General features: G+C 31.0%; 4 protein-coding genes and 1 long non-coding RNA gene across 7 annotated transcripts in view; 3 read left to right on the plus strand and 2 right to left on the minus strand.

The window, feature by feature from the left end:
• Positions 1 to 16912: 16912 nt before the first annotated feature.
• Positions 16913 to 81931, minus strand: LOC121127571 (BICD family-like cargo adapter 1). 3 transcript variants are annotated; one of them, XM_040722986.2, is made up of 7 exons: positions 81312 to 81931; positions 19367 to 19699; positions 18893 to 19039; positions 18647 to 18822; positions 18497 to 18587; positions 18034 to 18441; positions 16913 to 17962 (listed from the first exon to the last, which is right to left on the minus strand). In XM_040722986.2, exons 1-7 carry the CDS (start codon positions 81636 to 81638, stop codon positions 17543 to 17545), a joined length of 1902 nt encoding a protein of 633 aa, XP_040578920.1. In that variant the 5' UTR covers positions 81639 to 81931; the 3' UTR covers positions 16913 to 17542. The 3 variants fall into 3 exon arrangements, with proteins under 3 accessions (XP_040578920.1, XP_071748640.1, XP_071748641.1); XM_071892539.1 differs by lacking the exon at positions 81312 to 81931 and adding an exon at positions 21181 to 21225; XM_071892540.1 differs by lacking the exon at positions 81312 to 81931 and adding an exon at positions 19845 to 20469.
• Positions 31491 to 32078, plus strand: LOC139906911 (uncharacterized). Its single transcript, XR_011783090.1, has 2 exons — positions 31491 to 31700; positions 31763 to 32078. It is a non-coding gene; the product is annotated as an uncharacterized lncRNA (long non-coding RNA).
• A 37988-nt stretch (positions 81932 to 119919) lies between the features above and the next one.
• Positions 119920 to 121903, plus strand: LOC121127913 (uncharacterized). The gene is made up of 6 exons (XM_040723488.2): positions 119920 to 120184; positions 120252 to 120371; positions 120426 to 120574; positions 120651 to 120861; positions 120920 to 121029; positions 121591 to 121903. Exons 1-6 carry the CDS (start codon positions 120139 to 120141, stop codon positions 121729 to 121731), a joined length of 777 nt encoding a protein of 258 aa, XP_040579422.1. The 5' UTR covers positions 119920 to 120138; the 3' UTR covers positions 121732 to 121903.
• Positions 121904 to 140051: 18148 nt separating this feature from the next.
• LOC121128613 (uncharacterized) lies at positions 140052 to 142060 on the plus strand. The gene is made up of 2 exons (XM_040724206.2): positions 140052 to 140184; positions 140237 to 142060. Exons 1-2 carry the CDS (start codon positions 140155 to 140157, stop codon positions 141752 to 141754), a joined length of 1548 nt encoding a protein of 515 aa, XP_040580140.1. The 5' UTR covers positions 140052 to 140154; the 3' UTR covers positions 141755 to 142060.
• The window catches only part of LOC121128335 (uncharacterized), a 9600-nt gene continuing 7208 nt past the window's right edge, over positions 141788 to 144179 (minus strand). The window contains exons 5-6 of the mRNA XM_071892901.1: positions 142053 to 142382; positions 141788 to 141928 (exon numbers count right to left, since the gene is read on the minus strand). Coding sequence (XP_071749002.1) covers positions 141827 to 141928; positions 142053 to 142382 — 432 coding nt within the window. The 3' untranslated portion in view covers positions 141788 to 141826. The remainder of the gene's footprint in view (positions 141929 to 142052; positions 142383 to 144179) is intronic.

Raw genomic sequence — 144179 nt, forward strand, 5'->3', positions numbered from 1 at the left:
ATCTTTTTATTTATGATAGAATGTACCCCCATTTTTAGATCCAAAACCAAAATTAGACGGATGCTTGTCTCAAATTTTATGAGCATTGTACCAGAACTAGTTATTCAGTGACAAATTATTCTCAAACTTTAATTTTAAAAAACCTGATTTTCCAATTCATTTCTTAGTTTTATGAACTCATATGTACATATTCACAGTTTATGTATTAAGACCAACTTTTTCTGAGGAATTTTTACGGGGAATACTATAAGCTTTTCAAGATCTATAAATGTTTGAGTAATAAAAGTAAGTACGGATCCGGATCTTTTAAAATAATACAAGTTTACTTATGTATATCCTTACCGGATAATTCAGTTCTTTAATGGGTGAAAGACGAAGAGTAACTATGAAGATTTGTTGTGGAGTTAAAGATGTGTAAATCCATGTTAGACTCGGAGTAGAATTGAGGATCGATATAGGAATAATTCCTGCCAATATAATTGCAAGATACAAAGTGGGATTTGTGTGCATTTATCCCTTCTCATAGCGTCTTGTAGCTAATCTAATCAAAGGTCATCACAGCTAAGCTGCTCTTCTGCCAAATATTCTTCAAATTATCAGGATTACCATATTCATTTTCGGGTTTTTTTTTTAATTTATATGTATGGGTATTATAAAGACGATATATTTGATCATGTATATATGTTGTTTATTGAGACTCTCTTTCTAACTCATAATTTGCTTTGTACAATATGAAGAGTAACATCTGCTCTGCACTCACTTGTAAATTCATTTATTATTCTAGCAGGAGTTGTAGCATCTAGGCACATTCATCGATTCTCCCTCTTTCAAGATTATAATATTTATATAAGGTATGAGGTAGAGCTCGTTATTGAAAATGGATAAAACAATAAGGGTAATGTCTTAGATATTGTTTTGTATCTTTGTACAAAGGAGGATATAAGTATTTGATACCTTGTCCATTTTTTCAGTTTGCCCACTGATAAAGAAAAGAACTAATGATAGATTTATACTAATAGTGTGAGACGGAATATTAAAAAACAAATAGACAAAATTACAGCACGTGAAAGTTATAAATACAAATAAGCCCGTCTGAAGTTTCTTAATGAACACTTCAAAGATTAAAAGGAGTCCTGGGAAAAGGTGATGCATTCAGATGAGATCAAAATCGAGCTCTCAGGCATCAATTCTAGTTTCCTTATTTTAAGAAAGAAAAAGGTTGAGTATAACCACACCATCTCCACAGTCAAGAATAGTGGTGAAGATTTTATGTTTTGGGGATTTTTCTCTGGTAACAGTCAAAGGACGACTTTAACTCATCAAAAGAAGGATACTTCAACCTCGGAAAATATTAGGGGGAGGGGGATCGTTAAAATCAAATTAAATTTTTAGCCCCAATTTTTGGATGTAAGAACATTTTTTAAGAACTACATAAAAAAATAATTTTTAATTTCCGGGAATCTTTTTCCCTAAGAACAGTGCTCAGAACTCATAATGTTTATTATTTTTGTTTGTTCATATAATGTTAAAATAAACCTTTTATTAAAATTATGGACCGTTATTTTCTTTGCCAGAGTGCCAACTTTCCAAATATGTAAAGAGATAAAATACATATGTGGGGTATCCTTTATAAGTTGACCCGCACGTCATACTTTCTCTTTCTATCTCGAAATTGGAGATTGTGACAGAGGATAGTTGAAAATCAATTCTCGCAACCTTTCCTATAGTTAAGTTTGAATAAGGACCATGCTTATAGACCATGATAGGATAAAAATTGTGGTGTTCTTTAATAAATTCGTCACCAGGCCAGGGGCCAGGCGTTGGGAAAGAAGAATGAGGCTTGGTTGAGATTTAACATAAGAGTTAATATATCCTATATAAATACATAATAGACACGAGGACTGGCAACATCCTCGTGGAGATTCACATATTGAAAGTGCATATGTAAAATAAAATAAAAGTAAGACAGGGTACACAAAATCAAGTAAACAAAAGAGTAGATTTATATTAAGGGATCTAGCTACTTTAATTTACTCTTATCGGAGTTCATCGATGTCCAAGAAGAAAAGCGCCAGTAAGAAATCGCAACGGATGGACTCAGTGAGAACTCACCCCCCTTCCTCCGAATACTCCATAAGAGCCAAATTCACAATTTCTTTCACACAATGAGACCTTCCATCTGTTTCCGTGACCCTTCGCAGTTCTAATTAACCAAACAACTCGGAAAATCAGCCAATAATATTCTTCTCCTCACTTTGCGTTCCTACGCTTGACGTACCAAAGTTATTTCCTAATTATTCAAAGGTTGTGATAATTACTTTTCAACTATTATCTGTCGCTGTCTCCAATATCGAGATAGAAAGAGAAATTATGACGTGCGGGCCAACTTATTCAGGATACCCCATATTTCCTGTCAATGTAGGTCTTCACATACATTTATCGGTGTAAGCATAGAGACAATCATAATGTAATGTAACTATAGAGCAAATCTATAAAATTAGTGGCAAAACCCAGAGCACTTGATCAATATTTGTTCAACCATAGTTGTCTATGAGATAAGTTTTTTTAGCCTTTAGAGGCCTGGAGTGTACTTTATATTTTTTTATATTTATAGTTCTAAGAAATATAACCTGAGCACGATACTTTTTGTAGTTACAACCTGAACAAGGTTCATCATTTACCAAAATCTGTATTCATTATTATTTAATAATTGAAGAGTAAATATGTAAGAGGGGAAATGCGTGAACTCATGAATAGTGGCAATAGTATCTAAGCAAGCAAGAATAACAAACAACACGAAACCTCTTACATTCCAATTACATTATGATACAATTTAATTTTTTTTTTTGTAAAAATGGTTTGTGTTATAAACTTTGGTCATGAATGTGATGAATGCATCAAATCAATTACTTCTAATACAAAAAAGGGAGGATTTGGATGGATCTTTTTTGCGGAACATACGGATATTGAATCTACGTCACAATTAGGTCCATCCAATTTTCATATATTTTTATGAAATTTGGATATCCTTGATGCTCAGAGATCATCGTGCCTCACTTGGTGGACTTCAGCTCCTTTAATACAAGTATCATGCCTTGTGCAGATGTCCTTTAACATCAAAATCTGTTTCCTCATCATCCATTTGTTCAAATAAACATTAGGATGATACAAATAAGAAATCCTTGTCAGAATACGCGGAATCTAATTTTTGGTACTGCCACTAGGTAAGTAGAGTACAAATACAAAATTTTGGCAATTTTTTTTAAAGTTTACATATAGGACAATTGTTATTTCTAAACACTTATGAAGCAAAACTTTTTGTTTGTGCGTTAACTTAAAAACAGGCTTTCAATGAAATATTTCTATGAACAAAAAAAGATTATGATGTTGAGTAATAATTTTCTTTGTGACTTTAATTTCCTTGATTGTAGAGAGTAATAAGTGACCGTTTATTAAATATAATAGAGACTAGACATAGTAATAGACAAAGTAAAAAAGGAAACCATTTCATTTTTTTATCTCATTAATTATCCATTTAATATAATATAATATAAATTTAGAATGTACATATTGCATTTATTTTCTAACAAACAAAAAATAACCACATTTACAGTGTTGTAGTTATGTCCCTCCAAAAAATTATAAATCATCCTCAGAATCAGATGAACTTTCTATAGGACTACAATAACGTCAGTTAAACACATAAAAAGACACAGTTACTAGTACATGTGTCAAATTTTACTGCTCAGTGTGTAAGTTTTGATTTTTTTTTCTTTAAGTAAGTATTACTGATTGATGAATATGCATTCACTTTGTTCATCAGTAGGATGGTCAATATTCAACTGCTGTAAGGAACTGCTAATGCTGGTAATTGTCTACGTAAGTGAGGGAAAAGATAAAGTTTTCGAAAGTTCACCTTACATGATTCGTTACCTAAAGTAAAGTGGATATCTAAGCTTCTTTATGCTATAAAGATGGATCTGATCAGCAAAAAATATAGTTCACTGGACACCAACAGAAATTAAATCGATTTATATCCGTTTTTTGACTAACTGTCTTCCTGGTTTACAGCTCCACTTCCTTCAACAGCACCTTTGAAGGATCTCATACCAGTCAATAACTAGATCAGTTATATGATGATCTATTAAATGTGTGCAGCAATCAAGGCAATCTCGGCATATTTGTCGTGCCTAACTGAAGAGTTCGTACCACTCGCGTTATTTTTTGAACAAGTTAGAAATGGCATCAAAACATACTTGGTATCGAAATTACTGACTTTGAAACAAAGGCTATGTAGCAAAAGGCATGCCTCAAGATATTCCCTTCCAAATCAAAGAAACAGAAAGCAAAAAAAAAGTAGTTGGTATTAAATAAATACTCAAATGACCTATCTATTTATACGTGTATAGTAGTTACTAATTTATGTATCTTTATAAATTTATATTATTATATAAATATTATAATTAGAAAATAACAAAAAGGGAAAACTAATATTATTTGTCTTCTTCTTTTCTCAACTGAAGTTTAGTAATTACTTTTTTATTTAATAAACGGTCTAGGCATGATCAATTATTGCTTAATACCATCAAGGAAAGTGAAGTGACAAAAACAAATTTTAAACAAGATAATCTTTATTTGATTATAGACATATGTTACTATTCAACATGTTTTTATAACAGCCATAATAAATTTTTTTTGCAAGATACGCGTTAAGAAATTGCAATTATGCAAAAGGTAAACGTGAAAAAAAAAAAAATTATATTTGTGTTCTAATTTCCTAAATGCAGTATGAAAATTAGTTTCTACTGATTCTGATAATGCTTTCAAATATAAAATTGTGGGAAAAAAATTCAGAATCCGCAGTTGTTCCCAAAAAAAAATTTTCTAGGATAAAAATTTGAAAAAATATATATTTCAAGTATAAAATTTTTTGAAAAAAAAATTTCATTTATTTTTGGCGAAAAATTTCAATAATAATTTTTATTTTTTTATTGCTTAGCTTTCTAATATATTAGATAACATTGGTCACCTTGATATGATTACACTGATTTAAAATAATATATAAATATTCTAAATATATAGTCAAAATATTGCACAGCTTCTGTCAGTACTCTAAGATTGATGTATAAATTCCTTGCATTGAAATTCCTCAATATGGTGAAAAATTGTTCCGAGATGTTATAGAGGTTAAGAGACATCAAAGTCTAGGAGTAATATTATATTCGTAAAATTAAAAAAAAAACCTATTAAAATGAAAACTAAAGAGTAAAAAAGGATTGAGATATTGACTGATGGCGATTAAAATGAAGATTATTTTCATTAGGAATATATATAATGTTCTTCAACTTTTATAAAAACTCACTTATATAGTTGTATTCTAAAATTATGTTATTATTGTTATATAATAAATTAATCAATGAAGACGTCAATCATAAGATAATAATTGACGTAAATCTTGTGAATTTCTTAGAGGGCCCGTTTTTTTGGAATTAGTAATCTGAAAAATGAATTTTCTTTACCTAAGCTGTTGTCATTAAATTTCTGAAGAGTGAACATTTAGGACATTTGCTTGTACTCATGAAAGGCGGAGAACCTTTAGGATTTGTTGGGGATTTATAATTCTAAGCCGTTGTTGGACCCAGAGTAGAATTCGGGATAGACATTGGGGTAATTCTAGCATATGTCATTGTATATGTCCTTTTCTCGTTCCCACATTGTCACAGGTGATTGTAGCCTATTTTTTGAAACGTCATGAATATTATTCTTTCTCTCCTACAAAACATTCTTCAAATTGTCAAGGTTACCATGTTGATTTAGGTTTTTTTTAACAAGCCCATGCTTCACTGGATTTGCATCCCAATTGATACACCTTATCGTATCCTGTCTCGCATGCATTCTATTCATTTTACTTTTTGCATTCATTAGTGTTGGATCGGTCCTAGGACTGCATTCTGAATCAATCTTTTTTTCTCATTCCCCTTTCAGTCAATTTTCTAATCGGTGCAGTCTGTTTCACCATTCATCAGCCCGAAGGAAAAATACATGGTACTTCAATATTGCCAATTCCACCAATACATATGTATACTTATTTATATACCTACAGTATTAAGCAAAAAAGAGTAGTTTTTCTATTTTTTTATTTCATTATTTCAAATGGTCAACCAATAAAAGGGGGTGAGGTTCAAAGTATAGATTAAGCTAGATTTAATTTTAAGACCTTTTACATGTAGGGGCACCAGATAAAATGATTTTTTCTTTAATTTTTATTTTAACAAATAAGAAGTGGAATAATAATAGACCTTTATAACAAAATTCAGATAATGACATCTCATTGGTCAAAAATTGCATTTATTATTGTTATTACAAGTCCTCAAGCACGAAAATGACCTTTTTAAAACATTGAACAGATCCACTTTTGGCCTTAAACCTTTGTTAAAGCACCTCAAGTTTTTAGAATATCTTACAATTCAGAGACATATTCGTCCGTGAAAGAACTATATAGACAAAAATAAAAGTTAATAACAATACAGCATTTGCGGAAAAAAACTTTTAAAGCACAAATCGCCCTTTAAGACAAATTAAAACTTGAGACCCTTGTCAATACCTCTCTCAATGTATTTAATGTTGTGCTATAAGACTCACTCAATAGAGGCTAAAAATTATGTCGAAAAAGAATCACATAAATTATGAATGGTATCTTAAACCAGTAGTTCCAACATCAGGGCTGACATGTCTTACTCATCTAGCGTGATATTCACTTAATTTTCTTCTATGACAAACGATTTTTTATGTTTTTGCGTTCTAAGTAGCATAAATAAAATCTCCAATTCTCGCACGAATTCATAATTTAAGAATCCTGCATCATTATCTTGCTTTACTCAATCTGAGCAAGAACCAATGATAAATTGGTACATGGTAGAAGCTCTTTTTATATCCACACAAATAAAAAACATTGAATATTAAAAAAAAAAAGAAGGAATGGCATTTAAAATCACAAATTCTTGTATACAATTTAGTTTCTGTTAAATTGATACTGATTAGTGTTCATTATTCAATAGACCTCGAGTTGAGAATTTTGACTTATATAACACATATTTCATATAATTGACTCTTACATTAGTAAGGATCGGAAGTTTTTTGTTCTGGTGTCAACTGTCGTTTGGTTGCATCATGATACATCATAATTAAAAATAATGAGGATAAAATTTAGGGTTACCATTCCTTGAAGTACTCACTAGGCCGGGGCTAGAGTGTTAATCTAATAAAACGTCATGGGAGCTAAACTCCTCTTTTCCCAAACCAACTTCAGGGTTACCATGCCAATTTTTAGGTTATTTTATTGTTGTCTACCGGCAGGTTCTACAACTTTAATTGTTGTATTAATAAAAGTATATATATATATGTAAATGCAGTTGCATTGATGAATGTACATTATACCAATGCAGGATACTATTAATAACCTCCTCCCATTTTTTATTTATTTGTATATTTTTTTACATTGGATGAAGTAAAAGGTAAATTATAACGATAATAATAATTAATTAAGGAATTGAGATCCTTCAATGTCAGAGATAACTTCCAAATAAATGAGAACAAATTAGCCATAACCACATTAACAAAGAGAGTTAATTTGCATTGTCTACTCACATATAATAGATTGGTTGATATGTACATTCAATATATATTAAGAGTACAGAGCGGTGACCCAAGACTTGCAGAAGTATTCAAGTATGATTTTATTGCCTTTATTTTTAATTAACAGTCTTTATTATGCAACTGAAATAAAAATAACCAATTTTCTTTCCATCCCTTGTCTCTAAATGTAAAATTTTTGGAGCAAGAACTGAAAAAGCAAACACTTGTCTGATCTCATTCACGCCGGGGTCAGGGCCGAGAAGGCTGCAAAGACCGTTCGCGTCTTCATGATGAAGCCTCATACAGACAAGAAGAAACAAAGCTTCTGCAGCAACAATACGACTGTCTTCTGTCTTACCTCCACTTGGACCTCCTCCAGTCCTGATATAACCCTCCTAGATTTTGCAGTTTTGGGTGTCTCGGAGAAGAATGTCTACCACACCCTCATCAAAATTTGGATTTCCACCGAGCTATTATCATGACAGAGTGCTACGCTATGAACAAAGCCGTCATTGTCAAGAGCTGCCACTCTATTCGCCGACGTACCAAGGCTGTTATTACGTGTGAGGACATATTGAATATAAAATGTATGTAGCTGAATATAGTATTCAACCATATCTCAAATTAGGTTTGAGTTACTCTTTCTTCATTCAATGAAAATGGCATTTTTCTTAATGTAATCATGATGTTACACGTTTTTGGCCCCCACTCTGTATACTCGTATAAAATATGACCTTAATGCGTGCAAGATTTGTTTACAGTTGACAATTTGAAAAGTTCGTTTTTTTACAACTATTATCATTATTTTTTTATTCTTGAGGAGAAAATATCTAAATAATAAGTAATCACTAGGTAGTGCCTGTGAAAGACGGAGAGTGATGCTGAGGATAGATTTAGAAGTTACAAGTCCGAGCCATTGTTGAGTAGAGGTTATATATTATAGATAGGACGGATCCACATTTTCTCGGACCGTGTCGGTGTGTATTTTTAGACGTAAATATTCATCTAAATTTTGGGTACCCGAACTCTCGGATCCAAAATTAAAATACAAAGATAATAGTTTCAAATTTTACCTGAAGTCAGAACCTATAGAGATTAAAATTAAGGTTTCACTTATTATTAATGCAGAAATATCTTATGAATAAATATTATTATTATTTTTGTCATATAACTCATATTTTTTGAAAATAATTATTGTTATAGATAATATTTTATGTATTGATAAGTGAAGACGTGCCAGTCCTTCGTGGTGCATAAATAAATCTATAAAGTGAGGTTAGAGATTGTTTGTGAAGTTAAAAAGTGAATATTTGGAATTATGAAGTTTTAGTTAAATAATTGGAATTACAAAGTTTTAAGTGCTTCAATTCGTGTTTTCAAATAATTTTTATTGTTATGAGAGGCCTTTTAACAAGGTTTTTAACCTCTCATAGGTTTTTACTCTCTGGTATCCTTATTTTTTCACGGATTATCTGGAAGATCTTTTACGAAATAGTATTATTATTGTTTTATCTCAACTCATCGCACTCAGAATATAAAAACAGAAGAAAATCGGTAAGACATTGACATTTGATATTGTGGGGTATTGGTATAATCAACTCCTATGGATTATAATTATATCCTCCGAATCCTGCTTTTTTTTTTCTTTTTTTTTAGTAAAAATTTGGGTACTTTGACAAAATACGAATAAAAGGGGATGGAGTAGACATATCACAAAGATTACATTCAGTTAGTAAGATGACAGATAAATGGTGTTATAACTGATGTATGCATGAAAATTAAGGGATCTGATAAGCTTGGCGTATCATCTATTAGAAATGTGAAAATAACTGCCTTAAACACTATTGGAAGATTTAAGAATGAGAAAATGATGATATCTTTGTCATCAAAATTTGGTTCAGTTAGTGAACAAACCCATCTAAGTGCCCACCTTCGGCAAGAGCTGATCATCTTAAAAAGTATAGCGAAAAGAGCAGGCCAAACTATGAATTGTAATCAGTCAAATCCTAAGGCCATCCCACAAATTTTTCCAATTAGTGGCCAATTGGTTACACTAAAATTTGAGAGCGCAAGGCAACAGTGCTTTCAATGCTTAAGTGTTTGACATACTAAGTTGTCTTGTAATGCAAAAAGAGTTCCGGATTTTGCTTATGAGAGTATTTTTCATGAAAAAATTAAAGAACGTATGTCGTCAATTAATACGCAACCTCGGGCAGAAGATTGTGAAATTACCACCGATAAAAGCGCTGGTGAGTTAGAGATAATCATTGAGGAAAAAATTATCTTGGAAACGTTGTGAAGGAAAAGCTTTCCAATGGATATGAAGTGAGTACTAAAGGTTCTACTGCCTTAAATGTTCATCAAGAAGTATCACAAGAGACGGAAGAAGCATATAAAAACAGTCGCCTCTCAAATGGTGCAGGGATAATAACCTCAAACAAGAGTAGAAATGAAGATAGTGAATGTACCATTGCAAGGGAGGACACCGTTGAGGATCTAAATGTAGGGATTATACCCTCAAATGAGAGTAGAAATGATGATGATGAATGTGCCATTGTAAGTGAAGACACCGTTGAGGATGTAAATCGAGTTGACACGAAAAAAAATTACCATAAAATACAGCTGTAGGAATGCAGTGAAGAAAAAAGCGAAACTCATAAATCTTATGAAGCTAGGAAAAGATAATGGGAGTAGGCAATTGATTAGTGGTCTCTTGAATGACAATTATCGTGCTACAAAATCAGAAGTTAAGAAAAGATCGATAGAACAATTTAGAAAAGGATGATATCCGGGGATAAAGTTTCCTCATCATAAACACAGTTCAAGATATGAGACGAGTGAATTTGACACTGATGAAGTGGTTAAGTACTACCAAAAAGTGTACAAATGCTGGGACTGTGTGTTAGCTAAGAAGTGCAAAAAGGGTGTATTAAACAATGCCAGCTTTGTCGATTATATTCGTGTTGAACCTCCAGAATGCATACCATTGTCTGTTCGGTAAACTGAGAAACACTTGTCTGAGGAAGAAATTGTAGATGCAATAAGAAGGTGTGGCAAAAAAGGTAAATCTCCTGGCTTATCAGGCTTTAGTTTTGAAATATATCAACTTTATGCTGATGAGCTTGCACCGATTCTAAAGGAATTATGTGAGTGGATACTGATGATGGATTCCTTTCCGTCATATAAAAACAAAGGTCTAATTATTACAATACCCAAAAAAGGAAAAGATATTAGATTCATTAAGAATTTGAGGCCAATCACACTTCAAAACTACAAAGTATTTTCCCATGTAATTGTGAAAAGACTTAAGAAGACACTGCAAGATACAGTACATCATTCCCAGCGTGGATTTATAGCTGGTCAGAGAATGGAAGATATTGTTACAAACTTACAGCATTCGATAATTTTGCTAATTGTACTATATTGATAATTGACTTTGAAAAGGATTTTCACTGTGTCTCACATACTCACATTATAAGAACATTGAAAGGCAAAGGATTTGGAGGATTTATGATAAGAGCTGTTGCCATCCCATAGCAGCAATTCTTTTTATAGTTGATGTGGATGCCTTATTGTTACAAATGAGGGATAACGAAGTATTGAAAAAAAACAAAGATTAGTGGTCGTGAATCCATTTATGCTTTTGCAGATGATACATCAGCAATCATAGCGGCTGGAAGAGTTTTAACGATGGCATCCATCTTTGAAATATATAGGCTTCTGGCATGGTTCTAGATTTTGTCAGGTCTAAAAATTAATATAGAAAACTCGGAGCTGATATCAAATAATAATGAAATCAACTCAATATATTCCCTGCATGCGAAATCAAAGATCAAGGTACTTGGAGTTGTTATGAGGAAGAATTCAATAGACTACAATCAGCAGGAGGTTATTTCCCGAATAAAGAAAAATACAAATCTAATTAAATCTCTTAACTTTCATAGATAGGAGCGAGTTCAAATTTGGAAATCATATATAGTTCCAAAGGTAACTAACTCATCTTCTACGTATATGTATGTTTGACATCGAAATCTGGTCAGAGATAGATAGTACATTGATGAACTTTCTAGATCTTCAATGCAAACGGAATATCCCCATAAAAAGAACCACTACTCCCAAGAGCCTAGGTGGGCATGGAGCAATAGATTTCAGAAGCTTTTGGGAATCTCTTTTAGCTGAATGGATTCTGAAATGTTTAAGAAGAGAGGGCTTTTGGAACTCTACAGTATCCCCTGATTGTTTTGATCTCCAATATTCCAACTATGGGGTACGTTCAATAATAAGTAATTTATGTAAATTAAAATATTGGTATTTCCTCCTTAACATAATTAAGGGTACTTTTTATACTCTTGAACTTGCCATGAGGGGTACGCTCCATTAAAAGGTGCCTTGATAGAAATTCCCACTTCTCTCCAGAAAATGCCAGATTTTTTCTTGAATGATCTCCTGAATTACAAGAATAATCTTTTAGCTATGATGACACATAAAAAATATCTAAAATGCAGAAGATACGACTTGGGCATACTTCTGATTTTACTAACGAGCTTTGTTTAATACAGCAGTTCGCTAAGATAAAAGTTGTATCAATAAGAAAAATGTGGTGTGAATCATCTGATTAAAAATGTTTTAAAGAGAAGAAACATACAGCTAACTGAAAGACAAGCCCGTAATAGTTTTCAGAACCCATTGGTGACTCCTTCTGAAAATTGGTTTTCTTACCGTGTGATCACTGGAACCCTGGAAGTGTCCGCCTTTTTAAGCAACGACAAATTTTTCTAATTTTGTAGGGAAGAGCAAGAGACAACATCTCACATACTATGTGAATGTAAAACACTACGGGCAATATATATACGCATTGGTAGAAGAATTTGAAGTGGTTTTTGGGAGGTCAATCAAGGGACAGGATTTTTTTGTTTTAATATCAAAAAGTGACGTACACCTACACACAGTAATCGTAAAATTACAATACTGTGTGTATGCAATCAAGGCAAAGAAAATGTAAATTGGTGCATCTATATTGCAAGAAATTATTTTAATATTTTAATGAACTAGGGTTTTTACTTATTTTGTTTCTTTTTTTTTTTTTGTGTCGTTTTATTGTTCTGGGAAAATTTATATGGTCTTTGCATTTTTATATATCCTTAGATACTTTTACTGTTTTTGTATTGCTATTAATTGAGCACCAGAATAAATTGATACTGGTTAAAAAAAAATTGAGGTAACGAAGTGTTCAATGTTATTTTAACAATAGTAAAAAGTTATTTTTATAATAACATTGAGCACGTCATTACTTCGATTTTATCGTGCAACCTCTCTTCTTAAAAAAAAACAGAATAAGGCCTAAAATGAATTGGTATGTGGCCAATTCTTCCAACTATGGAATTATTATAAGTATTCTTATAGTTAAAAATTGTTCAGAAATTAATAAGAACTCATTCTTATACAACCAATCTATTTTAAGAACACAAAGTAGTTACTTTTTGGGATAAAATATTTCAAAAATCCACAGCTCTTTAGAAAAAGTTATTTAAAAAAAAAAAAAAAAAAAATTCACGAAAAATAAATTTTTGGGGGAAAAATTTTCAAATTTTAAATTTTTTGGAGAAAAATTTAAAAATCCATAGTTATTCACAGATACATTTTTTTTTTTGAAAAAGCATAAATTCCTCAATTGGGGGGGGTGGGGGCTGCAGTCCCTCCAGCCCACGCCCTGTGGACTATAAGCTTTTGACGATCTGAAAAATTCATCAAACTATTTTCATTCATGATCCTTAAATGTTTATGAACTTTGTATCCGCCTTGAAAACCTATCTGATTTCTAATCAAATCGGATTTACTTCTACATATGTATGTCCTTTCTAAATAATGAGTTACATTTTTGTGTATTTCCTTGCTCTGACAGCTTACATATTTAATAATAGATAAGTGGTCATCACGATAGTAGTGTAGCCCCATTTTTTTCCAAACAATTTAATTTGTTGTGAAAAATTGTGGTTTTTAAAAAAAAAAACCACAACAAAAAAATATATATTTGAAAATTTTATTCCCAAAAATATTAATTCCAAAAACAAAAAAAGTATATATAACTCTGCAGATGTCCGTGGATGGCTAATCTGCTCTTCACACAAACGTTATTCCTATGGTCATGATTATCATTTCATCTTTCGGTTTATTTTGTTTCCCATAACGGAAGGTCATATTTTATACCACTCCATTAATGAGAAACACACTAATGCATGTACTGCACATATATCAGTTATTTCTCCATTCAATATTGTTTGCCTTTTAAAACCTCTAAATATTATTGATGAAAAATGGTTGGCATAAAAGAAACAAAAATAAAATATGAGTTCCATATTCTTTATTGAAGTAACATTAACATTTATGTGCCTGTGTATTGCACCAAAATATGTACATTGACACAAAACAAGGAAGGATTCCAGGAAATGAGAAATACATTATAAATATGAGGCAGAGTCCATTAAAATGTCACGAGGAATTAGCATCATTTCTGGGAAAAGTACGTTCTCTCTCTCTCTTTCTAATCTTGCTTATTTCTCATTTTACCCCTAAAAAGGTGTGTATGAAGATTTCATTATAGTTTTGTAAGTCTATTCTACTCCTATTTACATAATCTATAATTTAATTGCAGTGGACAATACACTGTACAGGGTGAGGGATAAGTTTGGGAAGATATGTTTTACTAAAAGGTTAATTAATTTGCATAAACTTATGTGAAAATGATCAAATTGTAATTGTAAATCATTTCAAAATGCTTTTGTACAAAATAGCTACCCCTTGGCCGGATAACATAGCGGAGAGGAAGAGTCAACTATGTAGAGGTAGCACCGACAAAGTTGTTCATCTATAATACCCCAAATGACCGTGTTTTAGGCAACACAATTCCCAACATCTCTTAGGAGCACTGCATCAACGCCATGTGCCTAAAGCAGCCCACTGTCATGGTCTGGGCCGGTATTATGTAAGACTAGATATAGATACCGCTCATTTTCATGGAAGAGGCTGTGAAGATTAACCAACAAGTCTACAAGGGCATCTTTAGACAAGGTGGGGCTCCCTCTCACACTCCAAAAAGAGTGCAGGGCTGCTGAATTTTCAAGAGCTTTTGACAAAAGAATATTTGGCCTCCTAGCAGTCCTGACCTGAATCCCATGTACGTTTCTATGTGCTTTATCCTTCAAGCGAGAGCTTGTGCTAAGCACAAACTCACCAAAGACACTCTGAAGAGTGCTCTCCTCCAAGAATGAACCTATATCTCTGAAGAAACTCTCTGTACTGCTTTTTCATCTTCACCATGTTATCTGTGCAAGGCGTGATTATTTCAAACAAAAGATTTTTTAAATTTAATTATATTATAATTTGATCATTTCTACAAAAGTGTATGCTAATTCCTAAATATATATTTAATTGATAACGAAAACATATATTCCCATAATTATTCATCACACTGTATATGTTATCTATCTATGTATGTAAATATACCGATACGTAATTGAGTACGAAGATAGAAAGTACATTACACTTCCTATTGGTCTTTATCCCAAAACTTTATCCAATCAAAGAGGCTCTACTCAAAGTGTACATATATATTACGTGGATAACACTTTATTTTGTAGATAGTGATTACGGAAGACATACAAAGAGTGATGCATGTGTATTTCAAACGTACTTATCTACAGTGTGAAGTAAAATTGTGGTCTTTTCCATAACCAACAAATAGGGTACACTTTTCACATCCATATTTCTATATTATATTAAGACATGTTATACAATGAGTAATCAAAAACTTATGAGAATCACTTTACCCCTAACAGTAGAATACAAGTAAGTTTATATTTTAAAGTATCATAAAATATATTTGTGATATTAAGTTAAAGAAGTATGGGTAAAATAAAATAAATAAAAAAACAATAAACTATTACAAAAATATTAATTAAATTTTTTTATTTCTGTAATACACAGATAATCAAACAAATTAATAAAGACAAATGATATGAAATTAAAGTTATTCATATTATATATTACAAATGGATTCAACAAATTATTAGCGACAAATGTAAATTATATACAGCAAAACGTGGGATGTTAATAAATGTTTATTTTCCCATTACTTTCAAAAGGTATAGTAATTATTTTTGATTTTGGGTTTCGCCGTCCTTTTTACATAACAAACTAAATTAATCATTTAGTCATTTTGTTATGTATTTTCTGTAGGGATTTGTTTTAAATAGATTCATCATAAACGAGCAACAAGCAAAAAGTCAATATGCTGGAATTGATGGGATGAAGATTATGGACATTGTTAAGTTTTCTAGGAGCCTGGTTTTTAAGTTAGCCAAGATGAAAAAAGTGAAGAAACCCTCCCAAAGATGTTGGAAAGTGGAGGGCATAGTTTAAAGAGGGATACGAAGTTCTTGTTAAGTTTGGAGAGGAATATAAAAGAGGATCCCACTAAGTCGATAAATTGCCTCGCCAACGAATTCTTTGTAGCACCTAGGAACATAAGGAGTGATATAAAGCACAACTTCATATGATTTTCTTTCACAAGGATCCCAAACCACCTTCATACCGAGGGCATGAAAGCCAGGAGGCTCGAGAGGTGCAAGAAAATCGTCACATGGATCAAGGCAAATGTGTCAATTATAAAAATTTTCTCCGATTAGAAACTTTTCACAGTTGATCAATTCTACAAACAGCGGAACGACTGCTGGATTTCGGAAACAAAAGATGACGTCCAAAGAGTTTACCACACCAAATATCCATCCCAAAAAATGGTTGTCGGCGTTGTGGCCTCTGATGGAAAGAATATGTCTCCCTTTTTTTCAAGGTTGGACAGAAAATCGGTCAGGAGACCACTATAAGTTGCTTAAGTACACTATTTTGCCATGGCTGAAGACTAACTATCCGCAGGGTAAATACATGTGGACTAGTTTTAGTTTTAAGGAAAGTGTAAGGTTGAGCAGGATTCCCAAAACGCCCCTGATGCTTTGCTTTCAGCACATCTCTCATTTTACATTATCACGCAACCATTCATTCGAAAAGACACTATATTCACTGGGTTTTTAGATAATTTTTTCAAACTTACTGAATAACTGTTGGAAATTTTTCGCAGAAGAGCTAATTTTAATTTTAACAATCAACGTTTAGACCACTGATAACGAGAAAAACAAGTAGAAAAATATAGATATTTTTGTGCTATTGAAGTAACGCCTTGGTGAAGTAGGGAACTATAAGAATTATTATAATTTTCCGGACATTATTGTAAATATACTAAATTAAATTTCATTTATTTATGTAGCCATACAAATAAATTCATGATAATTACATTATATTTTTAGACAATTAAATAAAAATCAATTCCAGGTCATTCTTAAGGTTCAAACATTTTTAAAATTTAACAGTGGATAAAATACATTGTATGAATAAACACATTTACAGGAAAACAATTTAAAGCAAATAACACGCTATTTACTAAGTATCACAGCCATTTAAAAAACAAAAAAATAGGAGAAAATGTTGTCAATTTAAATAAAATATTGAGTTTATTCGAACTCCTTTAATTAATTTTAAATATTAAACCATATAATAAATCGGCAAATGTCATTCTCTAAGTAAAGTACAATTGTTAAACATTATTTGTATTAGTAATATTATTTTAAAGCCAGGGAGGAAGTCTTCTGTTGTCCTTTCTTTTAGTGTAAAATTAGGTTTTTAGGATGAAGACAAATCACATTTCTATATATATATAATATAAAAGATACATATTTATATCACAAAATAGAGTTACTCGCTATAAGTATACACCTCTTTCCTTGACTAAGATCCTTCATATGAATTAGAATTAAAGCCACAGTAAAGCTTAATTTCAGTCAATTTATTTTCATTGTCATCGATTGAAAAACTTAAGTAGTTTTGAGGATGTGGAAAGGCTATTATTGTTGTTATGTGTAAAATTTTGAGGATTTACTGATGAACGATGCCCCTGATTTTTGAGTTCATTCTGTAGTTTTTCTTTCAACTGTTCATCTAATAAGCACTCCATATCACTTTGCCATTCCTCTAGCCTCTGAGATATTTCTATTTTTTGCTGAATGGCTTCCATAAGTTGAGAATTGATTTGCATCAAGTTAATTCTTTCTTTAGCTAGTGATACTTCAGCCTCATTCTTCTTTTTAACAGCATCATCCCTCACTTCCCATGCTTGTTTGATTAATTGATCCTTACTTAGGTGAACTGAGCTCATATCATTCTTTAAATTTGTTGTCTCTTCTTCAGCAGAGAGTAATTTAAGTTCTGCCAACGTCAACTAAAGAAATTAAAATGTAAGTAGAATTTGAAAATGAATGAATTAGTAAATGTACGAGTTAAAATACAAACCTGATTCTGAAGGGAATTAATATCCTGTTTCTTCATTTTTAATTCCAGATCCAAAGACTCAATGTCACGCTTAGTCTTTTCTTCAAGCTCCTCGACCTTATGAATCTCAATCTCCATCTCTTTATTGGTTTTCTTAGAGCCTTCAACACTTTCGTCTTGAGAATGTGAGAGTAGATCTCGAATAACTAAAGAATTAAGCTCGGCAACAGCAGTTTCCAAAAAGCCTGTTTCATAGTTTGAATCTGTGCTCGAATCTTCACTGTAGGTAAGATTCTCCAATGAAGACTGTCTTTTAAAGTGAGTGTTGTTGTTTTTGTCGTTTTTATTACAATAGCAGTGCCCACTCTCACGGATTTGTCCACATAGGGTTTTGATTTGCTTGTAGGCTGAGATCAATTCTTCTCTTAACTATAAACATAAGGATACATAGAAACTTGTAAAAAGAGAGCCCTAACATACAAACCTGTCTATGGTAATCATCTTGGCTTACGTCGGAAGAATTCAATGTCATGTCATCGTCTTCAGAGGAATGTTCTTGTATTTGAGTAGAAGACCTAGAGAGGATTTCAATGTGTAATTCAGTAGAGTCAAACTACAAAAATTAGTTATATACTTTTTGTTCAGCGTTTCAGACTCTGTGGAAGAGATTTCCATGATCTCATTCATAATCGACATATTTGCTGAAGATCCTCCAGAAGATATATAAGAACGATTTAAACATTCCAAGCGCTCCATTAAATTTTGATTATTTGCAGTTAGTTCGTTAATATCTCTTTGACTATTCCGTATCTAAAGTAGAGTTATATGTCCGTGTATATAATAAATAACATGATTCATTTTTTAAAGTATTTATCCTTACCAGGTTATGTTGCTCTCTTGTTTGTCTTTCCATGTAGAGAACTTTAGAAGTGGATTCTTCAAGAGTTTGGGACATAGATTCTCTTTCTCTAAACAGATGTGCTATCTGTTTCTCTAATTCGTCTTTTCTTCGAGTAACCAACTCAATCTACAATTGTAACAAAGGTAAAAATATGTGTTTTGCTTTTTACTTATGAATGTCGATGTGAGTAGGTAGCTGCTACTAGCTAGTATGTTACAAATGAGCGCTGCGCCGGTAGGCCATGCATTAAATTGATGTAAATAAAAAAATCTTAATACATATATTTTAACCACTACCAAGAACCGGTTGACAAATAAAAACTTCGTGGAAGTTCACATAGATTAAAACAAAAATCCTTGAGAATAATCATTGGACAATGTAATCGATTGGTAATTATTAATTATCTGTGTGTATATATCTACTATGCAATGCAATGATCCAGCATGGATTTACCTCATTTTTAAGAGACTCTAAATACACGACATTATCTCTCATCGTCAGTCTTTTATCATGAAATTGAGACTTCAAGGAATTGAGTTGATTCTCCAAATCCTCTTGCCGCTGCGAAGAGAGCTGAAGCTCCATGTTCAAGCGTTGATTTTGCTCTTTTAACTGATTGATGAGCTCTGTTTTCTCACGCTCCTCTGATTTGTGATGTCCTTCGACTTCCTCAAGACTTCTTTTATAATTGACTAAATCAGATTGAAGTTCCAACATCCTTTGCTCATATTCATCCTCCATCATCTCAATTTGACGTTTGAGTCGATATTTCTCTTGCTCCAAATGCTGAAATGTAAATAGTATCCAATTTAAGTAAATGAATTATAGAGATAATTCATGTATAAAAATAAGCATATATTATATACATATTATGTAGTTAGGAGGGGTGGAGTTCATTCGATTTTAAGAGGAAATATTATGATGATAATACTCTATCTGAGATCCTGGCATATATTTATGTATCTACATATTATAGATATTGATTAAAGCCCATTTTATGTTCCCCTAATGTTAAGGGATTATCTGTTCTTTTATATAAAGTCCATTTATAGAAATGATTGAATCAATATAGATAATACCATGAATTGGTTTAATAATATATAACCATGTATTTTTAAGAAAGATAAAAGTTTCGTGATAGAATAGGTGAAGTAAAAACTAAAAATCCATTATTGTTCCACTTGATGTCTCTAGTAATGTGTATAAGTGCGATCGATTTACGCTAGATCGCTTTAGAAAGATAAGATTTTGTACCAAAAAACTTTTTAGACAGGTTAGTGATTGTTTGACTTAATATTATTTAAGGGGTTTTTCGAAAATGGATACCATCAAAGAGAAAATTTACAGTTTTTCTTGGAACAATGTGAAATGTGAGTTGTGTTTAAGGTTATGATACTATTAACCAATCATGGGTGATTATGGTTCCGTCGATTTCGTTCCCGTAATTTTGATGTCAAAGATACACTACACTTTGGAAGGCCACTAGTCAAAAAAGTTGAAAAAATAATGGAAATCGTCGAGTTCAACCATCATGTTCATGCATTGTTTTGATTGTCAAGGAGGTAATCATACAAGGAAAAATAATAACAAAATGGATGTCCATTTACTACATTTAAAAAATGCTAATAGCCATAATGATAATATTAACTACTTTTATCATCTTCAATTTTTCTAATTTTCTGTTTAAGTATCATCTGTTAGATTTGGAACAAATCCAAAAAAACGTATTATATATTATGTGATGGGATCAAAAAGGGATAAATTTATTAAAAGGCTAGCCTCGGATAATCCCAGTCTTTCTATCTTTCATTTCTGACACTACAGTATTACCTTGGATAGCAAATATTACAATCTGGCTTCAAAGGAGACCACATGAATATTTTACGTAGATGTTGGCGTTCTAAACAAACTTAAGTGAGTTTACTTGATCTCAATGCAATATATATTTTCACTAAATTGGAAAACCCCGTTGAAAATACACCCTAATCAAGTATCTTGTCATCTGGGGTCTTACTGTATATCATATAAAACATGGGAGAAAGGATCAGCTAACATGTTATTACAATAGTTATAATTAATACATCAAATGATATATATTTTTAGTATTATGATTAATGCCAGATGTCCCTTATTTTTTTATTATTATTATATATATATTTTTTTTTTTTTTTGCAATAGTTTCACCTGACCAAATAAATAAATAATTGTAAATGAAAGGACACAAATAGTAAAAATATATTAAATTATGGAGCTAAAGGATGAAATACCTTATTAGTTTAAGTTGTTTTCTTGTCAGTGTTACTCTCTTAGTCTGAATAAAGGATATTTTAGGTTCTATGCATATTATATACATACAATATTATATTCTTCTACGATATTCAATTACAAGCAATTGCAAATATTTGAATTAAGGATTTACTTAATATTATAAAAAAAAAAATCATAATAATAACGACGGATTGGCATCCTCCAAAATGATGCATACGAATCAAAATTGCACTGATTCAAGGTTATTTGAACAAATAGTGACTAGTGCAGCAAACTTCACGAAGAATAAAGTTAAAGCTGTATTTTAGTAGTAGATCAGGGGCCTCCGCAGGGAGCAGAGAGGGGCTGTAGTTCCCCCTCCAAAAAAATAATTTTGATTTTTACTAGAATATTTTTTTTGTCAGTATCAAATTTTTTTTACACATAAATAGGGGTAATTTTTTTTTTTTTTTTTTTGAAGATTTATTTTCTTTAAAACAGGTCATTTGGACAAGCTATGCAGCGCAGCAAAAAATTAAATATTCTAAATTTATTCCAAAAAATTGAATAAACTTTTTTGCAAAAAATTAATTATTTGAATTTTTTTTTCAAAAAAATTAAATATTTAAAATTAGAAAAAATTCATTTTTTTTAATAGCTTTGGATATTTGAATTTTTATTTTTTGTGAATATCGATAAATTTTTGTGATTTTTTTCAAAAAATTAAATCTTTGTAATTAAATTTTTTTCTGATAATTCTTGTGAATTGCTAAGGATTTATGATTTTTTTTTAACTTAATTTTTTGATTACTTTTTCAAAAAATTACAAAAATCAAGCTCCACCCAAAATATAATTCTGCTGACGTTCCTGCAGATGTTATTTTTTTGCAGTGTTCCCCCTTATAAGAGCTCTGAACGTTGATTGATTTCATTTGTTAATTAGCTGTGAACATTTACTAACAATCATTGATTAATATTCCAAAGTTGGCTTAGTATCATATAATTATCATTGTTCGAGAATTTTTTTTTGCATAAACAAGGTGTGGCCCCTTATTTTTCATGATGTTGGATTGCAATATGAAACAGGGTAAAAATGCCGAGAAAATACGGAGTTTAGTAAAGGTTATTTTAGTATAGAGGACTGCAGACCCAGATCCTGCTCTTAAATAGAAGAGTACAGACTCTGTGCTTTTAAGAATATGAAGTATGTGGCGTGTTAATACCCAAAAAAAAGCTTGAACTATTTTTGTTACAATAGCGTGTGGATTAAATTTGTCTAATTCGAACAATTATCTTCAATTTATAAAAGCAAGTTATTATTATTCCCCCTTTGGAAGCGCCACAAATTGCACTTAAAGTAACCAAAATTGATTATTATTAATAAAAGAATGAAAAGTTGATATATTTCATTTGAAAGGCCATATCGGAGCCAATATATGTTTCATTAATCAAATAAAGGCTATCAACTATAGATAAAGTTCTTGGACTTCCAAGGGCATCCAATAAACTCGAAAAAAAGCATACAATGAACTCAAATGTCTCAGTGAAAGATAGGGGTGTATGTATATATGAATTTTGTTCAAGATTCTTTTTTTCTTGACGCACCACATATTTAAAATTTTGCAATATATTTGAAATATTATGGATCATATGGAATATGTTTATAATATACATCATAAAGCACTAAATACAGTGTATCCGGTGTCTCCTTTTCATGCATTCCGACATCCATACAGACTAGTTCTTTCCTTTATTAATAGAGATTTAAAATATAGGTATATACAAACTTAATAGAAATACAAGGTTATACCATAACATTTTTCCGACTGATGCTTGACTTCCACCACGCTTTTTAATAGTGACGTCATAGAGAATAACTGTTACTAAGAGTTGCTATATATCGCCCTCCTTGTCTGTTACTATTGGAGTACTGCTGTTATTCTCCATGACGTCAAAATATGTCTGTCTTGCCTAGCACTCGGTACAACGCATCAAATTGAAAATTCTAGCTAGCCCGATTACATGATGGTTACCTTGTATTTCTATTAACAATGGGTATATGTTACTCGCATAAAGTGTGCTGTGAAAATTCTTCTCAGCTTGTATCATGCCTTACGGATAATATGTATATTCTTTAGTTTGCTCATAGCATAATCAAAGGATTTCAAAATGAAATCCATTCACATAAATCTAACAGTTTAAACAATTCCTACGCAATATGTTCGACACATACACCCTATAAGAAACCTATATTTATATATGAAATGGTCTGTTTATATGAGCCACAAACCCACACAACCATTTTAAATTTTTTTTCCATGCCATAGACCTATATTTTATTTTATAATACATATCCAACAATATTTCGAAATATGATGTTGCAGCAATGAAAAAATATATCTTGAGAATTCGTCTGTCGATGTGCATTATGAGAGAAATTTATCCTTTGTTAAGTTAATATTTAATGATGATAATTTTACCTGTCTTTCAAATATTATACATTACTGCATATATAGTCATAAAAAGAAAGAGTAATTTTATCTAATAACTAACTAAATAAAAGAAAACGATTTAAAAGTTTTATTTTAATCGATTATGAACTTATGTCTAACTCTTTAAAAAGTCAAAAGATTCCATAAAACTTAAATTATTATTTTTTCAAAATTGAGATGAATATCAGGATTAAAATAAAAAAGAATCTTAGTTGAATAATTAAAATATTTCCACGTATAACCCACATATACAAATATATATACAGGGTGGAGATTTTAAATTCGGAACAAGTTATGACCTCAATATCTTGGCAATCCTTTATCAGAAAATGCTCACCAAATTCAGCCTACAAGACTATGTAAGATAGAATACAAAATCCTTGAGATGTCCTCCAAATACAAACGCCCTGGGTCCATTGGTGTGTGCCACCAAAGCTCCCCTAATCAAATATTTACGGGTACATTGTTTAAGTTTGCAACACGTCATACTTTCTCTTGATATCTCAAAATTGGAGACAACAAATGCGGCTACTTAAAATGCTAATATCGCAATCTTTTAATATTAAGGAAATTACTTTGCAAGACGAAGAATATTTTATTGGAGGAGAGGGGTTTCAAATTTTTGAAGATATTCGAGATAGTACCTTGAAGGATCATGAAAGTAAATGGAAGGTCGCTGGATATGAGCCCTTTGGACTACTACATATATGTGGGTTGTCTTGGAGAGAGAGGCCAATTAATGTGTACATAACATTTTTGACTCTTTGTAGACCTCCATTCTCGAGGCACTGACCAACATGGACAAAGAGTTCCTCATATAAGCCTGTGACAAGCTTAAGGACAGGTCAGGTTAGGGCTGTGGTTGAAGCTGGAGGGTTTGGTTAGAGTGATCAATTTCACTATAATGGTATATTTATTTATAATAAGTATATTTTGGAGAATAAATTCTACAATTTTAAAATCCTCACCCAGTATAAATACACATTCTACGTCTAGGTTAAGAATTTTTTATGTTAACTTATTATAAACATAGGTGCATAAATAACTTCAATTCATTGTTGAAAATAAGAGAAAGTTTTTATCTATTATAATTTAACTAATTGTTAATAATATTCCACGAAATTCTAATTTTCCCCAACACACACGCCATAGCATAATTAATTCTACATGTTACTATGGAATCTATGATCTTCTGACATTTCCAACGAAAAGCAATTAATTCTAATAATTTTAGATATATACCTGTCATGTTGACATAATCAATATTTTCCCTCCTATTTAAGCAAGGAAGGTTATTTGTAAAAAAAAACACGCAACATTTCACTTTTTCAAAGTTCACGCAACCTTTATAAAAATATAATCATATTTTGCGCAGGGATCAACTCACGAAATATCGCATATTTATATGTATATAAAGCAGTGAAAAAGTCCTACTTCAAGGTAAACTAAATCAGTATTTTTAAGCATATTTAATACATACACCCATTGGCTATGGTATGATTGATTGTATTTATCACTATAAATGTTGTTCTAGCCCCCTCACAGAGTTGAATAATGTATTATTGAGATGAAATATCTTGAGGATGTAAAAAATGGATTGAATAAATGATGATCTCTCTGCTTGACTAATAATAACTATGTATATGCAGTAATTTTAAATATTATTCTATATATACATAGATATCCATTTCATTTTTTCTTCTGTTCAATAAAAGGAAAACTTTAATTCAATGCCTTTTCATTAAAAATAATATCGTTTTAACCAATGAAATTTGATTGTTTTTAAATCTAATGGATCTTTCTCATTGGTTTACATTTTAGAATTAAGATAATCACATGATTTCTTCAATGCATCGTTATTTTTATTGCATCACGAAACCTTCCTCTGAAAAGAAAGATAAAAACGGACCAAATTAAGTTAACAATTAGCCAATTCGTCCAAACTTTGAAACAATTAATTAACTATTATTTGGAATTTTTCACTACTTGAAAGAAGCCAATTCTAATTCAAGCAATCAATGTTTAGAACACTAATTAGTAGTAAAAAAAGCAGAAACATCGATAGTTGACAACAAATACTCTTTTTATTTTTGTCATTGTGTGGATGCTATCCCATATCACTCGCTGTTCCTCTTTAATATCTTACAATCTTTCCATCAAAAAGAAACAGAAATAATTGGCCCAAATTCGATTGTTCGTTTTCAATTTTTTTTATTCAGTAATTTTTGAAAATTATACAAAGCAATACAAGAACTTATTTAAGATCATCCTAACAACATTCAGAAGGCTGATAAAGGGAAAAGAGGCAAAATTAACCAAATATAGTGTTAATGCGATTAATCACAATATTATCTATAATATTTCTTTCAACCTTTCATCCAAAATATAAGCCAATTACGTCAATCTTCTCAATTTTTTTTAAATAATGAAATTGCTCATAAAACTATCGGGGTACTCGGCCGTGATGCACTCATACTGGATCTGAATAAGTTCAAAGTTTGTTCTAATTGTATCGGGGGAGGGGGGTACATTAAAATCTGAACAATTACTTGATTTAAATTCATATTAAAACATTGACAATTACTTACAAAAAAAACTAACTTGACCTCTCTAGCTTAGCTTATGTACACGTTGAGAAAATGACACTTGAACGTAATCGACAAATTTCCGTTCGCACACTCTAGGAAGTTGGGTGTCTCCAGCACCACTGTCTACGCCGTCAACAAGTCCAAAACATTGGAGAAGAAGAAGGACTGTTTTAAAAAGGGCAAACTGTACACGGAGGAGTTAAAAAATTAGCCCAGGCGAATCCCCTCAAGTCCATTGTGGCCCATGCAAGACCTTTCGCCACCGTATGGAAGCCATCATTGCCTCTAAGGGCAGGTACATTAATGTTTAAGAGAGCTTAGGCATACATCTATTTATATATATTATATTGTTAATTAATAAATTATATCTTGTTGAATTTTTAAATTCAATGTGTCAGATTTGAATGGACCACTCGGAAGTGCACGACTCTGTGCTACTGATCGAAAAAAATACCAAAATTGAATTATGCATCGTAAAATTTTATTTGTCCATATATGAAAGATATGTCTAATATTATTCTTAAAAGATGAGCTTTACTTAATTTATAAAATCGTTTTTAAACATATCAGTATGTACCTGCGTGTCTATAACGAAAACAATTAATACAAAAGGTTTAAATGCTGTCATTATCTACTTATATTACCTCCAAAAGGTTACCGGAGAAACAACACATAAAAAGCTTAAATTATTTTTTTATCTTTGCTTAATCTAACCACACAGCAATCATTTTAAAATGTGAGTTATTTTACATATCGTAAAAATACTGTATGTAGAAAAATACTGAGACCTACCTCTAAGTAGTCATTAAATACTTATAATTGATCAAGATGATTTCGTACATAGAAAATTTTATTTTATAATATTTTTGCTATAACAATGCACATTAATTATGAATTTGACCACCATCAGCCTCAATAACAGCCTACAACCGCCTCCGTAACCCTGTGCACACATTGGCAACTTATTGATATTTCATAATCTTCCACTGCTGGGTCACAGAGGTCTTCAGGGCATCAATATTCAAGTGACGGACATTGCAGGCCTTCTTCTCAATTTCCTGTCTGATTATACATATTTTTTTATATAAACAAATTTTTATTAAAAATAAAAGAATCCAAAAATTGAGGGGACAAATAATGTTTGGAAAGAGAGCAACTTAACTCTCATGACGTTTTTTCAGATCTGTTGCAAGGAACCAGGAAAGGAAGGAAACAAACACAAATTCTACTTTCTATATAGCAAGGACATAAAAGCTGTAATTACCCTAATATCAGTCCTCAATTCTACTCTGAGTCTAACAAAAACTTACTCTTATATTTCCCTTGCAAATACCCAATGTTAATCTCTGTCTTGCATGAGTGCACGTACTAATTATTACATTATACTTTATTACATGAGATGAAAATCGCGTGTATAATAGACATGTTAAAAAAGTCAACTTGGAAACCCTGACAATTTGAAGAATGTCTCGCAGGAAATCAGCTACTGTGATAAGGGAGGAGGGCAGAAGGAAATAAACTAGGACATTGACAAGAATGAATCCGATATCCACCCCAATTCTACTCTGAGTCTAATAAGGACTTAGAATTATAACTCTGCAAGAAATCCTTAACCTTACTTTCTGCCTTTTATAAGCATGCACAGATGTTTCATTAGGTTTGTAATATAATTGAATGTAGTAGGATGGGAAGTTTACTCAGTCAAGGAATTAAATAGTAATGACAACTGCTAAGGAAAGTTAAATTCAGATTACCATTTGCAAATACACATGATATACATCACTGTTAATTATTGATCGTAAATGAATTGAGTTTTAATTTTCAATAATTTTAAAAGACCATAAAAAATCCAAAAAAGTGTATCACCATGTTTAAATCGGAAACTTTTCAGGCCACACTCTAGCGAATACAATACGAAACACTTAGCCATAGAGAGTAAAAGGATTTAATCTGGAAACACCTTTTTATTATTTTACAATTATTAAAAAAAATAGTTCCCCTATAATAGCCAAAATTAACTATTGATTATAATCATAGTGTGAGATTTCATGGGCCTTAAATATGAATGGATGTTAAATACTGTTATTTAAAATGAAGTGTTGTTTGTTTTTTTTACTTCATTTCGTAGTATACATACTTAAGTATATACTTACATACAAATATTATGTTATATGTAGGAGTATGTATATACTATATACCTAAGTCCTAGAAGTTAATATCATATATGAAATTTGAGATGTAATGTTTATGATCCCCTTCTCTCTTCTCGTACGTACAAGTATACATTTTAAAGCAAAAATAAAAATTTGTGATGCAAAAGACTTGATGCTAAAACATCTTCTACGTATTAGATGTTAGGACAAGAGTCCCAAATCTTTTTGGTTTGGGTCCCAAATGCAAATAAATTGATCTCAAAAGGCCGTCCAGCAAAATCATTGCAAAATGACAAAAAACTAACAATAAATCTAAACTTTTCATTTGTATTAGTCGCTGATACTGTTTAATTATTAGACCAAAGAAGAAAATAAATCATCTATAAAAATCTTTGTTTTTAAAATTTTAATTTTTTTCAATACATTTTAAACAACCTATGTAAAGGAATTTTAAAAAAACCGTTTTACTCTGTTAAATATTCATTAGAACGTTAAGTAAAATTGATACCAGTGGTAGTAACAATGTAGAAAAACCTTTGATCACAGGTTTGTGGAACTTTAAAACACTGTCTTTTAAACATACGATAAACACTTTGAACAAATGATTGAGTTCCACAGCAATATATTTTATCAGTTCTCCCCGCAGCTGTTATATTTTCACTACGCAGAGTTACATAATATCGTCGAATATTGTATTCTTTAAACATCAGAGATTGCTACTGGCATAGCAAGCACGCGGGTTTTTTATTCACCTTTGTGAACATATAATTAGATATAAATTTGTCTCGAAAAAATTGATACTCTGTGTCCACTTTTATCCTTCTTGATACAGACATTTAACTGATGAAGTTAAGAGGGCCAATAAAAATTAATAATGCTAAAAAATACTGTAATACGAACACCCACTGGTGTTAGTTCCACCACAGTGTTACTTTTAATTTGTCTACGAGTACGAAAACACTGTGTCCCAAGAGGACCATATAGGAATAACAGATTTTAAAGAAAATTATAGTGAATTAATTCATTTTTTTTTAATAATGCAGATTTATCCCCAGGTCATACCATAGCCTCTAGGGATGCCAGATCCAGTCCTCGGGCTGTATGTTTGACACCCTTGTATTTGGGAGTATATCATGAATGAAGAACATTCAAGCCTTAATCTTACATATTACATGGGAATAAATTAGCAATGAAGAAAAACATTAGATGAGTAATTTGACATCTTATTCTAGGAATTATAATGATTTCGTATATTCATCACACTTATTTGCAATCTTTGGCACACCCAAAATAATTTTTATACATGATATATTCACATAGTGCATAATTACTTATTTGTATCTAACTTTTAATGCATAGCGTGAGTAACACAATATAAGTTTGGGGATGTCTCGGGTCGGACATCATTTGTAAATCTCCAAAAGGATAGCTTCGAACGATCTGCGTCCTCTTTCTTATAAAATGCATAGAGAACCGTATTTTCTGTAACGGTCCGGGTTTTCAAATATACATGAGGTGTGATAACGCTGACACTATTCCATTAAATGGTACACATCAAGTCAATCATTTCACTCTACTATCTCTAAGACAGCTGTTAAATAAATTCATAGTTGATTTTTTCCTCCTTAATATTCTTTTTTTCGCAAGTACATGGGTTTTAAAGGCATTGTCACGATTGTCAGATATCACAGTTCTGTAAGAACCAAATCCCAACTATCACCATTCAGTATATGGAAGTTCACCTATGACTATAGCTGTATAAAATTTGACCTGAAGGTAGAAAAAAAACATCTCGAAAATTAACGTGCTCCCCTGACAATTTAAAGAATCTTTGAGCTAAGAGCAGCTTACTTGTAACGTCGCTTCATTAGATTATCTGTAAGTACTTTTGCATGGAAGAAATAAACAAAAATCCTACTGTATATCTACATATACATATATAGACAGAAATTACAACTATGTGGATTCGCAATTCCTCTACGAGTTCAACATAGGCTTACAGATCAGTGGCAAGCAGCTATGAGAGGAAGAAATAAGGATAGATCCCACTCCTTATATAATAAGGACTTTAGGATGGAATTAATCTAATGTCGATCCTCCATTCCGGACTTAAAATTACTACTCCCCAACAAATCATATTTGTCTTTCATGCCCTAGTGATTACTTATTACTTATATGTTCTCTCTTAAAGAATAAAAGAATGTTGATAGAAGCTTTAGAAAACCAAAAAAGAACCTCTTTTCAGGTTGCAATTACAAAAAGTATAGCGCTTGTCTAATGTCATAGTTTTTAAAACTATAGCTGTGTCCCCTAGTAGAGTAAACATCTCTTCGTCTCTGTGAACTTAAAACTGGTGTGCCAGCAAAGTAATTCATGGAAAAGTGGGAGGTTTTTTTATGAAAATTATATTAACGCATTGATGAAGTCATAATTAAGGGTGATAATTTTGGTAAGAATAGAAAAGCGTGCGAGGAGAAGAGAAGAAATACTTATGGCATCATTGATTAAATAATATACATCTTCTTCTATCAATCATGAACGTTATCATTCCCGCCTTTATTATTCAATATTAATATAATAATATTAGATGGCGATAGTCTATAGAGAACTGAATAAAATGCCTACACTAACGCCACCTCCTGTCTGGATTTCTGAAAATGGAGGACTAGGAATTTGGAAAATACTTACAGGATGAGAAACAGATGGTTTGTCGGATTTGTCGATATAAATGTGCCTTTAGTCCCTTGTCAAGAATTACACGCCCCTCATTATCATCATATCAAGAGCATGAATATTCATCTAAAAAATCAAGTTAGTGATGAATACATCAAGTCAGACTTTAACTCTGATCTCACAAAGATGCTTATTGTATGTAATAGGCCCTTATCCATTGCTAATCATCTATGTTAAAAAAATTTATGGAGAATTACACGGGTAAACCTATCCCTTCCCGAAGAACCATCATTTAATTAATAGAGAATGTTGTTACTGATGTCATTTATAGAAATACATATAAAAATGTTTTGAGTCATCTACACCAAATGACGATCAAGTTATCAGTAAAAAGTATTTACTAATGTCGAAATGGAACTCTGAATTTTGTTCTACCTCACAGTAAGTATTCAATTTTTTTTTAAATCTAACCATAAAATATGATTCTATTTTAGCTAAACATATCAAGAATTATGATACACAACTAAGTAAAGGGCAAAAACAACTGCTTAAATGGTCACAACAACGGGGGTAGTAGCTTTGGATGGTTTGCAACTAGTTTGTCTGAGACTACTTACTTCGCTTTAAGACTTGGGTATGATAATTAGGTTTTCCAATATTACATAGTCAATAAATATTAATTTTTTATCACTCAAGGCTTAGCTATGGTTGATGGGCTCCAAGAAATGGTGTTCAGAAAACTCATAAAAGGGAAAAACAACTGTTTAAATGGTCACAATAACGAGGGTAGTTACATTGTGTGTTGCATTATAATTAACAATTGTGTATATCCTTCATGATAATAGTATGTTGTTATATAAGCATACCTAAATAACGGGGGGAAATCTTTTTTGATGCTCTTAATAGGGAGTAATATCGCCGGACATTACTACATAATTAGCTTTTGCTCTAAATCTTTACGATGAATTTATTTCTAACATTTTTTTATTAATATATTTATTGTCTAATTTTATGATTTTGACATTTACTTTATTATTAATAATTAGTTAGATCTCATCGGTAGAGATATATCTATCCTGTGCACAATTGTATATAGCAACTTCTACATAAAGAAGAGGGGTGATTATCTTTTTGATTAAACTCCACGTCTCGCTTGTGTATTGCAACCTAAAGTTATGACATATTTAACTGAATTCCGATGTTAGAACAAGAAAAAATTATCTGGATCAATCTATTATTTCAATATTCTGTATTTATAATTTATTATTATTAATAGTTATATGATTTTAATTGTTTAATTTTGTATATTTAACTTAAATGTGTAATGGTTTATTTTTTAGTATGTAGATTATATTTAATTAAAGCCTTCTTTTTTAAACTTTGAGCTTCAAATATATTTCAAATACTCTACTTTATCGTTTCATTAGCTACTATTCTGAGAATAAGGTTCATAATGAATTACAATTTCATGGAGTGTGACGTTTTCAAATCTACTGTAACGGATAAAAAACGTCGAAGTCAATTATACGTAGTATATCTTCATTAAACATTTTGCTAATAAATACATTCGTTATACCCTCAAAAATCATAATAAAGCAGGCAGATGATAATCACATCAGTATTTTAAACAATGATACCATATGTCTTTTTCCCCCCTTCTCCTTGCACGCGTTTTTCTCTACAATATTATCAACTATAGTCATAATCACGTAACCTTTCTTGGTTATCCTTCTCCTTTTTAAGTGAAGAGGGAGACAATAGCACTTCTCACATCAAAGTTAGAATCCCTGACATCCCAAACATGAATTATTAATGGAAGGACAATTTAGAGTCATTTCTAATGCATTAATTCAAATATCTATTTTCACATTATTCACAGCATACACAATGGATAATAATAAAAGTCCAATTAATTATAATGAGTCATTCACAAATGTGATGCATAAATAAACGACAAGAAACAATGATCATTGTGAAGATATCATCACATCGGACGCTCATTTAATTATTGCTTATTATGTAATTTAAGTATATATATATATATAAGGGGTTTGTTAACACAAAAACAATCTTAAACAAAAGTCAAGACAAGGAGACAATCCCAATTTATTATTTTACTTCATAGTCATAATACGTACAGCTCAAAATTTGAGTCAAATATAGGCTTATTAAGGAAATTTGTGGGATAACTTAATATATTCAATAAATTAAGATATAGCTTAAAACTTTTATTTGACTAAACATACTCATATTGGGCCCATTATGGCCCCCTTCAATCTTACAATATATCATCTTTTTGTTTTCCACGCTCCGTTTTGACTACTTTAAGTACAATTTGCGACACAGTTAAGGGATAATAAGCTTAATTTTTTGATAAAAAGTACTATAATTTGTACAAGAATACAACTTGAGGGATGAAAGCCAAATTTTCCTTCCTCAAATATTAATTTAGACATAATCAAGCTAAGAACCTCAATTTCTTAATAATGAATAACGTGGTTAAAAGGGATCTGTGGAAATCATTTCGCAAGTCTGATTTTTTTAAGTATTAACATTAGGATATATTTATATAGCTAGATAAAGTTCATAGCATAGCCCGGAGTAATTAGACGTCGACAAAAAGAAAATATTACATAAATTACATGGAAGATAACTCCCCAATAAATGATCAGTGTTACTTTCCATTTTTCTTATGAGCACTCTCGTAAGAAACTACTCAGTACTCTTGTCAATTCATATGTGTTCTGTCCTCTAGCGGACAAAAAAAGTAAATTTTGAGCAAGATATTTTTTCCCAATAATAATGGCATTAGCCTTCGATGCACTACTTGGTTTAATGCTTTAACTCTGGATATTATGGATATCATAGACATACAAACTTTGCTTTATTAATATAAATAACAGTAATATTTGTAACTTTTTGAGTTACGATAATTTGGGTCTCAACTTTGAGAATAATCCTCCTAGCTTGTTTTTCTGTTTATGTATGTAGTAAGATGCTCATATTATGTATCAGAGAAATGAGTAATTTTCTCTTCCAAGACATTCGTAATTAAGACAAGGAACATTAAATTTTATTACCGTTGTCTCTTCTCGTTCATGAATGTGTATTAGAACATAAGTAGTAATATGTACACATAACTCCATACATTTCCTGTCATGATCTTGAATGAGATGAAGGGTGTTTGGAATGCATTTAACAGTTGGTGATTTGAACTCAATAGTATATTGTGTACGTACATTGTACCTACATAATACATATGTATCAACCAGGAACAGAGAGATGATATGAGATGAGAGAGACTACGTGATCTCATTTATCAAAAAAATTGAACGATGTACCAGCAAATGTACAATGTTTGAAAAATAATTATGTGTCATGGAAGGGATCTTCTTGCAGGTACATTAATGAACCATTGGCTTTAATTTTAATTAGACACTAAAAAATATCAAGTTGATAAAAGTCAGTGACGCTGGAATAATTTCAATTTATACCCATTATAACACTTATGCCTGTAATTTGCGCTTGAATTCTGAGTTATATTAATATAATTTGCATACAAACTAGTTGGAGAAATCATCATTATCTGAACTAAGTACTCATGAGTGAGTTTAGTACATTCCTAATGTTTTACCACATCTATCTCTGCAAAAACAGTCTAGCATCCTTAATAAATATAAATATAGGATCGAACCAGGGAACACAGATATCTGTGGTTTGAACAATTTTATTAGTTAATAATTAAGTGCAGATGTTCTATTGGTCGATGTAAATGTGTATGGTAAAAAGGATTATACGACATAGCATACGACGATAGTCAGTCTTGCCATAAAAACACAATTTAGGCTAATTATACCAACATTCAAGGCATTTATTCTAATTGTATTATTGTTTTTAAATAATTTTCGTGGGCTTTGTGAAATGTACTCATGGGCTGGACTTGGCCGTCGGGCTGTCTAAGGAGAATCCCTGTACTAGAGCTTTTCTACCGGTATCCCGTTTTTCCAGATAACTTTTCGGAGTTATACACCTATAAGAAATTCCGAATTTAATCGTTTATAATTTAAGCTTAAATTGATTAATGATATATATAATTTGTTTAATTCAACGTTGACACGTCATTATTTCTATGTATTATAACACACAACCTTTCCTTCGAAAAGAAACAGCAAAAAGAGGCCAAAATTAGTTGGTAGTAGTTCGCCAGCTTGTTTCAAATATGGGTTTATGATTCAATAATTATTGAGAAGTGTTCCCAGTTGAACGAGTACTAACTCTAATTCTACCAATCGACGTTCAGAACACTGATTAGGGGAAAAGAAGCAGAAACATCGAAGGCCGACAACAAAATACACTGTATATTTTTGTATTAGAACACTCCTTATATAGCAAAGACATATAGGCTCGAATTACTCAGATGTCAATCTTCAATTGTACTCCAAGTCCAACAAGGACTTGCACTAATAACTCCGCAGCCATTGATCAGTGTTAATCCCCGTCCTTCATACACTAGTGATTATTTTCACATTTGGGGCAGATCTAACCCTTATTTTTCGTTTAGAACAGTCCAGATCGAACTTATTTAACAGGATCAATTTAGTTTGGTGTAATCAAAATCAATACGGACTAATGCCGGCCTAGGATTTTCAGACCATATTTACTGCTAATACATAGGTATTATAATTTGTATAACCTATAGATTTTGTGTTAAGATTTCTGGTTGGGACCAATGGATTATTAGTATGAGAGAGGCGTCTTTAAGCCCGGAGATCAGATTCTATATTTCACAATGATGCAAACCCAATCTCCATCAAAAATTAGATCTTTCATCACCTTGCATATATATATTTTTCGGAAATCCGCGCCTCCATAAAATGAGCCTCTGAATGATTAATAAGGAACATTAAATGAAGAAAATGATAATTGAGAGTATATAGGTAAGATTAGCTTAAAATATATAACTTTTTTATAAAGTAATGAAAGAAATATTATTTATTTACCAACAGGATCCCAAAATGTACAAAGATATTTTCCCGGAAATGAGACACCCGAGTAAATACTATATATCTATAATTACAGATTAAAGTTGGATCTTTTTCATTTTGTCCATTTTCATTCAAAGGATAATATCTCATTAATAAGATGGATTCATTTTCAACACTTGAGCGAGCCCCTCTCCAAATACTACACTCCTTGAGAAAAAAAATTTTTTACACTTTCACTCGAATGATCTTCTGAATAGTATTGTTTCTATTCATTCAGCGTTGCTAGTTGTATTTTAATGAAATGTGATTAATATATTTCTAACATACAAACTGTATTCAAACATAGGTATACTAAATTCAACACTTTTAATTTAAACATTTTTCCCCCTTCTTTATTATTTTTACGTAAGAGGTATTTGTGTGTAAATCCATTGCAAAATATGTAAATTTCATTTTTCTAACATATACAAAGGCCATTTTATTAAATAATATATGTACATATTAGTGTTGAGACTTAGTCCAAGACCAAGTTTGTTTTCTTGGTTTGATGATAAGTGATTTTTTCTTGACCAATTTGAACCGATAATTCAGTCTAAACCACGATCTCAGACCGTAGACCAAAATTTAATCGATTTTAAATCTTGGACCGATTTTGTCTAATTTTTGCAACACATTTAACTTCATATGAAATAAATGTGCCAACGTATTGATTGGGGACCCAAAACTTGATGTAACAGGATTAAATTATAAACAAGGTGATTTTTATTGAATCAGGAAAAGACAACTCATATCCAATTTGTGATTTGTTTAAATATTATGTTTCGCTATACTTTTTATTCACTATATCCCTCATTTATATGTAATAAGAGCCTTGACACGCCGGTGAACAGATTGGAAGCTCTTGACGATGAAGGTCGTGTCCATAGAGACTCACACTGTCATGACGGCAGCTCGGATCAAATCCAAATTTGGATGAGAGGTGCAACATACTTTCTTCTCCAAGACAACTAAAACGGCAAGGTCCAGGGAGTTGAGTTCAGGGATGGAAGAGGGTCACATGGAGGGAGGCCAGAAATGAGCCATTTTGTTGCTGCATAAGTTTTTATTATTCTTCCTTTTTGAAGCCCTTTGAACACAGTTTCCATCCTTAACAGACTTCTTAATGTTGTAAACATTCCAAATAGAAATGCCAACAGTATCTACAGTCTTCTTAGAGCTGATATTTCTGCAGAGGAGATCATAGTCTGGTTGCTTTTTTTTGTTGTTGCTTCGACATTTTTACACTAACAGACATGTGATTTAAAAAAAATGATTGATTTACTTTCAGCTACCATTTGGTTGTGTAATGAAACCTCGTAATTAAAAATAACGGAAATAAAATCGCAATAAAATGCTACTGCAATTTTTAGGCACTTACTTTGTATGCTATACTAATCCCAATTGTGGGAGGAAACACACATGACGTCATGAACAATTCATCGATTAGATCGGCTGTATACCAAATCTTAAATGATAGCATTTTTTTTCCAGACCGATCAAGACCGATTTTTTCTTTGAGGCCGGTTCAGACCGGACCTTTATAAAGGATTGAATTAGTTTGGTCCAATAAAAATTATTCTGGTTTCAGACCGGTCTAAATTTCGAGACCGAATCTCAACACTACTACATATGTATTATAATTCCACTTACTTACTTAATGTTCAATGCCAAGACAAGTCCTTTGTGTAAACATGTAGACAATAATATATCATACAAAAATAAAATGCCTAGCTTAAAGAACAAACAATGCAAAAGCTACATGGGCATTCCTTATCAAATCGACCAGGGCATGTCAACCGAACCTCACAAATTTGTATGATTTTTGACACAAAAGTATAAATTCATGAGTAGATTAATTCTGCCAAATTTCAGAACATAACTTTGAGTCGTTTATGAGATTTAGATACTACTCTCAGACCAAATTTTTCAAATGTCGATTTAATGTCTTATTACGGGACTTTACTTATTCTTGTATATTTTTTTATCCAAAAGAGCTAACCTCTTGAAATTTGCTACTTAACTATTTTAGAGTATACGAACTCCAAAAATGAAGTTAAATCGGGAATATTTAAATTTCTTACCTCCTCAATTTTCATTTTTTTTTTAAATCTGAAATAAATGTGCAAGAACTTTAAAAAATACCCAACTCTTATGAATATGAAACTTTGGCGACATATTTTAGATATCTCGAGTATCACTATACCAAAAATTGTGTTAACTTTTTAATCAAAGCTTCTAGGGCAGGATCTCAAGGTTACGTTACTTTTCTCCCAAAACTTGGTAAATTTTATGTAAGTGTTTATATTTAAACTTATTTTATCATTTAAATAGACTGAAAAAAGAAAACTAAACTACAATAATTCATAATATTAATTAGAAGTTGACAATTTTTTTTTAAATATGAGCGTTTTTTGTATATCACTTGCTAATAAAGTTAGACATAATTTTAAAATAGTTTGTTCATTCTTTTTCAAGACACTGAACTGTCTTCTTTTCGATCTTGTTGTTGCTTTTATCACAATGACGTCGATATCCCCTTTTCGCGATATCAAAAAGAGAAATGATTAAAGGCTCAAAATCAGTATATATTTTCTATAATCTCATGTTGTACTCCAATGACTTTTCATACCTACACGTTTGAGGCCTCTTTAGAAGTAGTTGTGCAGATTATATAAATAAATAAAACATAGCATATGTTCAAAGATTAATAGAGTTTGAAAGGCATTGACGTCATACAGTTTTTACATTATGTTTTTGTTATCAAAAGAACAACAATAAAAGCCCTAAGTTCTAATTAGAATTGATTCATATAAACATAGGTATAATTTCCTATATCTAAAAATACATGTCTGATGTCACAAACAAAGACACTATTTCCTGAGCAGATTGATCCATGAAAGTGTAGCTGTAGAAAACGTACATAGATTAACAGTTCACAAGTGAGATGTAATGAAAGACTTTACTTTTAATGCACAAATCAAATTTGTTACTATATGTAATAAAAAATCTCGTCTTTATAGTTGAATGACATCATCATGAATGGGACGAACACATTATATTCCGTCTCTAGGTATATTCATTGTACCTCTCAGTCTTTCAACTCAAAAGATAAATATATAAAGACTAAAATCATTATATATGCTGCCAATTCCAAGTGGCATCAGCAGGATTATATTTATTGGGGGAAAGGGCTTAGTATTTGGGGTTTTTTTTAAATGAAAAAAATAACATATTTTTAAAAAAAAATTGAAAAAGTCAATTTTTAAAAAAAATTTAAGATATTAAATTTTTTGGAATAAAAATTCAAATATCCAGATCTATTCACAAAAAATTTAATTTTTAGGATCGAATTTTTAAATATAAAATTATTTGAAAAAAAATAATATTAAATAATCATTTTTTTTAAATCAAATATTAAATTTTCTAGTAAAAAGAAAAAAATCCTTAATTAGGGGAGGGGGCAACAGCCCCTTCAAGCCAAACCCTTATGGACGCCCCTGATTCCTCCTAAATGTGAAACAAAAATCCAATATTACTCGAAGTACTGTATTAATGACAGTTTAATTGGAACTAATTCCCGTAATCAACGTTCAGAACAGTGATAAGGAATCTGATTACTAAAAAAAATGATAAGCTGATAAAATAATGTAATGCAAATATTCATTCGAAACGGTTTTTTATCACTAGCATAAAAATGTACATTGTATTTCGTTGTCAGCTGTCTAATTATCCCCCCCCCCCTTTTATTAACGTATTGAACGTTGATGATGTGTTGAAAGTATAATTAACTCTTGTTAAGCTGTGAGTACTTCCCGTCAATTGTTGAAAATAATAATTCAATTTGTCAAATGTTGAATATAATAATTCAATTTGTCAATTCTTGAGTATAATAATTCCATTGTTGAAAAGAATTAAATAACTACTAGCAACTGATTTAGAGCCTTTTATCTGTTTCTTTTTGTAGGGAAGGTTGTGAGATACAATAAAGGGTTGTAGTGGGTTAATGTTGGGATTAGAGTTGGATCAGTACAAATCAGTTTTTACTCTGTCTTTTTTTTCTCCTTTCAGTAAATTTTCTAATCAGACCTTCAGTACTACGGTCCTAACTATCATTTATTTTCTTCCCTCCTATCCAGAATTGAAGAAAATAAAAACAAAGAAAATAATAAATTATGCCTAGAACGTGTCATACATGATTATTTTACGTTCTAGCCACACCCCTTCTACTTTAAACTTAATGTATTTCGTCTCTTTGAATAATGTTATGATCAAACTTTAAGAGCTTAAATGATCCTTTCAGTAACTACGTTATTTTAGTTAACGTAAAAGACCGATAAGGACTTGTCCAAGGATATAAAGTTATCTTCTTAGTTTTTTTAGACCGATCCAACACTAGTTCCGATGTATGTAATGAACATATCTATCTGGACTGCTTAGAATATCAAGAAGTCCCGTAGAGCCAAGAAGAACTCAAAGCAGCAATATGACTGACTTAAGCCTACCTCCGTGTGGCCCTCTAATACCAATTTGTATTAGTTCCAAGTTGTTATTATCATTGTGCGGTACGCTATGAACACGACCTTATTCGCTACAAGCTACCAATCTGTTCGGCCAAGTGGTATAGCTTGTGAAGAAGGACATTGAATACAAAATGTAAACATATCACATATTAGTTTTGTAGTTATCTTTTCTTGATTCCATAAAAATAAAGATTTTCGTATTTTAGTCATGCTACTGCAAGTCGGAGGTCCCCACTCTGTACAAATTACATCTTTATAGCAGATTGGAAATTAGCATCTCCTACTTAATAATATCCATGATATTGGATTTGACACTTCTTTATATAAACCTATATAGATTTATTTGTAAGAAAATTTGTTTCCAAGTTATTTCATTGTCATCATGAAGGAACAAAGCAAATTAACATTCTGAATAAAATTCATTAGAATACTATATGCATACATTGTTGTCTCATCAACTCCATCATATGTACATACAATATACATGTGTAACTATTTATGTATGTATAATAGTCTCCAAGGCTGTGAGATTTTTTACTCTGTACCTTTTTCTTTCTTAACTGATTAAAAAGATAAATTATATCTAAAGGCATAGCTAACAAAGCTTTTTAAGACAAAAATTGTACATCGTCCATAGAAAGAGCCAAGAATAATTATCAGTAAATAAGTAAGCTTGAGAATGCAAGATTCACTCTACAAAAAACAATAATAATTATGAAGATGAAAGGTAAAAACATCTTTTAATTATTACTTATACGAGAAGGAGTATCCAGAATTATGAGGCGTCGACGAAAAGATTAACTTTGTTTTGATAATATAGACTGTTTTTTATTGAACACACTGACACGTAGTTACATAATTCTTAAATGTTCTCTCCCCTAGAATGAAATAATAATAAAAGCAGCTTGACAAACAAAAATATAACGTTATCGGTTGTGTTTTTTTTTGCTGACTTGTTTTTTTCAGTTGGTAATCTGAAGAATGATTTTTGTAATCTTCAGCTGTTGTTTTAAACTCCTGAGTAGGGAACTTCCTTGTATACTACATTCAATTATATTCAATACCTGATTGAACATTTGTGTGTCCTTTAAGATTTAATCAGAAGTTAGAATTGTAAGTCCCTGTTGGACTCAGTGCAGAAATGAAGATTCATTTTTGCCAATCTACTAGTTTGTTTATTTTTCCACCTACTCCCTCTTCAAAGCTGTTTTTTGCTGATCTAATGAAAGGTCGAGCAGGTCTCTCTTTCAACACATTCTTTCAAATTGTCAGGGTTACCATGTGGATTTTCATTTTCTTTTTTAACATATCCAAAATAAACCCGATTTTCATCACTACTGATGAGTCTGGGAGTACTTTAGTATTTAGAACACTACCAAGATAAGCCTTAGCTACACACACTCAATCATATATGCAAAACATTTGCAAAAATTTCATTAATATGACAACATTGTTACCTTTTAAATTAAAAGTGTGTATATGATATACATCAGGGAGCAATATATACAGTGCACCCTGTATATATTTTTGATACTATATGTAAAACGCCTTTCAAGACTTTATTAATATGACTATTATAGTATTTTTCGGATAAAAAATTTGAACATGATATATTTTCAATCAACAAACATTAACATTACTTTTTCTGGCTAGATGGCTCTTAAGTTGGATCAATGTTACTTTGTCAAGACTTATTTGACGACAAGAACTTTTGTTAAAGAACAGATATTCCACTCAATTCAGTCCATTTGTATCAATTCACTAATTACTCAAATTTTATCTCATGGTCACATTATGAAATGCCTGATTCCCTTAATGGAATATCCTTCTAAATAGAAGGAAGCAAGAGATTGTGCTGTTATAAATAACGTGTTGGGAAACTATGATTTATTAATTAAGAAGATACATTATTACAGACTTTGTATGATCATAAGGATCCAAAGTCCAAAATCAGAGGCTGTGAAATCAATATTTCATTTATTTATTATGAAATAAACTTTATATGGATATACAAATATGTGTGTACGAGTAATTACATCGAGTAACACGCTAATGGAAGTTGGATATGATTTTTTTCCGGGCCCCTCCTCCAACCAACTTTCACTGTCAAGACCTCTAAGCACATAATACGTATATATTTACATGTATGTAAATACCACTTCTCGATATGTGATACGTAATCATGTAATTTATGCTTGTTTTACCACAACTACAATCCTTACAGTATATATTAGCATTTTACGTGACGTCATCATTCTGTAAGTCGCCATCTTGGGATGGCATAAAGAACCAAACTTTATAGAAATAAAAAAACCTTACATTATCATACAGGGAAGGGATTTTAAATCCGGAACAAGCTCAGACCACAATATCATTGCAACGCACAGATCAATGTTTATGAAAGTGTGCTCATCAAATTTAGCTGACAAAAATGTTTAAGGAAAAATACAAAGTCTTGTAGATATTCTCGGAATACGAACGCCCTGTGGCTATTATAATGTGCCTCCATACGAGGTGCACGCCCAAGTAGTTTATTGAGTTTCCAAAGCTCCCAAAATCTACTATTTATGATATTGCATAGGCTTTTAAGGAGTCTGATGGATAGGGAACACCTGCAAGGAAGATTCATGATCGTTTTTTGATAATAATTTATGATAAATTTATGGAATACACGATAGAAGAGGATGGATATTTAGCCTCCTAGCTACACAAATATAAGTCCATTGAATTTAAATGTATGGGGTGTCTTGAAGAGAGAGTCCAATAAACATACATATAACATTGTTGACTCTTTGCAGCCTTCCATTCTTGAGGAAGTCAACAAGGAGTCATTCATCAAGGTCGTTGCCAGGTTCAGTGAATGGTTTGAGACTGTGTTTGGTTTGAGTTATTGACTTCACTAAAATGGACCACAGATGTGAGCACAAGATTTGTGAATTGCTGTTTATATTTTACAAAATAAATATTGCAATACATTATCCTTAAATTTTATAGAATTAAAATCCCTACCCTCTATACACAATGTATTTTTATTTTTAAACCCATCAGATAAAGTTTCTCGGATATTTTTTTTTTTATTTGTATATTTGGTTTAATAGATTTTAGATTGTTTAGTGTACGGCAGGACTGGTTTGCGAATGTTCGGCGCTAGTATCGGTAGTAACTTTATGAAATGTGAAAAGCAAGCTGAGAGCAAGCTGTATATCTTAAGAGAATGATAATTTTATTTTTTGACAAAATTTGACTTTCCTTTAATTTTAATAGAGGTCACCCTAGTGGATATTCTTGTATATGGAACAGTTCTTACCAGGTGGACCTTGAAACTTACAGACTTGTATTGATTTCAGAGGAAATTAGAACTGCCTGTAATTGTATAAGTAGGCATGTATCGCAAGAGCCAAGTGTTTTTTAGATTTTTAAATCGAACGAAAAATGTCAATACAGCGAGATTCAAGGCTTAGGTCATCAACTCTTCTTCATACGGGTCACACTCCAGCAGGAGTGCCTTGGCTGACGGGAATGGCTCGTAATGCAATCTATAATGTTAAGAAGTAGATAGTCCATAACGATAGCATATAGAGGAAGGAGAGCTCCGGAGATAACCCCATAATTAATGCAATACCCTCAAGGATACCCCTCACCTTGTTTCACGAGGGTTACAGGCTCAAGACAGCCATGTACATCGATGTTTTCATGGCGAACCTGCTCTCCTAGATCCAGGAAAATTCACCCAATTGCAACGTCGTCTTTCAGCAAGATGTGACCCCCATTTTCTTTTATAAAACTATTATGACCTTCTAATCTATCATTGCTTTCTGGAACTAGAGAATGTGGACATCATACAGTTTGGATGTCAATCCCTCCGACAGTTTGTTTTTGCCGCTCACCGAGAGAAGGATTTGTACCATCTGTCACCTGAACGTTGAAGCCATGAAGGCCTCTGTCGACGAGAAGTAGGCTACTGTATACCCGAACTTCATTCGTAATATTTACAACTCTTTTCGCAAAAGGTTTGTCACCATCGTTGTGGCTATTGGTGCCCGAATATAATAAATCAATATAACATTGGCTATGTATCAGAAAAAGAAAGATTTTCATTAAATGTAGTATTAAGAAATGACAATTTTTTTCTTTTTTCCTTCCATTTTTTTTTTTTTTTTTCAAATGTCTACCTGGTAAAGCACTTAATAATGAAGATACTAGGGTTACCGTATTTTAGGGGAGAAGATGTTAATACTATGAGTAATACTTTTAAGAATAGAGTATGGATGTTGAATTCTATTTTTTGTTTTTCAGAAAATGTATTTAGATCGTTTATTTTTTAGAAAATCATTTTCGATGTTTTTCTGTTTTTTTTTTTTTAAATGATATCTTGTTTTTAAATGTTTTATAAATACTTGGAATATTATTGTCTATTTGTGTTGATTTTATACGTGAACCTTTTATATTTTTAACATTTATCCTTTATATAACCGTCCATTTCATGAATTTATATAAAAATGTCCTCTAGAGGACATGTTTGAGAAAAGTGAATGTTTGATTACTCTATAAATTACTAAATTATATGGTCTTGCTTTTGATTTATGATGTAATTTGTGACGTCAGTGTATGACTTCCTTTAATAACAACTCTTAGTATTGGTCTCCTTGAATAAGAATTTTCGATGATGCTAGACAATGCCCGTAGTACAGAGTGGGGACCCACTTTATTTATTTATTTAGAATTTAGTCATATTACTGCACGTTTTGGGTCCCCAAACTGTGTCCTACAGTCTATGATGGCAAATAGTGGACTTTTTGATAACGAGCAAATATGGAAAACTTTTGCAAAAATGAAAAGGAGTACAAAATTGAAAATAATTACAGATTTTTTTATTGATATATCTTTTTATTTGTCAAAATGATCTTCTGTGGCTGATACCATGGTCACCCACTCGTACTCATTGGAGGCCTTCAGATTATCCAAACTTTGGTGAATGATAGCAAAGGGTTTATTCTCGAATACATCCCAAATGGCATAGTCAAGCAGGGTGGAGGGATAGTCAAAAATTTCTGACCTTTCTCAACCCAGTTCAACTTGGTTGCTGTTGAAAGCAGTTTTCAATGAAGTCCTACATAAGAGGGCTTCCCCAAAAGCCTTCACATCCCTCCCCACAGTCCAATCACTTACATTAGGGTCCTTGGCATGCTGCCTCATCGACTTGGCCAGACTCCTCCAAGATTCCTATTTCCTGGTGTCTACAGCTACTCTCAAGGCTCTAACCTAAAGCCACCATGCTTATACGCTTGTAAAGTCGACTCCAGGAGCGTCCTAATACTTTCATGATATCCTCGACACTCACTTGGGCGTGGAGCAAATCTCAATCCCTTTGCCTTTTCGCCTCCATTCTGACAACTGTTGATTTTTTAAAGGTTGTTTTTATTGTTAATTAACTGGAATGGTTGGTACATTTAATATTGCACCCTAGTATTTCAAAATATTCTGTCTTAAGTAATCCAGATATACTTAAAATCAAGTACATGATTTACCTCAGACACTGTAAAGTATACATGGACATTCTCATGATGAACAAGTATATCTTCCTAATAGAATGTACCCACGTAATGTATATTTTAACGTTATTAAAGAAAATGAGCGATGCTGTTTACATTTGTATAAATGTCAAATAGTGACTTGCTGATTATACCTTTGTTTTTTTGTATGTAGGTATTGTACATCATTAATCCATAATGGATGTTCCTCAACCGATATCATTTTGAATATATGGTTCCATCCTCCTACAATTCTACGGCAATAAATGGATACAAATCAAATAATAATTTTCGTTGTGAAATAATAAAATGATCCAAAAGAAAAATTATGTACAACGTGGGTATTTAGGTACACATATGTATATAATTTTGATTGATTGCTGTTATTCGTATTCCTATGTATGGAGAAGGAAAGAGGCAGGACTCAAAAGAGAAACTCTGTTCAGCTAGACAAAACATAATTACATATTACATATGAAGTAGACCTAAGTCACCTAACTACACAGTCAAGTAAATCGTCTTCAATATAACTGAACTAGAACATGACATTTAGCAATAGTAATTGTATACATACTAGAAGGCATTTCTTTTGAATGATTCCGATAAATTAATCATGGAGCAGGGTAGTAACTTTTTTGTTGTCTAAGCGGTTACAGGGTGCAGTAACACAACTTCATTTCTTATAATACGTGTCAATCAGGATGTGAATGTAGTAGGGGGATAGACGTAGTTTCATTCTAGATGTAACAGGGGCGTACACAGCCCCTCCAGCCCCCCCCCCTCCCCTCCCAAATATCCAAAGCAATATAATTCTTCAATTTCTTTCTCATTTTTTTGTGAATAGCAGTCAAAAATTTAATAACAATTAACAATGAGGGATGTCACCTATCTGATTTGATTTTCAAAACTCTGTAAAACAAAACTTTAAAGGTGTATTATCTAACAAAAACAAAAGTAAAACTTTTTTTTAATTTATAAAACTTGTTCAATAATTTTTTGAAAAAAATAAGTCATGTTGTTGCACCCTGCATGGCAGCAAAACATGGACTGTTAATTAATTTTTAGTTTCTTATTACTATGAAAAGGCTTAGTGATTATTTTTCGATATTTTATCCACTGTCCTTTCTAGATAAAGAAAATAAATATACCATTTAGTCATTTCATCATCATGAGTGAGGAACAAGCAAACAGGCAGCCCATCTCAGATCTCCTTGATGCTGGATTTAAAAATTAAGATTACGGACAATGTTAAGTATTCTAGGAGGCTGGTTTTTAAGTTGGACAAGATGAAAAAAATTGAGTAGACCTGTTCAGGAAATTAGAAAGGGAAGTGCATAGTTTAAAAAAGGGATACGAAGTTTTTGTTAAGTATGGAGAAGAATATAAAGGAGGATCCCACTAAGTCCATGAATCGCCTCGCCAACTACTTCTCAGTGGCTCCTGGACAATCAGGAGGGCAAAAAAAGCACAACTTGGGATTCTTTTATTTCACAAGGACCTCACACTACCTTCTGATAGAGAGCATGAAAGCCAGGAGGCTCGAGAGTTCCAAGAAAATCCTCACATAGATCAAGGCAAATAGGTCAATTGTGAAAATTTCCTCAGACTAGAAGATTTTAACAGTTGATAAACTCCACAACCACCGGAACGATATCTGGCTTGCAGAAACAATAGAAGAGGTCCAAGGGGTTTACCAAACCAAATGTTCCCCCCAAAAAATGGTCCTCGGCCTTGTGGTCTCTGATTGAAAGAAGATGCCTTCTCAAGACTGGACATAAAATCGGCCAGGAAGCCTACTATTGAGGTACACCATATTGATATGACTGAAGACCAACTACCGGAGGGTAACCATGTGGACTCAGGACGGTACCCCCTCTATCACGTCCCCCAAGTGCCTAAAGTTATACGTAGATAACATTGCTCGATTCTGGTCCAAAGAGATATGGGGCCCTTCCTCACCAGATTTGAACCTACCCAACTTTTCTATATAGGGCACTTTGGAGAAGGAAACCAACAGGACCTCACACCCAAATGTGGACTCACTAAAGTCCTCCATAGTGGCTGCATGGGACATCTTGTCAGAGGAGTTTGTCATCAACTCGTGCATGGCCTTCAGGAGACTTGTCAAGGATGTGATTGATTATGAAAGTGGCAGTATTGAGTGAAAAAAGTTGTTCTAAAACCTTGTTTATATGTTTTGTTAACATTTTTTTTTTTCTTATTAATAAAAATATAAAATTATTGATGTATTTCTAAATACGTCTCTCGAGTCCACGTTATGCTGTCCTACCCCGTATTGATAGACACAAGTTCTTTCCTTTGTGTTAAAAAACAATTCTCTAAAAAAAAGGGGTAATTCTTTGTATCCATGAACAATATTATAATGTATTCCTCATGAGTTCAAATACATATTTTAAAACAAAACAAAAAAAAAAGATTTTTTATGATATGTGTTATTTATATTCCTTGGTTGAATGGATTCACACTCCTATAAGTCAAATGGATAGAATATCAAATGAATCGAGAGGAGGGAAATATACACCTGTACTTAATAAATTCATCATGTGTGTATACTGTACATACATATAGTCAGGTATAACATAAAATATACATACATAGATATCAAGAATAGGGCGGTTTGTTTTGCAACTTTTTTCGAATTTCGATTATGGTTAGTTCGAAAAAGTTGTGATAAGGTAAGGAAATTAACTAAACAAAATTGTATTGTCCTTTAATGCCATCTTTAGTTAGCACATCTACTTGAAAGTTTGAAAGGAGATAAAGATGAAATACAGCTTTATTCATTATTTTGCATAAATTAATTAAAATAAACATTATTATAACCTATAAAAACGATTTTATATATTTTCATTTTGTGAAGCTACACTACGTTGCGCGTTATGCACATGAAATTTTACTAACTTTTTTCTCTTTATTTGTTGGACAGGACAATTTTAGAATATAACTTTTTAAACTGTAAAAAAAAGTGAGAAATTGTTTCATTTAATTTCAAAGGGGCCTTTTATGGGGCTAATATAAGTTTCTGAAATAAAATATAGATTATATTCAATAGACAATAGTTAAAATTCTGGGGTAAATCCTGTGAAATATCGGACTGTATTTATATTATATGAAGTAAAAAACAATGGAGATTTTTCTTTTTCAAGATTGTCGGTCGAAATTCCTTTAATGTTGATCACTGCATATTAAAATTTGAGATTTATCTTTTAATAATATCATCATATTCAGAATAAAATGTACAGAATATAACAACGAAATGCAAGCCTTCTGGTCTATTTAATTTATTTTCAAATAAAATGTTTGTTTGTTTTCAAGATTTATTCAAAAACAAAAACTAAGCAGCAGATACAATCCATCAGAATATATATCACTCAAATGGCATTAGTAACGGCCTTGATTTGGGTCCGGACCCACGTGCAGGCCATTGAAACTATAACTTATTCTAATTTATTGCAATCTAAGACGATTAAGTCGATCATGACTTCTTGGGGTTGTGAGGACCTCTGTTGACCTTTGACTCAGGGTATTTTCTGACAAAATAATCTATCGGAATTGGGGCAGTGTAGATAGGAAGCCAAATATCCTTGCACACCTTCGTAGCATTACTCTTGGAATCCCCTTTAGGTCCTTTGTCCTCATCAAGGCCTTCTTCTCCTGTCCATCTCGATTATCTTTGAGACCTCATACCTGCTAAAACCCAGATCATTGTTCACCAAAATCATCACAATGGTGGCATTCTGCCTCTGGTAAAGTAATTGGTTTGAAAACTTCTGTTGCTGACTCCATGGCGGTTGTTTGGCCACTCATTGAAACGTTTATATGTATATTTCACACCGCAAAAAATTCATTGCACAATTTTGTCATCACATATGGCTGGAATACAGAAATCTGAAATAGGATTTCGTTGTTACACCTTGAACATATAATTGTATAGTGTATTCCTTCAAAAGTGTTGGATTTGATAAATAAGTGATAAGTAAAAATAGACTAAACATTGCGAATCAAACTAAAACACCGACAAAGCAAAGATTATCCGTGACAGCCTTGATAACATTTACAATTGTTAGTTACTTTATTTATAACCATGACAAAGAACACGGCTAGAGGGATATTAGGAGCTATTTTGCTAAAAAAAATAAAAAACTAACAGAGTATATTGTTATCTTCTATGAATTATCTCGTCTCACATAATAGGCCATTGCTATTTCATAATTTGTTCTTATTGACAAATAAGAAAAGTAATAAGTTATATTATAATCATACATGTAAATCTGGTTTGTTTTTTAGCTGGCTCGTTAATTTGTAATTGGTAGTATAAAGAAGGAATTTTATTTTCCTTAGCAGTTGTCTTTATTATTTAATTCCTGAGTAGTGAACATCCTTTCATAAATAGATTTAATTATATTCAAAAAAAGAAGGAACGTAACCCTATTTGAACTTTCCTTGTTGGACTCAGAGTAGTGCGACATATAAAAAATGTCCTGGTTTTATCTCAAAATATAATCCTGGAACGTAACCCTGAGATACAAAGATTTGATTTATTATGTGACTAACTACCAAATGATACAATAAAGGTAACAAATAATCTATAACATACATATAGTTTTAATAATAAGGTTATTTTAATTCAAAGCATTATCAACAATTGGTTATTTACATAAAAGTATAAATACCAAGACGCCTAATGCACATATTTGAAAGAAACCAACCCTAAAAACATCTGTATTTGACCTAATATTGAACTTTACATTTTTATGTACGTATATTATACTGATTTGATGAGAGGCCTCAATTAACACTATCATTATTGTACCATGAGGAAATATTTTTTTTTATTTTCATAGGTAGGAACAGACTCCATGTATTAATTGGTTAAAATTACATATGTAAGAACATTGATTATAATTAATACATATTTATAGACATGATTGCAATATAATTAAGTATATTTTATAAATATCTATGTCGTCGAATCATAAAATTTGCTAATACAATAATTACGCAATCCTTTGGATACTTGAGTTCACATTGCTCAATTCATAACATATTTTGAATAAATTATAATCATAATTAACATAAAATGTTATTGTCTATAACCTTTTGTGACATTGCATCATTTTAGAAAAACAAAATATAAACATTTGTTTATTTAATAGGCTAAATTGAGCAACATGGCATAATTTTTTCATACATAAAAGCACACACAAAAATAAAGCTCAAAGTCAATGGACGCCCGCTGTAAAAATATACCAATTGTTAATGTATATTATATTATGTAAGCATGAATCAATTAAAACTCCATTATAGACATCACTTGTTCTTTCCTCGAGGTTTGAGATGGGCCAAGAAGTATTACTCATCAATATTCTTAAATTATAATTATACTCTTCCATGCTGTTTTGTTTTGTTTTTGATCAGAATATTTTAAAAACAATTACGTCTCATTGAAATGTGACTGTTTCAACAAAATAAAATAAAACTTAATGAAATGGTCAGTCAACAATTATTTAACGATTAACTATGCCTAAGTACATGTAATGTCCTTCGGAGGGATAAATGAAACATGGACATCAGACATAGTTACTGATCCATTCAATTAATGAACTACATATATGTATTCAATAAAAAAAAACTTGATCAACGCTAAAAACAATTGAAATATAAAAGGAAGCACAATCACACAAATTTTTATTAATAAAGCAAAGTTTCACTCTCTAGTATTTATAATCACATCATCTCTTCCTTCGTTAAATCTGAAAGGATGTTCTGTTACGGGAATTAGGGCATTTCATTATGGGGCCATGAGATACAGTGAGTATTCAGTGGGCTGATATAATTGACTGAATTGAGTGAAACATCTATTCTTTCAGAAAAAATATCCTACCCGTCGTAACATTGATTCAAATTGAGATCCATATTATAAGTATGAAATAATGCATGCATGAATATATGAAAAGAAATCACCGGGTGGACTGTGTATAGTTATCCCTCCTGTATATTTAGAGATGTGATTTTTTTACGAGCGCTAAGGGAAGACAGGAGAAAGACATATGGTAATATCAGCTTCCTATTATATGAATTTCATGAGAGAAAATGAATTACTGCTATAAAAAGAAGAACGTTCTACATTTAAAATAGCAATACTGAATGATATCTACTATAATTGTATTTTTAATTCATATATTATTAATTTTTTTATGCATTCCTAAATCAATTTACACAAGAGATAGGCGAGAAATCTTCTTTAAGAGGGAGATGTTAATTCTACCACGACTTACTAAATAATGAACAAAAATGAGGAAAGAGCACTCGCATCAAGCGTTTTTCCTTTCCTTATCGGTAGACTTAGTTTGTCTGTTTTTTATGCAGATCCCTTTCTTACGTATATTATATAAGCATACAGTATAACAATAAAAAAAAGATTTTAATATACAGGGAGCACTGTACAGAATGAATTTAATCTCGCAGGAGTTTGGTTAAACTCATGTTGAAAAAGAAAAGAAGAAAGTACTTTATATACGATTAAAAAAAAAAAATATCTTAACCAGTTATTATTATTATTTTAATTCTTGAGGAGGGAACGTGTAAGTATTGAGTGAAGAGCTACGTGTGAGTGTGCTTATGAAAAACGCAGAGTAACGACCAGGATTTTTTGGAGCGTTATATTCCAAATTATTATAACAAAAATCGTGTGTTGATCAACGCCTAGTGATTACTACCGCAAGTATTACTAATAATTTTAATTTGTATTTTATTAATAATTTTAGAATTTTAACCAGTAATAATACAACGGATATTATGTTCTAATACTGTTAAAATTTTTGAAAAAGTTTTAAGGCATTATTACTGAACAGAAGCACAAAAGTACTTATATATAGACATCTATAAGACAAACCATGCATGAATTATGGACGAATGAATATAGAAGAATTACGCAGATGCTCATATATTTTAGGTTTAAACTCGGTCCAGCATCGATAATTTTGTTCAGATATATTATGAGAGACCAAACTTATTTTCTAGATCAACCGTCATTGATATTCTCATTATATTAAATAAAGATATCAAATAGAGTACAAATATCTGGATAACCTTGAAAATTTAAAAAGTCCACGATATGTTTTAAAAAAATACTATATACAAACAAAATCCAGAGTATATCTATCCATATATTACAATATGAAATCAAAACCACAAAACTTAAATATATAACAATTTGAAATTTACGTATGCTTGTAATTTGACAATTGTTAGGAGCAATGATATTTTTTGATTCATTAAGACCGGATTAAATGGACTTTTGTGTTCTCCACTTAAGTTAAAGCCAAAGAAAGATGAAGAAAATCAAAGGTATTTACTTTTAATTTAATCGTCCATCTCAAAGAATGCTTGACTTCAGAGTTCCCATCGTCCAGGACGGATGATGGGATGAAAATTCTTCTGAGTTATCTCTGTTTTAACTTCATATGACGTCATTGTACAGTGGTATCTATTTGAAAATGCTATGGCGTCATATACAATATATATATAAAATCGCTCTCAATCGAATTTTAAACAAGACTGTTTTTTTGGAGACTGAACTAGACTGAATAGTTGCGCCGAACTTGATCGAATTTTTCTATAAGGCCTAAATGGACCTTTTTAAAAGACCAAACTACATCGGCTCAACAAAAATCATGAGAGTCACAGACCGGTCTAGGATTTCTAGACCGAAACACAACACTAATATCTACGATATATATACAGGGTGTACAAGCTACCTGTGCCGGACAAATGATGTTTCTCAAATGCAATTTCCCCTCCAACCAGTAATCAGATTAGAAAAATAAAAGCAGATTCGGAAATCTTTATGAATTTTAATTTATTTAATTTAAAAAGGTAATCTCCGACCTCAATTAAAGTATCTATACGAGGCTGAAAGCTCGAGAAGGGATTCACCACTTGGTCCCATGGTATATCCTAGAATTCCTTCAGTTGGTTTGTTGTTAGATTGCGTCTTACACAAAAGAAATCCATCAGATTCAGATCCGGCGAGTTTGGATGGTAAAAGTCCAGCGAGAAGAAGTTGTCAAAACTGTCGAGCCATTTAACCTCAGGCTGCATTGCTATTGCCTCAAATTCACATATACAGGCCTAATTTCCCTTCTATCCGTGCGAAAGAACGTCTATCTTAGTCCCAGAGTTTGAGAAATTGTTAAGGTGTTACACCCAGCGTGGATTCCAAAGAGGGCTCCGTCCCCTATCCAAATATTAGGGACAATGAATTTGTCGATTAATTTAATTTTGTTTCCAATTGGTGCAAGTTTCAACAACCTATCTAACAAAAAAAAAATTGTCTTAGTGCCCGTGTTTGCCAAAGTGGCTGCATATATCCGTTTTTCACCCTGTATATTTTATAATTTTTCTTCACCACGATGTCATTTGTTCATTCTACATTTGTTCGAATCTGATCAAAGGTTGAGTTTGATTGATTTTACTGACACTGAAACAAATGATGAAACAACGGGGAAAAAATCACTGTGTTATTATTACTATTGTGATAAAAATATTATGTTACGATTATGATTTTAATACAAATACGTATTAGTATTTAATATTCTCAGTTCTTGTGTGGATTCTCCTTTAAATAAAGTCAATGGCATTAAAAAGAGCGTCAGCAGCAATCAACCATGTACACAAAATACATACGATTACATAACATCACCAGAAAGTTTGTTGATAATACCATAATAATGTATATATTGTATTACTCAGGTAAGTGCGTGAAATAAGCATCTTACAATCATTATGTCGTGTTCATCAACAAAAGAGGTACTCGTCGTTTGTGATTAGGGATGTATCGAATGTTCATATTTATAGCCAGGTGGGAATTGTCCACAAGAACGAGACACCTACCCCAATACTATTACCCAGATTGAGCACCCGTCCCTTAACCTCCTAACCCATGTATCCCTCGATCCCTTTACTCTCATCCTTATGTATTATTATTGTAAAATGCCCCGAATCATCTTGGAGATTGTGCACCTCAATCCAGAATCTGATATTCAAGACTCAATCCAGTATTCTCTCTGCTTTAATTATCTTATTGTATCATGTAGCTTTATGTTCAAATCATTATTTTGTTTTAGAAATATCTTATCTTATGACGTCACTTAGAATGCATAGGTCAAAATGGTTGGCTATCTTAACATAAATTTGATGACGACCCTCTTTTACTTAGAATAGTGAGCTTTTGAGAATCTTCTAAAAATTTAATTTGTAATTTAAAAGGTGCCAGATAATTTTTTTAAACCCAAATGGATATGTAAAAGAGAAAGATTTGCACATATGGAAGTATTGTTGAGAAGTAAGGCTGGTAAACGATAGATGGCCAAATCATAAATGAATATGATGGTTGATAGGTGCGGTTGAGGGGCAATGCTACTTTTGAGTTCGAATCAGAAAGTAATTAGTAATGGACAGACGTAAAAATATGAATAATTATTGTCATGTAAAGGCAAAATCATAAGACTCCGTGTCAAAGAGACCACCTTCGTTAGAGAGGTTCAGGGAAAATATGAAAAATTACAAATTATACTTGTAGTTGCTCAATGATTTTAATGTTTGATTGTATGGTTACTATTTATTGTAATAGGGTGTAAAACTCTGAAAGGGAATGGAGAGAAATTCTGAGGTTAAAAGGACGGGGGTAAATGGAACTCCGAGTATTCAAAGCAAAAAAAAAAACAATTAGCTACCGCAATTTATAGACATGGGTACTGTACATCTCACATTTTCAGGGAAATTGTCATTCAGCAAAATCCAGGAAAACCAAATTTCTATATCCCATACAATTACGGGATGAGTATGTAAACATTAATGACTGTGCAATTTAAGTCATTAATTATTTAAATTAGTAAACAGACATTTTTAACTAATCGTCAAAAATTAATTCATTCAGCTTTCATACTCTAGATAATTTAAAGTTAATTTATTTTTGTGTTTGTTTGTTATAGTTGCTTTGTGTTTGAGCATCATTTTGGGTCGATATCGTGTTGTTCGGTCCTTATTTAGGACTACAGTCCTGCCCAGTTTAGTCTTGATCCGGTCCATCTCAGTCATGTATATCAGTCCTCAAACTTATAAAGTGCAGTCCTTGATGATGTCATATCAATTGATTTTTTTTTAAATTAGTTTTGATAATGACAGTCCGAAGAACTGTCGAAGAAGTCTTAAGGACTGGTAAGACCTGTTTTAAGACTGGACTGAACCAAATGAATAAGGTCTGACATATTTGAAAGAATTTATGGTAGGTGTAAACCCCTGAGAAATACCGATAGAGAAACCCTCTACATATTAGATTATATGTTTAACTAAGCCATTGATTGATAGAGAACGAGGAGGATGGAGTAGGGGGCAAAAACTAAGCCGTGCATCCCATATCTACCTTTTTAACAAACTTCCCTTGCTTATTACAGCAGAAAACTGGATCGGAGTGTTGTATTGATATACTATACGTATATTCGCATTTGCCAAAATGTGGATAATTGATATCTACATCCGCATGTAACCACATTATAAATATAACTACAACTCTAATAATATATGTACAATATTGCTCATCAAAGGGTAGGATCACCTACATTTTTTCAAGGTGTTGAATTTTCCATGGAGTTATTATAACAAATTTTTGAGTATCATCTTATATCAATATACGTGACGATGTTGTTGTGTTAGTTTGATTTATTTCCAGCAGTTGGAAATGTCAATTCACCGTTTTATTTTACATAATCGGATACACCAATGTGTATATAAATATATGTGTGCACTCCATTGTGTTCATGCTACATATTTGCAATTAAAATAAATACTCTTACACAAGTAGATACACATCATGTAAATCATTTGTGGTTTAATAGGTCTAACTAAATATTAGCTACGTAATATAATCCAGGGGTTCTCAACCAATGGACCAAAGAGGCGACGGTAATAATTTCGTTAATTATTAGTAGTAGTAGAACCCGGCATTGCATGGAGAAAATGACGTCGGCTAAAAGACAAATTTGTCTTAAATAAAATAGAAAATAACTCTCCAAGAAATCTTCCGATTTACCCTTCGTTTTTCATGTGCATACTAACACGTTACTACTTAATAGTATGTGTGGGTGCCCTTGGAGCTTTTGACTAATATGATTGAGACCTAGAACAAAAACTCATTATTTTCCTGAAAAGTTTATATTAAACCCCGTTTGTATATAATTTGACATACAATAGAAGAACATAGGTCAGCTCTTTATTAAAGGGTATCATATAAAGTGTGACGTGAGTGTGAGTGTTTGACGTACTCATTGCAGGTTTTAGGAGGTATAGGGGACACTTTACTCATATTCTGGTCTTGATTGGGGCCCACACTGGATATGTATATATATATTTCTTTTTAAATGGTTAAATACTAAGAAAGGGTATTTAATAAAATAATTGATATTTTTTAAAAAAAGGGGATTTAAAAATATAAATATATATTATTTTCTTTGAAAAAAAATCATTCGACAAAATGTACATACTATGTATTTAATAAAAAGTCTGTTTGAGAAAATTATATTTTATAAAAAAGGTCATATAAATAAACAAAGGGCTCTGCATTTATTTTTTGGCATAATGAGGGATTTTTTTTAATCGAATTTTAAAATAGGAAAGAAGAAAAATACATAAACAAAGATGAAAATAAATTTACAATAGAAAAGGATCCAAGTTTTTGTAGTTGCTACCTCAACATCCAGGTTAATAGCAAGCCCGATTATATGATGGTCTAACGTTGTATTTCTATTAGCCTTACCTCAACATAGATTGTTTTTTTCCAAAGCTGTCATCGTAATTCTATTATTTTTGAAAAGAGATCAATAAATATAAAATAATCAGTAGTGCATGAAAGAAGAAGTGAAATTATGAGGAATTATTGAGGAGTCATAGATAATCACGGCTAATTTAATGAAACGATTTAACAGCTACGCTGCTCTCCTCTTAAATATTCTACAAATTGTCAGGGAGAAAACGTTAACTTTCGATTTCTTTTCTTTTAGCATACCGGTATTTTATATTATTTTCAACTATATTAACAAGGGTCTTAGTTCAGTAGTACCAAACGCAAAATACTAGAGTTTGTGTTATGGAATTAAAAGTGTAAGTCCTTGTTGTACTCGGGGTAGAATTAAGAATTGACATCGGAGTAAATTCCTGCCTATATCATTGTCTATTACCTCCCCCCACCCTCTTCTCCCTCGCCACAGTTGTTTATAGATTACTTTATTAATTCTTAGCGTGACAACCTAAATTTTCAGTTTCTTTTCTTTTAGCATACCGGTGTTTTATATAATTTTTACCATTTTAACAAGAGTTTTAATTCAGTAGTACCATAAGTCTCTCTCCCGCCTTCTCCTCGCGCTCTGGGGAATACCCATCCCTACATATACAGTTTTATTCACGGGTAGTTATATCATTATCCAGCTAATCCTTTGTGGCTTTTAAAATGTATACATAACTTTGAATTGTAAGAAACTAATCTTGAGGATATACTTATTACAAGAGGATTTGGGCAACATGATATGTAAAATGCAGATATACATTACAATATAAATATAATTAAAACTTCACAAAGTATTATCATAGTTTGCAAAGTCATTCAATAGGCGAAAAAGGAACTGATGGAAAGTTGTATGTTTTTTTTTTTGTTTTTTTTAAAGAATGAACCAATGCAAAGGTCCAGAGAATGTTGCACTAAATTAAGGGTTATATTTTACTTACATAAAACATGAGGCCTCTTTAATATTAAGAGAAGCCAGCAAGCCGGAGTTTCGAAAATTGAATAAAAGGTGAATAAAATATGTTCTTAAAAGTGGAAGCGGCTTTTTCAAGCAATTTTTTTTATCTTCAAAACCTGATATCCTTATTATGTCCTTTTTGAAGAAAGAACATCTAAGTAATAAATAGTCCGTGTGTTCATAAAAGTTCTTTTTTTACTTTTGGATGCAAATCCACGAAATATTTGTGAATCCGTGTTTATTAATTTTGAATATATTTAGCTAGTTATATAAAGAAAGAAATTAATAAAAATTTAAACATATATTTTTGACTACACGAAACTATGATTAGACTATACTATAATTTTTCCTTCAAAGTAGCTACTACGGTCATTTAAATAAATAAAAAATTTAAATTGCTTCAACGTAGTATAAAGAAATATAATTGCAAATCATTACTTTTGGATATTTATAATCTATTATAGTCACTAAATGTCTTATAGTTTTTTGTTTTTTTTTCTTGCAAATAACATTGTTGAAAAATGTGCTGAAGTATATATAAATGTAGATATATATAATTGTTAGTCTGAGTATTAATAAAACATTTTTCTTTTATTTTTTTGCAAGAAATATAATGAAAAAATACATTTGGAAGAACTCCAAGTTTTTTTTTATATATTTCATTTATATTATTTTGTATAGTATTTATCCCCTTATAAAAGTGATTTCTCATTTTCTGGGTATCTAAAGATTATCTTATGTGTATTGATGAACAAGAGATATTTCCAAAGTCTCGAATGTCAAAACCCTTTTTTCAAAACTTTCAAGGCATTTAAAATTTGTAAAATGACTTCTTTTTTATTCCAACAAGATAAGCAGAATTCCAAAGGGCATGAGAAGTCTGAACTTTGAAGATATACATATATGAAGTCCAATTGTTCATGTAATTCCATTAAGATCTCAACTCTATAAAAAATGACGTAATCTATCAAATACATTAGAGACGGGAGTCTGTAGGGGTAGGGTGGAAGGGCTGTAGCCTCCCCCCCGAAGAAAAAAATAGGAATTTCTGATTTTTACTAGAAATTTTAATATTTGAAATTGAATTGAATTTTTCAATTTTTTCTTCCAAAGAATTTTATTTTTCAAAAAATTTAATATTTGAAATTTTTTTCCAAACAAATAAGTTTAGGAATTTTTTTCCTCCAAAAATTCTGCAAACACGCCCCCCTCATAAAAAATAATAAAATAAAATTCTATATATATATAATCCTGCGGACGCTTCTGTAACAATAAATACGTACACATAAAGTGCATTTCTTTGCCAACTGCGGACGTTTTTGCTTCTTTTTCCCTAATCAATGTTCTGAAACTTGATTGGTTGAATTCAAGGAAGCTTTTGTTAAACTTTGAACCCTTCTCAACAACCATTAAATAATAATTCCATTTGATAGAGTGAGATTTAATACCCAATAGTTATTTTTTTTCTCTCTCATACAATATATTTTCATTAAGAGATTTTAAAAAGATAGTTATTTGATACAAACAGATGCATACTTCCATTATCGAGGTATTTTATTTTAGGGTTGTTGATTATATAATAAGTTTTTGACAATTCCAAAAAGATCTGAATAATGTTGGTTTTTCGGAATAAATCCAGTTCCAATTACTTGATTTGGACAAATCGTAATAATTTAGAATTATTTTACACCACCAAATCTGAAGACATAAATTTCGAAGAGTAATGTATATTTCAAATATTGAAAAAATTGTTTTTTGCCTAATAGAAATTAAAGAAATATACTGATTTTCATCAATCGAACCAATAAAAACTCAAAAGTTAAATTGGAATTAGTTTAATTGTGTAATATATTATGTCAAACAATTTTTTGCCGATGTTTAGCGGAATAACATACATCCACTATATTATAATGTTATGGTACGTGTATATATGTCTGTAAAGTTGTTCAGAATTATAAGTTACGTACTTAAGGCTATGTTTATTTCTGATCAAACCAGATTCATAGGCTCTCGATCTGATTTTTTTTTATAAAACAAGATCGATTCCCCATGTCTCAATGTTATTTTTAAGGTATGGATCATAGATTCGAAAATGCACCGAAAAAATAAAAAACGAAAAAGGAAGAACGTACATATACAAAATACGAATTAAAAAAGGGAATTACGAAGAGGATCAGCGAGTTTGTCTTTGTACCCTATATAATTAAAATAATTTATGTGTGTGATGATAAAAATGCATTTATTTCACAAACGGAGACAGATACAGATTTTAGACATGCATAAAAGTTGTTCAGAATTCTGACTTGCGTACGTAAAATCATGTTGAATTCAGATCAGACCAAATTCCTTGGCCCTTGAGGGCATGTTTGATTTGTCGCTAGTATGTTGATTTTTTTCATAAAACCAGATTGATTTCCCGTATCTCAAAGTTTTTTTAAGGTCTAGGTAGTATATTTGAAAATGCACCAAAAAAATAAAAAATCCAAGAAACCAATTATGGAACAAATTGATAAAAGTGAGATGAGTGGATGACATATATTACATACAAATAAAAAAAGGGAATGATGTCTATGAGTACAGCAGAGGAAAAAGCGGGCAAGTGAGTTAATCTTAATATGTATCTTCAATCTTCATAATGGTTGAAGAAAGAACATGGCAAGATAGGAATGAAATGACAATATATAAATCACAAGGTCAAACATTTTAAAAAATTGCCTTATATTTACCAAAATAAGTATTTTCCCATGGTCAATTAAATGTCAATTGTATGATTTTCAAGAGTGTCTAAAGGGGGTGTAGACTTGATTATATTTACATCAAATGGACAAGATACCAGAAGGTTTTACAATATAAATTTACCTACTAAATAATTATACTTTATAGTAGATCGTTTTAGTTTAGAGTTTTAACATAAACCAGCTAAATATATATAACATCTTTTTAATTGGTTATCTTTAAGATAGCGTGCTTGTGTATACTAATGTATTAATAAAATAATTTAAAATAAAATTTGTAATACGGGTACATGCTAATATAACTATAATATTATATTGTAGTAGACTAGGATACACCTGTATTATATATTTAGTAACAAATTATTTTATTGTGCGATATCCTAAGAATTTGAAACTCGACAATCCACGGACAAACATGCATGAACTATCATCTAACAATTTTATAGAAATATTTAATTTCTACGAGAAACGTACTTTCCTCACTACTCCAAGGCATGATAGCCACTGACTGTATTTCCGAAAAAAACATTTGTATCTCGGCTGTGAAATGGAGCCACACTCACACCGACACAACTTCTAGACCCGAATTGCCATTATAAAAAGTGAAGTTATGTTTCTGCACTCTGTACATAAGAGTGAAATAAAAGTTTTAATACGATTCAAATGATTATCATCATATAGCACAGATTTGTCGATAATATTTTGTGCAAAACCATTGCTTTTGACCATGAAAAAACAAATAAATAAATCGAGGAATTGAAAGAAGGATATGATGGATTTTATTTTTTTAAATATATATAAAAAGTGCATATTATTTGTATCAAAAATAAAAAAAAAAAGTCATTATGGATATTATTACAATCTGTCGTTACATTTATTTGTTCCAAGGTAATCTGTAATTGACTATTTTAAAATATACACCTTTAATTTATATTTAATTACAGCCTTAAAAGCAGAGTAAAGTTTTTTTGTTTTTAATGTGCAGACATTATATGTAATTTGGATATTGATCAAACCATTTTATCAGCCTACATAATCATTATCACATTCAATTTGTCATTTTGTAAATAAAAAAAATGAGAGTCGTTAACAAATCAGAACACATGCTGATTATAATTTAATCTATTAGTGATACAACATGTACCCATGTAATGACGTCCAATTATCATCTACATACTACGAGATCAAATTGTTAGATCATAGGCAATGTTGCCAATTAAAATTTATTATGTTTCTATTACATTGGGGCTGAATAGGCCCTCGATGAGGGATTTGAATCTGTTCCACGTCCTGTATCTATTAAATGTAATAAAAAAAAAAGTACCAATTTTTAAAACACCCACTCCGGCACATTATTTTTATCAATATTATTGTGATGTACCTCGGTTTATTGATCAATTGAATTAGATTAAACATCTTACATGCATGAGAATAGTTTGACTTTGTTCTGTTTTTAGTGTATATTTATTTTTATTATAAACATTGGATCACTGACCACAGCGCTACCTCACAATTATTGAACAATAATTTCATTATTGGGAAGAATTGGTTCAGAATCGGAAAAATATCCACTGATTTGGACCATTTTTCCTGTTTCTTTCGGAAGAAAGGTTGCCTGATACAATAAAAGTTATGACGTTTGACATGTCGTGACCTAAATCTGAATATTTTGCAACATCTCATATAAAAATAAACTCAGAAAAAAGTCCTAAAATTAATTTAGTCTTCACAACCATGCAATCAATTATTATTCAATAGTTATTTGAAATGGATCACAGCTTATTTACAAGCGCTAATTATAATTCAACCAATCAACTTTCAGGACATTGATTAGGGAAAAAGAAGGAAGACAACCAAATACTATGTAAATTTTTGTGCTAGTGATAGTGTTGAATCGGTTCTAGGACTGAGTTCCTCATCATTATTTCTCTTTCAGTCTTTTTTACTTTTGGTCCGATCTCATTTATCCTTCAATGGTCCTTCTCAAAATTTAATGGTCTCTTCCCACGATCACATATAATCTTCTTACCAAGTATGATCAAAATCGATCCGAAACTTTTGCCGTAATCCTGGTGACTAATAAAACAACAAAAATTGGACAAAACATAAACTTCATTCAACTTTGTTCATGGAGGTAATAATGAATTATAGCTAGAACTATTATAATAATGGAGTATTTCACGTCCTGGCCAGATATTTCCTACTTTAAACTTCAGGTATTTTGTTTCTTTGAAAGAGGTTATGCTGAACAGCTGAAATTCCTTAGTCACTAACTACTTCATTACAGCTCTTGTTGTTACCATAAAAGACCGATGAAGGCAAATCTTTGGACACACACTTTTTATTAAGTCTGGACATATAGAACTGCAATGTTTCTAGTTTTTTAGATCGATCCATCACTACTTAGCGAGATAATGTGGTGTTGATAGCGGAGATCGATCCATAATGACGTCACTGGAGTAAAACTATATAGACGTTATTTAGGAATGATGCAGGGAACGGCATCTACGTCGGATGCGATAAATGACAGGACGGTTAAATCTCTAAATTAAATCCTTACAGGATGTAAGAACGAAATCCAGTGTTTTCGTTTTCCGGATTTTTCTGGCATATATGATGACTAAATTGCAAAATGTTATTATGCGCAATTTGGTAAAATATGCATATCAATGCTTTACTAAGTAGACAAAACACCATCACGGAGTGAAAACAAAAAAAAAATCTAGCCCTTTATATTATCAGACGAAAAATGCAGGAGCGCTGCCGTGATGATTTTGGTGAACAAGGATCTAGATATTAGCATTGCTGAGGTCTCATAGAAGGTAATAATGGACATGAGAACGGTTTTAGAGTTGAGAAATGCACTGGTGTTTAACCAAAGACCCCAAGGAACTCCAGGAACACTGCTACAACTGGATGACCAAGGATATTTAGCCCCCTAGCTCCCCTGATCTGATATTGAAAGATCGACAGAGGTCCTCAAACCATCAGGAAGCCCCTTATCGACACAGTCGTCCCTGAATACAAGAAATTAGATCGGGCTCTAGTTTGCAGCACCTCCGTGTGGTTCAGGGACCCAAACTGAGGCATTTATTGAGCCCAAAGAAGGCTAAATTGAGTGAGACATAGTCTTAATGAATGTATCTACTCCTCAGTTTTAGTTTTTGAATAAATCTTAAAAAATAAAGTGTTTTCATTCACTTTATCACTATTCGGCCATTCGTAATAGAGAGAAAAATAGTCCTTAGTATGCAAAAAAGAGATGATTGAGTGTGTATTCTGTGGATTATATAATGTGCCCCAAAATGCAATTCAAGTTACTAATTTTCCTTTCTTCTTTCAAATAATGATTACACTTTTTATTTATCAAACATTTAATAGAATTTTAATTATTATCTTCATGACAAATATTGTTATGTTTTTCCTTCATCTAAAAATGCATCTTATCATTTATTGGTTGCAACATCGTCACACCATATTTACAATCATTGCAAAAATACTGCAAAAATTATTCCATATTTTAAGAAAAAAAAAGAAGTCTATATTTGTGAAACAATTTATAATTAATCCATTTTTCCTACACTAGAAGATGAGGTCATCATACTAGTTAAAAAATACTAATGTTTAGGTATGTTAATCTTGCCATACTACTGCGGCTATTAGATGGAATGGTCTACTAAACATATGGAGAGAAATAACAACATGTAGGAAAATCATTTAATCTACCTTGGAAATATGAAACTCTGCGCAGTTGATATTACATAAGAATATAAGAAGATGACTCATTTATAATGCTGTAGTTTGATATTTTTTATGCAATACTATTTCTTTTTTACTTACTTTATAAATTGGTATGTAGAATAAACTTTCGGAGCGAGGTATAGAATACGAGAACTTAGTACTTACACGCATGTATGTGTAATTAGTAAGAGATTCACTATTCCCAAATGTACCTTCGTTTATAATTCAAAGTTAATGATGAATAATTAATTTTAATGTTATTCTGTAAAGTGTATTCAAAATACAACTACAAAGTAGCTAGGAATAAAATTTTCCTTGAGTGCTTGCATTTTTGGCCTCATATATACTTTCTTCCCCCAAGCTCTTTGATTGCCTCCAACATGGTGGACATGGTCACACTCCTCACAATGGGCCCAAGCGTTGTATACTAATATTGAAAGAAGGTATCTGTGTAAAGAAGGGACTAAGTATAGGGATTAGAACAGGAAAAACGGCTAATGGGTTTGCTCTTTTAAACAAAGTAACAGAGAATAGCGCCGCCGTCTGGCAGCAAAACGCAACAATTCCCGGAATCATAATATTATTTATTATCAAATACAGCTACTTTACTCATATAGAGGGCACTGTGATTTTTTTTAAACATCCCAAAGCAACAGGATGTCATACCACCGAGCAGATAATATATTTTTTTGATCATGCAATATTGAGTGTCTCCTCCAGAAAATCGTTGGGTCAGTGAGGTTCTTTCCTTTAGATACCTCAAAAGGCCTCATCCCTCTTTCAATTCCTGCCACCTCCTGGAGCTCTGGCCAATAACCCAGGAGGCAATTGGTCTTCAATTAGGGTAAGACATTGTACTAAAGCATTTTGAAGTAGGCCTCTGTGTTTGACAAAGCCGAGGGACATTCTATTCCCGTCACTGCAGATGACCCAAAAGACCATGATGGAGGCAGGATGTTTTCAACATCTTTTTTTACGAGATAGACACTGACCAAAGGCATTCCATCAATGTCTGCAATCTCCTTTGGGCCCTCTAGAGTTTGAAGGAGAGTGGCAATGATTTCTGATTTTGTTCTTTGTAATTCATTTTTACTAGCTATCGTAACGAAACTTGGCGAAAAGAAAGACAAAACACAGTACTCTATTTGAAAAAAAAAGTTGGCAGATGTAAATTAATATAAAAGGCATTTCAGTTTATTCCAGGGTTCCTGTATTATACATACTATGTTCTTCCATAGGTACCTATATCTAAAATGTAAATTAGTACGATATGTTACAAAGGTATACAATATGTATATCAATCTGGAATTATTTGACTTATTTTATGTATGTCACCCTACTAACTGCAGAAAAAAAAAACTTTCCCTTTAAACTTCCTTTTAATTCACAGAAATGGCTAAATATAACATAGAGGAACACAGAGAGTGTATTTTATACATAACTATTATAAGTAAGTAAAATGTTTTTACGCCAAATTGAAGGGCCTTTTTCTCATTCGTCATTATGCTCCTTCATGACGATGAAAACGAATGTTGTTCTCTCTCTATTTCTTTACTTCTTTAAATTGTAAAAGACTAATGTGTACAGTGTATTACAATGGAATCTGGCGCTTTTGATATCCCTACTTTAAAAATTGAACTAAAACAACCGTATCATAAATGTCTTAATGAAATGAAATAGTTGTGTTTATGTATATATTAATTGGCGGTAGTACTAGAATGATCGGGAGCTATTATGTGTTGATGAACATCTAAGATTTCCTCTAATAATATAAACTCTCCAAGAAATCATCATCGTTACTCTAAGTTTTTCATGAGCACACTTACACGTAGTTATACAAGACTCAATAATTTTGGTTCCTCAAGATTAAAAAATAAAGGTAACAGCTTGCTAGACTAGTATAAAACATTGTTTTGGTAGCCGACGACAAAAAAAACTTCACGCTAAAAAATACTTTGAACTGACAACCAAGTTATAAATCTATTATATCGATGATAAACCTAATCTAAAGTCACCTTCATATATTTATAAAGTGTTTTTGAATATGAGCTTCAGCTATAGATAAGTATAGAGTTGTTTAAATATGAGTTGACCTAAACACCTACAAAAATTTCATTAATTTTAACACACCTTATTTATACAGCACATTATTTTTTTCTTTTGCATATGATGAACGTGCTTGATTGTATTATTATTTCTTAGTATCAATTATCTACGCAGGTTGACATACACTCAAAAATTACTGCACATAATTTCAACATACAGAAAAACAAACTTTGCATTATTGATATATATTTATTTTAATTGTAAAAAAAGGTTAAGTCAAACAATAATATCTCATATCGAATTATAGGCATTCATAAACTTTTTAAAGTAGGCATTTATAAATTTTTAGTATTAACTTAACTTGGATATGTTAAGTTAATTAACTTTTAACTAAACAAGTTAACTATTGAAACAACGTTATTTTAACTTTAACTTAATTAGTCATTTTTTTTATCAAAATTAAGTTTTAAATTAACTTATTGATTTTGAAACTGCATTATCTTAGCTTTAAATTAACTTGATTAAGTTAATTAGTTAAAGTTAAATTTATATAATTATTCTCAGTTGAAATGCTAAAAAAATCTTTTCTGAAATAATCGTTTGTTTTCCGATAGTTTAGTTAAACACTGTGTCGAGACTATTTGTTTTTCAAACTTCAGACCTGGAGCTTCTACCTGAACGAGCCCCGAATATTTTTTTTCTTTCATTTTAAAATATAATATAATAAAAAACTTGCAAAACAAAATTCAAGTACATCTAATGAAAATGAAAGTCTACTTTGTAGTGTAGACAGTATATATGAGCTAACGAGGACTAAATGAACTACAGAGAAAAAATAACTTTTTAGATAATTTTAATATCAAATTATTAACACCTAAATATAATCATAATTATGATTGATATATTTATGTCTTTTCATGTCCAGCCCTAATTAATAGATAATAAAAATTTAAAAAAGTAAATAATTTTGTTATTCGTTTATATAATTTTTTTATACAAAATAATAATAATGAACTGGTATCGAAATCTTTCATAAAGATAGAATCTGAATCAACTGAAATTTTGATATCCGTATATCCCTAATTACAAGGCCTGTCCTGGATCGCTGGCAAATTTTCTATTCTTCCAAAATATCATTCACACATTACCCTTACAATTAAACTTAGACACTTTATTAATAACCTATGAACTTTTTTTGAAAAAGACACCAGACATGGGATAATATCAAAATATTTTCCTATCAATATTTTATAAATGACTAGATGTATTTCTGAAATCATTTTATTTATTTTGTCACAGTTGTTTTCTGCATATTCTTATGATCTTTGATTTTGACTATAAAATTTGATATTTGATTTTTTTTTTTCAAAAAATTTAAATTTTAAATTAATTTGAATTTTTTATCCTACAAATTTTATTTTATTTTTTCTAATTTTTGATCCAAAAAATTCAATTTTTCTAATTTTTTTCCAAAAAGTTTAATTTTCTTTGAATAACTTTGTATTTTTGAACTTTCTTTCCTCCCAACTGTTGTTGAATTAACATTCCTTTAATAGTAGGGTGTAAATCTTCCGAGGTTAATGATATTTAATTGGAGTTCAACCAATCAATGTTCGGAGCACTAATGAGAGGGAAGTCAACATAATATTAGTAAAATAGATGGCTTTCAAATGAATAGAGTGTACATTTTTGTTTGTGGATAACACCATGATGACGGTATATGTAGGTATTAGTGTTGAGATTAAGACCAAGGCCTATTTTTTTCCATTTGGAATTAAAGGATTTTTTGTAGATGGATTTAGTAATCTAACATTTATGTCTAGCTCCTAGTCTCACACTGTAGTGGTTAGAATCTATGGAACGATTTTCTCACCTATACTGATTTACAAATATGATTTATAACACATTTAATTTCATATAACGTTATTGTGCAGATGTTCACATCTTGGAAACAAAGCATTATGATTTATTCAATTTGTACTCATTCGCAAGTAATAAGAGGCTGGACACGCCGGACCACAGATTAACAGTTCTTGACAGTGAAAGTCCGTTACATGGTCTGATATAATGGCAGCTTGGAGCAAATCCTAATGGACTTCTTGATTTTGTAGGAAGTTCGGATAGAGAGGCCACCAACAGTATCTGCAGCTTTCTGGTGCCTGACACTGGCATGGAGGAGATCACACGTGGGTTGGCTTTTTTAGTTGCCCACACATGCCCAGCTGTCGTTTGGTTGCTTAATGAAACCTTTTAATCAGAAATAAAAAGGATAAAGCCGGACCAATTTTTTCTTTAGAGCCGACCTAGACTCATTTTTTCTAGGTTACCGGTCCAAAATGATCTTCTTAAAAGGATCAAATTAAATTGTTTGGTCTACTACGAATCACAACGGTCTCAGACCGGTCTATGATTTTCAGACCCCACCCCAACACTAGTAGGGTTTATAATTATATTCTATTGTATAATCATGAACCTATCAATTCTCTCATTGTAGAAAACGATTATCTGTAAGAGACTCCCTTGATCAATTCTTACTTTATTCAAATTAAAACACTTTTATAATATATATAATTTTTTCCCTCCAAAATAAGATCACAAAAATCTAAAAAAATCTGATGATATCTACATACATTATGTATGTAGGTATGTAGATTGAAGATGTGTGAGACCTTTTGGTATATGTATTCTAGTCGTACTGAGTGAAGGAGTAAGGAAATATTAAGACTGTATGCTACTAAAAGAGGCAAATCCTCTCAAGAAAGTGAAATCTACATATACAACACAACACATATATTTTATAATATGAAGATCATACGAACCGACTGTATCTGCCTATGTAAGTAAAGTATATGAAAATAAAAATATATATTCAAGGTAAAAATCCATTGTTTAAAAAAAAAGACAACGAAAAATTAATTTTATTTAAAAAGTTACGAATATATTTTACCACAAAAAATAATGAATTCTATTACTACTGCCATAACTTTATTAAAAATGATGAAGAGAGGCTTTTTGTTAGTCCCCTTGTGGGCACTACTGGGACTTTATCTACCGTAAAACCTACACAATGTAGCGGTCAATTATATAAGTACAGTGTGGATATAAAAAGAATCCGTTTTTATAATTTAAAAATTAGCCTGCATCACTCATTGATAAATATAAATATTAATTAAATTACATAAAAGAAGGGTATATTGTATAAGTTTGCCCGCTCGTCATACTATTTCTTGCTATATAGAAAATGGAGACAGCGACAGAGGATAGTTGAAATTCAATCCTCCCAACCTTTTAATAATAAGGATCTAACTTTGAAAAGTGATAAAATATTATTGGAGTAGGGGAAGAGGATCTCGACTCAATTGATCACAAGTGCTCACATAAGTTTTCACTTAGGATTAGAGATATGACGGTTTTAAACCCAGATACGAAGTACCCGAGTACAGATTATGTGAACTTGTAATATCCAAAAAGATCTGAGACCCAAACGGTCTTCCGACACTTGAACTTTTACGAGTCATATAAGAGATCCGAGGGATTTTCCACATTTTCAAAAGCTAATACAAGAATTGTTTAAAACATAATCCTAGTTGTACCGAAAATATTTTGTCCATATCGAGCATATATTTGTTTATCTTGATTAGTGAACAGAGCGACATCTATAGAAAAAGTTGCATCGTGTGATGATTCCACACGTTGTTAACTTTATTGTATCACACAACTCCCTCCCCCAAAAAAAGACACAAAAAGATTTAAAAATCAGTTGATTTGTAGCCAATTTTTTCAAATATGGAACAATTGCTCAATGATTGTTAATAATTGTTCATTGTTTAAAAGGAAATAATTATAATTCAACTAATCAACGTTCAAAGCACTTAAAGAGAGAAAAAAAAACCACAAAATATATTGTATATTTTTGTGTTATGGAGGTCACGCCATGCACAAAAACACTAAAATGTGCATAGTATTTTGTTGTAAACTGTCGAGGCTTTTTTTTTTCTTTCTTTAATCAGTGTTCTTAACATTTATTGGTTGGATACGAATTATTTCTTAACTAGCTGTATCAAATATTATTCAATAATAATTCTATAGTTGGAAGAATTGAGCAACTACGAACTGATTTTGGGCCTTTTGTTTTGTTTCTTTTCGGAGGATAGATTTCAAGGTACATTAATAGTAATAACGTCCCCAATATTATCACAAAAATTTGTTCCTTCGGTGCCCGTAATTAGTATAAATGTAAATTTAATCTTAATCCTATTTAAATTAAGTGTGAAAACTGGATAAAATGCTTAAAAATTCGAAATAAGTTTCTGCCTTATTTTAGTTTTGGGTCTGGATCCGAAAGTTGGGGTACAAAAAAAAAATCCCCAAGTATTTAGGTCTAAACATCCGAACCGACACGGATCCAAGAAAATGTGGATAGGACCGAACTTTCAGTAGGATTAGACCATCAAAATAGTTTGTACGTTATATTTCTATTTATGTATGTTGATCATAATTTTATATTGTAGAAGTTAATGGATTTGATGACTTATAAGTTCTTCTTCATGATACATATTACGTTCATCCTGTATTTATACTTTAATGGTAGATACAAGAAAAAGTTGTAGTGATTTACTTAATGTGATTTGATCTCCTCCGACCTCTTCCTTTAGTCCACAGATCGACTCCAAGTCCTTTCTTCATCCTAGAATACTTTATAGGAGACAAACTCACAACTTCATTCAACTAATGAGACCTTCCATTTACTTTAATGATCCTTCAAAGTGCTAATTGTCCGAACATCTGGAAAAAGTCAAGTTCGCTTTTCTCCTAATCCAATAATGTATTTTTCGATTTGCTAAGGTATATCCTTATTTTTAAAAGTTTCCAATAATTGAATTTCAACTATCCACCATTGCTGTCTCTCATTGCAAGATAGAAAAAGAAGGTATGACCTGTAGGGAAACTTATACAATGAACCTTAATAACGTTTGGAGTTTATCCATAATTTAATTTAATCTGAAAAATTTGAGACATCACCTACTGCACATTTTTCGAGACGAGTGTGAAAACTCGTGAAAAGTGAAAAAAAAAATCACAATTTTTTTTTTTTTTTCATAAGTGTTCTTCACCAATTTTTTTTTTTTTTTTTACAATATTTTTTTTTTCAGAAAGAAAAATTTTGTGAAAGCCAAAATATATCCCAACGGATATATTTTGGCTCAATTTCGCCAAATTCCATGATTATGGAGTCATTGAATGTATTAACAATTGAATGTCGGACGTGATAAGCCCTCCTTTCGGATACGACCCAGAAATAAAAACCGAACGGATGAAGGTCTTGTGATGAGGGAGCCGCATCTCATTTACCCAACTTTTTTTAATTGTTCAGAGCACAATTTTAGAGATTTTTTGTAAGTGTGACAAGAAGCACCATCTTCTTGTAAATCATATGCTCCATTGGTATATGAGGTGTTAATCCAGGGGCTAACAACGTCCTGGAACACCTGGATGTAGGCATTAGAGTCAATTCTTGGCTCATTGACAGTGTAAAAGGGCATGACTCTGCCATCTGATGCGATTATACCAAAAACCATAGCTGTTGCTTGGATGAGTCCTTCCAATTCTTTAATTCACCTAGCAATCCTCCTGTTTAAGAGTCAGAGTGTCAGATAGACCCATATTGGCGTAGAGTAAACCAACAATTCCTTGTTTTTGTAATTGTTGCTTTGACATATTTAGATCTACTGCCTCGAGTTACATATCTTTTGAAAGCTTGGAGTCTAAGTTTTCTAATAATGCCATTAAATGGGAGAGTAAAAGACTAATTACTTAATCCGGAAATCGTTTTCTAGTGACACTATATGTTGATATATATTGACAATATCACAAATCCTAAAGAGTTATCTGTCCTTATTAATAAATAAGTTATAACCTCATCTAGGAAGTACTTAAAAGAACAAAAAAATAAAATTACATTTAATAGATCAATCGTGTATCATCCTGTAAAAGGATAGAAGGCACTCACTAGCTATAAAAGCTCGTATTTCCTTCTCAAATCCCTACGATTAAACTCTATGACTTATATGTATATATATTTTTGTTTAAATGTAAATACATTACTTCCTGTTATTTGCTATGGTGCAAAGAATGGTTGATTGTTATTTTGGTATAAGAGAGAGTCGAATATCTGAGTGTCTCACTTTGAAATTTGGATTTAAAATGCCGGAAATCCTTTCAAAATTGACCTATATTTTACTTTTATATCTAACATGGTTCATTCATACAAATTGAAAATTCCTTCTTTTTTTTTTTTAGGTTATTTTTTTATCCTATTCCATGTAAAACGTTTTTATTGACTTCATTTCTAAATATATCTACAATGAAATTGGATCAACATAATTAGGTATTTAAAACATTTTCTCAATAATTAATTTATGTAAAATTGACCTACATAAAACACATATAATGGGCGGATAAAATAGGATATCCCACCAATAGTTGATCCAGCGTGAAAACATACTGACGGGCAAAACATTAAAAAAATGACTTTTTGGGGGTTATGATGGATGAAGTTATTTGATTCTGCCAATATACCTGGAGTTGCATAAATACGCAGACTAATTTTTAAACACTTATATTTAGTGGTTCTGTGACAGGAAATAAAAAACTCCAGTACAAGTAACTTGGTAAATCTTTTGGCTTTGTTTTTGTTTTTCTTACTCGCATCAAACAAAGTCGTTTACGATGAATGATGAGGCAAAATCAGACTAAAATCATAGGCCTACTTGGAGATTTTGAAGGACAAGGTCCTTCCATATGCCCTCAAGATCTCTAATAGGCCCCTTTATCTTCCAGCAGGATGGAGTACCTGCCCATACCTCTGGAATGACTCAGGATTGGCTCGCTGCCAACATGCCATTTTGGAACAAAAACATTTGGCCACCTCAATCACCTGATTTGAATCCCCTTGACTACAATGTATGGTTGCAAATTGAGAAGAAGGCCTGTGCTACCCGCCACCCGAATTTGGACTCATTGAAGGCCAGTGTCAATGAGCAATGGGCAGCCATGAACACCATTACATCATCAATGTGTGCAAGGCCTTCCGCGGGCGCTTGAAGGGTGTCATAGCAGCTGATGGCGGTTATATTCAGTAATTATATTAAATTTTATACCAGAATCAATTCTCTATTATTATTTCATTCTCAAAAAAAATACGTCATACGAATTTTATGACACATTTAATTATTTGCCACAAATTGTCTGCGTATTTATGCAACTACCGGTATGTATATATTTATTTTTTTTCAATATTTTTCCATTTTATAGACAAGCAACAATATGCTAAAACTAATTTTCTATCAATTTATAATCTATTCAGTGTGAATCTATGTTATGTGGCTTTAACAATCCCATCTGCAATGAAGGATTGCAATCATTCAGAGAAATTGTAACTATTTTCAAGGGTGTCCGTAGGATTTTATTGGAGGGGGGATTTTAAAAATTCAAAACCAATAGCAATTGGGAAAAATTAATTTTTTTGGAAATAAATTTCTAAAATAGAACTTTAATTTTTTTTAAATTTTTTTTTTTCAAAAACCCACATTTTTTCACGAAAAACTAAATTTTTGTAATTAAATTTTAAAAAACAAATATTAAATTTTGTGTACTGCCGTATAATTTGGCCGCGTAACGAAAACAAATTCTATTAAAAAGAAAAAAAATATTTATTATATTTTTTTTTTTGGGGGGCCCCTCCAGTCCACCTCTTTTGGACGCCTCTGATTTTACACTGCTATTTGCTGCAATCCATATTATTAGCTTATAAAGAATATGATTCTAACAACATTTTATTTCAATAGCTGCAAGTACTAGTACACAACAGCATTTTTAGTAAGCTGTATCATCTCTAAGTGCAGTAAAATAGTTAGGTATACTAGCACGAAATACATATTAAAAAGATTCTTTTTATGCTAAAATTCTAAATTATAACAATTTACCATAAACTATAATTATACAATAGGTAAATTTCTATTGTAAAACCTTCTTGTATAAAACATTTATGTTTTTTTTCTGCCCATTTGATGTATATATAATCAAAACTACACCCCTTTTTAACACTCTTCAATTGCAACATATTTTACCACTGATACCCACTGATTTTAGTAAATACAAAGCAATTTTTTAAATGTTTGCCTATTTGATTTATTTATCGTCTTGCCATTGCCATTCGTACAATAATTCGTTTTTTGGATTTTCCATTTTTTTTGTTGCATTTTCGAATTGACAACTCATGATTTTAAAAAAACTTTGAGACACAGGGAATCGATTTTGTTTTATTAAAAAAAAATCAATTTATTAACTAAAAATTTAACTTATGCTCAAAACCCCAGGAATCTGGTCTGACCATAGGTGCGTTATTCAAAAGTATGTATCTGTCTCCGTTTTTTAAACAAATGTACTTTATAATTGTTTTCTAAGCGTCCCGTACATCACCCCCTTAAGTTATTTTAATACTATGTAGGATATCATTAAAATATAAACTTTATTATGTAAGCCAAATTTTTAGGCTGAATTGAGGATATTTAAGCATAAAAATGTACTATCTGGTACATACATTTTATAATAGACATAAATAAATTTTAAAAAAACTTAGAATCTAGTGACTAAGCAATGCTAAGGATGATAGCTAAATTGGAGTTTATTATCTACAATATTGGGAGGGATATAGTGATTCAAGCTTTGAAAGTTAGCTATATCAGAGTTGTCCCTATAATTATTTTCTTCTTCTTTTTTTTGTTTTTTTTTTTACAATTTGTGTCGGTTTTTTGTGAGAAAAAATGAAATGACTTCTTCATCTTCAGAGCTACTACCTACCATCATTATAGTCTTTAAGAGAGAACAATACTGTATATATAATAATCACTAGTGTATGAAAGACGAAGATTAATACTTAAGATTTGTTTTAGAGTTATTAGTGTAAGGCCTTGTTGTACTTATTAAAAGTCGAATTGAGGATCCATATTGTCCTAATTCCTGCCTATATCATTGCTAATTACGGAGTGGGGTATGGGTGAATTTCTTTCATATCATGGCTGAAAGCAGCTATGAGAGGAAAAGTCATAACAACATTTTTCAAATTATCTGGATAATAGGCCTTATTTTTGATAAATGATGATATGGATTATATAATGTCATTATGAAATCGTTGTGATCATCACCTGCTAGCAATTAACCTTTTGTTAATGATTTTATGGTATGTTCACATCATCTACCTATGTAGTGTAAAACGGTGCATTGTCTACTCTGGTTTTACATATTTTATGTCGCCTGCTAGAATTCAACCACATCACACCAAAATAACTGGACTACATATTACCTACATAGTAATCTTTTATCAGTTTGACAAATGAGTTAAATGTCAATCAAATCAACATTACACATTCTACTACTCTACGAACATGAGCATTGTCATCTTCATCAGCCATATTCAAATTGGAATTTTATTCTTGATGCCTGGATACTAATGGCCTTGATATTTAGTAATAGAATAATTTCATGGCCTTCAACACATCGTATGGATATATGAAGTAGACATATGCATCCTTGTATAGTATAAATATACATGGTGTGTACGAAAAATGTCCGATATGGTGAACTCATTTCAAATTTCAAATAACGAAATTTATCCAATATACGAGCATAATATTAGTCTTTTTTTGGTATTATCTAGTGATGGGCCGATTCCAAAAGAAACCCTGATGCCAATTCCGATGCGGTTCTAGTTAAAATTCCGATGTCCATTCCGATACCAATTCTCTAATATTTCAAATAATAGTTTAAAAATACCATTTTGCTATCAGGGGGGTCCAAGGTATCATATTTTAGAGGGGGTTTGGTTTTTGGAATTTCTTTGGAAAAAAGTGAAAAAATTAAAACTTCTGTTTTGTAAAATTTGAAAAAAAAATTCTAATATGAAATTTTTTGAAAAAAAATTTAAAAATATAATCTAATTCTGAATAAAAGTTTCAAAAGTTTATAACGCTTGACAAAACAATTTCAGAAAACTATGTCTATTCTCAAAAAAAATTCCAAAATCCACACTTATTCATTAAAAATTAAAAAATTTGTAGAAAAATTTCCGAAATCCGCAAGGGTTCATAAAAAATAAAAATTTTAAAAATCTCCAGCTGTTCTCAAAAAAGTTTAAAAAATAGAATTCCTATTATTTGATATTTATTATATCCATGATATTTTTGGGACTCCAAGGTCATTAAAAGGCTATGTTCCACAAAAAGAATACCTCTTTTCCCTTCTTTCTGTCCTTTCTGTTTCCTTCTTTCTTTCTTTTCTATCTGTCTATATATATATATATATTTTACTTTATCCATCCCCTCATGTATTCTGCTTATATCTCTTTCTACATCTCCTTCTCTATCCCTTTCTTCCAACATCGTTCCTTGTTTCTACTCAGCCCTACAACGTGGGCACCCTCTGCTATTCATTACATTCTCCAATAGCTTTTATTAAACCATAGGCTATGGCCCTAAATCTCCAACATACTGAGCGCATTGTTGATAAACAAACTATTTACTTAAAAGTCATATCACTATTAAATTTGAAAGACAATAGCATAATCAATTATACTATAACTTCCAATAGCATCGGTTCTGGGCCTAAATTTTGTACAAGCATTAAATATTTTTTGAATATTTGATCAACTCCTTGATAATTTTTTGTCAATTTGTGAAATCGCCATATAGAGTCCGTATCAGGTAGAAGTATCTTGCCATTGGTCTTTTGAACGAAATCTGCGCCAAACAAATTTATTTCTTCGCTGCTCACTGATTTTCATTCATTCAATTTTTATCAAACACTTGAAAAGGAAGCTTCATTGATTGGGAATACAAATTTGTCTACAGATTTTGGGGTATATTTTAGTATTTTTTTTTGTTTTTGTTGTTAAATATTAAACAATTTTTTGAACAACACCCGATATATACATTCATTTAAAAGTTTAGATGTATGTACAAGTTGCAACTTGTATGAGAAAATTGAGCAAGATACAATTGATTCGTCTGAAAATGGATTATTTAATAAGAACATTGGTCCTTCTTATTACCAACTATACATTGATATTATCATTTCAAATAAGTAATAAACCGCTGGAGATTTGAACTTGAGTATGTTCTATAAAATACTCTTATTTTTAAGTAATGTTTTATTAAAATAGTCTGTAATTACAGCATTAACATATGAATCCATGGAAGGTTCAATTATTGTATCCACCGTACTGTAAGTACTCCATTTAAAATTAATCATCTCATTTTTTGGTTGGAACTTGTACAGTTTGCTTATCCAAGTTGCAACTTGTGCAAAATGTACTTATCGAATATATTATCCAGACTGGGAAAAAATGCTGGTTATGATTTAAGAAACATACTAAAACTACTGTTGTGTGTTTTTTTAAAGAAATAAATAACTGAAAGTGTGTGATTACTTATGAATTGAAAAGAATAAATCAATAATATATAGGTTTTGTCTCTAAGACTTCCTCTAAATGACCTTTAATTTATTTTGAAGGTCAAACAAATTTTGAGATTTGTAGAAAAAGTTAATTTGAATATTTTATTCTTCTATATATATATGTAGTTGTATATACATGTATGTATTTTTCTTTTTGTGGTAGACAAACAAAACGTAGAAAATATGTTGATCACTGAAGACTCTAGGTAATTAAGTATTATGAAGATTGTAAAAACATTTTTATTTTTATAGTATAAAAAGGAAAAACTCAAAGTCATATCAACAATCCCTTCGCGTTTGTAGTTTGTCAATGTTTAAATATTAAAAGTAGAGCATATTTATGTTTGTACAAATTGGAAGGGAAAACATATATTACTGAATTACTTTAAAGGCTGTCTAAAAGACATGATTTTAAGAGTCACATAGAAATATTTATTGTATCTCTTAACCCTTCCTCCTAAAAAGAAGGAGGAATGTATTATTTTTCACAACTATTGAAAAATTATCACGATGCGACCTTTGTTGTTTATCAAAACCTTTCCCCCTCCAAAAAGAAACATCTGGAGAAAAAAGCCCCAAAACCAGTTGGTAGCAGTTAGCCAATGTATTCCAACTGTGGAAATATTATTTTTTGATAGTTTAACAAGAGGTAATTCGAAGGTTTCAACCAATCATACTGTAGAACACTGATAAGTAGTGTTGTGTTGTTCCTTATTTAGATTGGAAGACTCCAGTTCCGTTCATTTCAGTCCAGCACATCAATCATAAAACTGATAAAGTGCTGTCCTTGATGGCGTTACACGACTTTAATTCTTCTTCTTATAGTCAGTTCTAGTAATTACAATCCGAAGGACCAGTAATTAAACTGGACTGGAGTAAATAAATAATGTTTTTATGTAAGTGATGTAATTTTGTGTCACTGCAATAAATAATTTGAGTTCAACGAATCAAATCTTCTAGTCAGTGATGCTAAGCGGTAGCATTTTGTAGCTCGTTTGGTTTTATTTTTTTGTTAGTATTTTTTGGGAGTTGACAACCTGAGGAATGAATTTTCTTTTCCTACGCTACTATCATTATTATTTAATTACCGAAGAGTGAACTTCCTTTTCTACTACATACAAGCTATAATTGATATATTCTAAATTGGATTGAACATTGTGCCTGCTCATAAAAGACGGAGAGTAACACTGAGGATTTTTTACGGAGTTGTAATTTTATGTCTTTGTAAGGCTCCGAGTCGAATTGAGGATTAACATCTGAGTCATTCTTGTCAATTTCCTTGTTTATTTACTTAACCCCCTCGTCACAGCTGATTGTAGCACATCTAATGAAACGTTATGATAACTAAACTGCTCCTCTCCCAAAACCTCTTCAAATTTTCCAGATGGCAATTATTGAAACAGATGACAACTAAGCTGCCCTTCTCATAAACACTCATCAAATTGTACAGATTACCCTGTAGATTTTCGTTTTCTTTTTAATACCTAAAATGCTAGCGATTAGCATCCCTGCTTATAACAAGGAGCAAGGATATCATTGATCAATAGCTGTTTGTAAATAGGAAGGAATTGTTCATATTTTGGGGATATGGCTGTGGTATGATGTAACGTTATATAAAAACGAAATTTCTTTTAATTTTCCTTATTAAAGTAATAGGACTTTCAATGTCTAGAGATATTTTTTATACATATACTTCTTTTTTTTTCTTTTTATTTAACGCCATGTTCATTCAGTAATTCACCTTTATCATCATGAACCTCAAGACACGCAAGTCTAACTGTGGTAAAAGGTACTGACATTTATTACATAGCCTCAATGTACAAAATATATATCATTATAATTTATTTATCCTCTTAGTAGTGACTTTTCCCTCCTTGTCAATGTGTTATTTTTAAGTCAATTACACCTGGGAAAAAGTAGCTTAAGCGTATGCAAAGTTTAAGTACAGATACTAATAGTAACTTTAAGTATCGAGGTCTGGAGAGAAGGATCATATGATTTATGACAAAGGCTCTGCACTCCTTTGGTATTTATTGTTGTAGAGAAATGTAGAATAAAATGAACTAATAAATTCATTGAAGTGAATCGTGGGGAATATATCAAAATGAAACAAGAGATAAAAAAAATAAAATAAAAACGCTCTTTGTTCCCAAACGAACATTATTTTGTTCGTTCTCTAGACATAACACATTATACGAACATTCTTCATTACTATCAACATCATCGTGATCACGATTATTGTTCCATTACTCTCTCCCCTACATATTTAATGAGCGGAAGGATATTCTTACAAAGCCAGGATAGGATGTGTAGTCTTACCTCAAGTCGAAGAGAGTACTCCTCCGTCATTTTTTCATTTTGTTGAATCATTTCTGCATTTTTCTCTAGGAGAGCCTTTCCCAACTCTGCTGCCAGAACCAAATCCCTGTCCTTTTGTGCGACGGCTCTTCGTCCGTAGCTCTCCTCTTCTTCATCTTCTTCGTCCTCTTCATCTTCGTCTTCTAAACTCTTTCCGCTAGAGACGATTCCATTGTTGCGACTCGCCAGGAGGCGATCCAGAAAAATCCTTTTCATTTCATCCTCAGAGCGATGATGGATCCCGGATTTTGAAAAAGAGGAAGGTGACATGGCGGATATTCGATTCATTTAAATGGCATTCTATCAATTTCCTTAAGGAATTGCACTAATCAACCCCACTTATGTCCCTTTAAAGTTTGATTGGTAACTATGACAACGAGTTTAGAAAGCTTTTGAAGAGGAGAAAACTTACTCAAACACTCTCACAAAGGCTCTATCAATAGTACACTTTTAAAGCCTTTTAATAGTATATCAATAACAAAATGGTACTTGTGGTTCAAGGAAGAATGATGATTATTAAGTATCAGGAATCCAAGTCCCTCCTCACTTGATTCTTAAAAAGTCATACAAAAACTAATTGTATGTAGTTTGAACAAATAAACGCACGCCATAATTTTTTTACTGTTTTTCGACTCACCCGCCCGCCCGCTCGCCCTTCCTCTCTCTCTTTCCTTCCTTCCTATCACAATGAAGAGGGAACATGCCGTAACTCAGTTGGAGTTAACTTCCGCTGAAGCCAAAGAAATGAAAATCTTACAATGAAATTGCCAAAAAAACATTATTTTTTTTTAATTAGCAAAGTTGTTAAGTAATATAAGACATAATTTCATATTACCTTGATCCTAGAAGAGCATCATGGGCTTAACATTATTTAAATGTAGACTTTATAATATGAATGCACGCAATCATTCTAGGGTTTCCGGAGGATTTCTCTTCATTTTTAAAGTTTAAAAAGAATTATTATGTATATTGTTCATTGATTAATCTAGGAGTGATATTTAATTTTAAAACAGATTTAAAAAACGTTAAATGTTAGTCTTCTTTTTTTTTTTTTTTTTTTTGTATTGTTTAAAAAATATTTTATTTTCTGTAATAACATACATAACGAACATTAAAATGATTTCCTTCATATGATATTCTCTTCACTGGTTGAATTAAAATCCACCTTTTCGCGTCTTTAACTGATTGAATTGGTATTTATTAGACGGAGTAGGAAAGTCATCATGTGATTATTGCGAATATAACTGAAGTAATAATTAAGCAGGCACATATCCAGGAGAGTGGAATAACTAATCGGTACTTAGAGATAGGACGGGTATTGGACCCTTGTCCGAATTATGCAAGTACAGTATAAATAAATTTGTATTATTCGAAAATATTCGAAGCCAACCCCCGCTTTGGATACCCAAACTTTAACAGATCTCAAAAATGATCTGAGGGATCTACTGGATCTTAAAAAGCTTATAGTATTGCTTAATAAAGATTAGACGGGTCATGGATCCGTATCCTAAGTACATGGGTACTGTATAGTCAAATTTGTATTATCCAGGATCCGACCAGACTTTGGGTACTCTTAAAAAAGATCCGTTGGATTTTCCGTAGGTATATTAAGAAAGTTAATAGTATTCCTTTATAAAAAGATAATATATAGTATATTTAGATTTGTATTATCCAGGATTTGAACAGACTTTGTTCATTCAAACTCTTTGAGTACTCTTAAGAAACATCAAAGGTGTTTTTTTGGATTTTAAAAAGTTTATAGAATCACATAATAAGCATAGGACGTGTCCTACATCTGGATCAAAAGTACTCAAGTATAGTATAGGTAAATTTGAATTATCCTGGATCCAAATAGGCTCCGGGTACTTGAACTTTTACTTTGTGGAAAAAATTACAGATATAAAGTTTTTTGAAAAAAAAAATTAAAATATCCTCTTATCTTTACAAAAATTTAAATTTAAAAAAAAAATATTTCAAGTATAAAATTCTTTGGAAAATAATTCAAACTATCTACGAAATATAAAAACTTTCTGCAAAAAGTTTCAATTATATATTTTTTGAATTAAAAATCCACAGCTGTATAAAAATACAAATTAAATGTTAGAATTAAATCTTTTTCAAAAAAAAAAAAAAAAATCTAATGCTTTTTACAGAAAATATTTTCTTATTCCAAAAAAATGTAAAAATTAAATTTTTTATTTTCTGATGTTCTTCTTTGAATATTGGAAGATTTTATGAGAACGGTGGAACTCTTTCTAAATGACACACGGCCTTTTTTTCCTCTGAATATTTTAACATTAAATACATGTTTTACCTTATAATTATATATGTTATTTATTATTAGTTTTTTTTTGTAATCTGGAACAACAAGATTCAAAAAATAATAGGGTGTTATGTTAACTACTTATCCCCTTCTTTGTTAGATTTTTATATAATTAAATTAGAACTTTTATTATGTAAAAAAATGGGTTAAAAATTTTTTCCAATATAAATTAATAAAATATAATACGGAAAATATTTTGAAGTAAAATAAAATAATAGAAAATGTACAGGTTGTATAACATCATTTGAACAACTTAGTTTAGTGTCCAGCACCGATTTTTTTTTTTTTTTTTCTGTTCAGGTTAAGTGATTTTTCTTGCTCGTATTGGACCAATTTTTTCGTCTAATTCGTTTCTCAGTCCGTGGACTTATTTTTTTTTTTTTTTGTCTCACATTGTAGACCGATTTTGATTCAGTCTCAATTTATGGACATATTTTTTTCGGTATCATATATTATTACAGACCTTTTTTTTCAAAAAATAACAAAAGTACACAATAAATTTAGAACAAATACTGTTTAAATATAAGAGACAGCGGGATCAAAATTAATCCGAGCTATCTCTGTTTAAACTTCGTATTGAGTCATTTTACCTGAAAAAATATATGATATCATGTTATAAACAATGTATCTATAAACTCGGTCGAGATCAATTGTTTTGGGACCAAACCAGACCGGTCTAGGATTTCCAGACCGAAACGGAACACTATTAGTCATCATAAGAGAAGATAACTAAAAAAAGTGAGATAAATAATCCAGTTTTTTAATTCCGATGTTTGGTAAATGAAATTAATATCAACACCTGTAAAAAAATAAAATATTAGAATTAAATTTTTTGTAAAAAAATTTGAAAAATCCAAATTTTTAACATTATATTTTATACAAAAAAATTTCGAAAATTCATATTTATTCCCAGAAAATTATTTTTTTTGGAAAAAAATTTCAAAAAATTAAATTTCTTTTATTAAATTTTGTAGAACAAATTGTCAAAATACATAGTTATTCACAAAACAAAATATTGTTTTGGAAAAAAGTTTCAAAAATTATATATTAAATATTATTTTTTTGCAATTTGCCCGAAGGAACTTGTTTTTATGAAAATAAATCTTTGGAATAAACATTTTTACCTTTATTTTCGAGTAAAAATTTTTCATCAGAACCAAAAAATTTCAAAAAAAAAAAATCCTTAATTTGTCCCCATCCCAGACCCCTCTTCATAAAAGAGTTGGAAGGATAACTCCATTCGATCATTGTAGATAAAATATCTCTGCTTCATCGTTTTTCGACTAGTTGGTGAAGACTCTTGATGTACATAGCATTACAATATCATTTATTAAAAGTTTTGACTATTTAAAAAAACTAATTCACATTTTTAGAGTTAAGAAAAGAATAATCAAAATAAATTAAATTGCTTATAGGCATATAATTGGCGTTCGTTTGAACTTCTTCATAACTCTATAGATGTCTTACTTTGCATTGATTTGTGCCTCCTTGATACCCCTTTCTATGTTTTTTGTCTGAATACATGCTTGCACATAAGTTTAGCTATCCAGCAACTTTAAAATCAAATCGTACTAAAAATTAAAGTAGGGGATTTGACTTTATTGGTTTAAAGACTTTTAGAATGAAATTGGTTTCGGAGTCGTATAGTATCAAAGAGTTCAACTCAAAAATTAGCAAATAATAATCCTGATTAAGAATGGAAGAGATCATTTAGCCTCACAGCCAGTACAGGAAAGGAAAAAGGTAAGTGGTTCACGGTCCTAAGCTATGAATATTTTATAGGACAATAAAAGGTAGAAGGTCAGCAAATTAGGATTTCAAAAATAAGAAATTCGCAAAATTTTATTTTAAATATATGAATAGTAAAACAATGGCTTATTTCGAAATGTATATTCTAAAAAAGGTCATTTGAGAAAAAATGAAAATGTTTCCTTTTTTTTAAAGAGGCTATAGAAATAATAAAAAAGAACTAAATTTATAAAAGAAGATATTAATAATGAATTATTGGCTCACGTGTCTCCCAGAAAAGATCTTGATCTTCTCGAGTAATGTGATTATCTTCCAAATTTGAAATTTATGTTAGCAAGGAATTTGCAACAAAAAGTCACCGGGTGCACAGTAAATAGTGTTCATTGATCGTGCACGGAAAACTGCACCAGGGAAAATTGCCTTGGAGAAAATTCCCCTTATTTTGTTCAAACTGAATCATGAATAATGCTTAATATAAAATATCTTAACATATTTTTTTATTCTGTTCCTTCATATAACATATAGGCATATGTTATATAAACAAAAAAGATAATATAAATATAATAATAATGAAGTCCATAGCAATTATGTACAAATACATAAAAAACATTTTAGGTTAAATGAAGTGCCCGGGGTTGAACCATATCTACTCTATATAGCACTGTATATAGTGCTCCATGATGTAAATTGTATAAATACTTTTGATATAAGAAATAATAATGGCATGTGATTGTGTATAAAAAAACAACGTTTCTGTTTGTTTTTGTGATTGGTCTCTTATGCACTTTTTTTTCTCTCAAACTGGTGGAGAGAACACGTAATACAAATTGAAAAAAATCAAGGTTATTAGAAATACAAGGTTGTACCACAACGCGTACGCGTGGACGACAGATGTTTGACTTCCAACACGCTTTTTAATATTGACGTCATATTGTATTAGTGGTTGCATGTTTTGTGAAAATGTGTTTTTCTTGTCAAGCAGTCCGTACGATACATTTAATTGAAAATTCTAGCAATAGTGACGTCATAGAGTATGAGTGTTGTATACTTTGTCAAAATCGTTCTATCTTCCCCAGCAGTCAGTACAATACATCTAATTGAAAATTATAGGATTCCCTATTACATGATTGTCTAACCCAGTATTTCTATGAACTTTGATAAAAGTGTTATTTTATAGAGAGTAATTGCGTGTGGGCGTACTCATGAAGTACGGAGATACCAATTTCTTTGGGAGCTACCTTTTAATTTATCTTTTAGCAGGCTGAGCAATACCAGGTACTATCGCTAGTAATTAATAACGATACACCCGCAATTGTCAACGCACTCATTCAAACATTATAATAAATAAAGAAACAAAAACCGCAAAAGACAATAGTGTAACTTAGGCAAAAAAAAAAAAAAAAAGCATGATCTGCACTGTCCTCCTATTAGATATTCTGGCCTAGAAACCTTCAAAATATTCTTAAGGGAGCGCCAAATCGTAAGAATATCTAAAATTTATTTTCTAACAAAATACAAGATCACAAAATTCCCTTAACAATGCGTTTTTGTTTTTTGTTTTGTTTTTCAATTTACACACGGCCTCACCTATGAAAATTGTACCACCCCTCCATTTCTTTCCGAGTTTACGATACAAAGGTTTGAACGAACGATTATAATATATATATATAGGAATATATCTATATAAGCTTAATATGATCATATATCATGTAAATCAAATCCATTGTATGTACTCATGAAAAGGTTATTAAAAGATCGCCGGACTACATATAAAGGTACAAGGTACATTCTCGTTATTGTATATTATGTATGTGTTGCAACTCATACTAAATTAATCGAAAGGCTTAACTTAATTAAGTTGGAGTTCTCAGGAGGGGGTATGAAAGTTCCTTGTTGTGTCATAACTAATCAAACATTATATTCACCAGATACAAAATTGAGCAAATGGAACTTTTTTTCTAAATTAGGGATACTGTCTACCTTATTGAGTAATAGCTCTTTATCAATTCCCTTATGTGGTTGACTTCCGACAAATAACTCATTAATCATTAAATTTTGCAAATAATAATTGCAAATTTCATGAAAAAGCTACATAATTATAATATGATCCGCAACGAAGTTGAACGAAGGTTATTTTTTCCCCTATGTTTGTTTGTTTGTTAGTCACCAGGATTACGACAAAAGTTAATCAAACCAGGCTTGTAAGGGTTTCACTATTTTGGTGTTTAATTCAATTTTTGTTTCTTCGTTTAGTGTTCATCGTTCAGCCATTATTTCCCTTTCAAGCTCTTTTCTGTGTTCCAATCATATGACGACAGCAAATAGCAAATTCCTCTTTGATCATTTGAGAACTAGGTTTCAATATTTCTTTACATAATAATTCAATGAATATTAGTGTTAAAATGAGCTACAATTCACTAAAATTGGTTAATTGTTTGTCGAAATGAAGGTCAAAAGGCAAGGTATAGCCGATTTGATTCGCGCCCAGCACAGCAACGAGACAAGAAAAGCAATCCTCTTACTGTGACCACACATACTCTTCTTACCAAGTTTGATCAAAATTGATATGTAAATTTTGCCGTAATCCAAGTGACTAGAATAGGCAAAATAGGTAAAGTTTTCATATATTGGATTTTTTTCTATATGAAGCATCTTTATCAAATCCATATAAAGAGACCAATTTGAGATCTTTACATCAATTTGTTCCAAGCTATGGTCGATTATGTATTTTTAACGTTTTGTTGACCTCTCAAAATTTAGGGGCCTTCCACTCTGACCATATATCATCTTCGTACCAAGTTAGATCAAAATCAATATATAGCTTTAGCTGTATTCCTAGTCACCAACAGAGGCAAAAGATAAACAAACTCCTTTCAACATGGTTGGCAGAGTTAAAAAACATAACCTCTGTTCAACTTTGTTGGCGGAGATAAATAGCTATGGATTTTGAAGACTATTTATGACAATATTATCTTTTTATGTAGTACATCTCAACCTTTCCTGAAAATAGAAAAGAAAGACGATCCAAAAGCAGTTGGTAAATAAATAAATATTATCTGCAAGGTGGTGTCACAGTCTATCACTTGTTTTTAAAAAAATCTTGCATGTTGTTAGAATTTTTATAGCGCATTATATATGAATAGCATACGTTATTTTATTTTTTATTAAATAGTATGTCACTCTGTGAGTATTTTTTATTACAAAATGGCACCACTCTCTTTAGTTTTGTTTACAAATGAATATAACTAATGCCATTCACACCCCATTAGTAAATTAATATCTATCCTTAAGACTGGACTTAAAATTGGTTCCTCTACGGGGCATTATTATCTTTGCTAATTTCATTGTAAGGTGCCTTTGTCATTTTATAATTTGAATTTGATTAGAATATTTATGGAATGGATTTTGTGTCCAATTCGGACACGTTTTAGAATTTAGGATCACAAGGATTACGGCAAACGTTAATAATCGATTTTGATCAAACTTGGTACGGCGATTATATATGGTCACAGTATGAGACCATTAATTTTGAGAAGTCAAGATTATACAAAATGTAAAAATACATAATTGGCCATATCTTTGGCACAAATTGAAATACATAAATCAATTTAATTTTAGATTAAGGTTTTGTGATCTACCGATTCCCCATTCTTGATGTTTCATATTTTTAGCCGTAAAACAAACTCTGGTTCCAATTTTATAGGTTAGAATAATGTCTATCATAATTAGTCAATGTCAAATAAGGACGAATGTTGTATTTATTTATTTTTATGACGAAGTAAAGAACGTTTGTCTCCTTTCAAAATTTGAACTAGATGTACAACCTAAAGGTGACATTGTAAGAAAATTAAACTTTGTATAGGTTATTGCCTTACCAAATCCTAACTTTTCCGAAATAGCCGTAACATAAATTTGAAAAAAAGTGGGGAAAAAAACGAGCCTAATGCATACTATACATACATATTTACCCATTTGCAAGTAAAACCTTGATGTGAATTAGTAATAACTAATCCACAAAACAAAATAACGAAAAGAAGATTTCAAACTAAAAAGGTGCATTCCTATCTTATGGACTCTAAAGATGTGAAGAATTTGGACAACCTGCAGGAAATACTTGAAGAAACAATTATTGTATTTAGTATCTGCATCTATCAAGTGAGGAGGAAAATGCATTCATAGGAGAGCAAACATTTTCCTCACTTTCAAAACCATTTTCACAATGGGTGCCTCGAACCATAAGTATTCTTCATCGTTTTCTTTGATTTTTCGGATCTAATTTGTCCATCACATTAACAGACAGTATGATATTTTCCTTCCGCCTTTTTGAACCATTACTTGCATTTCGACAGTATTATCTCCATTTTCTCAAAGGCATAATTATGTAAGACTTACGGCTTGCGTCTCTTGTTCAACAATGAACCTTGAGAGCCTGTGATAGCTGTGTATAAGTAGGTTGAACGTTGTTTGTTATTTTGTCGGATAGTCAGAAGTGTTTAGTGTGAGCAAAAAAAATGGGATCAATCAAAGATGTGTGGAAAAGTTGAGTGTCCTTTTTGCAATTCTCACCGGACGAGACAATGTTGAAATTGCAAACTTCTTAAGCCTGGACAGGAGACCGATTTTATTCTCAAGTGTTTTTCGAATTTCGATTACGGGTAGAGCGGTGAAGTTGACTTTTTGTATGAAAATTGCTTATGCAAAATTGCATTGTTCTATATTTTCATCTGTAGGCCGCACATCTTGATCAAATTATGAAAAAGGCAAAAAATCTTGACTTAGGGAATATAGATATTAAAAAGATTTTTTTAGTTATTTTGCATAAAATAGTCTTGATAACGTATAATAAGTATAACAAAAAAAAATTCTAAAATTGTCTTATTGAGCAAAAACAAAAAAGAAGACAAAAAGTTAGGAAAATTTTATTCTCCACGAATAGCCCATATCCTTTTTTTATATTTTCATAGAGGAAAGATCAAAATTTTGTTTTTTTATTCTCTCTTTTTGCTCCATAGGTAGATTTAGAAAAAAAAAATATTTTTGTTTCTTATAGGTTTGAATAATCTCTATCATAATTAATTTTTTAAAAATAATGGTTAATGTTGTATTTTAATCCTTATTGGCTAAATAAAGAACGTATGTCTCCTTTCAAACTTTGAACAAGATGGCATCTAAGAATTATAATGCCTCCAAGAATAGTAATTTTGGGCTAAAATGTCAAAAAGTCAGAGACATAAGACTTTTTTTTAAGTATGGAGGTTAAACAAAGGAAATGATTTTTTTAAGGTGGATTTTTTTTTTCAAATATGCCAATAATTAGGAAACTATATACAAGTAGGTCCTAATTTTGGCTCCAGTGATCATACTGAGAAATTTACTGTAGTTTTGATAAAGTTATTGCAGAAACGGAATATTTCATGGATTTCATGGACAACAATTTATTTTTTACTTTTTTATAAAAATTACTAATTAATAAATAAAGGGAGGGGGGAGGTTGGCAGGAAAATATTATTTAATTATTTTCTTAATTACCTTTTCTTTTTTAAGAATAAATAATTAAATTGATTGGGTGGAGAGATTTTTTTTTTTAATATCTCAAACTGGGGAAATTAGGGCCCCTCCAGCCCCCTGAATAAGTATGATTTGACCCGAAATAAAGTTAAACTATAATGGGGAGTGGGTTCGGGGTGCTGTAGCCTTCCCGGGGAAATAATAATTTTTGCTTGATATCTGAAAAAAAAATTCGCTATGGAGGAAAATTATGCTGCAGAGCAAAAAATTTATTTTTTGTGAATATCTTCGGATTTTTGAAATTTTTTCCAGAAACATTTAATTTTTCAAATTTAACTTCTGAATTTTTTTCCATAGAATTTTATTTTTCAAATTTACAAAAAAAAAATTAATTTCTGAAGTATTTTTTCTACAAATTTTTTTTCTATGAATGTCTATGCATTTTTGACATTTTTATCGAAAAAATTGTTTATATGTGAATATCTACGGATTTTTAATTTTTTTTTCTAAAATATTAAATATTGAGAACTTTTATTGAAAAAATTTAATTTTTTTTAAATAGCAAATGATTTTTGAATTTTTTTTCTACAAAATTTAACTTTTTTTTTTAATGTTAATTTAATTGGTTAGATGGAGTTGCACTGATTGAGTATAGATAAACATTATGGTATTAGAATTACTCTATCTAACCTAGGAATATTTTTTTGAAATCTATATACATGAAGTATATTTCTTTCTCAAGGAATCACCGCGGCGGCGCAAACGTACAATTTTTCTCATTTAAAAAAAAAAATTTAAATTTCGGTTTTTTTTCATAAAAATTTCAAAAACCAAGCCCCTTCATCCCCCCTCCCACTAACAAAAACCCTGTCGAGGTTCCTGTTATATTACTTACAAAAAAATTATAATAATCAAGTAATTTCAATAGATCAAGATGAAATTATAGCATAAATTAGTAGTTTGTAATTAAAATGACTGATATTGTAATTAAATAAGGTGTTATGAGACGTACAAATCAGCTTATACAAGTTGCAACACATCAATCCAAATTAAACCTTCACACTTATATCATGGTCTCAATTAGGGGAAAGTGTAATTACCCCTACCGATCATTAGATCACTGATTTGACGTATAATATATATAGGAGGTTGGTTTGAAAAGATCCGGACCTCAACGTGAACATATATCTGGAATCTGTTGACGGTTACTCACCAAGGTTTCAGCCATTTTGAAAGTTCCGTAGTTGTGTAACAGTCGTTTGAGTGAGTTGATGTGATTAAGCGTTTTTGATAAATGGACAAACTTGAGTATGGAGCTGTCATTAAATATTTGTTATTGAATATTGTTGTGTTAAAATTTGACATGTTTAAGTTATCTCAACTTGGAGTATTTCATCCAAAAACAAAAAGTGTGCCGTGAATAATTATTTTGCATAGAAAAACGTTGAATACTATCAAGAGTGTATCTATACCATTTATATTTCAAAATGGTAACAGTCCAATACAAAATAGCAATAGTCCAATTCAGAATGGGAATAGTCAAACTCAGAATGAGAACACACCAATTGAGAAAGAAAAAAGTCCATTTACATTTTGAATTGAATTATTCCATTCTGAACTGGAATGTTCCCATTTTTAAATTTGATTATTCTCATTATGAATTGGAAATGATACATTGTATTGACAGATTATGAATATTCTCACTTTTATATTATTCTCTGTTTTTCATTTTAAATTACTACTTAATTTCCGCATTATTGATTAAAATTGTGATGAACAGAATCAAATCAGTATTGTATTACAGTTTTTAAGGGATTTTTACAGGTCGCTAGAAGATAATCTTTGGTATAAACCTCCGTTTTTCATGAGCCCGTTCACACATAATTAAGCTATACTTAGATGTTCTCTCGCCAAGAATAATAGTAACAACTTATGTTTTTTTATATGATTTGATGAGGCAGGATTATTTTAGATGAAAGTCCCATTCATTTTTTTAAATTTAATTTAAAGTACTTCCCACTCTTATGTGTTGAACTAAACACCCGTAAAATGATTTTCTCATATCAACGCTTCATATTTGATACTGTACAAGAATATATATATATATATATTAGAGAATGGTCGATTTAAAATCTGAACTTCAAGCTCCAACAAGATATAATTGATTAATTAACAATATAATTTCTACAATACTAATTCTATAAATATCAAATTCAAAAATCAAATTTCAAATTTTTGTAAAAAACTTTCAAAAATCCTATTCTCAAAAAAGGAAATTTTTTGGATTTGTATTTTTTTTTTTCCAAATATTAACTATCCACAGCCAATCTCACGATTTTTTTTTTAATTCAAATTAAAACTTCATTGAGGTCATAAAGGGTTAATGTAGCCTCTCTTAGCGGGAATGATGGCTTCCAGAAGGCGGCTGAAGGCCTGCACCCGCTGCAGATGTAGTCCCCTGTCTTAGCGTCCCAGTGATGTCTGACATCGGCTTTGAGGGCCTTGGTGTTTGGATGACGGAATCTCCCGCCCTTTCTTTTGACATGTACCCAAAAGGTGTAGTCGAGGTGTTAATATCAGGGCTGTAGGGGGTGGGGTCAAAAGAGACAAAAACAGTTCAACAGACGTATTCAAAAGAGTCTTATAACGAAAGAGATGGGTTCCTTCATTGCTGGTCTTTAAAGTGCCCCTCCCCCCACCCCCAACAAGGCTATTTCCACCCCCTTTTTTATAGTTCTCTTGACATTCTGGTATAAAACCCCAATATCTATTGCATTTGTCCTCATGGACTTGAGGAAATTGGCCTGGGCTGTTTTTTAGTGTCCTCTGGATCCAGTTTGGCCTTTTAGACAGACTCCCTTCTTTTCTTTTAATACTATATTTATATGATATACATCAAGGAACACTATATACAATGTACTTTGTATACCGCTACATGAAAAACGTTATATTTTCTTTTATAAAATTTCATAATACACATATAAATCCTATGAAATTTTATAGGTATTCTCATGTAAACTAAATATGACCATTTTATGTAGGCATTGATCCAAATTAAGAGAACTATAATTTAAGAAAAAGTAGATTTAGAGGAACAAAGATTTTCAGAACGCAATATTTATTTACAAGAACGTTACCCAAAACTATTAACAAAGTCAAAAACATGTATATGCATTAGTCTAAAGCTATATAATTTCAAAATAAGTAAAATTTTGGACAAAGAAATGAAGACATATTTTTGGTGATGACAAAATATCTGAATAAGAAAATATTGAAGGTACATATTGAATTCATAAGTGCCGTGCTAAAATGTCTTGATAAGGAATAATTCAGTATCAAGTTTTCTACATGATTTATCTTAAGAAAATGTATTAAAAAACTGACATTATTTATTCGCCTTCAATGGAAGAATACCTTATTTCTTGAAAGATACTGTTTTTTGTCAAAAACTATAAGATAAAATGGTCCTCAAGCAAATGAAGTACCATTCAGAACTCTAAAAAAATTACTCATGGTCCCACAAAGTATGTCATAGACCATTCGGACATATACTCAACGTTTTGTTCGTTCAGTACAAGGAATGAAAGTGACAAATTCAGAAGAGAGTTTTTTTTTTTTTTTTTTTTTCATGTGAGTTAGATTTATATCGGATATTTTTTATTATAATTATACATAAGTATTTAAATCAAAAATTAAGTATTAGCATGCTAGCTAATTATGTATCAAATAATGTCTCTCAAGCTTAAAATATACATGTTGTTGTATATGATATTTTAGAAAGCTGATGATTCTGACATTTAAGACAACGAGACAGCAGAAAATAAATACCAAACAAGGGTTTACTTTAAAACACACTAATAATAGTGTACAACCATCTTTTATGAGCACACATGAATGTTTAATCAGGTCTAGAATATAATTGAATGATTTAGGAAAGGATGTTCACCACTCAGGAATTAAATTATAATGAGAACTGCTGAGGAAAAGAAAGTTCATTCTTCAGATTACCATTTCCAAAAAAAAAAAAAAAAAACCGGGCTAACTAATAAATTAATACGATTTACATCACTACAAATGCCCCTTTAGGCCAATTCTGTTGGGTAAAATGTTGCCGGACACAACGCAGTTCGATTAAGCAGAATCTAAAGTGTTCTCATTATTTAAACCTTTATGCTTAAGTTTCCTTTCTATATTAATATGTATATATATTAGAGAGCGTGTACCTGTAGTAATGAACCTGGTCAGACTAAGACAAGGGTGCTGAGTTCTTTTTTTTTTTTTTTGGGGGGGAAGGCATATAAAAGGGACTTATTCTATACCCTAAAAACTAATAACATTTATTTGGAAATGAAGGAAACTAGATAAGGGGTCCAGTTATACACTAAAAAGGTACTCGCGTCTCAAAAACAACTATACCAATAAATACTTTGTTTCAAAATTTATTCAAAATCCAAAAAGTTATAAGCAAAAGAAAAAATGTGTGAAAATTGCAGTTTTTTTTTTTTTTTTTTTTTTTTTTTTCATGAGCTAGGAAATGGATTTCCAAACGAATATTGGTTTCGTAGAATAAATAAAGTTTCTAGAAATTTGTCTGGAAATTCCTTTCCATATAAATTTGATAAATAAAAATTGTCTTTAATTTTCTGAACAATTTTTGACTTAATTTCTCTTTTTTTCATCAAATGTCAATTTTCAATTTGAAGAAGAAATACAACAAAAAATGCATTTTGGATATAAAAATGTAGACCTGATCATTACTTGATACTATTATCAATTTATGGAACATTTTATCAAATCCTTTTGCAATATTTGCAAAAATGATCCAGTTATTGTGGATTATTTTTTTGCCGACAAGATTATCCATAACTTTTTGTTTTTCCATGTTCGAAAAAAATCTTGGTCTGCCTGTGTTCCTCGTTACAATGCCCATAAATAATATTATCTTCTTTTTTGCAAATCTAGTTCAAAACAATATTTTGTATTTTTCTTTGTGAATTTTTATTTTGTATTTTTCTTTGTGAATTTTTATTTTGTATTTTTCTTTGTGAATTTTTTATTTTGTATTTTTCTTTGTGAATTTTTATTTTGTATTTTTCTTTGTGAATTTTTATTTTGCTATTTTTTGACAAATATAAAAGATGGACTTCTCATCTAAACAAATTTTCATGAATTGAAATGTATAAAACTTTTTTTTAAATTCATAATAATACAGATGCTTGTCCTCGCCAAAGGGGTCTAAACATTAATCACCCTTTCTTAGTTATCTATAAAATCTCATAAAACTAATTTCTATTCATAGATTTTTAGAACAATGTTTATTAATAGAAGAACCATGACATTTAAGTAAGTATAATTATATAATTCGATATGCACATTCCACCTATAATTTTCAAAACCAAAATTGTTTAGACAATTTGTATGATATAAGCTTGACATTATTTTATAGCTAACTAGTTTTTTGTTGTTGGCTACCTGAGCAGTGATATTAAATTTTCTACAGTTTTTACCATTATCCTTTCATTTTTGAGGAGGGAAAATATATGTATAAAGTGTAACTACAAGTGTTATAGCACATAATTGCCAGAGAGTAATACTGAGGATTTTAGTACATTATGTGTCTAAGTCCCGGAAAGACTAAGAGTATAATTGAAGATCTAAAACAAAGTCCTTCCTGCCTATGTACTTGCTTGACACAGAGTGGGACGAATTGTGTTTATTTCCTTAATCTTCCAGCTGATTTAATAAAACGCCATAGTAGCTAAGCTACTCTTATCTCAAACATTCTTCAATTTTGTCATGGTTACAATATTAATTTTTAGCTTCTTTTATTTTTTTCATACCGAAAATCCCTATGTATGTTTTTTTTAACGATCCAATAATCACCATCTCCTCATCCCTTCCAACCGTAGTTTCAACCACACTTTCCACTGTATATGTATGCTACACTTCCTGCATATAAAATAATTCAAGAGGCGAGATCATCTGATTCCTGGTTCCAAAAGCCCCTAAACCTATCTAAGGTGATACCCACGTGGAAATTCAGTTTGAACTCTGGACGAATATTTACTCTACAAAACTTAACAAAGATGAGGTAAGCCAGTTTCAAACAACTATCAACTTATAATTGTAGATGATCTAACAAAAATCTTTGGAACTATTGGGCATTACCTTCTAATTTGATTAAAATGAAACCATTTAAAGGATAATTAATACATTCTGTGCCTGGTAAATTTGTTTCTTAATTATGTGCATAGGTACAACTAAATCAAATAGTATTAATTCTTGGCATATTTATTAAATATTCAATCGTGTAAGGTATTTATGTATTGAAATATTAGGTCAAAAAAGGAATTAAACTTATAAATCCTGAGCAAAACATCATTGATACTCTATTTCTTTCATGAGCACAGGTACTGGTTATTACTAAATAAGGTCTTCAGGAATAGAAGAATAATAATAACAGCTTTTGAAAATAGCAAATATTGTTCAGATTGCAAACTAGAAAAAGCTGCTTCCGTATTTTATGACATTATTTATACACCTCTAATTAAAAGAATGAGATAACTTTTTGTATAGTTTGTAAATAGTTATGCCCTTATGTTTTTATGAGATCCAAATAAACGCCAATAATTTACCATTTCACTATTCTTAATTAATGAACAAGGAGTTTTATTCTTTTAAAGTTTTGCCTTTTTTTACTCCAAAATAGCCGACTTCCACGATGATGACATCCCTTGAAAATACATAATGAAGAATTTGATAAAACGTTTTTGAGGTTGCGTCAAATAATTTATAACAAGTGAAACTTCCGATTATTTGTCTACACCTTTAATAAAATAGGACACTAAAAAAATACACGTCCTATTTTATGACTTACTTTAATATGTACCATAATTTTATCCATATTTTAAGTTATTAAAATCAGTAAGGATAAAATAATTAATTTAGTATTATACATAATTCAAGGATCTTCAATAATATGGAAAATATGTGTGTTAGTCAGGTTAACTCTGCTCTGTAATTTTCACTCTCATGAACAATTTTCTAATTTATTGCATGAAAAAATATATAATAAATTGTCTAAATCTAAAAAAGATAGTTTAACCTTCACTTGGAGTATTTTTCTTCTTTTTTTTTCATTGCCAACAATTAAAAAATGTGTGGTTAATTTTTTATTTATTTGTTTTTAAATAAATCTAGATTTGCTAAATAAAGTTAAATATGTATAATTGATACGTAGATTGACATTTAGCACGTAGGATCTGCCGATTGCTTATGTATTTCACTATTATTTTACTCGCAGTTTCAACAAAAATAAGGTTATGCGTCACATAGTATTTAAGTTATTTGTTTTTTTTTCACTCTAAATGTAGTATTTCTTACTAAATAAAGGTGTGACTATTCCAATAGGGCTCTTATAAGTATTACTAGTTGAAAGGTGAGTTTCTACATTAACAACGTATATGTAATGGACAATTTATTTATAAGAACTGAAATTGGAAAACCGATATATCGGACAAATTTTTCCATTATATACATCGTTATCCATATTATTTTGTAAATTTAGATACTTGCTCCGATATTTTATATGATGCAATCAAAAAAGGAAGTAGGAATAGAAAATGAATTGTTTTTCAATTTTTGTAGCCAAGGAATAATTACTACAAAAATTACTTCTTGTGAAAAAGCATGTACTTCGGGTATGTCAAAAAAAAAACACATGATAACCCTAACAATTTGAAGAATGTTTTGGAGGAGAACAGCTCAGCTATCATAACATTTCATTAGATCAGCTACAATCAGTATTTACTAGTCCTTTTTCAAACATAAAAGTGATAATCTGGAATTTATAATTTGCCCTTATTTGGGAAACTAACATTGAATTTGAAGTTAGGATTTTCTCATAAAGTACGTAACGGTTAAGAATGACCGTCCCTGTCATTTCTATAATAAGTTGTTACATAAATTATGGATGAATAGAAGGGTATACTTAAAAATGTTATGTCACACTATAAAAAATAATTTTAGGACTAATTAAATGATTTAATAAAATGAAAATTCAATGTGAGAGCAAACGACGTGTAAATGGTAGTTATTGTAGATAATCTTCTTCATTGCTATGGTGTCTGGTACTTTCCCTTAAATAACTTTCCTCAGGAAATTTTTCTTTAGGACATTTCGTCTTAAACCCAAATTGTCTTAAGGGTATATCGCCATAAAATAAAAATTATTGTTTATTTTTGGTTGATATTGATATATTTTTGGATTTTCAATCGAAACATATATCTTTTATTATCATAAACGCATTAAATAGTTGTTTTCTGTTTATTACTATTGCCTCATACTGTGCTTGTTCGTCAGTCCATGAGTATTTCTAACATGAATCTATCATGCCTAATGATAATTAATAAGGAATAAGTAATTAACACATCTTCCGTTCGAATCATTGTCAAATTTATGTTTCTTATTATAGTAACTTTATAACACACTTTTTCTCTGGTTCGAACTCAATACATAATGAGATTTTGATAGTAGTTATGCATTAAAATTTTGAAGCGTAATTACATCGTTATTTCAACAGAAGACAATTATTTCATGCGTTTTATGTAAAGTTGAAAAGGAACATCCGTTCGAACCAAAAATAATTAATCATCATTTATTAATATTTGAAAGCAAATTTTTCTTAGGACGAAATGTCATGAGATAAAATAGCTTAAAGTGAAAGTGTCTAGCAGCATTTTCTATTCCCCTGTGGAATACGCCAAAAAGTGATAGAACACAAAATAATACTACGTGCATTAAAAAAATGGTGTATTTAAATCGATAATGATGTGTAAAAGATATAACTAATGATATAAATCGGGCGTATTTTCTTAACTACCCACTTTTTTGGAATTGATAGTATGAAGAATGCATTTTCTTTTCCTTAGCTATTGTCAATTATTTAACTCCTGAGCAGTGAACTTCCTTTCCTAAATAGATTTAATTAAACTTGAATGAAAACTCGAGTGTACTTATAAAAGGATGGGGAGATTAATCTTAAAGATTTGTTGGGGGGGGCTATAAAAGTAGGTCAGTTTTGGACTCAGACTAGAATTGAGGATCAACATCGGAGTAATTCTTGCGAATTAACTTGTTTATATCCTTTTTCCCCTCCTCTCTTTTCACAGTTGATTGTACCTGATATATTAAACGTCCATGACAGCTAACCTGCTCTCCTCCAAAACATTCAGCAAATTGTCATGTTGTTCCCATGTTGATTTTCAGTTTTTTACATACTCAAAATACAAACAATTTTCATCACTAAATATAAATGACTAAAAAATTGGAGAAAACAACATTAATAGAAAATATTTTAATAGATAATATTATGCTATTCTAAAAATATTGATAATGTACCATCCAATTTTGATATTTTTCTTTGATCACTGGTACGATCTTTCATATCAAAGTTATTTCGTATAATACTTTAGAGAATATAGTCAATATTTTTGTAAAAAAAGGTATCATGTACATAAAGAGACTTTTCCCTGCAATGATGTTTGCCTTGTTATGGAAACTATGACTAAATTTGATTTTTTTTCTTTGATATTATTTTTATTCAGACTTTCACCTCCATTTGCTTAGTAGTGGCAACCAGTGGTGTGATCCTTATTTAGTACTGAAAATTGCATTCCCGTTCAGTTCAGTCTCGGTCCCGTACAATTAAGTTCTCAAATCAAGGCTAAAACTTAATGGTATTGCGTGTGAGCTTTCTTCTTTTTTTCGCATTATTTAATCATTCGTTTGTGTCTTAACGTCTCCCTATAAAAGAAGAATTCTGGGCTATTTTGGATTAAATTGTCTTGTTTAGTTCGATCTTTGATGACGTCACGCAACCGTGTGTGGTTTTTTTTTTCTTTGTTTTTTTTCCTAGGTTTTTTAATCAGATCTCGTACTAACAGTCCAAGAGACCACCGCTTTTAAAGAAATGTCCTAAAACGGTACTTGGCGAAATAAAATATAACTGACCCTAAACTAGTCGCAGGAGCAAAAAATGACAAATTGCTTTCTGAATTAATAATTAATTTTTCTAAGGATATTTTTTTTCCAAATACTTGCATAGAAATAGCTTATATATAACATTTATGATGCTATGGTGAGAGTATCCTTTTCTATTATTCATTATAAGGAATTCTGAAAGTAAAGAATAATTATTGAGATTTGAAATAAAAGTCTAAGCGGTCTTAACTTTTTTGATGACCTTTAACCATATCTCACTCCTTGAGATTCGATGGGAACATATTTGACAAAGGTATATTCGGAGTTTTTTTGTAAGCCTGAGTTAAGTGAAACACTTCTAAAAAATATATTCTCTGATATAATAAGATGAATATTTTTAAATTTAAAGGAATTCTAATATTTTCCATCAACTAATGCTATTTTATAAGAAGAAGGTTCTCCTCATTATAGTAGTATCTTTCCCTTGTGTAATCCAGTTCAACAGGTTTGATCTGATCTAGTGGTCCACATTTTATTTTATTTTTAATAGTAAAATTTAAACGAGATTTTGTGAGACCATTTGGGCATTATGAATCAATTGGCAAAATTAATTCCACATATAACATCAAAAACGGATTAGTTGAGGGCATTACTTCGGAAAAACTGTGGGGAGAAGAACATCAGAAATGTTTCGATGAAATTCAAAAGGGAATTTCTAATTATAAAGAAATAATAGAAAGATTTCATGAAGGGAAGTCACATAAGATCAATACGGATGCTTCATCACAAGGATTGGGAGCCGTTGTAACTCAAAGGGAAGAAGGAACATGGAGACCTATTGTATACACAAATAGAGCGTCAACTAAAGCTGAAAGAAACTATGCTCCCATCGAAAAAGAGATTAATGCAGTTGCTTGGGCTCGCTGAGTATGTACTGGGAAGAGATTTGAGATAGAAACTGACCATAGACCATTGGGAATTTATTGGGACCGCATTCTTTGGTAGACTTGCCATTGGGAATACAGTGATTTAAACTCAAGTTCCAAAGGAATTACTTTTCGATCAAGTACATTCCAGGAAACATCCAACACACAGCTGATTTCCTCAGCCAGAACATATCTGAGAAAAAAATGGAGAAAGAAATTAATAAAGAATTTGGCCTAAGAGGAGAGATTAGTACAATAATCGGAATGATTATTAATGATGTACCTTCTTCAGATAAAAGATTGAGACAGATTGAAGCTTGCACTAGGAAGGATCCTATACTTGCCAAAGTTATAAATTACGTTTATGAGGGTTGGCCAAGTATATAACGGAGGTAGAAAATCAGATGCACCCATACTGTCGTTACAGGGAGGATATATTTCTGTCCGGAAAGGCCCCTCATGTACATATAAAGAAAGAATAATAACCCCTGTAGAATTGAGACGTGAAATTCTCGTTCAACTACTCGACCGACAAAATTAATAAAACGAAAATGAGGGCAAAGCCTATTGTATTTTGGCCTAGGATTGGAAGTCAAATTTGACAACTAATGGACTCATGTTCCAAATGTTCAGAATATGGAAAGACGAAGAAAATGCCTCTAATTAGGAGCAAGTGGCCTTTGGAACCTTGGAAGATAGTTGCGACCGATCTATTTACGTAATCAAAAGTACAATGCTATAGTTGCAGACTAATTGCAGATTTTTAGAAGTTACGGAGTTATCAAATCAAAGAGAAAGTGCAGTGATTAAAGAAATAAAAGTGGTATATGTAAGACATGGAGTGCCCAAGGTACTTGTTTCGGACAACGGTCCATGTTACTCTAGTCAAGAGCTCTCTAGACTTGCTAAAGAGGGGGGGATTTGAGCAACAATTTTCAGCTCCAAAACAATCACACCAAAATGGACTAGTAGAAAGGTAACGGTAAAAAACTTCTTTAAGAAAAATGGGAAAATTGGCAAAACATTACTTCCATATAGGGCGTTAACCTTACAAAATGGACAGACCCCAGTAATGTTAATGTATAATAGGGAGGTGCAAACATTAGTTCCGCAGCGTATGAAGGTCCCAAATTATGAGTAAATTCGGAAATGAGAAGAACAGCATAGATTCTATAACGAAAATCATCATAACAAACGCCATAGAATTTTGCAAGAAGGAAAAGTCCAATGTGGAGACCTGGTCCATGTTGTTTATTTGAAAAAGTATGGATATATTTCTCAACGAGAGGGTAGAAGAGTATGTGTTAAGATTGGAGAGAAAAGATACTTAAAGGCGTTGGATCAAGTAAGAAAAATATAGACCCGGGACTCGGAAAGAAGATAAAATATTTATATATGTTTTAGAAATTATATTATAGAATGGTGTTTTAAGGTTAAATTACTATTTATAATTTTATATAGACAAAGTTATATATTTTTATAAGTATTTATAAAGGGGATGTTGTGTGTGTAAAATGTATATGGTACCCCTGACCCCTCATTCTCAGTTTGGTAAGTTAAAAGTCGACGTTTTATCCCATGGTGTTGATTATTAGTTTTTGATTAGATATATTGCAAAAAAAATTGTTTGACAGAATATTCTACAATATTTGCCTAAATTGTACCAACAAAAACTCAAGAAATACATTGCAAATGGGTAAATTTTGTAGAATATTCTGTGAAACAATTTTTTTCAATATATTTTTTTACAGAGGAAAATCTCACTACTTCAACACATAATAGTAACGGACTGTACTTTAGAATCCCTCACCACTACTACTGTTACAGCCTGATTTCCACTCAGTACACAAACAGAAATGAATTATCTGTAATTTGAAAATTCCTTTTCAAGTATAGTTTGAACTTTGAAGAGATATCATTTCGTAGATCCGTATGCAATATTACACACTTACATTGATTCATAGGATAAACTCGAAGACAAATATTTGATTAACTTATTTCGAATAGGATTTCTATATATATGGGCATCTAATTATGATGTATATTTCTATACACTGAAACTCTAGCATGATAATCAACCTAATGTAATTTTTGATTTTTGTAGGAATTTGAGATACAACGGCAGTACAATTCCCGTATGAATTATGATTCGGTTTATTTCTATAGCTGCCTTGGGTCTGGCACCTCAAGTCTAAAATAAAATAAACTTAGTCTTCTCGACCTATCAAATTGAATCTAATATTTTTAAAAGCGTTAAAAAAATATATAGTAATATAAACAACAACCACTACTATTTTTTTATGGACTTTCTCCTAAAATAGTTATCCAATTATTTAAAACCAATGCCAAATGAATTATGTTAATTTTATAGGACCCAATATTAAATAATTATTGTCAAGACCTGAACTTGACTGGGAGATGTTTTCTTATAAGTGAAAATGGAAACTCATCGCCACCCGAAGTAAAGGTGATTTTTGGAATAAAGAAAATTATTAAATGAGATGATTCTTCTTCTACCTCAATGATTGTACATACTAATACTGACTCGCTAATCCTCTTCTTCCTATTTTCCTTTTATTTATTCGTATTTAGTATACGTTCCCCCATTTTCTGTTGGTAAAATAATTCGTTTTTAAACATTTTTATTGCCTGTAATTTTGCCGGCGATAATTTGGCCTCGAGGGGAATTGACCGCATGACATATTTGCACCCCTGTTTTTGTTTTTATATTATTTTATAATTAATTGTATAGTTAGGAGAAGAAGAAAAAAGGAAAGTTATCTAACCACAATTGACTTGTCAGTTATCATTTGTCCAAAATTGATTTTATAATCAGCACTGTACTTCTTTGATATTGAATTACATAGATTCAGTCGATCCAAATATTTTTAAATAGCGATTTTAAATATTATCCCAATAATTTGTATAACAATGGCGACAACGGTAGGAAAATGTATCAGAGGAAAACTACCAGGCTTCATAAAGCAGCAGAATCGAATCATTCATTGGAAAGAAGATTCCAGGATTGCAAGAATGAATAAATTCATTCACATGAGTAGGGAATTTCAATATTTCAAATATAATAAGTAATTACATTATTTGAATTTTTACAAAGCGCGGTTTTATATTCATATTGATATTGTGATATTAATTAGTATTATTTATGACGTCATTATCGATACACTGAAATAGTAAAATTATTAAAAAAATGCTACACATTTGCTAGTACACCCCCATAGAAAATAAGTTCACTCAAAAATACAAAATCGAGCCAAAATCCTTGGATATCCATAATTTTTATAAAGGTATTTATTGAAATAAAACATGGAATATTTTTTTATAATTTAAGGGGTAATATTCCTTATCACTATGAATGACAAATAAGGGTCTAAAGAAAAATGTTTCAGCCTAAAAATGGCAATATGTCAAGTTCCAAACAAGATACAAATCAATAAAAAGATTTTATAATTATAAAAAAACCTTTTATATCAGTTTTATTCATCGTAATTTAATTTGATGTAATTCCTAACGATGAAAAATCCCTCTGAACGATAATAGTCCGAAATTACTATAATCTCAGATATTTTTGTAAACTGACAAAAAAGATAAAAACATAGAGACGGTAGGATTCTGGGCTCATAGATAAATTATATTCTTAGCCTCATTTTATAGGAAGAAATTTGGTATTCTAACCGATTGTATAAAACTATAAAAGGGGAAAATGTAGTTAGCAAAATTACGGATCACGTGAGCTCCATACACACACTGTTATATGAAAAATTATATTTAAGAATCTCAACACCCATTCATCAGGACAAACTTTGCTTTAATAAAATATCTCGGAATACCTAGAACTAGTAAATTATTTTCCTGGATATTCTTAAGAACAATTTGGCAGACACTAATGACTAAGTTCTTTTGACCTAGTACCTACCAGGTAGAAATAGGTGTGTGTATCGAAGTATTCAATCATTTTCATCAAGGAAATTCAAATTACACATATTTATATTTAGGTAAACTATGATAAGAAAAGCAAATAATAAAAGAATTTTTTTTGTTGAATATATCAGCATAAAGTTGTTATGTACTGTGTGCTTAAGCAAAAAAATATCATATATTAAAAGTGAACTATATTAATGTAGGGCAATGAAAAATTCATTGCTTGAAAGAGCAATTTTGAGACCTTCCTTCTTAAGTCATACTTTTTGTAAACAAAGTCAGTTTTGTGATATTGTTAAAGAAACGTAGAGGGATTAATTGGATCCACGTATAGTGTCTGTTTGTGATGTGATCAAGGTTGTGGAAGTCAACAAATTCACTGTTTTTAGGATCAGGAAGACGTTTGAGGCTGATGGGAGCTAGGAGAACGTCCCCGCTGTTAATGTCACGAAGCATTCTACCTATGACATAATGCTGGGCGTCCTGGCCTCGAATAGAAAGATAATCCCCTGTTCTTCTTCAAAAAAGGTATCAAGTTCGTTACCAACGTGCACTTTGAAGTAATGAAAGACGCCGTAAAGCCCTAGTTAACTATACGAAGGAGAATTAAGTATGGCAGGAAGACTAGGCTGCCTTAGACACAAGTCTAAGGATGCCCAAACATAGTATAGGGATAATTTAGCCAATTTCTGGAACTGGACATTCCGGCCTCCTTACTCACCATATTGGAACTCACTTGACTATGGGATTTGGGGCACTATTGAGCCCAAGGCTTGTTCTTTCCCCCACAAAAGTACTGTTGAGCTAAAGGCCTCTATTAATTGGGTCAGATGAGTATGTCATCAAAGCGTATAAGGCCTACAGGCCTTGTTTAGATGGTTGGCACTTTTTGGCACGATAGTTTAGGTCATACTAAATACTTTTAAGTGGGAAATCGAAGCCAAAATAAATTAGGTGACCTTTCTAGTCTGTACCAGTAACACTAACATAATGAACATGCTCCCATTCAGTAATCAGACGATTATGAGTGTCTGACAATATTGCAATACTCTAGCAATTTTATGTTGTAAAATAGGACAAAACTAGGGTGGATCCTTGGTTTTTGTTGTAAAAGTATACTGTACCTTGCAAAGTACAGTCCAGGATTTCACGTTTTACAAAGTAAAGACCCATAAATCTTAGTACAAAGTGCCAGAATAATGAAAAATTATAATTATACATTATGGGTCAAGATTCAGATTTTCCGACGGAATTCCGTTTCCCTGGGATTTCTAAAGAGTTTTTATTGTAGACTTACCGGGTAAGGGACGTCACATGAACTCCCTGGCGTTTGTCCCATTTTAAAGGGAAAAAAAGGGGAAAAGAGAAAAAAAAGAATTTAATTTTGATTTTATCAACAATAAAACTGATTCATATTTAACCAGGGGCACCTACAGGAGGTGGACTAAAGGGGATGTAGCCCCACTCTATTTATGAATTTTTTCCAGTAAATTTTATTTCTGTCGAAAGCTTTGGATTCTTTTTTTTTTCAAAAGATTTAATGTTAAAATATTATTTTTTAAATTTTTTGGATGTAAAATATATTTTTGTGAATAGCAAGAGATTTTTGAAAGAAAAAATTCTAAAAATTTCGAAAAACCCTAGCGCTCCTCCCACCCTAATAATTCTCCAGACGGCCTAAATAACTGAGTTGTTATTTTTCTAATTCGGACACATCCACTCATATACATATACCGGTGTTGCATGGAATAAAAGTTCGTTCTACCTTTCCAAATATAATCCTATATACAATTATGGATTTAAAAAAAAAGGAATTGAGAATATTTGTTTATTATCAGCAATCTTAAATGGTATATTTTTATTCTTCAGTTTATGAATAGTTTTCAAGGACAACTTAATGATTTACATAACTAGGTTGACATATTCGAAATGGTTGCTGTTGGTATGTCGTAGATATATAGCAACTTCTTCACAATAATTTGAATAACTCAGACCAACTGAAGGATCCAGGAACCTTATGTAATGGAGGTATATCTTTTCTTTACTTATTATTAACTTTCTGGCACATGAAACAGAACTTACAATATTCTTTGATATCAGAATCTATTGTGCGCCAATTCATTTTTTTGTTTAAAATATTTGTTATAGCTGTTACTCCCCCATGCATACTTATACTTTGACTTTCATTGCTTATATGAATACCTTAGTAATTCAGCTATTCTAAAGAGAGCACGTTACAAAACCTGGGGAGATGAAGCATTGATTCAGAAACGGTATTATGATGAAAAAAGTTCGATTAACTTACTCTAAAGTTTTGTCATAATTATCTTTCTTGTAGAAAAGTTCTTGGTCCATAACAAAAAAGGGTCTTCATACCTTTCAGAAGTTGATTTTCACCATTTGGTTGATACAGTTGGTGGCCACACACGGTTCAGGAAATATTGAGAAATAAATGCAAATTTTTACATACGGCATTATCAACACTTATGGATCTTAATTGAATTTGTGAATTCATTTGTAAATATAATTTCATACATATAGAGGGGAGTACTCAATTATTTCATAGAGGGAGTAATCTTATATGGGATTAGAACTGGGGAGTACTTATTTCATAGGGGGGAGTACCTCTCCCATATGGGATTTATACGGAGGGTTTTTTACCAATATGAGATTTGTACAGAAGAGTACTTATTTTCGGGAGCTGTTTCCAATATGACACAAGATGATAAAAACTTGGGTGTTTTTTATCAACCGCTATATATATTGTATGTCTTAAAATAGGCTGTGATGTTCTTAATGTCAGAGCTCCGGCACGTCTATGGTTTTTATCTATAATTTTAATAACATTCCAAGACATTTGGAATACTCAGATTAGTGAACAGTTGAGCATTTTCAGATTTGTATTTCTTTTTCGATCAAATCTAGTACAGTCTTGAGGGCCTACACCAAATTATGACTACTCGTAGGATTGGGTTGGACCGAAAAAATAAAGACAAACACAACAATACTTTCTCATGGCTACAAATATCATATATTTACATTAGATCTTTTAACTCTTATATAAAAAAAAAGAAGCAATTTTTTTCGTTTTCAGATATCTTTTTACACGTTAATAGCTATTAGAATGATCTAGAATAAATACTAATCATAGAGAAATTTAATCAATTACAATAGAAAAGTAAAGCTATACTCTGGGAGTATCAAAAAGAGATAGTGAGAAACAAGACAAACAACATACGGCTTCAAGTTTTGGAGGATTTAATTTTACAGGATAATTACATACAATTTTATGTACATTTTATATGATTCTCAAGAAGCCATTTAGAAAATAGACGAATTTGTATATACAGGGCGTTAATATCAAATCGCGTTGGTTTCCTCCGGCGATTTTGTTATGATGCAGTTGTCTGATGGCGTCTATTTTTTTTTTTTTTTTTTTTGCAGCAGCAGCAGCAGCAGAAACGTTGTTCTTTAAAAAACTTAAGTGTTTTTTGGGCATTCTTTTAAAGTTTTGGGTAGCTGCTTTTCTTAATTTTACAGAGCATGAATTATTTGTTGATAAAAAAAGCATCTTCTAAATATAAAAAGACATTAGTATAGTCATCAAGTTTATCATAAAACATTTAAGCCTCACACATTTAATTCTACTCTTGAAATATAACTTCACCAATAATATTAACTAAAACCAAGTTACAAAATTTGATAAAAGGTTAAAAATACAAATATACTTATTATTTTATAATAAAATGTAATAAATTGAGATAGGTGTAAAATATATGATTGTTGTACCATTCAAGGGATGAAAAGAAACACTTTTTTCTTTTCTCTTCTTCTTCACCCCTCCATTTGTAGGTAAAAAGAAGAAGAAGAGAGTAATAATATTCTTGTAACTACAGAAGGAACGGCTTTGCAGAATGCCAATAATTTTTGTATACTATGGACATGTATCTGAAGATGGAAGAAATTGTACTGCCTTAGATCCGGCAAAAGTGCTGGAGATCGTTCTTGAGTCTTGCAACAAAAAATTTCGGAAACAAGTCGCTGAAATACCTGAGTGAGCACTAATTTTTAAGTAAATTCCTCAGTACACATTTAAATATTTTTGAAAAATGCAAAGATTTGATCTGAAAACCTTGTATTTAATATGTCACCTTTGAATGAAATACAAAATAACGTCATTTGTATTTACTTAGTGTAACTTTGTATTACGTATGTTGATATGCATAGTTTTAATATCCTGTTTCTTTGAATTTTTGCTAAGTACATATCACAAGGATGAAAATTAGAAATTAAGCATTATTATCGGTATATTTGATTATTTGAAGAACAAAGAAGAAGAATTTTATTAAGTACATTTATACTTGATTGCTCAATACTTAAAGATCTCTACTCCAGAATAAAATAATAATTATGATAGCTGAGAAATTAAATAAAAATTGTTCAAGTTGCCAACAACAAAGAAACTCACATCCTAAAAAATACTGAAGATTTACAAGCAAATTATATACGACCATTATATATACTCCCATTTTTATATTAGACAATAAGCGTACACACTCATAATTTCATAAATAACTAGCTTTACTCAAAAAAATGAGCACCCTGAAAACTATTATATAGAGTTGAACAATAATAGTAATTGCGTCATTTAATTTTTGTATCTGCTTATTAACTATTCAATTTATTTTGCAAATGTAAATATTAATGAAAATGCTAAAAATAACTGTATGAATAAATATCGATAAAAAATAAATCCTTAAATTAAAATAAAATTAGCAAAATGAGTTGTTCTACAAGAAGATAAAATCTGTTATGGTTATAGTAGGGATGGGACGTTTAATTGGAATCAGGTGTATTTTCAGAAATCGGCATCCGGAAAATATTGTTTGATTTCCAAAAATCGTTTATTGTTTTTTTTTTTAATTTCAAAAAACCAAGCCCCCCAGTAAATATAAAATTCTGTGGACGCCCATCCACTTTTTTAACCATTATTTCTAAAAATTGGAATCGGAATTTTTTTCAGATTTGATCCATCCCTAGCTTATAGTAAAAAAAATTAAATGTCTGCTAGTGATAATACATATTTTGAAATATTCATTACGTTATATTGGTGTTTCAAATTAGGAAACATCATTTTTGACAAGGTTGCGTGTATTATGTTATATAATAGCTGCAATATTATAACTATAAATATATATACGGTTTCTACTACAGAAGACCAAACCGGCCTTTCTAAACGTACAGTTATAATTGGTATAGTTTTTTGAAATTCTCAAAGGATAAAGTTTTTGAGTACATTTTTGATCATATTATTGAGCTGTATCCACTATAAGTGTCTGTACGCGTACATTGATTGAAGAGAAAACACAGAACAGTAACTATTACTTCTCTGAACCTCTGATAATCAGACAAAAAAATAAGGAGTTGAGTACTGGATAAAAGGTAAGAATAGATCATGTTATTGCTGTACAAAGATTGATTTTATTTATCTCAATAGGTGAAGTACAATATTGGATGTTTATCGAAAGCGGACTTAAAGATATTATAGCAAAAATCTGCTTGTTATTATAGATATATATCTAAACGTCTATCTTACTTTACTTTTTTTATTTAAATATTATGAAATAAATAAAACTTTATATATATATAAAATTGTTATTTTATTTATATCAGGGTGGTGGAAGTGGTCAGTCAAAAATATTGTGGGTTTATATAAAAAAATATAAATTTGTACCATTCATTCTTAGCTACTTCGTTGATTCATACTCATTCAAATAAAAATTAGAAAAATAAAAATTTGTAGATTCTAATTCATTAACTTCCTATATCCATACTTTTCTATATTACAGCATATTTAATATGTAATTGAGTGTAAGCAAAAAAGTTCTTTGTATGGAAAGAAAGAGAGAGGAAAAAAGGAAGAATAATTAAAAAGAGAAAGTGATTATGGTAGGTTTTAGTAAACGTGCCCAAAAAATGATTAAATATACGAATTAGGAATTTAGGATGTTACACCCCAGGTAGTTTCGCCGTGGGAAGTTCTGCCCTGAGGAGTTTCGCCATGCAGAAGTTTCGCCCTTATACATATGTTACAGCATAAACGTATCTTTCACATATAATTTAAGATATGAATCCCCCCCCCTCTCCCCATCGAAGTCATTATTAGTGCATTTTTGCAGTCATTATTGTAAAATGTGTGCATTTAATTCAATTTTAATATATTTTAAGAAAAGAACATATCAAGCATGCACCTTTTTATAAAGAGTTCAAACCGACTGCTAAAAACCGTTCTACTTTCTATGAGAGAAAAAAAGAAGAAACTCTATAAACAAATAAATAGTCATGAGATGAACTCTTAATTCATCATATCTTACAGAAGCTCGTTGATGGGAGGTTTTTCAGGAAGGACCCCTACCAATAAGGAGTACAACAGATCTGTCACCAGGAATCGCAACATGAACTTGTCAGTGAAGCAACAAATCACCATCAGTGATCAGATCAATGACTCAGACTGGTCCACAGGGCCTCTTCTTATCGCTCAAGGAGGCTGTGGCTCTTTTAGATAGAGATTATCTCCGTGGAAACCCTAAGTATCACATAAGCAACATGTGTCTTGTGTAGTATCCCGAGGACGTGCTTCACAAAACTAAGTAACTTGCATCTGTGCACGTTTTGTTCGTCTTCATCCAGGAGGGGCGTGTCAAGCCAAACATAAAGCTCGGATTTTAGAGCATCTCAACTCTTAGATCTGTGGCTCAAATAAAAAGGTTCCAACAAGAGTGATCACCTTAACATAGGCTCCCTGAGACAACGCAATGAATCTTCCTTTCCTCATTCTTCATCTATTTTGGACAATCAATATAGTTTTAAAATTGATTCAGAACTAATTCATCTTCCTAAAATGCGTCATTTAGGACTTAAATCCATACACATCTTGTCATTCCATCGTTAGTTCTTGAAATGTAATTGCATCGTTTACAGTGGACTCCTATTAGGAAAATGTATTAATTTTTATTTACTTTTTTCTACTCGAATGCAGTTTTGTTTATTAATAAAATGATTTATTTTTAAATGCTTGTTTCTATAGTTTGTACTATCCAGTAATAGAATTATTTAAATAGAACTTGCGTTATGATCTCAAAAAAAAAAGTTAAAAATGCTAGATGACTTAGTCAAAAGTTTTTTTCCCCAAACACAATTATATATTGATATATAAAATCCCTTTTGGCATACTCAAAAACGTCTCTGTTAAGTTATCCAATTAACACTGGAAGCTTAGAGTACGGTCGACCCTGATCTTAATCCGTGAAAAGAATTTTGATGATGATCGTTGCCACTCTCATCCTATTTAATTTAATCATTTCAAGCAATAAAGTATTAGAAATACTCACTTTGTATGTCAAAATGTCTAACAACTTCTTCAATAAAAGACTAAGAAAGAACTTATAAAATTAAAATCATCCCTGTACCAACACTTACTCTGTCTATGTTCATTCAAAATTATTTATTTGTCTTCCTTCTTCCTCTTTTCCCTCAGCTTAAGTACACTGGTAAAAAAACGGTTCGAATTCATTGTAATAAGAAACAACAATTAGTTTGTATTAATTACTTAAATACCATAATTTCATATTTAACTACAAAGGACTTCAAGCTGAAGTAAAGGAAGACCTAAAATTATATGGGGAAAATACATTTATGCTATGATTAAGGGTGATAATTTTGGTAAGAATAGAATAGCGTGCGAGGAGGAAGGAATAAATACGTATGGCATCATTGTTTAAATAGTATACATCTTCTTCTATCAATCATGAACGTTATCATTCCTGCCTATATTATTCAATATTAGTATGATATTAGATGATGATAGTCGATAGAGAACTGAATAAAATGCTTAAAATAACGTTGCCTTCTGTCTGGATTTCTGAAAATGGAGGCCCAGGAATTTGGAAATACTTACCGGCCGAGAAACAGATGGCTTGTTGGATTTGTCGATATAAATGTGCTTTTAGTCCTCTTTAAACTATTCATAATAATCTCAATAAAATTTCTGCATTACCATCGTTGAACTGCTACGAAATTATATTAAGCTAGAGCCATTCCGATCTAAATTGACCAATTTCCTATTAGAAAATCCAGCTTACCATGAATTGCGAGACCTAGCCTGTGTTGAAGATTCAATTTATAGAAATAGCCCCTTTGTAAATTGTGAAGTTGAGAGAATTTTCAGTATGTTTAGATTCATCCACACCAAATTACGATCAAAATTATCAGTATTTACTGATTTCGAAATTGACCTCTCAATTTTGTACTGTCTAACAGTAAGTATTCATTTTTTTAAATCTAATCATAAAATAAAAAAACAACTGCTGAAATGGTTACAACAACGGGGGTAGTAGCTTTGGATGGTTCGCAACTAGTTTGTCTGACACTAGTTTCTTCACTTAAAGACTAACAGATTCAAATAAAAAAATTAATTTAATCGAATAAAAAGTATCGGCGATAACAAAGGAATAATAAGTGTTAATATAATATATCTCTTGGGGTGTTAATAAGCCAGTTCACTTGTGGAATATTAACAAAGGCGTCCGCAGGGAATACGCTGGAGAAGCTGTAGCCCTTTTCCTCCAAATTAATGAAAGATTATTTGCCTTTTAAGAGACTTTTTTTGTTGAGGATTAAAAAATTTTCTTTTTATATAAGAGGTCATTCGGGAAAATTATGCAGCAGAACCAAAAATTTAATTTTGAATTATTTGTTCTTAGCTGTTGGTTTTCGAAAAAAAATTAGAAAAAATTAAATATTTGAAGCTTTTTTTTTTCATTTTTTTCCCTAAAAAATTATTTTTATGTGAATAATTGTAAATTTTTGGAAGTTTTTTTTTAAATTTTTTTCCAGAGATAATACTTTTTTGTCAACATTTGTAAATATTGGAATATTTTAACACTTTTAATTTTTTTGAGAATATGGCTTATTAACATTTTCTTCTTAAGAATTTTTAGTAGAAATTTTAAATTCTTAGATTTTTTTCCAAAAAAAAATTCCAAAACCAAGCTCCCCCGCCCCCTTCAAAATATACTCCTGCAGACGCCTTTGGCTAACTTGATCCACCACAATCTTGAGAGAAACACTGCTTTAATAATATATAAAATAACTCCCCCAGAAATCCTCAGTAGTGTTACTCTCCGTTTTTCAAGAGTACACTCACACGTATTTACTCAATACTTAGATGTTATTTCCCCAAGAATGAAACAATAATTATTGCAGCATGAAAAACAATTGTTCTTATTGCCAAGAGCGAAAATACTTCTTGGCTTAGTGGCACCAGGCTTTATCTCAAAGTTTTTGTTGCCTTCATAATCTTGGTATGAACCCCTTAGAGTAGGAGACGATGTAGTAGATCTTGTCATAAGTCATTTCCACTTCAGGAAGTACTGATATACATTTTCTTGGGACTCCATCTCAGTTGTCCTTGGTCGGATGAAGAATTTGCATGATAAGAAATGTTTGAGGTTATTGCTCTAACAGTTGATATCTGGGAGAAAAATCACCAAAAAATTTAGTATGTAAATAAAACTTTTCTAAATTCTGAATAAAGATTCGTTGGGATGCGCTAGAGTTTAGATAAATCAGGAATTTAAGTTAAGTGAAGATTAAAAACACGTGGTGAACAAGAAAAATACAGACGGGTTTTTTTTTCGGTCTTTTAAAGAAAGTAAGTTTTGTGATTAGAAAATGTAATCAAAATATATGATTATATCTATGGAATCCAACATAACTTTTATATTATTATTTAAAAAGTATCCAGTGTTGCACAGAAAAACGTGTACTGTTCAATGAATATTAATTTTCTCATTAATATAGGAAGGTTTAGTGAGAATTTTTTAACATTGTAGATATTTTGTGCATAAACAAACTATAAAAAAAATTTCGTCATCTCGCCATCATAAGTGAGCAAGAAGCCAAAAGCCAGTGCATCTCAGACCTCCCAGATACTGAATTTGACATTACACCTGTTCAAATTTTAATTTTTTGTTCAAATATTTTAGTAATAAACTTTTTTCCGTTCTTCAAGGTCTATAGAAACTAAATATACCAGTCATTGGATTTTCGACAGTGGCAATGCTTGCCACATGGCCCTTGAAGATTTATTGTTGGTGGTCCCAGTTTTTTTAATTAAAACTATTAATGGTGAGTCATCCATAGTAACACTAATCTGGCCCTCTTCCATGATAATCGAACTTTTATTAGGAAATAACCAATATGTACTCTTCTGCAGATGAATATTTATTTTATGATTAATTTAAGTATTATTTCTGGAAAAAAAGCTTGAACTGAGACTTACGACATTTCTACACGTTATTTCTTCGCCAATATTGAAGTTTGCATTTTAAGGATATATATTTTACAAAGAGATGACTAAGTTTACTAAAAATGCTGTGGTATACTAGTACCTATTACATGTATTGTTATGTCAGTCCTTAATTATACGATCTAGTCCAGTCTTAAGCCCGGTCCTATAAGTCCTTGGGCCGGTATTTAAGACTGTCGGCCCTTGGGGCTGTCAGTAATGGTACTGATTAAAAAAATGTGTTATTAAGTTGATGGATGTCATCAAGGAACGAACATTATAAGTTTTAGTACTGATATGCAGGACTGAACAGTAGTCTTCAGTCCTAAGTAAGGACTGGCACAACACTAATGGCATGTAGAAATTGGTATAAAATATCGTTATAAAAGCCAATCATTTATATGTAGATAACTTTAAACATTGTGGAGAAATAATATGACAATAATAGTCTGGGAGTACATAACTATTGGTATCATTGATATATTTTGCTATTTATCAGATAATCTCGGGGTTTTTGTGAGTTTCTTTTGGATGAAGGTTTCTTGATACAATAAAGGTAACAACGTCTCATAATTTATAATTCTAAAAATATAATTCTTGTTCTTTTAGAAAAGTATGTAAATGCGTGTAGTGCTCATTAAAAATTATGAATAATGTTTGATAGCAATTTATTTAACTATATTTGTTAGTTTGACTGAATTAATAGTAGACGGAGGATATTACAACGAATTCTTTTTTTTCCTTTAATACGAATAAAAATGATTCAAACTTTGGGAAAAATTTAAAACGTTCATTAAAAAAAAAGTAACATGTTGATACCCTATAATTTGAAATACGTATCTAATATGCGGCCGTCTAATCTTTTTATTCTAGGTACTCTTTTTAGATATGAAACAAATCCAATTGATAAGATAACCAAATATTCTGTAGAATGACTAATTTTGTAAAGAATTTTTGTATTTTTTTTTTACATAACCTTAATATCTACATAATTTTATAGATACAAATGAAAGAACAGGGTTCGACAGGAAAACCTTGACTTTGAGCCTCTTGTCCATCATGACCTAAGTTAGAAGGTGGTGTGGGGCCTTCTCCAATCTAAACATGAACACTGGATCCTTCTGTAAACTGTTCCCTCCATTTCCTGCTTTCCTGGAGAGGTCGTATCCATCGTTTTTCATCTTAGCCACATTGAAAACTAGGCCCCTATAACACTTCACAATGTCCAATAGACCTTGTCAAATTTTAACTTCTTTTTTTTCTTCAAACCTTTCATACTTCACTTTCTTCCGTTCTCCAAGGCCTATAGAAACTAAATATACCAGTGATTTGAATGTTGTACTACGGCTATGCCTACCGCATGGTCCTTGAAAATGTATTGTTGGTGGCTCTAAAAAGGAAAAAAAACGTGATTGTTTGTATTCTTTTGACTATAGCTTCGCAACGGCTTATCGTATTGATATGGGTCTCAAATTAAAGCTAATAAACGGGGCTTTAATTTTTATTTATAATTTATTAACCCTTTCTTTGTGCCCATTGGTGAATTATACCAAGATATTTAAAAAAAAAATTATATAGTAAAATTTATCCATGGACACAAATACTGGACTAGATCCAATAGTTCAGGACTGAGATAACACTACATGTAATAGGTACGTGTATACATTAGTATTTTTAGTATACTTTATCCTCTTTTAGTAAAATATATATCCTTAAAATGTAAACTTTATTATAGAATTCAAACAAAATAGGACATTTTAGAGCAGAATTTATGGTATTTTGCCATTCAAATTATACCATCTGGTATATTATTTTTTTATATTTGGTATTTTTTTAAAGAAAACAAACAATCTAATGACTAGAATATGCTTATGATATCTCTTAACTTCAAAAATTGACGAAGATATAGGCTGCAGATATATTGAAAGTTAAATATCTCAGTTCAAGCTTTTTCCAGAAATGATACTTAAATTATTCATGAAATAAATATTCATCTGAAGAAGAGTATATATTGGTTATTTCCTAATGAAAGTTCCATAATTATTATTGAAGGGGGGGATTTTTAGTATTACCCCGGATGACTCAACATTAATAGAGCCGATAAACACAACTACTGTAAAAATTATTGGGCCCCAGGCCCACGTTAATTACAGCCCTGTAGATTAATAGGCTATAAATATAGGTGTATTGAGGTCGTTAGTATTGTGTCGCTCATTATTTAGGAGCGAGGTCCAGTCCAGTTAAGTCCAGTATCTCTAGTCCGTCTTTTGAGAAGGTAAAATTGATTCTTCGTGACGTCATTGATCGTGTTTTTCCTTTTTAAGAATAAATTTATTATATAACTGAGTAAAAATACAATATAATCGTACAATATAACGTAATAATGAAAACATGAATATTTTTGGAGGAAATTAGCAAAATTCTTAATACAAATCTCATATATCTTACTTGGCTTAATAAACCAGTCCTAAGACTGGACTGGAACAAATAAATAAGGACCAACACAACACTAACTGTCGTATATGTTAGTTGAAATTCTAAGCACTGTACTATGTGGAAAAAAAAACAAGTAAAATTGACATGATAGTCCTACCAATTTGATGAATATTTGAGATTAAATATACGTATGATGTATTATTAAACTAGCTACAAAAAGCTATGAGAGTAACTTATAAAATGAAATATAATCAACATACTTCGCGATATATTCTATATAATTTTTAAATAGATATTATTCGCATTTCTTTATGATTTGTTTTGTTTTTTAGAAAGCCTTGTTGTCGTTCACCTTTTTTAATCGCTCAGTTCCCTTTAATCGTTTATTTTTCGAATTCGTTTAGTTCCCTGAATCGTTCACCTTGAATTCGTTTTGATGTTCACTTTTTGAACAACTCTTCGTATCTTTCTCAACAAATTCATATTAATGAAACGCAATTATAATAAATCTGGAAATTTCCAAACTCATTAATACATGGGCCGTCATACTACGGCTCACAGAACACATACGCCCTTTTGATGTGTCCCCAACCCATTTTCCATCTCACTACATACACTGGCCCATTATTGATTATGAATTGTTGAAATTATTTTGGATTGAACTAGTGAGTGTAGCTGATTTCCTTCGTCTTATAAAATATACCTATTTAAATTTAAGGTTATTGCAAAATTACTATTATTAATTCCCTTTAATTTCGAATTAATATTTTCTGATTGATTCACCCTTTTTGCTATGGAAACGCGTTCTTTATGTACAAAACTGACTTTCTGGACCGAAAAATATACTAATTATTAAAATATTGAAACGTCTAAAGTATTCCCAAGCATCTGAAATAAAGTCATGAATACTCATGACTTTATCTGTGAGAAAATATATCGACCAAAAGAAATCGAATACAATTTGGATAATAAAAGATATTGAAGAAAAAAATAGGAATCTGGGATAATTTATTCTAAATAAACAATTAAAAGTGTATTTTTTTTAGTTTCAAGTTCACTTTTTCAATTTGTTCATCGTTTAAATCCAAAATCCTTTTAATTTTCATTCATTTTTTCTTCAAAAACGCTTCATTATTCCGAGAAGGCTAAAGCTTCTCCAGCCCACCACCTGTAGAAGCTCCTGATGAATCATTATCACTTATAATTATTATTTTTTGTGACAAACTGTCCTTTTGGTAATATGCTTACGCCAAAGAGTCATAATATTTTAGTTTCAATTAAACACCAAGTAAAAGCAAGAAATTAAAAGACTGCCTATTTGAGGCAATCTATAAATCTCCAGAATAATTTCATTTATTTATCTCCACAACAACATGTGGAAAAGCACATAGTTTCTTTATTTACTTTCCTTTATCTTTATTGTCTTCCAGGTCTACTTAGATAAGGAAAACTTACATCGCAAATCTCAACAGAAGAGTTGAAGTCAGTTGTGAGCTTCTCGTGCTTTAGCATATATATCAAGGCTTGAATACTTTAAATAACATTATCATACAACCTCTTCCAACGCTGTTGTCCAAAATGAAGATCGTTTTATTTACTTTTGCTTCCATTCTTTTGGTTCATTGTAATTTTAAGAAAAGGATTTATATAAATATTGAAATTACAATTGGTTTTTCTTTCAATTAATGTAGGTTTCAGTCTTTCTTCTGCACTCTCTTGCTATAAATGTGAGAAAGATGGCAAGTGTGAGGATCAAGGAACTAAAGAAAAATGTAATAACGATGGAACTAATTGCTACTATACAATGACTGGTAAGTTTATTATATATTTCCTTCAAGTTAAATTTCATGTTCAAATATCAATAGGTGATTCTAATAAAATTAAGGGGTGTAAAGCCGACAAGAAGGAAACTGAAGCCCCTCAACTGAATGGATTGAAGGATTTAAATCCCACTAAAACTATGAAATGGGATGGTTGTTTTGATATAACCAAGCAGGCTGATAACAAACAGGCCGTAAGTAAAGACATCTTCCATGGCGAAATGAATTAAGTATATAAATTCGAAACTAATATATATATTTGTGTTATAGTATAAAACCTGTTTCTGCTCATCCGAAAATTGCAATATAAATGATGTTATCAAACCTGACATGGTAATTTCAACTGGAGAAAAGGGAGACCGAAAATGTTATACTTGTGGAGATCTATCCACAAATAAGCCATGTAAGGAAGAAGAAATTACAGATAAGGAAAAAACTCTCAAAGATTGTGACACCGGGAACTGCTTCATTGTTGAGTCCAGTAAGAGCAATGCAAAAATTGAATAATCATATTATACTTTACATGTTTAATTATTTAGAGAGAACTAAACCCGCTGATCCAGTGACAGAAGTTTACAAGGGTTGTATGAAAAAAGACTCTGAAACGACATATGCCTACGGCTCTCTGAAATTTGATGATAAAGAGATAGTAAGAATCATTTTATTTAAATTTGCATTAGGGCGGTTTGTTTATAATTTTTTCGATTATGGGTAGTTCGAAAAACTTGTGGTATAGTAACATTACCCTAGAATGTCATTCTTTGGTGGTAAAGCATCTGGTAAAAAGTTTAAAAGGAGCTTAAAGTTATTTATTTCGTCACTAAAAATTAAATTGCAGCATTAACCATTATTTTGTAAGAATTAAGTTACTATGGGCGTTATACAAAGCATTAAAAAAGATGTGCGCTATATGTGGATCATCAAATTTTCATAACTATTTTCTCTTTTTTTGTTCCATGGGACAAATTTGAGAATAAAACTGTTTTAACATTCCTGTAGGTTAAAACAATGTCTATCAAAATTACTTAATGCAAAATAACTAAAAATGTCTTTTTATTCTCTATTTACAAAATAAAAAGTTTGACAGCATGACAACTTTTCCGCACAAGCTGTAATCCAAATTCAAAAAAAAGTTATAAATCAAACTGCTCTAACTTTAATATATAATGTATTTTCATAAACTCGTTTCTTTTTTCTCTATTTTTGCTAGTTTCAAGGACACTATTACGTTTGTAACAAGAATAAATGTAACTACGATAAAAAGTCCTGGGAGGACTCTAGTGTTGCCGGACTTACGTCCTCATTTGTTCTTATTTTCGCGGGATTAGTCTCGTATCTCATGTTTAACTAAAAAAATGGAGACTTGGGGATTTGGTATAGAAAATAAATTCTCATCATTGTTCAAAGTTAATTTTGTTATGTTTCCATGTAGAAAGTTATAGCAACACAAATAAATCTTCATTGTAGCCACTGTAAATTATACCAGCATCGAGAAAATAAATATACATATTGTATTAATTGAATTTGTCAGCCTACTAAAATTTGAGCTCTTGCTGTAAATATCTGAATACATGTAAAATATAATGCAATAGTAATTTCGTAAATGAAATGAAAGGATTTTAAACAGTGATATGAAATAAACCCTCTAGGTAAAATTAAAAGACTCGTGGAAAAGAGCGGACACTTAGTACAAGAAGATCATTAGGTTTTTGGTTTTTTTCTTGATAGGCTTAAAATTATCAGCTGTAATATGATCGATTTGTATGGTCTTGGATGGGTTTTAACTATTATTTCATTGGCTTAATTTAATTATTTGTTGGATCATGTAATTAAACAATATGGCTCTTTAACCAGTTTATCTAGGAAAGAAGGAGGGAATATATTTGATTTGATATATATTAATCTCTTTTCTGTGTATTTTTTTTATAACTTTACATTATTCTGCTCGTCTCTTTACGAGCATGTGGGAAGATGAGAAATCAAATCAATCATCAAACGAGGCGTTGCGTTTCCTGTGTTTATGAACCATTTAAAGGCATGTACTACCTGTGCGTTTAGCAGGTACAAATAAAAATATAGAAGTGCTTTTTACATATTATGTATAGATGAACAGATTATATACTTTAATATATTTATGTAAGAATGTAGATTCACACTCTGTAATTTTTTTTATGGAAAGTACATAATTTTATAAATAATATTGAATGGGTGTATACTTTTGTACTATATGAAATAAATAAAACATTATTTGTTACAATTAGCCAATAATTGTAATACATTTTGCATAATGGTACTGTTAAATGTGTACTGCAGTGTAATAAAAATAAATCTGCTACAGATAAAAAGTTTCTAAGATAATCGGTTATGAAGATGGTTACCTTTCCAAAAGACATAAAGTGAAGGAAGTTGTGGATCAATGCCATCAAACGTGCTAATTGGAATGCAGCCAAAGGATCAAGAGTTTATAAATTAATATAATTAACTATTTTTTTACTATGAATGGGATATCAAAATTAAATTAAGGGGCTGTTTCAAACAGATGTCACTGGGCTTTATATTTTAATTTTTTGTACTTAAATTAATATGCTTTAGACTCATTTTGAGAATAATGTTTCTGAAGAAGTTTACAGAAAGACAGTCAATTTTGCTACTTAATGCAATTATCTCTTAGTATTTGAAAAATAATATGATATAAAAAACCAAAGCTCACGTTCATCTTGAACATTTTATTTAGAAATCTATATCATGTATTCAAACGTTCATTTGCCAAGAGAAATTCACCTATTCGTCTTCTTGCCTAAGTCTCCTTGTTTCTTCTGAAAAAAATTTCTAGATAAGTTTTGAATGATTATCATACTCATTTAGTCGATAATGTAAAATAAGTTCAGTCCTTAGAATCAGTCACTTTTGTGGTTAAGAACTGACTCACGAAGATAACGAAGAGCTCAATCGTATTGGATTAAGAATTTTCAGGAAGTGCATGACTGAATTTATTTAATTCACGAATTCCTCCTTGACACGTAGTAACGGATGATTAACTTAAATAGAATTCTTTGGCTGAAATTAATTCCAAGGAGCTTTGAGGATAATGACTAACATTTCTTCTCATGAAAGTCAATATAATTTTTTTAAGGAAATATTCCTTTTTAGCTCATAAATAAAAGCAACAACAACAGACGAAAATATATCAAGATTTTTTCTGTATACAGTTTATAGAAATCTAACCATAATGTGTATCCGAGTCCTCTGATCCCTGGTGGAATGGAAGGAAATGTCGATATTTTAATCATTTATAGTTAATTTTAAAACATTTTTTAGTTAGGTACTTTTACATTGTATCAATTTAAGTATTATTTTTTTTCTTTATATCATGGGATTATTCAATACATACAATATGATTACATCCAGATGCCCCTTTTAAATTTATTTTTGTATATTGAAGTCTATTTCAACTATATTTTTATCATTAAGTTAGAATTGTAATTATATATTTTATGATCCATTGGTTGTGGCTAAATTCAAATTGATTCGTGCACTTGTTTGAATATTATAATATTAGCCAAGCTTAGGAAGAAGGTTATCGACATTATTTTGATTTTCAAATTATACATAGAATTTCATAATTTAGGAATATGAAGTGTACCAGAAAAGTGATGAAGAAAAATTATAAGAGCTCTTAAAATAATTGATTAGAAATGGATATGACGCTTTTTGATCCTATTATTGAGAGTGAAAATGAGAATTCAAATGAAAATAATATTTATGCAAGTCTCGATATAATTTTCTTATTTCTATAAAATAACTTATTGTTTTTTCTTATTGTATATTACTAAAAATCGTTCACTCTCCATTTATATGTATAATAATTTATAGTACTCCCTGAATGCATAAATGCAGAGTTTATTTCTTCCCACGTCGTTGGTACCTTTATTGTATCCCGTAACTTTTCCCCGAAAAGAAACAGAGAAAGGACCCAAAATTATCTGGTCGTTAGCCAAATAAGTTAATCATACCAACTGCTGTTTTTCTCTTAATTACTACCTGACTATAAGTGTCCTATTATTTCTTCATAATTATTAAAATGAATTACGCTCATATATTTTCATAATATTAAAATTCAAAACATTATTGTATTTAATACTCTTCTATAATATTGCTTAGTAATTTTTAAATTAAAAGCGTAGCTATATATTTATATTTGTATATGATAGCCAAAATGTATCCATAGAAATAATAAAATGGTCAATATATAATGCCTGGGATAATGTGAAAAATGCACCGGCAATCTATAAAATTTCCAATAGAGTGGTCAATGGTTCTGTTAACTTTATTTTCATAGTCAGGTGAAATGATTATGGATAACTTTATTATTAAACAATTCAATGCTAAGCAATTTGATCATTAAGGATTTGATTATGATACAATTTTGTAGCAAGCAATTTGATAATCAAGTACAAGGGTGTCCAACTTGTGGATTGCAGGTAGTATTGCTCCAAGTCTAACGCTTAGATGTGGCCCACTACTTATTCCCACTTCAAGTAGTATTTTTTTGAAAAATTTTGATCTCTCCAGTTTGGGGCTTAGCTCAGAGAATAATGTGGATGCTCACCCCTGCATTTCAAAATGACTCAGCCATTGATATAATTCGGCAAAATATACATAAAAAGTTCTTTTTTAGAAATTAAATGACCTTCCTCAATTTTAGGAGAACGCGTAATCACAAGAGATATTTTAACCGTCCATAATTTAAATTGGGAATAATTGCTCAACGATGGTAGAATAAGATTTCCACTTGTTAATACTTCAAAATATTATTCAATGCCATGCCCGTGGCACGTTAAGATGGTCCCCCTAAATTTTGATGCAGCTGTGAATGACTCCAGGAGCTCCATAGTAAGCGTTTGGGCCTCCCTATGGGATGGAAAAGAAAAATAGTGTCTTCTCTGAGGGGAATAAATGATGATAAAAAGTTTACCGTGCAGTTACAAATCTCCACAAATTGTATTAAATATACTAGGCCCTGCAAGGACTGTGAAAAACTATATAATAACACATTTCATGCGTTTGTGGACTGCCCTGCTATCTATATCCTAAAGTATTTTGTATCTATATATCTAAAGGGCTGAGGAATGGGGAAGAAAAGAAGAAATGTTAAAGGTCTTCTTCTTTTTGGAATTTCAAAGAAGAAGGGTAGAACTTCTGAGGTAACAAGGGCTCTTGACTTTAACATAATTGTAAATCCCTCATCGCTAGCCGACTAACTATCAGCCTATTCGGGAGGATGAGTTGAGAGGTTTTATCTTGGCAGCTTCAGCCAGCTATGTCTCTATCGCAATGAACATTCCTCAATCAGGATGTGATGTATGAAATTTTGCAGGGGAAGAAATTCGGTATCTTCCATCAACTTTGCTGATTCATCGAAGCATTCTAAAAAGGGTTTTAAGAAATATTTATCATAATTGTTAATTTGCATGCTTACTGTTTTGTTTTTTTAAAGATTGATATTTAGAATATTAGTTGAAATTTTACCCCGGAGCATTACGTATAAACTATAATGTTTACCTATGTACTTTTTTACGCCATTACTCCAGTTTATTTATAGATTTATGTTCTATATAATACATAACCCAAATAAGAAGTTTGAAAAAAAAAAATGTCACAATATTATCAAAACGAGTAGAACACTCATAATACGTACAAACATTGAGAAAATATTTGACGTTATCTCGTATTTTCGGAAACTCTAACAGGTTGCCAGGGTTTTTTTACGTAGTTTGGCCTTGAAAAATTAGATATGCGCTTTTTTATATTTGCTCTAAAATTGAAATAAATTTGTATTTCATAGTTTTGTTTTATAATGCCATTTTTCAAGAAACTTAATTGAAAATGCGCCCCATTTCAAGTGTCAATACGGGCCATTATATTAAAAGGTTAGACATCTTTGATCTAGTACATTTTCATTGAGATTTATATTGTATTCAAACCATGTATACTAAAAATTTGAAGGAGAATTTCCATTTTATTTTGCAAAATTATCCCGCCCAACAGGTTGTACAGTTTGATAGCTGGTCCCTAAGGTGGATCAAAATCTATCACCGCCGCTATCCTGAGTATCAAGGACCCCTGCTAATGTCCTATGATACATTCATGGCTGTTGTGATCCATGTAGCTGAGAATAGATCATATAGATTAGGGGCAAAAGTAATGTCTTAAAACGGTTCAATGTAGGAAAGTAGTTAGCGACTTGCAATGACTAATTCACCATTTAATTTAGGATTGCAGCATGTTATGCTATTATGAAACGGTGGTGTTCCTTTTTGCATATAAATTTATTTATTTTGAGTCTGTTCAATTGCATCATTGAACACCTTGTTCATTTCCATCCTACAGAGTTGATGAAGTTAGTCGCAATGTAACTTCCTTCTCTCTGGGAACTTCATCAACAATGAGGAATGGCTCTTTGCGATGTTCAAACTGATTTCCTACATTGAGCTTTTTTAAGACATCATTTTGTCCCTAATCTATATTATCCGTTCTCTGCCAAATGATCACAACAGCTAAGAAGTAGTGGGAATCAGTTTTTCCACGGTCGATACTTGGAACTTGGACTTTGACGCACCTTTCTACCTTATTCTCCTTTAACTGCCTGGAGAAGATTTGCATCATGATATGTGTTTATTATTCTTGCTTGTGATAGCTCCTCTCTGTTGTACTTGGCCGTTAATCATCTTTATTATACCTCATGGCAACACTGGAAGGTTTTGAAGAGTGGCATTTAAAGCTGCAGATAGAGCAATTTTGTCCTCCGGATACTTATTACTGACACATTACCCTGATCATGTATCAACGGTTGTTTTCTCTGGTCTATTTTCCAGGCATCTCTAATATATACTACCCCGTGGTTATATAACACTCTTTGGATAAATATAAGCCTTTCGTCCTACCTTTATCAGTTGGCTATGCATTGCTTGTTGTGAACTTCACCCAATACAAGAGTAAAAGCTGTAATTGTTGGGATACTGAACAGACCACTGTCCATCAGCAACTGACTTGTCTTGTTGTCACGATTCCATATCATAAGAATGTCTTGAATATCTCCATTAGCTCTTTCATATTATTCCAGAGGTTGTGAGTGATGTTGGCTTCCATACATAAGGTCACTTACACACCCTGCGAGCTGAGGTTTATTATAGACTATTAGAAGGTGCCCTTAATGACCAGTATTTCACTTGCACATGCCATGGTCTGGAGAGTATTATGGGATATTAAAAGGGGTCTTTATTGCTCAGGGAAGCTGTGGCGTTGGGTAATGATCCACTTGTTGAGCCTTTTAGTTTTTTTTGTTTTTTTTCACAACCCATGTATATTATAGGGTATTAAAACAGTCTTCAAATATCAGGGAAGCGGTAGCGGTGGGTAATAATCCACGTTTTGTACCATTGGTTCCCTTGCCCACCCTATGGGCTGGGGCGTATCATTGGATATTATAAAGGGTCCATGATACCCAGGGTAGCGGTGGCAATATATTTTGATTCCCTTTGTAAACAAGTAGTTAATTAGAGTAACCCGTGGCCCGGGCTTATAAAATATTTTCAAATGGCTCATTGATACTCAGGATCGGGGTGGTGATAGGTTTTGATCCGCCTTTGGGACAATTTTTCCACCTATACAACCTGTTCGCCAATGTATATTTTGTAAAATAAAATGGAGTCTCTTTTAATAATTTAATATCATATTATGGCTCAATTGTCTGAATAAAATATAAATTTCAATGAAAAGGCACAAGATCAGGGATGTTTAACCTTTTAATATCATTGCCTTGTCACTTAAAATATTTTATTGGGTCTCAGAACTTATTAACTTAAATTTCATTTTGCAAAATGCCAAATTTTCTACATTGCCCGTAACTTATATATGTAGCGACCTGTATCTTCAGGTGAGTTCATTCTAATGAACTAGGTTTATTATTATTACTAGTATGTACCTTTAGATAGAAAAAATATTGAGTACTTATTTACAAATCATAGTGTGTAGTTCCTTTATTGGTGACCCCGACAACAAATCTAATACCTCCTACCACCCGTTTACATGATCCCAAAAATCCTGACCTTGAGACAACTGCACTCCAGCAGTCAAATACCTCCTCTTGAGTAAATTCAACAAGGCACAACACTCCTTGTGACCAAATCGGGTGTTCAGAATTTTGCCTTCCAAAGTTGGATAAAGAAGACCCTGAAGCATAGGTTTGAAAATAGATGCCTTGTTCATAGAACAAGGCATCACAAGTGACTTTGACAAGCTCTACGTAATAAAAGCCGAACTACCTTTTAATATCATGAGATATGTTCCGAAGGAGGAGTTATCAGGTTCTTTTGGAACCCTTAAGAAAAAATTTTTACATCTGTATGTTATATCCCCTCAAGAACGCATGAAAAGGGCCCTTGATCGTTTGAAGCACGAATCATAATCGGCTAAATAAATTCTGGCCGCAGTTGATCGTCTCCTCGACCCTGAGTTTGTACCGGACCTCAAAGACATTCTTGTGAAAGAGCTCATAATCAGGTGTGTCCCAAGTCAGGTGTGTCCCAAGTTCACGCAAAGCCATATTCTTCGGCAGTTCACATATTAGAGAAGTCAAACGGAGAATTTCGATTATGTAGGGATTTTCGTGGACACAACAGTGTTTCAGATCTTGACCAGTACCCACTCTCCAATATGAGATACTTTTCTCAAAACCTTGTGGACTCCAACGTATTTTCAAAGCTGGACCTTTGCTAGGATTATCATGAGATTCCAGTCGAAGAAGAAGACATCATAAAGACGGTCATCATCACACCCATTGGCCTTTTCGAATATGTGTGGATGCCATTGGGGCTCAAAAACGAAGAAATAATTAATTGAAAAATAAGAAAGAAGAAAACAACAGTTTTCCTTTCCTTATCGCGAACTCGAAATAGTAATTTATTTGACCAAACGTGTCCAGCCTTACTTATGAGCAAAGTTGATAATCCTCTAGAGAAAAACGAGTGCAAGGAGCCTTATAGACTTATGCCTCCTTCATTAGGATTGTTCAGGGTATAACGAAAGTATGTATTTACTAAATGTTTAATAAAGATAAACTACGTTTAATTGACTTAGACGTTTTTTATCCAGTACAGCAGATTTGAAAACGTCAAAAAACCATCAAATTGTAGTTTATGATGAACCATATTCTCTTCATGTTCAAGTAACCAGAAATCTTTGTTTTGACTTCTTGTCGATTCTACCATTATTTTTAGTATTCTTTGTTTAAATTGAACTGCTATTAATATTCTAAGTCGTAATATGACACATAAAAAATGAAATAGTTGTGTGATTAACAGGTGAATATACAAAAGTACTCTTACAGCTAATGACATAGTTATTTATTAATAATCTTATGCAAATTTTAATGAGGGTTCAAAGATAATATTGTTCATTTTTAACAGTAAAAATTCGACAATTTTGCCGTTTAATTAAAAAAAAAAAAAAAATCGATAATCCGCGCTCTGAGTAATAGGTTCAAAAAAGGCACTCACTACTATTCCATTTAAAATTTTAAAAAAACTTATTTAAGAACAAAATAGTATAAATAGTTAATAAAGGTTATTTCATTATGTAATATAAATTATTAAAAGATTTTATCATATCTGCTAATGGTTGAAAGACAATAAAAGAAGAAGACAAAATATTCGAAAAAAACGCCAATTTTCAAAACTTTAAGTTCGTTGCGCAACCTCTAAACCTTTTCTTAAAATTGTTCAAAATTTATCATTCATCTATTTCTACCCAAATGCATATTTTAAGCCTATGATGTCTCAACATTTCCAAAAAAAAAGTGCAAATTGGACAAGTCTAATATACATAGTTATTTCATTTCGAAATATGGCTCTGAATCAAAAACTATTTAAAAGCCAAATCTTCAGCAATTGAAAATTTTAAAGATCATTTTCGTATTTTGTGGCATAAATAACGACATTCTAAGAACTTTGTTGTGTTGAATAGGGATATTCTTCCTATTTTGAATAGTCAAATGTATTCAACAGATATAATCACAGCTCAGAGGTCATAATTTTTTATTATAAACTTTCTAAGGTGGTTTTTAGACTCACTGGGGTTTGAGCAATTTTGGCATCTCTATATATTGAAATGAGATTCAATGCATACTTTTTAACTGCTCTGAAGGACTACCACTGCATATTATTATATGGGCAGAATAGGAAAATAGGCACATTTGATTGGTTCCCTTCAACAACAGGATAATGATGTCATTAGGTTAATAGTCTGCTGTTTACAATTCACATGAGATATGTCTTTTATTAACAAAAAAAGGGAGTAACAAGAACTGCCCGGAGTTTCTAGGGGCCAACGAACAGACAAACATTGGATGAATAATAAAAATGATAGCTCACCAACAAATCCTGAATGTTACTCTACGTTTTTCATGGGAACACGCTTACGAAGTTACTCCATACTTAGATGTTCTCTCCTCAAAAATAAAAGAATAATGATAACTTGAGAAAAAAATATATATAGTTTGATGTGACAGCTCGTTGCTATACCTCATCTCAAGTTAAATTCATTTTTTTTTCAAGTTCTTCCTCTTTTTTTTCTTTTTTAATATGAGTCGATTTAACTGCCCATAATTTTTCATTTATTTTTTGCATACCGTTTTTATGTAATTCTTCACCAAATCTCTATTTTTTTTTCTTTTTCTTTTAATATAACGTGTACACTCGATTATATTGCTATTTCTAGAGTTGGGTAATTTGTAATGAAAAAAGAACGCAAAGAAAAGGCGAGACTGAGACATATGGAACGCCCGAATTAAGACCCTTGTTAATATCAACTGCCTGTTATATGATTTTGGTGTGAGAAAATGAATTACTTTAATGAAGAGTATAACCTTCTACATGTAAAATGGCATTAGCATACAATTCTCAAATAAAGCTTGGGAATTCCAAATCCTTATTTATGAATTGTAGTAAAAATTAAAATGAGAAGTTAGCAAGCCACCTTGTTTTTTATACAATTGAATGTCTTCCTTTACTTATCAAATCAACATAAAACCCAGGCTGCTTAATGCTTACATTTATAGATAATTTTGATATTGACACATTTTTGACACATACAGTCAACATTTTAGGTAAGTGTTTTTTGAAATTTTTTTTTTTTATAAAATATAAAATTTTAATTTTATTCTATTATATCTCATATTATTAGTGTCAATATTCAGTTCACATCACTTATTTTGATTCCAACACTACGGAGGAGACTTGTTACACCCCATTTTTATTATATATACTCGTACTATATATACATATATATATTATATTGTATTATATTTTGTTTTTTGTCTAATTTCATGTTATAATTTAATTATCAATCACAATTAATAGTAAAAAAAATATTTTTTAAATTTTATTATTAACTTATGTTAACTTATATTAATTTATGTAAATGTCTTATTTGTTTATCTTATGTATGCCATTATATGTATTTACTTGATGCTGAAAAGCTGTAATAAAAATTAGCAATGAATGCTTGAATATAACAAATGGTAGTTTTTATATCTTTCCTCTTATTGTAACATGTCTAATCCTACCCTGTATCAAGTCTCCTCCTGGTGTACTAAGTATCCTACTGTTGATTAGTTTCAAAAACACCAATAAAGGGCTATTAATAATTACAATACGTCAAAAAAAAACTTTAGAATGATTTATCTTACGTGAATTATCTATTAAATTGTAAAACCTATAACAGTTTTTTTTAAATAATCCTTTGTAACATGTACCTTTACTCTCCCTATATTTAAATTTATTTTATTTTTTATTTTTAAACCAATTTACGCCAAAGATAGGCAATAATTCTTACATAAGAGAGATAATTTAAGACTACGTCGACCCATCAAATAATGAAAAAAAGGGCACAAACAATAAAAAATATAAAAATTCTAACTTAAGTTAATTTTTGCATTACAAACTACGCCATCCCTAGTTATTTCTTAGATCAAGTATACACACTAAAAAATGAGATATACAGAGACTTTTCTTTTATTGACATAGATTAGTAACGCGTTTGCTTACAACCTAAAAATTGTTCTTTTTCTTTCTTTCTTTTTTAGAAAATCGAGGTTTCGAGAGTACAAAAAAGCTCATCGTGCAGGTAGAATAAAACATCAATCTTATGGGATCAAATGATAATAACAATTATAAATACAGATCTACATAATCATAGAAAACAATTTAGAATAAGAATAATCGTTTTATGATTAAAGGTAATTACATTAATTACAAAGTGATCTTTAAAAGTGTATGAAACTATGTGCCTATACGAAACAAAGAAAATTAACTAAAATTAATTAGTTAAATAATGAGTCATAATAAGAGTATTTTGTTAATATTTTTTATAAATACATTATAGATGTAAAATGTTATTATTATCAATATTTCAGACATCAAGGAAGATAAAAATAAAATAAATACAAATATCAGACAAAAAAAAAAATTAATTAAAAAAATTTTTAAAATACATTATTTAGAAAAAAATTTGGAAAAATAAATTAATTCAAAGAAAAATTGAATTGTTAAATTTATTGGTAAAATATTTCAAAATATAAATGTAGTCACAGAAAATTAAATTTTATGTATCAAACGAAATCAAACTAAATTTGAAATAAAAAAATTTTTGAAAAAAATTGAAATACTACATTTCCTCATAAAAACCAAATCTTCCTTGATTTGAGGTAGGGGGAAGGGGGGCAACAGCCCCGTCAGCAACCCCCTTGTGTACGCTTCTGTGTAAAGTATATCAGTTATGCTTATTAACAATGGATCCTCGATTGTGAAGATTTTTAGATGATTATATCATTGACTGATTATTATTTCATTCTAGAGAAGGGAACATTTAAGTTTAAAGTAATAACTACTGTGTGTGCTCACGGAAGACACAACGACTTTTTCATGTATCTACCATGAGCCATTACAGTATAACTACAGAATAAACGTAATGGGAATTATGGTGAGGAACTTCAATATTATCAGATCTATTAAACCCTGAAACAAATTACAATAAACATACAAAATTAGAAATATTCCAGTAGAAGCACCATTGATATCCAGTGGGCTCGACCCCGATTTTGAAAGGAATGTGAATATTATATTAAACATAGTCTTAGTACAAATTAATTTTAATAGTCTTAATATGTTTTTCGCCTATAAAACTTGATGTAACAGTTCCCTAATCACTCAACAGAACTCCTGAGCCAAAATTAAACATATTCGGCTTCTCTTTTTTGCATTGTCGCAACACAACTATTTCTCCTCCCACCAGTATTGCACAGTTACCCGATTTCCGGCTAAGTATTGCTAATTTTGACAGATTTTGGCTAATTATTTCATTTACTGTCTTTATTTTTCTAATAATAATCTGTTCATGGTGGTCAAGTGTACGGGGTGGACGTCAAAGAATTTTGAAGAGAACCCATTACTGAATCAAAAAAATCACCAATTTCATATGTAAAGTCTTCCTAATGGCATCCAACATCATAGCCACAGTTCAATTTTCATGAAATGTAAATTTTTTTGAAAAATCTTTCATTCCTATTTACAAAAAATTATTTTTTTTGAAAAATGAAAATTTTAAAATGAAATGTCAAATATGAGTCTTTTGAAAAATGAAAATTTTAAAATGAAATGTCAAATATGAGTCTTTTTAAAAAAAAGATTCAAAAATCCATAGCTAATAGCAATTCATAGAAATTTTTTTTTTTTTTTTTTTTTTAATTTTAGATATGAAATTTCAAATATATAATTTTTTGGAAAAAAGCTCAAAAATCAATGGTTAGTCTTAGAAAATTAAATTTCATACCAAAAAAAATGAAAAATTTAATTTAATATCAAATATTAAATATTTGAAAAAAAAATTTCAATATAAAATTTTCTTGTAAAAAGCAAAAATTCCTTCATTTTGGGCCGAAGCTACAACCCTTGAGTACACCACTTGCAGCAGACGCCCCTGTCATCTTATCTCACCTGGAAACCTTTTTAAGCAATTCGGATCGATTGAGTCGAAATCCCGTTCCTCCTACTCCAATTATATATTCTTGGATTAGACAAGTTATTTCCTTATTATTAAAAGGTTTGCGAAATTTGCATTTCAAGTAGCCGCAGTTGTTGTCTCCAATTTTGAGATATCAAGAGAAAGTATGAAGGGCAAACTCATATAATGTAGCCAAAAGTTTTAACTATTTTTTTCTTTGAGTTTCAGGAACTTTATTTTGTGTGATTTTTTCGATTAATATTTTTAAAGTATATATTTCCTCAAAAATATACAATTAAAATAATATTAATTTGATACGACTCATACAGTATGGTCTACATTTAAATAAAAACATTCTATAATTTTTCAAAATGGAGATCAAGGTTGTGCCTGGTTCAGGTTCAGCGGTTATATGGGTCCCAGTCTCGGTTCTTCCAAATCAACAGTTTCAGTCCTTTCAATTCAATGGTTTCAGTCTCAATCTTTGTTCCGGTTTTTGGTCTCGGTTCTTTTTTAATGCAAGCTTAGTTTGGTAAGAGGCACTTAAAACAAGGCGGTTCTCTAAAAAATTCGAGGCCAAGAAATGATATTAAATACAAACAGGGTTGCAGCTACCTTATACGGAGAGTGTGTAGTACCCCAGCTTCCAGAAGGGGACCGAAAGCTAAGGTTGGTTAAGATAATGGTTTTAAAAGTGGGGCCGTGATTGGAGGCTGAGGGGGGCTCATGAAGATGGAGAATTGAGGTTTACATTCAGTGTACAAATACATAGTAGACATGTTTTGTATAAAGGGCCCTCACCTAAAAAAGTATTAGTGTAGGGGGCCTTGCCATAGTAAAGTTTGGGAAACCCTGGCTTAAAAAATATTATGGTTATGATATGATAGGGGCTAACAAGCTTAGTAGTGAACCTGGATCCATAATCTTCCCACTCGCTTCCCTCATTTATTTACAACGTCTGGTACCTAAAACCACATTTCCAGATCCATAAGAAGCCCTTAGCTATTTGGAACTCAGATGAACCTGTATCACCCTGGCAACGTAAGAAAATCAATGGAAACCGCTGCTGTAATTGCATTAAAAAAACTCAGAAAATCGACTCACTGATTAAACTTAATTAATTTTTTATAATAACATGTTTCTTTCTTTATATATTCTATATAGGAAAAAAAGAACAAGAACCGAGACAGATAATCAATGTACTGCTGTCTCAGTTCAACTATGTTGGTTCCAATTCTAAAAGCTTAAGATCCAGAACCGCTTGAACTGGTAGACCGATAAAGACACACCCTTGCTGAGGAGTTATAACCCCAATATTAAAATACACCCATTTGACCCCACGCTACATATATAGAAAAACTATACAATTATTATAATTAGGAATACAATGTAATTATGTAAATGATTTATGTTACGACTAAAAACAAAAATGTACTCTAGGTTTAAATATCAAAACGAATCAAATATAATTAGTCATACTACTTACATTGAAAATGAATATTATAAATCAATAAAAACATCAAAATATTATTAAATTTGCGAATTTGCCAATTCTTCTTTGTACATATGTTTTTATATTCTTACATAAGAACCTTATTTCCTGAAGGAACTCTTGTCTTAAAGTCAAAGTAAAGAGTGTAACGTGTATTTTATAATAAAGGTTTATCTATCAAATGGCATATTATGTGGTCAGGACATATGATTAAACATTAATTTTTTTAAAGTTGATAATTAAACAAAATCATGTGTTCAATTTCTTTAAAAAAATTTCATTTTTGAATTATTTTTTCGAAGAATTTAATATTTGAAATATTTTTTCAAAAAATTTAATATTTGAAATTTAGTTTAATTTTTCAAAAAAATTTATATTTGAAATTTAGTTAAAGTTTCAAAAAAAAATTATATTTGAAATTTAATATATTTTTTTTTAAATATCCAAAAAAATAAATTTTTTGTGAAGAGCTGCGGATGTTTGAGCTTTTTTTTTAGAGAATTTCATATTTGAATTTTTTGGAAGAGGTGTGGGTTTGAAAAATTGTAGTTTTTGTATTTACTTCCTTTTCAACCATCTCAGGACTGCTCACAGCCAATCTAATAAAACGTCATGACAGCTAAGCTCCTCTTCTCTAATAACCTTCTTTAAATTTTTAGTGTTACCAAGTTAATTTTCGTTTGAAAGAAGACAAAACTTATTTATTTCGTCCATTAATATTAATTTTACATTAATAAATTATGATAGACATTATTATAAACTTTAAAAAACATTAAAAAAGTTTTTTTTTTCTAAGGCTACCCAATGTAGAAAAAAAGCTAAAATAGCATAAGAAATTTTTGAGCTTTATTTTCTGAAAATGTATAAAAAAAAAGAAAAAATGATACGCAGATTATCGAATTTTCCTCACTTTTTGCTCAATAAGACAATTTTTAAAAAAACTTTTAGGATACTTTTCATAGGTTTGAAAAATGTATATCAAAACAATTTAATGCAAAATAACTAAAAACGTATTCTTAGTATCTATATTGACTTAGTAGAGTTTTTGCCTTTTTTCGTAATTTGATCCAGATGTGCGACCTAAAGATGACCTTGTCGGACAATGTAGTTTTGCATAGGTAAATATCATACTCCAAGGGGGAACTCTCTGCTCTACCCGTAATCGAAATTCGAAAAAGTAAAAAATAAAACCGGTCTAGTGGCCAGTCTGGATCACTTAATATCATAGGGTGTCAGAGCCAAAGACCAATAGCAAGTGATAAAAATATTTGAAGCCTCTTGGTGGTACTTTGGATTTAGATGATATGTACCCAAAATAAAAAGTTATGGATCTTCTTTAACTTTTTTGAATAGATTTTTCTTTGGATGAGTCTGTTCAATGTACTAGATTTTTGTAAAAGGATTTTTAATTATTTTTGCGGACCGTAGTAAAGAAGAAGTGAGTATAACGCGGCACTAACACTTTCGGAAATGGTATTTAAGTCACATAATTATTCCTAAGGAGAGAACTATGCCATTTAAATGACGTTAATGAAATAGTTTAGAAACTTTTTAATGAAAAATATTTAAGAGTATATTTTTGAGTCATTTCAATTATATTATTTTTGTAAAAGTTATGCCACTTTAAATTATTAATAAACTCATGATTATAAATATCGATAATTTAATTATTGAGTCAATTTTTGTAATCATGGAACTTTTAGAGATTACAACTATCTACATTGTAGAGAGAAGATTAACCCAATTTCTAATTTTAGAGTTGTAAAAAAAGGAGAATATTATACAAGATTCTGATCCTGAAAATAATTATAAGTTCTGTGCTTATAGAATTACTAGGTCGTCCTCCAAGTTTGAAAGATCTAGTCAGTAGCAAGGTTAATAGAAATACATGGTTAGACCATCATGTTGAAACCAAACAAATAAAAAAAATGTAATCGGGCTTGCTAGAATTTTCCATTTGATGTATCGTACCGAGTTCTGGGCAAGATAGGCAGATTTTGACGAAACACGCAACCACTCATAGTCTATGACGTCACTATTGATAGAATTTTCAATTTAATGTAACTTATCGACTGCTAGGCAAGAAAAACAGATTTTGAAAAAACAGACAACCACTAATGACGTCAATATTAAAAAGCGTGGTAGAAGTCAAAAATCAGTCGTACACATGTTATAGTATAACCTTGTATTTTATTGACCTTGGTCAGTAGTTTTTCTAGCTTTTCCAAAAAAGCTAGAAAAACTCTGGGTTTTTGGAACTCTTGTGGAAAAAAGAAATTATTGCAGAAAGGCTGCATTATGCAAAACTATCTCTCAATAAAGAATTGAGTTGATAAACCATTAAAATTTGTAGGATTTGTTGGCTGGTGATAGGTCTTGGTATCACTCATTCTCAGCCTTGCAGTGATGGTAAAAGGTCCAATAACCTTTCAGTCATTTTAAAATCTGAGGATTAAGTTTCAAATAAATTCGTCGTCGGTTTGATTAGTAGGTAAAAAGAGAAGCTCTTAAAAGTGGTACCACATCTAGCCCTACATCTAGACACAATAAATATTATAAAGTATCTTTAAAAACTAAATCAACATCCAAAGCTCTCTTTGTGAATTGATCAATCTGTTGATCAACTAAAGACATGGATGAATGCTTCTCACGCAGTATTATCGTTTTAACATAAAAATTTACACAATATTATTTTGCAAGCTCTCGATTTTTCAACGACTCAACACTTCATCAGTCGTAATTTTTTTAATGTTTCTTTAATTTGTCAGATAGAGTTTCACTCATTAAGTATAAGTAATCATTTATCATATTACAATTACTCCATCTGAACAAAGAATTGTATTTGAAGTCAATACCCAGTGTATATTTCCTTCTCTAGTGAATCTTTCTACGCACATGTAACTCAAAATAATAATTTAAGCTTAGTGTATTATCCTCTTGTTAATGACTAGCAGTACTACCCAGAGTTATTAGGGGTCGTCGAACATACAACTTTTAATTAAATAATATAGACTCTTAACAAATAATTGGTGTTACTTTCCGTCTTTAATGATCACACTCACACCTAGTAGCTTACTCAATACTTAGACGTTCTCAACTCAAGAATAAAAAAGCTTGAGAAAGAAATTATATGCTTTGATGAGCCAGGAAGCACTTAGCTAAACCTCATCTAAAGTCAGCTTCATTTTTTATAAACTTCTTTTTTTTTTTTTTAATATGAGTTGAATTAAACGCCTGCAACACTTAATTCATTTTAAACAGTGTTCCTTGTATAATATACTACCTCTTGTTCTAAATACTGAATTGGCATGTGATATACATCAGGGAACGCTATATACAGTGCACTAAAATAGTGACTGTTTTCATTCACACATACTTACAAACTTTGTCATATTAATATAGATTTAAACGTAGATTGGTTAAATTCGAATTAGTTCTTCTTTAAGTGTGAACAATTTTTATCCCTAGGTAGAAATGAAGAATAGTACAAATAATTGTAAAGCATTGGCCATCTAACAACTCATTTGAGTCCTTTTTTCTTCCAGTTTTTTGAGGAAAGGTTAAGAGATACAATAATTATTACATGGTCCATGATGTTCCTAGGGATTACAAATCCAAATTTTATCCTTGTTTTTTTAATTGACTTATTTTCCGATACATAATGCTAGAACATTTACAGTAACAACATATAAATCAAAAAATGTAAAAAAAACATGGAGTCACGAAAAAAATTATAATCCAATTTTATCAAGCAGGGAATAGTCATTCTTCCAACCCTTTTGTTAATCATTAACTGGGTATGGGATGGAATATATTATATACCAAGTCTGCTAAATTCAGTTACATATATACATTGTGTCATTTACAATAAGTCCCTTAAGGACGAATGTTATAGCTGTTTGTCTTTTTGTGGGAATAAATTTATATGGAACGTCCTTATAGAATAATTATTATAACTCATGGCTCAGATTTAAAAATAATGATAGAAACAGTGTATGTAAATAAACCAATTATGATGGCTATGAACTTTGAAGGAGTTGTCACGCCTTTTGGATATAAGCCGTTAAGATACATACATTATAAAAAATATATGTAACATGGTGGCGGAAGTGTACTCTCGGCATTAATTCCTACCCGTTCGAAATACAAGTATAAATTAAACTCGACTTGGGAGGTAGTCTTAGTCTACATAATAATTTGGGAGAGGTGATTGTGTGTGTAACTATGCTTTTAAATTGGATCTTCATCATCACGGTACATCTGATAAAAATTGTAATAGTAGTCAACTTAATAAATTGAATTCCAGGCACTTTTGCATTTACGTTTCGTCCATGGTTTCAAAGTACCCAAGAGGAAGTACCCATCATCAACAAGCTACGTTAATTTTCAACATCCTCGACCAAAACATTATTTCACTACTTCTACAAAACGCCCAAGCATTCGCTTTGATGAAAACCCTCTTCGAGCGACGAGTACCTTGTCTCCTTTTACACTCACAATATCCACGAAAAATCCTGAATATCGTTATAGCTCAACAACCCCACCAGTACATCAACTAAGTTATAGACCTACTACATCAAGATCTCAACCTGAACTAATTTACAGATCTACATCAAATCCACTATTAGCATTTAGCCCCTCTCCCTTGGATCCACCACTCTTTTACAATCCCAATTCTCAAGTCTCACGATCTCCAACTTCTATTCCCCCAAGATATCTATACCCTCAAGCATTCATTGATCCCTATAATCAAGAAAGGTATTATGCTCCTAGAAGACTTCTTTTGGTTCCACAACAGACAAAGTACTACGATCCATACTTATCAAACAATTACAATACTAACTCAATTTCTCCTAAGAATGTTCATACTAAAACAGAAGATGAGAATCAATCGTCTAATGATGATGGAGACGACTTATTCGAATATGATGAAGACCATCAAAATTTTGAGCCAAAACATACTCAACTTCATTATAATAATCGTCGTTTTAACTCAAGAGAGAGATCCCCAAATCAATACGCGAAACCAGGCCAATTTCAAAGGGACCCACACACAGTATTTCAAATACAAGATCCTTTACCAATTAATAATAATCAGGTATTTCCTCATCAAGAATTTGCCACCCCTTCTCTTAGAGATATTCATAATCGTGTACCGATCCGAAGCAGAGGCCCTTCTTTCTTTAGAAAGCACAATACAGGTCCCAAATACACGAATAATCAAGATAAAAAACAATCTCGAAGTAGATTTACACCAAAGGCTCCAAGAAAGGCAATTCCAAATGTGAAGATAATGGAGCCCCACATTCCCAGATCTACACCCGAACAGACACCGTCCCAATTTGCTGTCCATCCACCACCACCATCTCATCTGATTGAAACGAGTAGTTTCCCTAAGACCTATCCAGACAGACGGCTTCCCCATTCATTATCATCTAATCCTAGACGTACATCTATCCCGGATATACCAAGAGAAGCCATTTCTGAGCCAAAAGTTCAAATATATAACAATATAGAGGATAAGGTTCTTAAATTACCTCCACCAGGCTATAAAATATACGAGGCCGTTCCTATAAGACCAAATGGACACACCAATAGATCAGGAAGGAAGGAAGGTAAGTTTAAAAATTTCCCGGCTGAAGATGAGGCATTGGGGAATAGCCATGAGGATATTTTCAACTTGGTGGCGGGCCTTTCATCCCCCGAAGTTGCCTTTCTCCTTGGCTCGGAAGAACTTTATAAGAGGGAGCCTCTCAATGATGAAGTAATGAAATTGGATAAAAAATTGGATAAAACAAAAAGTTTAACGATTGATAAAAGTTAGTTCTTCTCAAATAATCAAATAACTCAAAACGAATAATGGAACATCAACTTTTATTAAAAGAAATAAGTATTTTTATGCCACTGCAACAACACCTTCAGTCCGTGTAAGATCGCGTTTGGCAAGCATTCGTAATTGTTTTTTCTTCATCCGTTTGATTTTTGCTGGGTTCTTCAACTGAAAAGAGTCGAGGAATACAATTAGAATATATTAAAATATTTAAGTAATACAATCCGCACTAACGCAATTCATGTTCCAAACTATAATATAAATATATTAAAATGAATAAAAGTCTTATTACCGTTTGAACAACTTCGGATTTTCTTTCATTTATCTCCCGTCTTTTTGCGTTATCTAATCGCCGCTGTTTCAGTTCCTCTTTCTTCATCTTATTTTCATCTTTAATGGAACGCTCAAGAGCTTTAACCTTTTTCAGCTCATTTCTCAGAGCATTTTTCTTCTTCAAGTTTGACTTCAAGCCTTTGGTTGTGACCAAAGATGAAAAGCGATCTCTATTACTCTTCCAGAAACGACCCGATCTGCAAATTTTCTTTGTACCCTCCACTACGATAGGCCTCACTTTCACTCTATCTACAATCACCATTTTCTCAGATCGAGACTTCGGCACAATCTACAAAATAAGAAAAGGTTTTGTTAAGTTTATTATTTAGACAAAAAAAAAAAGTCGATCCATAAACATTGGATTAAACATCTAGCTAATCTTTACCAAGCAGAAAAATGAGACGGGTAGAAAAAAAAAAAAGTTAATTTTATGTTGTATGTAAATTTGAACCGTTGTATTACGAAATATGTAGAATTAGAAGGACTTCATTTCAAAATTCAAAAATAGGAGTCCCATAAACATAAAAACAATATTGGGCAAAAATCCCGAAAAAATGGAAATTCCCAAATATATACAACAGCCCAATAACTCAAATTTGTGGGTTGAGTTAGGATGTCTGAGAATAGTAGCTACAGTTTAGAACCTTTATTTGATGTAAGGATATATTGGCCCCTTTCAAATAAAATTATCATAATTTTATTTTGACAATCAACTTTGGCTATTATGTGTAAGAACAATTACGGCTCTTCCGAAGGGTTAATAAGAATAATTTGTTGATAGAAATTAACGAAAATCGACTCAATTTTGAGATAAATTATTCTAGCTTGTTTTTATGCTGACGACCTACATATGTAACATTTTAAAAGCATTTATATTTGCTAAAATAAATGTGTACTTACATGGTCATACAGTCTGTATAAATGGTCGAAAGGTTATGAGGGAAAAAATAAGAAATACACAGCTGAAAACAGAGTACGTAGAAGTACTTTCATTGTATCATGAAAAAACAGGTTACAAATAGGTATGGAAGAGGAGGGATAATAAAAGTAATAAGGGCTACGAATAGAATTGAGTAAAAAAATCCCTCAAAAAACTTGAACGTGCAATTATCTCCAAATCTGTGAATATGTTGATTTGCAAATCCAACTTCGATAAATTGATATTAACAATACCGGAAAATATTAAAATCATAATTGCACATAATTTATTAATACTCAGGATATTAGTTATTTATCTTTTTTTACATATAAAAAACTCTGGAAGTTAGGGCATTAGTTTAGAAATCATCATTTATTGTTAAATAATTATCATTCAATAACCAGAACTTGATTTCAAGTGACTTTTCACTAGAAAATTTGGACTGAATTTTAGAACCTATAATATAGATGAAGTAGAATGCCCGCTCGTTAGAGCGCAAACCTCCGCCTACGGTCATTTTTTCTAAATGAAATATAATTTCTTCTCATTTTCAAGTAAAAAAAAATGTGCGATGTTGAACTTAATTAAATGTTGTAACATCTATTGCTTTTATGCTTAAATATGTACATACATTTATTGTGTACCAAAAAGAGATGATTTCAGCTCTATATCTCAGTTTGTTCAAAAGTGATAGTCGATTATGCGTTTTTGATCTTTTGAGTGACCTTTAATTTTAAACTTCCTTTTTTATTCTATATCAAGCATCTTTAATAAACTTACATAATGACACCAATTTGAGCTCTGTACCTCAATATGTTCCAAAGTTATTGTCGATTTGGTATTTTTAACGTTTTGTGCTACTTGACCTCTCAAAATTAAATGGCTTCTCACCATGACCATTTATAATTTTCGTACCAAGTTAGATCAAAATCGATCTGAAACGTTTGCCCTAATCCTGATGGCCAACAGACAAAGGCACAGAGGCAAAAACACAACCTCCGTTCGACTTCGTTGGCGGAGTAAATTAGATAAATATAGTGAAATCAAAATATAAGAAAAATACACTTTTAGTCAACGTTCTCTCGGATACCAACTTTTTACTAAATAAAATACTTCGCAAATAATAGAAGAAACAAAAAGTAAAAAATACGCATAAAGTCAAATTTT

The sequence above is a fragment of the Lepeophtheirus salmonis genome, chromosome 13 (genome assembly GCF_016086655.4).
Source record: "Lepeophtheirus salmonis chromosome 13, UVic_Lsal_1.4, whole genome shotgun sequence".
NCBI lineage: Eukaryota > Metazoa > Arthropoda > Copepoda > Siphonostomatoida > Caligidae > Lepeophtheirus > Lepeophtheirus salmonis.

What these genes read in the sequence shown, in the direction of transcription:
- LOC121127571 (XM_040722986.2), bottom strand. Translation starts at nt 81,638, where the DNA reads ATGAATCGAATATCCGCCATGTCACCTTCCTCTTTTTCAAAATCCGGG. An exon ending in CAAGAGAGCAACATAACCTG is followed by an intron (nt 18,823 to 18,892) that starts GTAAGGATAAAT and finishes ACTCTACTTTAG; the next exon opens with ATACGGAATAGTCAAAGAGA. An exon ending in TCTGAAACGCTGAACAAAAA is followed by an intron (nt 18,588 to 18,646) that starts GTATATAACTAA and finishes AATCCTCTCTAG; the next exon opens with GTCTTCTACTCAAATACAAG.
- LOC121127913 (XM_040723488.2), top strand. Translation starts at nt 120,139, where the DNA reads ATGAAGATCGTTTTATTTACTTTTGCTTCCATTCTTTTGGTTCATT. An exon ending in CTGCTTCATTGTTGAGTCCA is followed by an intron (nt 120,862 to 120,919) that starts GTAAGAGCAATG and finishes TTAATTATTTAG; the next exon opens with AGAGAACTAAACCCGCTGAT. An exon ending in AATTTGATGATAAAGAGATA is followed by an intron (nt 121,030 to 121,590) that starts GTAAGAATCATT and finishes TATTTTTGCTAG; the next exon opens with TTTCAAGGACACTATTACGT.
- LOC121128613 (XM_040724206.2), top strand. Translation starts at nt 140,155, where the DNA reads ATGCTTTTAAATTGGATCTTCATCATCACG. An exon ending in ATTGGATCTTCATCATCACG is followed by an intron (nt 140,185 to 140,236) that starts GTACATCTGATA and finishes ATTGAATTCCAG; the next exon opens with GCACTTTTGCATTTACGTTT.